General features: G+C 35.1%; 9 protein-coding genes and 2 long non-coding RNA genes across 17 annotated transcripts; 4 read left to right on the forward strand and 7 right to left on the reverse strand.

Moving 5' to 3' along the window:
* Nucleotides 1–5836: 5836 nt before the first annotated feature.
* Nucleotides 5837–8080, reverse strand: LOC136071475 (uncharacterized). 2 transcript variants are annotated; one of them, XR_010632759.1, is made up of 4 exons: nt 7873–8080; nt 7716–7768; nt 7425–7491; nt 5837–6894 (listed from the first exon to the last, which is right to left on the reverse strand). It is a non-coding gene; the product is annotated as an uncharacterized LOC136071475 (long non-coding RNA). The 2 variants fall into 2 exon arrangements; XR_010632758.1 differs by having other exon boundaries at nt 5837–7491.
* Nucleotides 8081–32553: 24473 nt separating this feature from the next.
* LOC136071476 (uncharacterized) lies at nt 32554–33635 on the forward strand. The gene is made up of 2 exons (XR_010632762.1): nt 32554–32979; nt 33149–33635. It is a non-coding gene; the product is annotated as an uncharacterized LOC136071476 (long non-coding RNA).
* Nucleotides 33636–34941: 1306 nt separating this feature from the next.
* LOC112038645 (protein THALLO) lies at nt 34942–50589 on the reverse strand. The gene is made up of 17 exons (XM_024071469.2): nt 50323–50589; nt 50092–50184; nt 49129–49214; nt 48581–48632; nt 47567–47715; nt 47199–47351; nt 46374–46513; nt 44381–44468; nt 40340–40519; nt 38831–39001; nt 38659–38736; nt 38237–38376; nt 38019–38154; nt 35913–36181; nt 35491–35554; nt 35329–35397; nt 34942–35244 (listed from the first exon to the last, which is right to left on the reverse strand). The coding sequence occupies exons 2-17, from the start codon at nt 50180–50182 to the stop codon at nt 35113–35115; spliced, it is 1998 nt and encodes a 665-aa protein (XP_023927237.1). The 5' UTR covers nt 50183–50184; nt 50323–50589; the 3' UTR covers nt 34942–35112.
* A 9424-nt stretch (nt 50590–60013) lies between these two features.
* Nucleotides 60014–61729, forward strand: LOC112028947 (uncharacterized). Its single transcript, XM_024061637.2, has 2 exons — nt 60014–60313; nt 60410–61729. Exon 2 carries the CDS (start codon nt 60411–60413, stop codon nt 61416–61418), a length of 1008 nt encoding a protein of 335 aa, XP_023917405.2. The 5' UTR covers nt 60014–60313; nt 60410; the 3' UTR covers nt 61419–61729.
* Nucleotides 61730–71805: 10076 nt separating this feature from the next.
* Nucleotides 71806–76315, forward strand: LOC112011895 (uncharacterized). Of its 2 annotated transcripts, XM_065782835.1 has the most exons (5): nt 71806–72331; nt 73023–73284; nt 74927–74994; nt 75622–75877; nt 75934–76315. In XM_065782835.1, the coding sequence occupies exons 1-5, from the start codon at nt 72185–72187 to the stop codon at nt 75951–75953; spliced, it is 753 nt and encodes a 250-aa protein (XP_065638907.1). In that variant the 5' UTR covers nt 71806–72184; the 3' UTR covers nt 75954–76315. The 2 variants fall into 2 exon arrangements, with proteins under 2 accessions (XP_065638907.1, XP_023900005.1); XM_024044237.2 differs by having other exon boundaries at nt 71807–72331; nt 75622–76315.
* Nucleotides 76316–78026: 1711 nt separating this feature from the next.
* On the reverse strand, nt 78027–80968 carry LOC112011885 (uncharacterized). 3 transcript variants are annotated; one of them, XM_024044222.2, is made up of 2 exons: nt 80754–80968; nt 78027–79457 (listed from the first exon to the last, which is right to left on the reverse strand). In XM_024044222.2, the coding sequence occupies exon 2, from the start codon at nt 79027–79029 to the stop codon at nt 78391–78393; it is 639 nt and encodes a 212-aa protein (XP_023899990.1). In that variant the 5' UTR covers nt 79030–79457; nt 80754–80968; the 3' UTR covers nt 78027–78390. The 3 variants fall into 3 exon arrangements, with proteins under 3 accessions (XP_023899990.1, XP_023899989.1, XP_023899988.1); XM_024044221.2 differs by having other exon boundaries at nt 78027–79514; XM_024044220.2 differs by having other exon boundaries at nt 78027–79519.
* A 2594-nt stretch (nt 80969–83562) lies between these two features.
* LOC112011889 (septum site-determining protein minD homolog, chloroplastic) lies at nt 83563–85107 on the forward strand. Its single transcript, XM_024044227.2, has one exon. The coding sequence runs from the start codon at nt 83780–83782 to the stop codon at nt 84779–84781; it is 1002 nt and encodes a 333-aa protein (XP_023899995.1). The 5' UTR covers nt 83563–83779; the 3' UTR covers nt 84782–85107.
* Nucleotides 85108–86891: 1784 nt separating this feature from the next.
* Nucleotides 86892–93455, reverse strand: LOC112011886 (arginine biosynthesis bifunctional protein ArgJ, chloroplastic). 2 transcript variants are annotated; one of them, XM_024044223.2, is made up of 17 exons: nt 93278–93454; nt 93093–93188; nt 92622–92745; nt 92323–92396; nt 91939–91983; nt 91670–91720; nt 91500–91568; nt 91275–91333; nt 91069–91138; nt 90520–90600; nt 90348–90434; nt 89978–90100; nt 89506–89568; nt 88872–88949; nt 88648–88793; nt 87981–88051; nt 86892–87272 (listed from the first exon to the last, which is right to left on the reverse strand). In XM_024044223.2, the coding sequence occupies exons 1-17, from the start codon at nt 93347–93349 to the stop codon at nt 87190–87192; spliced, it is 1392 nt and encodes a 463-aa protein (XP_023899991.2). In that variant the 5' UTR covers nt 93350–93454; the 3' UTR covers nt 86892–87189. The 2 variants fall into 2 exon arrangements, with proteins under 2 accessions (XP_023899991.2, XP_065638924.1); XM_065782852.1 differs by lacking the exon at nt 87981–88051 and having other exon boundaries at nt 93278–93455.
* A 1010-nt stretch (nt 93456–94465) lies between these two features.
* LOC112011891 (uncharacterized) lies at nt 94466–102231 on the reverse strand. Of its 2 annotated transcripts, none has more exons than XM_065782864.1 (14): nt 101904–102231; nt 101017–101222; nt 100787–100857; nt 100037–100125; nt 99758–99808; nt 99388–99483; nt 99241–99285; nt 98033–98239; nt 96787–96861; nt 96261–96511; nt 95966–96035; nt 95794–95889; nt 95271–95349; nt 94466–95194 (listed from the first exon to the last, which is right to left on the reverse strand). In XM_065782864.1, the coding sequence occupies exons 1-14, from the start codon at nt 102195–102197 to the stop codon at nt 95136–95138; spliced, it is 1689 nt and encodes a 562-aa protein (XP_065638936.1). In that variant the 5' UTR covers nt 102198–102231; the 3' UTR covers nt 94466–95135. The 2 variants fall into 2 exon arrangements, with proteins under 2 accessions (XP_065638936.1, XP_023900001.1); XM_024044233.2 differs by having other exon boundaries at nt 98033–98228; nt 99209–99285; nt 101904–102230.
* Nucleotides 102232–105491: 3260 nt separating this feature from the next.
* Nucleotides 105492–106037, reverse strand: LOC112011880 (uncharacterized). Its single transcript, XM_024044215.1, has one exon. The coding sequence runs from the start codon at nt 106035–106037 to the stop codon at nt 105492–105494; it is 546 nt and encodes a 181-aa protein (XP_023899983.1).
* A 7609-nt stretch (nt 106038–113646) lies between these two features.
* Nucleotides 113647–117405, reverse strand: LOC112011901 (beta-carotene hydroxylase 2, chloroplastic). The gene is made up of 7 exons (XM_024044247.2): nt 116833–117405; nt 116682–116741; nt 116499–116570; nt 116048–116182; nt 115762–115887; nt 115564–115620; nt 113647–114092 (listed from the first exon to the last, which is right to left on the reverse strand). The coding sequence occupies exons 1-7, from the start codon at nt 117208–117210 to the stop codon at nt 114015–114017; spliced, it is 906 nt and encodes a 301-aa protein (XP_023900015.1). The 5' UTR covers nt 117211–117405; the 3' UTR covers nt 113647–114014.
* Between the last annotated feature and the right edge of the window lie 11005 nt (nt 117406–128410).

The following is a 128410-nucleotide window of genomic DNA, read 5'->3' on the forward strand; positions in this document are numbered from 1 at the left end:
TTCTACTGCTAATAACTTAATAGTGCTTGGATGCAAAGGGTGCTGTTATAGCATGCAGGTGTTCTAAAATCCCACGAGTTCAAGGCGTCCTGGACTCTTCTTTTAGGAGTAATTTAGGCGATTATATTCTCACAAGATAATAGGATTTATATTTTTGAGGTGATGCCATTAGAGCCTTATAACAAGGATGTTCTTCAAACGCTCCGTTTCGCCATCTAATAGAGGATATTCAAATGCATTTGCTAGAAAGCCATGTTCGCCAATTTCTATATGTTGCTTGCTAGTAGTGGTAATATAGTCTACTAGTCTCTAATATGTTGGCAATTTAAGCAAAAGGTTGCCCTGAATTTTTAGCTGCTTTTTTAGCGGCTGATGTAACTGTGACTTTTAAAAAAGTTATCAATAAATTTCTAACTTTAAAATTTTAAATAACTTAAAAAATAAAATAAAAAACTGGAAAACAAGCACGCCATAACCATATCATATCACTAAAGAAAATTTGTTACAGCAATACCACCCGATTCTAGAGTCTAATAGTCAGTGTGGTTTCTGAATCCCCACGGGATAGTCCCAATTCATTATGGGAAAAAAATAGTGGTATTGATCAGGTAAAGAGCATTAATTGTAGTTATTTTTTTTTTTTTTTTTTTTTTTTCGTACATCATTATTTTGCCCAATCTTTTGTTCAGGGCAAAAAGGCCAAGACAGAGATGACCAATATAGCAAGCGATCCAAGGCAAAGTATCATCCAACGATAATGGCTCGAAAAAGGTACAGATACTAGTAGTAACAACCCCAAGCTGCTAGCAGCACCCCCTATGGTTCCAAAGATGCGCGCAGCCCTTGGTTTCCTATGCCTGTGCAACATAGAAGTCATGCAACACAAGAAACCAAATACATTTATAGCAACTAGTAAAATTCCTGCACGATGTGTGGTGCAACTTATTATTAGTTTTCTCTAATATTTCAATAAGTTTGCCAAGAATCTTGTAGGTTAATTGGTTGGCACCTCAATTTCCAATAGAGATATTCATGATTCATATCCCCAAACTATTGATGTATAAAAAATTTTTGAATAATTTTCCTTGTAAAAAATTGTAATCTTTAGTTATTTTATAGACAAAATAGAAATCATACTATATGTGTGTGTGTGTGTGCTCACAAATTGAAAATTGCATGATATAGTGGCTAATATAGATAAGCATGTTTCATGCCTACTAAAAAAATGCATATCTCCTTCAATTATTGTTTCTCATATAAATGTGGAAAAATTATATTAGAAAAACACACACACACACACACATATTACATGTGACTGAAAGGAGTTAGGAAATTTAAAGGAATAAGATTTATTTTAGTGAATTCACAAACATTTAATTTTTTTAATTGCTCTTTTGTTAATTGTTGTCAAAGCAACTAAACATAAGTAAGAATGTCATATTCTAAATTTATTATTATTATTATTCCAACTAAAAATTATCTCTTATATAGAATTTATAAAAATAATCATATAAATTAATTTGACATAAATAACTAATGCACAACTATAGATAATTAATATAAGCAATTACTCTATTGGCTAATTTGATGAACTAATACTTTGATATAAATGTAAACTTTGTTGATTTAGAATCCTAAATAAAGAGAACTTCTAGGAATGCTCCACATGGCACAACCTCATACTTTCTAATATGAGGTCTTTGCTTTTATATATACTAGTATTTAACCCGCGCAATGCGCGGGATCAATTTATAAATTAGAAAACAATCAATTTAATATATTATACTTAATGTGATGGTAAATAGGAAAGGGGGTTGATGGTTAGTTGTTCATATAATGATGTTAATGTGTAGGTGTTCTTCTAAAAGACAGGCATAACTTAGCATCAACACATGATCTAGAGAAAATATTAATTAAAAATGTTGTGGGTTCGAGAGAATATAGTTATTGAAGTATGAAATAAGTAGAAGAGAAATTTGGTTAATAAAATCAATTTGTAAAGAAGAAATTGGTTGCAAAGTGTGTAACATCCGTTAGTTATCAATCTGTTTGTTTATTATTACTATACATTCTAAAGTATGCATGTTGAAATATGGTTACGAACACATTCTCTTATTGTAATAGAATCAATTGTATTAAATCTGATTCAATCTACATCTCTATACAAAATGCCAAGCCTAAAGTCATCCTCGTGTTGAAACCTCTTAAGCATTGAACTGTTATCAAATGTTAAAACACCAATGTAACACACACCAATGTATTAGAAATTATAAAAATTTAAATTAAAAATTTTAAAATAGCACTCAAAATGTCAAAACCAAAATCAGAATTTAAAACTAATTTATATGTATTATCTTTGCATTTTTTAAAATTTATTATTATTGTTATTATTATTGGAAAAAAGGCAATAATATATTTTTATCTAAAAAATCTTGGGATTTTATGAGAATGTATGTAAGGAAATAAGTTAAAAAGCTTAAAGTTGAAAGTAATATAATTCTTCATAAAAACTTGAATTTTTTTATTTTATGACAGCATTGTATCCTCCTTATCAAGGTTTAATAAATTAGGAAGTCTTAAACTATTGAAATTCATGACACATTAGTGTCTAGATTGGCATAGCAATCAAATTGGTTCATTTTGCAAACTTTAAAGATTACTATTACGTTTATGTCCCTTCTTCAACCTGGATTTTTGCCCAAAATATGGAGTTTGGACCATTCATTCAACACACTATTAATTTAATCTTTTGAACCTGTGTGGAAACTACAAAGTTGAAGTGCATGAAAATTTTCCGCAAGCCATATATATATATATATATACACACACTCACAAAATATCATATTCTCTCTACAGTACCCACATTTACCATTCCACACCATCCAACTGATTGCTTTCACTTGTTAAAAACATGAGCGAAATAGCACTAAGTTGAAAATTTCATATGATCATTGACAGAAAGATTTTAAAATGGTCTTTAACCATGATTAGATGTCCATATTTTATTGGTGCAGTAGAATTTTTAGCAAATTTTTAAGCATTATTTCATTTTCATAATGACTAATAAAGTATATATATATATATATATAANTATCGATTACTGTAGAGTGTAGATTTATTGATGATGTTCCTCAAAGTGAAATAATGGTTTCCCTTGAATTAGTTACTGCATTTTTTAAATAGAAACAAATAGATAGATAAAAAAATTTTTGTGAAATACTGTTTTGCTGCATTACTCAATTAAGGTTTAAGGTTTGGCTACATTTTTCACTAATTTACTTTTTTTTTTTTTTTTTCCAATTTCTTGAGTTCAGTTTTGTTCAGTTTTCTTGAACTGATTATGTTTTGTTGATAACTGCATGCTAAGGGATTACTAAATCAAAGTCTTTTTTCAGTTTATCTAAAGTCTTTAACTTCTCATTCCTAACTATGAATGCTACAAAAGGTCCTCTCACTGATAAGACCATTTATTATACTTCAATAAGAGTTACTGAATTAATTTGAAAGGTCAAATTATGTTTTCATTTTTACATAAGTGCCTGTAGAGTGCAGAGTGACATGATTTGGAGGTAATAATAGATGAAGCTTTTCCTTTTGAGTCCATTAAGGGTTGATTTTCTTAATAGGTCGCAGCTTTCTTTTAAGATTTTTTTTGTTGGCCTGTAATGATTTTTCCTGAGGGAATCTTTGCCTATATATATATAAAAAAATATACACATGCATATATATATATTTTAAATTATCAATATATATTTTCTGCTTCAATTTTGGAGTTTGGTGGGCTTAGACATCACCAACTATAGATTTAGATGCTTTAAAAAACACTTTTATGGTGACATGGTACATAATATTTAACAATGCTTTTACTTGGTTCTCTTTTAGAATAGCGTTTTGTTATTTCCTGTTGGCTCTTCTTTCATATATGGCTGTTAGAGACAATTTTGTGATGTCATCTCTAATCACCTATCTCTAATCACCTATGTTTTGTACTCTTATGTTTTCTTAATAGCCATATTTGTAAGATGGATGGTTTAAAATCTGAATGTTTGGGGAGTACAGTTGTTTTGTAATTTTTTGTAAGTAAAATTATTGGATTTTAATGTTAATTACTAAGTTTTTGCATATTTAACTGCATTTTCTCTGATCGCCTTTGTTTTTTTTTATTCTTGATATTTAATTTTACTATTATTTTTCTATTGATATATGTCTTTGATTTACTAGAATGCTTATTTTTTTTTTGTTTTTCCTTTTGGGATTTCTCTAATGTAAATGACTCTGCCGTTTTTGTTATCTTTGGTGCCGGAAGATTAGGCTTTGCAAAATCTGGGGCTTTGAGTTTAGCTGTTGTAGATGATAACAGTTTTGAGTATGATGATATTACTGTATATATGGGCCAATTCTATGTGATTGATACATTGGGAAATGTTTCGTGGATCAATAATTCATCATTGATAGATACTTTAATAAAGAAAGGAGGAGGGTAGAACATACCAACCGGTATATTAGAGACTGTGATGTCCCAAAGTGGTTGATTTCAAAGTGTATAAGCTGGATGAAGAGTGGGGTCCGATGTCCATCCATCCTGGCTTCTCCCAAATTTGCTTTAGGCCTATGTAAGATAGTACACTTCCAAAGTTTCTTATTGTTCTGCTGTTTTTGAGGAGTGGTTGAAAATATAGAACTTTGAAATCTGAAAGTGTAATGTTTTTTATACAAAGTTGATTATCTCTTAGATTTTAGTTAATATTCCACTCTATCTACATAATTACTAGGGTTAGCTACTTTAAACTTTTATTTTAATGGTAGATAATTGCAGAAAATGTATTTTGTTGTTGTAACTTTATGGTTGCTGGTTGGTGAATTTTCATTAATAAAACAATCAATGTAATTGCTATTAAGTTGACAAAAATTGCATGTAATTCATTTAGTAGATCATGTTCAGTTGGAGGACACCTCTTATTCTTTGAGTTTCACTTAGTAGAATACATTCACAGATTGTGTGTGTAGCAGCCAATGTGGCACGACCACAAAGCTGAAGCTACAAAGGGGTATCAAAGATTTGATTGATTTACAGATACCTTTTTTTATTGAAAAAGTGATTTATATATATATATATATATATACTTTATTAGTCATTATGAAAATGAAATAATGCTTAAAAATTTGCTAAAAATTCTACTGCACCAATAAAATATGGACATCTAATCATGGTTAAAGACCATTTTAAAATCTTTCTGTCAATGATCATATGAAATTTTCAACTTAGTGCTATTTCGCTCATGTTTTTAACATGTGAAAGCAATCAGTTGGATGGTGTGGAATGGTAAATGTGGGTACTGTAGAGAGAATATGATATTTTGTGAGTGTGTGTATATATATATATATATATGGCTTGCGGAAAATTTTCATGCACTTCAACTTTGTAGTTTCCACACAGGTTCAAAAGATTAAATTAATAGTGTGTTGAATGAATGGTCCAAACTCCATATTTTGGGCAAAAATCCAGGTTGAAGAAGGGACATAAACGTAATAGTAATCTTTAAAGTTTGCAAAATGAACCAATTTGATTGCTATGCCAATCTAGACACTAATGTGTCATGAATTTCAATAGTTTAAGACTTACTAATTTATTAAACCTTGATAAGGAGTATACAATGCTGTCATAAAATAAAAAATTCAAGTTTTTATCAAGAATTATATTACTTTCAACTTTAAGCTTTTTAACTTATTTCCTTACATACATTCTCATAAAATCCCAAGATTTTTTAGATAAAAATATATTATTGCCTTTTTTCCAATAATAATAACAATAATAATAAATTTTAAAAAAATGGAAAATTCAATCTAAATCACTAATAACGCTCAAGTTTAAAAGATTAAAATAAAAAACTTTAACAGTAACAAATTCAGCAGTCTGACGGTGTACGAAGGCTCATATTTCTCTCTCTGTTTTACAGTCTCAAATTTCCAAATCACTATTTTAACAACCCCAAATTAATTTTTTCTGTTTAATACTGAGACGGTGTTTAAAATCACTATAAATTCCTTTCAATAGTCACTGCAACTGCCATATGATCTACTGCTTTGCTGCTCTGCCCCATCTCTTCTCTGCAACATTATTTTGTAAAATCTGAAAGTTTAAAGTGTATAGCAATTTATAATGTTTTCTAAGTGAAATTATGGTTTTCTGGTTTTCTATATTGCAATCTGTTATGATTCTAGTTTCATAACATAATTGAGAGCACTAACATACCATACACAAAGAACACAATTGAAGGATGATTCTTTCATGGACCAATCTAATTACGATTCTAATAACATAACATGATTGAGAGCACTAATAGAACATACACCGATACTACTTTTTTTTGTTTTTTCTGCAGGGATATCCAAGCGAGAGGAATTTTAAAAACAGGGCAATCATAGTAAATCTAATTTGTATAAAATTTCACCCCAGATTTCCATTGGCTTTTAAAAAGGGACCATTCAAAAACAACAGACCGAAAAAAATAAAATTTTAAAATAAAACTTTGGTGTGGTTTTGATTATTAAAGATTTGTGTTTTGAGTGACAGAGCAAATTTCCATTTACGCAAACTGAATAACCCCTCGAGTTATACTCTTTAAAGAAAAATAACAAATAACTAAGCATATATAATCACAACTTTCTTGGGAAAGAAACAGAGATGGAAAGCAAGAGAGAAAAAATGAGTTAGGGCAAGAAGGAAAGAACCAAACAAACATCAAAATCTGAAATCTACAAACCGTAACAGAAATCCCAAAATATCAAAGCAAATATCTAAATCTATACCCATCCAACCAAAATACCCAAAAACTAAGTCTTTTTACACATAAAAAGACTTCATACGCCTTCATACGCCTTCTGCTTCTTTTTCTGGAAAAATCAGAAATCAAAAAGGTTAGTTTAGCGTAACTGGAAACCAAGATTTTTTTAGAGGAACTGGCAGACGGTTTTCTTTTTTCTTGATCGGAATCTCTGGAAACAAAGATTGAAGCAGATCAAACAAAATCTGTCATAGAACTAATCTAAAATAGATAAAAATTTAATAAAACATTTTTAACATGCAATAGAAAATTTTAAGAACTTATTCCAGAACCTGTTCTGTAGAAAACAGAATATGCAGCAGCAGAAATACAGCCATGGACATACATCACAGAAACAGCAACAGATACATCATTTTTCTTTGGGTTCGAATAGATGCATCGTTTTTCTTTTGAATGTGGTGTTTCAAGTTTGTTTTACGCATGTTTGTTTTTTAAGTGAGAATTTTTCCTACATGGTAGATAACTAAATCTAAATCTAAATCTAAACCAATCCAACCAAGGACTTCAAACCTAAATCATATTCAATCCCCAGATTTGAAAACGAATAAAAAAAAAACCATTAAAAAGCAATAACTTTACTGATTATGGGGTAATGGGTATGCGGCCTCTCTCTGTGCAGCGTGCATTGGTTCCGACAAAAAAAAACCTAAATTAAGATTGAAAAAGAAAAAAGTAATATCAGCGTAACATTCAATTCTATACTTATTTGATGCCAGTGAAAATTTCTCAAAAACCCGAAACAGAAACGAATCAAAGGCAAAATAAAATCTAAACCTATACAACAAAAAAAAAAAAAATCACAAAAAGTAACATTGCATACCCAAATCTGGGAAAATAAAAATAAAAAATAAAAAAGAGAGAAAAATGTACCGATGCCGGTTTCGACAATCTGCGGTTCCCTCTCTGTATCCCTCTCAATCATTCTATGTTTTAAAAATCCAAAACAAAAACAAATCAAATCTAAACCTATCCAACATGAAAACTCAATTAAAAGTAACATTTCATACCGAAATCTAAAAAAATTTACCGGTGTTGATGGGCCATAGGTTTTTCTTTCTATGTTTTTGTGGTTCCGATGGTCTGATTCTGCCTTTTTCTCTGTTTCTTTCTCCGTGTCCCAGGATCGCCTCTCTCTTTCTCTGCTTCTTTCCCCGTTTCCTCGTTGCCTCTCTCTCTTTCATCGCCTCTCTATTTCTATTTCCGTGTTTCTTTTAATATTAACCGGTTATTGTTTTTATATTTATAATAATGAGAGGCTTTGAAATGGTGCGTAGCATTGCCAAAATATATAAAGTATCGCTTTTTTTAAGTGACATCACTTTTCTGACTTGTCAACACGTCCTTAATTGTAGGCCCTTACTTTCTCTCAGCTTCGTCTATTATATATATATATAGATATATATATATATATATGTATGTATATATATTGATTAGGGCTATCCAGAGACCCACCAACCCGACCCGCCGCCGACCGATTCGACTTCTCCGGCGATCGGCGACGGGTTTGTTCCTCCAAAACCCGAGTTTGGCGGGTCGGAGGTCGGTTTTCCTTCTCCAGAATCCGATCAAACCGATCCGACTGACCCACACGATTTCCGACGATTTTTGGTAGATCCGGTGAGATCTAGACCATTTTCGTCAAGATCTCGGCGAGATTTCACCGGATCTAGCCAAGATCTTGCCGAAAATGGCCTAGATTAGGCCGGATCTAGAGAAACCTCAAAGATTTTGGCCAGATTTTGACCGTTTTCATGCGTTTATTTTCGCCGTTTTCACGCCAGTTTCGCCGTTTTCTGGACTTTCGACCCCGACCGACCCGACCGCCGCTTGTTGATGGTCCGATCCGCCCGATCCCATTATCCCGGCAGTCGACAGCGGGTACATTTTTTTGTCACCCGATTCCGGTGGGTCGGTTCTAGGTTGGGCACAAACCCGACCCGGACCGACCCGTGGACAGCCCTAATATTGATAAGGAGGCCTAGAATCTAAAAACATATCAAACACTCTTCCAAGAACATTTTATCAAAAGCCCCTCTCATGGAAGTCATATAATTATAATGCTAAAAATCCTTCTTATGAAAGTTCACTAAAGTTATACGGCTGGGGCCACAAATCATATAAAGAATAAAGTGATGTTATACAGCTGGAATCAGAAACATAAAAAATAAGTCAATGTTTCTCTATGTTCAAGATTACATTATTTAGTATACGTTAACTCATCATTATTGCACCATTGGATATAAACTACTTTAATATTGTCTCACTATTTAATAAACATGGATTCACTAATGCTTCATTAATAAACATACATAATGATAATTGAATCCATCTCACCACCAAACATATATTATTTGAGCATAAACCGCCGTTGGACATATATTATTTGGACATGAACCACGACTGGACATAAACTATTCGACATACATTATTTGGACATAGACCATTGCTGGACATACCTTAAAAATATTGAACATGAATTATACCATAGCTGGATATGGACTATTGGACTCAACCCATTGTTAGACATATGACATTTAATTAATTATTCTCTAATATCGGACATCACTTAACACTCATAACAATAATTTTCAACTCTTCATTTAATCAAAGTTGTTCAATTAAACATATTGTTTATTTATTTATTTATTTTAACCATTATTATGATTCTAAAACTTTGGGCTTTATCTATTTTGTAGGCTTAAAAATGCACCAAAAGCCATTGGTTTATGTGGCCTAATGTTGAGTTCTGGATTGAACTCCCCAAAATAAATCCAAGCCTAGCAAAGTCACCCCTCCAACGGAAGACATGTGGCTATGCGCAAAAGCAACCCCTAACAATTGGTATCACATCCTAGCTATGCCTGCATTCAAAATTCATTTCAAAATTCATTTCGACTCATGGTCTTAGGCCTTGAGTGATGAAGCAGTTTTTGAGTTAGGTTGAGTGTGACTTTTAGTTACTCATAAGTAGTTTACATTTTGGTCAAAACCCAACTTGTGTCAATTTGTATAGGCTGTTTTCACAAAATTCTGGCATTTTAAGCAGAATATGCATTCTAGACTAAAATTGATTTTGTGAGCTTCTTATTAGTGAAAATACATTTTTGCTCCCTCTATTTTGGGCCATTTTTCACTTTGATACCCACATTATTGAGCTACTATTCTAGTCACTAAAATTCAAAAATTGTTTTCAATTTAGACCCTACCATCATCTTACTAATAAAAATATGCTATGTAGCAAATTGAGTGCACCACTAGCACACTAAATACTAACATGATCATTAAAATAATATTAAAAATGCCATTTCAGCATTTTAATAATAAAAAAGTAAAATAAATAAAATAAATAAATAAAAGCAATATTCTAAGCTTCTGATTTTTTTTAAAATAAAATAATTCAATTAATGTGTTTTTATTTTCAATACTTTTTTTTATAGAATATGTTCTTCTCCCAATAACATGTTTGGTTGCCCAGAAAATTAAAAAATCAAGATTTTCTTTCCTTTTCTTTTCTTACATTATCTTCGCAATCAAATCCATAAAAGCATTGAAACCCAACAAATCAAATTGAAACCTCCAGCAAATTAACCCATAAACTTGACAAGGAAACACATAGAACACATAAACACAATTAACAAGTATTCACATAGATCAAAAACCACATATTTACAAATAAAGAATTCAAAACACAAAGACCTTCAACAATACACACTATCGTCCAAATTTGGAGACCCAACAAAGTAAACCCAAATGAAAACCCAACTAATTCTTTCAATTTCCAAGTAGAAACAAACCCATATGAAACTGAGAAGCCAAACCCATATAAAACCAAAACTGAAGATTTGAGATTATGAACTAAAAATCCGAGTCTTTTGAGTGGTGATGTTGGAGTCTTCAATCTCAACGTGGTCGATGCAATGAGGGAGAACAATAGTGAGGAAATCAAAGAGAGCAGAATCGTGAGAGAGGTTATGGAGAAAGGAGGAAACATGGAGAGCGAGGCAATTGAGGTGATGAGAGAGAGAGAGAGAGAGAGAGAGAGTCAAATCAAGAGTTTGAGAAGAGAAATTTAAGTGAGTTCCTCTTTGGTTTTCTGAACTTGAGTGTGGTTGTGTAATTGGATAAGATAGAAAGTTTAAGATGAAAAGAAAAAACTAAAATAATTCCTTAAAAACTTTATGGGTTCCTCTTTGATTTTTTGGGTTTGAGGGTACTTAATTTAGCGTTTGTTCTTAAGAAAAATAAAAGGAAAATGAATTTCTTCTAGAGGGATTATTTTAGTTTTTTTTTTTTTTTTTTACATGCTAACATGGCATTTTTTTAAATGCCAAAAATAATTATTTTTAATATTATATTAATGGTCATGTCAGCATTTAATGAGTTAGTAGTTCACTCTGCATGCCACATAGGCTATTCTTATTATTGAGATGACAGTAATGACTAAATTGAAAACAATTTTCGAATTTTAGGAACCAAAATAAGAGCCCAAAAAAATATGGGAACAAAAGTGGAAATGGCCCAAAATGTAGGGACCAAAAATTTATTTTCTCCTTTCTTATAATTTTTTAAAAAAAGAAAAAAGAAACTCAATTTCAAGATATTTTATTAACTTTTTTTGTTAGTTTAATTATGTATTTCAAAAAAAAAAGAAGTAAATTATATATGAGATTTAATGAACATTTTAGTTTATTTAAGGCGAAAATATGTTTTTGGTCCCTACATTTTGGGCCAATTCTCGTTTTAGTCCCTAAATTGATTTTGCTCCTTGGTCAGTCCCTGAAATCGGAAAATCGATTTTATTTTGGTCTCTACCATCAACCTAGTAACAAAAAATGCATATGTGGTAAACGAAGTGCATTGTTGGCATGTTATATGCTAACGTGGCTAATAAAATAATAATAATAAATTATATTTAGCATTTTTAAATGTCACGTCAGCATTTAAATCAATAAAAATAAGCCAGCTCAGAAAATTTAAATTAAAAAAACCTTAAATCTATATTATTATTATTATTATTATTATTATTATTACTACTACTACTCCTTTCATTATTTTTTCCGCAAGAACATGTTCTTCAAGTTCTTCCCAAATCTAAGAAATAAGCCAACAACCAAATCAATCTCTATCAAATCCCAAATCCAAATCCAAATCCAAATCCAGCAACCAAATCTAATCTCCATCAAATCCAGGAAAACAAAGAAATAAATAAAATAAACCAACAGTGCAAGTCGAACCCAAAACTAGAGCAAGTTGATCAAGAGCAACCAAGCAAACTTCACATTCTCACGATCAAACCCACTACCACCATCGATTAAGAGCAAGTCAAACCCAACAAAATAAACCCAGAACAAGAGCAAACGATTAGACCACCAATTACCACCATTGCCACTCATTCTCTAAATCTAGATCAAAGCTAGATCCTAAAGAAAAAGCTGAAAAAGAGAGATCTTGATTCGAGAAAGAGAAGATCGGTCAGACCATTTGGATCTTTGGATGTGGGAACCATGATATGAGAAACATACCCACTTCAACACCTTTCTCAACAGCACACACTGATAAATCAACCCCCTTTTCGATGCACATTTGCTTCAACCTTATCGCCATCGATAACCCTGTCGGTCTTGCCCCAACAATAACAACATCATACTCCATGGATCCCTATCTAATTCACTACTGAAACTCTTCAATCCACTCACAAAACCCTGAACCCTTAAAACCCTACTTCCATTTCTTTCACGAGTCCTTAAATTTGAACAATTTAGCGAATGCCCAGATCTTGATTCGAGAAAGCGAAGATCAGTCAGACCAATAACAACATCATACTCCATGGATCCCTATCTAATTCACTACTGAAACTCCTCAATCCACTCACAAAACCCTGAACCCTTAAAACCCCACTTCCATTTCTTTCACAAGTCCTTAAATTTGAACAATTTAGCCAATACCCAGATGAAGAAACCTTACAAAAACCAATCTTGGAGCTGAAAGAACTAAAATTTCGATCAAAATGGTGAGAAAACAAATACCCATATGGAGTTTTTGTTGGAAACAAATATTTAAGGGTTTTTTAAAATTTTCATTTCATTTTTTGTTTTTTTGCATAAAAAATTTTTTTTTTTTTTTTTTTTTTTCAAATTTAGATTTAAGGTTTGTTTTTTAATTTATTTTATTTTTTAGTTTAAATTTTCTAATCTGGCTTTTTTTTATTAATTTAAATGCTGATGTGGCATTTAATAGTGTTAAATATAATTTTTTATTATTATTTTATTAGCCACGTCAGCATATAACATGCCAATAGTACACTCCGTTTGTTATGTGTGCATTTTCTGTTACTGGATTGACAGCAGGGGCCAAAATATAATCGATTTTCTAATTTCAAAGACTGTCCTAGAAGCAAAATCAATTTAAGAACCAAAACAAGAATTAGCCCAAAATATAGAGACCAAAAGTATACTTTCGCCTTTATTTAATTATGTAAGTGATTATTATGAGCCTTTGATTTGTTTAATTGTGTATGATATATTTATAATCCTTTGTATTATTTTCTTAATGTTATATTTTTTATGGATTTATGTTGTTAATAAGATGGTAATCCTAAAATGGTAACAAATAGATACCGATACTGAATTATTCTTCCAGTAATTCAGTAAGGTTTCAAAGCTTTCACAACTCCTTCCATCATGATTTCCTCCTTCTAACCTTCTTACAATATGAGAGCACTTGCAATGCTGAATGCTGAGAAACTAATCAATGCATTTATACATTTTACGACCTTTGTAAAATATGTGTTGTGTGAGAGAATGAAAATTGGTGATGAGGACTCTGGTCAGATGCACAAGTAGAGAAGAGTAAGAATGACAATTATGTAAACCCAGAACTTTGTATTGGATGGTTGGGACAACGTAATAGTCAAATCTACAAGCATTTTTACATTCAAACATTTTAAATCTTTTGAAAGCCCCCAAAAAACAAATAATCTAGGACATAAATTAAGCATATCATATTAAAGAGAAACCCATGATCAACCCACGGAAAATACCAAAGATATCAACATAGAACTAAACTCAATGTAAGCCCCTCTAAAAGGAATAATTCATAGCTAAATCAATCGATTTCCAAGGCACATGCCATTAAATCATCCTTACCTGATAGGGGTAATTATAGTAAATTTATATTATGTGCTTTGGCTTGAATATACATTGTCTACTAGTAGTTTGAAATTTTTCACTTTACCTACTAGATTTGCTTAATTTGTCTCCAGTAACTCACATTTGTTGAAAACAATGATAAATATGTATTTTTACCCCATTTTGATGTCTCTCTCTTTTAAAAAAAAAAAAAAAAAATCTACAGTTGGGTTTCGTAAAAAATTAAAAATTAAGAATAAACATTATCTAAATCCCATTTTGATCTTCTCCACCACAACCCATGTCAGCTTTTTATATCCAAACGGCTTTCATTGATAAGCTGATCATGTGGATTGCAATGGTACTGCTTATAACACAGCTGGAGGAAGCAATGAGAGGAGGAGGAAGGACTTCAGTCTTCAGAGTTGAAGAAATGTGGTAGTAACCCTTTGTCTCCGCTCATGAAAAACTACCCTTCTCCTCAATCAGGTAGAGAAGGTCACCTGCTTCCATCATTTCCCTTCAATCAGCAACTTTATCAAACAAATTGGAAACCAAATACAACAACAAATCAAAGAATAAAAAAGAACAACGTTAAAAATCAAGATGTGTCTTTTAAACATTAAAACCTAGAAAAGACTTATAAAGACCAAAAGTAGGAAGATTCATAAGACCCAGATGGTTCTCAAATGATACATTGAAGCCAAGAAGAGTAACAGAGCAGTAGCTCAAACATTACAAACAACATTGAGCTGAGGGCACGATGAGGAGCTCAATAGAAACAATCAAACAGAAATTGTGTGTGGATGGAGGGGCTCTTAATCAACAACCACAAATACCGATCATCTTGAGATTACACATTAATAAGATAACACATTCTGTTAATTGTTAAATGTAAGTTCTGCTTCTAGTTGTTAACTGTACAGAATCAGCACCAAACATTAAAGAAAAAGTCCATCCACATATATATATATATATATATATCATACAAAGCTAAATAGAAGTAGAACGTGATAACAAACATTCTTTTAAATGTAAGTACTGTTACAGCTGTTCTGTTCAGAATAAGAACCAGACATTTAGGCTCTGCTTGGGAGGAGGGAATGGAATGGAATGGAAAGGAATAAAAAGAATAATTTTATAATATTCTTCCCTTCTCTTGTTTGGGAGTTTTAATGGAGGGAATGGAAAGTCCATTCCCTTGTTTGGGAGTTTAAGTGGGAGGGAATGGAATGAGTATGAGGGAACACTCATTCCTCTCTATTCCTTTAAAACCTCAAATTTTCATTCCCCCCGAAATTGGGAGGAATGGGAGGGAATGAAATTAGATTTAATGATTTTTTTACTAAAATTCCCAAAATGCCCCTATATATTCAACCATTTATTTTTAAATAGGGGTCTAATAGCAATATTGTCATAAAATGTTTCCATTCCATTCCCTCCATGTTGCTCCCAAATAGGATTACTTACATTCCATTCATTTTGATTCCTTTACATTCCTTTATTTTAAAACATCCAGTCAAGGTTATTTAATTCCATTCGATTCCATTCTTTTCCATTCCTTTCTCTTACTTAAATACATTCCATTCCATTCCATTCATTTCCATTCCCTTATGATCATCTCATTCCATTCCATTTAATTCCCTTATGAACTCCCAAGCGGAGCCTAAAGGAAAAGCAAATGCTCATGCCTTAAATATGCCTTGATATATATGCTGCATGCCTTTATCTTCATCCATGATCTTTAGGTATTTGAAAAAATGAGGGGGGTTGGAATGGAACACTTCGCTCAAGAAGAACAAGTAAACTCTTTTTCTATTAAAACAAACAAATCCAAGTGCATGGGAAATAGAACAGAGAAGGGGAGAGAACAAGTAGCTTGATGATGTAGAGTCCAATAAGTGTGCAAAAATAAAGCTTAAAAAATAAAATAAAATAAAAAACCAGCCCATTTCCCTAAGTTGAGTATTTTTCTTTTTCTTTTTCTTTTTCTTAACTACTAAAATATTTTATCAAAAAGTGGAAGAATCTCCTATTCGCACAGCACAATCAAGAGTTTCTCCTTCAGATTACAACCTAAAATTCAATAAATCTAGAACCCTAGGCCATGGTACATAAATCAACTATCAAATCATCCACAGAATCTAGAGCACTACTATAGCAGATAAATAGTCAAATATGTTAAATGACATTATTATTATTATTAGCAACGTGATGTTTGATACCATGTTGTATATGCTAGAGTAGATGTAGAAGGAGAAGCATAGAATAGAAACATCAAGAACACGAGGATTACGTGATTCAGCCTTAACGGCCTACATCTACGAAGGAATCCCTTAAGGGCTACATCTTTATTATATAAGAGTGTAGTACAATAACCTGTGTTACAATTAACCTTAACATGAGTATATATAGGCGACTAAGCCCTAGACTACTAACACAAGCAGGATTGGGCTTGGGCCTATTACATTGGGCTAATATATGTCTAATATATATCTCTAACACCCCCTCTCAAACTCAAGGTGGAAGCTCAATGAAGGCTTGAGGTTAGATAAGTATGAGAAGATCACTTAAAGAATGCGTTTGAAGAAACCACGATGAAGAATATACCAATAGAGCAATTTCAGAGCTTCAAATGAAGAAACAGAGTCTAAAATTGGAATCTACGTGAAAAATTGAGCAAGATAGGCCCTCTCGAAAAATTTGACTTTGGTCAAAAGTCAACACAAAAGTCAAAGTCAACTATCCAGGGTCAAAGTCAACAGTCAGTGCTTCACGGGTCAGATCCGAGTGGTCCGGGCCGGGTCGGTCCTGTCAATAATCAGCTAAGTGACGTGGTGCTGACAAGGCGACACTGCTGACATGGCTGATGACGTGGTGATGACCTGGATTAGGGCTGACGTGGCAATGGCTTGCGTGGTGCTGACGTGGCAAGATGACGTCATCAAATGACGTTAGGATGACATCAGTAGTAGTTTTCGACGAGTGTGGCACGTGCAATAGTCCGCCGACGAATGCAGGAGATGCCAGAAACGCTGGCGGCGCGTGTGGACGTGTGTTTTTGTTTCGGCTGCCGGGCTTCTCGAGTTTTGTAGATCAGAGGGTTACGATGCCGACAGAGTGGCGCGTGTACCATAATCCAGTCTGAATCCGAGAACTTCGGCGGCGCATGGGAGGAGCAACTGGAGGTTTTGTCAGCGCGTGCAGTGGCCGTTAGATTCCAGGTTCCTAGGTTTTGGTCGTTATATGTCGTGGAGCGCTTCTGTCTTGTTGGTTTCATCAGGCGAAGGATTGATTTGCACAGATCTTATATTGATGTCACGGGTTTGCTTTCGATTGTGGATCTTGGACACAGCACTGAGCCACGATAGCTGCGAGATGTCGTGGAGTGTAAATCCAGCAGATAAGCATGTGTGACTTTTGATGGTGGTGTGCATGTGATATTCTTCTTTACTTGCTAGAGATGTTTTGTTTGATGCTAAGAACGAAGTTTGGCTCTGATACCATGTTAAATGACATTATTATTATTATTATTAGCAACGTGATGTGTGATACCATGTTGTATATGCTAGAGTAGATGTAGAATGAGAAGTATAGAATAGGAACATCAAGAACACAAGGATTACATGGTTCAGTCTTGACAGTCTACATCCACAGAGGAATCCCTTAAGGGCTACATCTTTATTGTATAAGAGTGTAGTACAATAACCTGTATTACAATGAACCCTAACATGAGTATATATAGGCGACTAAACCCTAGACTACTAACACAAGCAGGATTGGGCTTGAGCATATTACATTGGGCTAATATATGTCTAATATATATCTCTAACAAAATAGAACACAATATCATGTTTAAGCTTGATTTGTATAATAGTACTCTGATGGAAACAAAGATGGAATTGATAAATGACTTCCTTTGGGTGGAAGACAAACCACAAGACAATTCTAAATTCATCAATGATCAGCCTACTGCCTACATCGTTTATTTAAATAGTCAACTACTTCAACATTCAAACTAAGGATAAGATAAATTGAAGATAAAGATAAGAAGCAATTTGAATTCAAACTCCTAAGATTTTTGTACCAACTCCTCCTGCACAACAGCAGGACTCTTATTATTCTTATCTCCAAGAATAGCCAGGTATTTAGGATTAGGTCAAGGCTTTCTAGGACTCTTGCGTGGCTTTCCATCATACACATACATAGCCTTGTTGATTTACAGCCTGCAGTAAGGAAGAAATGATTGATGTTTACATCATTTGAAATATTAGCCAAAAAGAGTCATATTTTATTTGAGTAGAACATTCGAGGCAAAGACATGTTTTCCAAATTACAATGTACATTCCTGCTCAAAAATGCGGAAAGAAAATTTTTAATGTTGTAAATGTTGTAATTTGTAAACAATGGCAAAGCTTAAAAGTTTGGGTTCTACAAAGAAATCTTAAAACTTAAGAACGGCAAATAATTGTCGCAACATGAACCAATAATTAATTATTTTTTCCCATCATAACATAAATCCTGAAGCAAAAATGTATGATTAGACTTTCGCTGCACTCTACACCTAACCTCGTGCAACAGTTGAAAGGAACCATGAAATGTTAGTATTGAGCTCCTACTAACTTTAATGGTCTAAGAGCATTCACATTAGTCTCACCAATTTAATATTTCAACAAAAATTATCTAAACTCAAGCGAAACAAGCATGCATCAACCTCACAAAATTAACTAAAGTTTTTAAAGAGGATAGTCTTATCACTACATGTAGTGAGCCTCTATCCTCACTACATTAAATTTTAATGTTGATAAAGCATTGAGGCTTGAAAGTTCAATTAGTGTGTAGAACACTAATGAATGTTTAGACTCCCAATTTTAACAATACCAACACAAGCTTATACACAAACAATATATGTGCGGAATAATGTACATAAGCAATAACCAAATTGGTAAAACTCTCTAAACCATTATTAATCACAAACACAGCAGCAATTAAAAGGTAAAGATTAAGGAAAAAGAGATGCAAACACAAAGATAATACTGGCACATGTTATTAAAGAGGAAATCGAAGAACTCTGCGAAAAACCTCTCCACTGCCCTCCAAGCAATCAAATGATCCACTAAAAAATACAGTTGGGATACATGAATAGCAGAAAACCCTCCAAGCCTAATCTACCTAATGCACCTAAGCCCTACAAGCTTCTTACTCCAATAGGGTTATGCCAAACCTTGTCTTCTTTAGCTTCCTGGATCCCGCTATAAGCCCGTTGCATCAACCAAGTAAATTGGTCATCTCTGAACTATTTCCCAAGCACCAAAATACCTCCTCACAGATATGGGTACGGTGAGATAAGGATTTTGCAAAATGTACCTCTCAAAGATATGTCAATAGAGAGGGTGAGAATAGAGAAATTTGGAGAATCAAATGATGAAGATTGTGGATGAGTCAATCTTGTTTTTCTCTAGGGTTTCTCTCTCAAAATTCTCTCTGGAAACGCTCTACATTTCGTGGGTATAAGGGTATTTATAGTAATGTATGTGAGGAATGTGAAAAGTCAGGTTTCATCCAAACAGGGCATTCTAGCGACTCAGCCTCGCGACTAGAACAAGTCGCGAGTTTGAGTTGCAAGCTAACTGTCTGGCCAGACTATATATTTTTGTCCTGTAGTGCTCCAACTGTCATGACCCTTCAGTTCCCTGCATGCTTCACACGTGAGCCACTTTGGCGACTTGCCAGTCGTGAGTCAATCGCAAGATCCAGTCGCAAGACTCCTTTGATTGCACACATTTTGAATTTTCTTCACACTCTCTCACACACAACCCTTACATAATTTCCACCTAAATACGGGGTATTTAATTGCTAAAATACAAGCAAATTTGGTACGGAATAAAGCCAACACATAATTGAATAAATTCAACCTTACAATGCTGATGTATGTTTATGAAAATAATAGATAGCTAAACTAACAAAAGTAGAGTTTTTTGGATTAATTTAGCTAAATGTTTGAGGAGACTAATGTGAATGCTCTAATGGCACCACCCTTGGTACTAAGTACCTAGGGGCGAGCGAGATATCGGATTTTAGACTTGGGGTGGGCAGGGGTGTGGGGGTAGATTTGAGAATTTCTAACAATATAAAAAAATTAATTAACTAATTAACTTCTTCTTTTTTTAAAAGAAGCTCTGTTTTTTGTGATGCCCAAACATGGACTAACAAACAATGATAATTATGTTCGAACTATTATAAATTGAAAAGAAAAAAATAGTCTTTGAGTAGCCTGAGTACCAAACTGGTGTAATGAAAAGATCCACAGTATTTGATTTTGATGGCTTCCTTTCATATGCGAGCTACTGTTGATTGAATATGAAATTAATGCCCATATAAGCTCACAAACAAAGAAGCTTAGGTCCAACCAAGTTTTATACCTTGGGCTTATTTGGTTTAGCAAAAACAATTTGGGAAAGTTTACTTTTGCTCAATGAACTTGCATGACCATTTACTGAATCTAGTATCCCCCACGTCTATTGCATCATCAAAATCATCATACGTCCCGAGTTGTCTGTTTCATTTCAGCTTCAATGAATTATTACTCAAAATTTCAATGGGCTTTTGTTGGACCAAATAATATTTTTTTTGTGAGTATTGGGCTGAGCCTTTGGAATTATGATTGAAGGTCCAAGGAATAAAACCCAGGAGAGCAAGCCTGAACTTGTAGTTATAAGCTAGCACGTGAAAGGCACGTTACAAAATCAGGCTCCTGTGACGTCATGTACAGTTATTACAACGGTTACATATTAATAGCCGTTATTAAAAAACGTGGAAGATTATAAGGGCTACTAAGCAATAACCAGCATGGGAAACATGGCACAATGATGAAGCTGCAATGTACATGTGGCGTTAAGAGACATTAGAATAGGCATGTCCTCAATGTATAAATAGAGGCCTCAATTAATAAAGAAAAGAACAGCAAGCCAAACGAACAAACCTGATAATTTGTTCAAAGCACATAACAACGACCATAGAATATGGACTAGTCTCTTAGTCTTTTAGGCATGTAAGGAGATCTTCATCGTATGCTTGTAAGTTTATGTCTAGGTAATTGTATTTATGAATATTTTAAAGTTTATTGCAATTTATATATGTTTGGGGTAATTTGATCTATATGAATGCCCATTTCAATTCAATTTAGTGCCATTATGATTGAATCAACTGAATTTTTGTGATTTCCCTTTAATCGAGATGATTTGCTTTAGTACAATTCCAATCGAGAAGACTTATTTCGAGCTCTTTGATTTTGAAATGATGCAATTTGTCTTAGTCAACTAGACATTTAATTTTGCCTAGTCATTTTAAAACTTAGTCACTTTAGCATTTCTCATTCCCTTTAATTATTAACTTGTCCTTTAAAAAGTCCTATTAATTAGTTAGATGTTTCCGGACTCCAGACCTTAGTCTTTGAGGTCAAATAGTACTTCAAGCTAGTAACAATGTCTTGAGAACCATCTCAAGGTAACATCAGTTGTGTAAGGTTCATCTCAAATAACCTGCAAGCAACTGTAAACACTAAAATTAATTTATTTGTTCAAACATCTTTATCAGGCTTTGGAACGAAGGATACCCTCTTGTTTCAATCTTTCTTCAAGGGCAACTCTTACTTTTAACATTTCCATGCTTTGTACACCTGTACACCAGCTTGATCACTCTTACCATATTTTAACTGTTGCACATCAGCCAAATTGCAGCAACTAAAATTTTGTGTTAATTGAAAAGGTGAATGGGGAGATAGCCTAGATAAGGCAAAGTAGCATAAAAAGATTTATATGTAGAAGACTCCAATTATTTAGGATTGCAGCTTGGTGTTTTTTTTTTTTTTAATTGAGTTTAAAAAAAAAATGTCAAAGGGAACAGGTGGATTTTCAGTTGTTTTTTTAACAGTTTTAATGGGAAAGTAGAATCAGCAACAGCATGCTTTAGAAGTGTTAAGCTGTTACAAAATGGAATGTTTGGTGTCAATGAAATACTTGTTCATGTTGGTATTCTCTTTAATCTTTGTGAGAATTTGAGAATGAAAATTCGGTATTGCATTAATCAGAAAAGAATATACAAGAGCCTATTTATATAAGAATTGATACAAGAGCTAAAAAATATCTAATCCTAACTAACTCCGCTTTATACGGATCTAGCCCTTACAACCAATCAAAACATTACACATGTCTATGTATAAATAGCTACTTAACTACTGAGGCAACTAATTCAAAAACTGCAAGTCGTATTAGCTGTTGTAGAGTGTCGTATAAGTGTTACTGCTGCAAGTCTTCCAGTGCTCTATTTTGAAGCCCTGCCTCTCTGCCTAAAGGTTTGCTTCTCTACAATGAATGCTTGCTTCAGCCTTGCTTCAATCCTAGTTCATCCTTAGGCTTACCCTTTTGATACTCCCCCTCAAGAGGAACTGGGGCATGAATATTGAGCATGTTCATCTTGGACAGAAGGTGAGAAAATTGATGTGAATTCAATGCCTTTGTTAAGAGATCCCCAACCTGTGACTTAGTTCTAATTTGCAATAGTTTGATCACCTTTTCCAAGGCTTTATCTCTAACAACATGGCAGTCTATCTCAATATGTTTTGTTCTCTCATGAAATACAGGATTAGCTGCAATGTGAAGAGCAGCTTGACTATCACTGAAGAGTAAGGCAGCCCTTGAATGAGGAACTTGAATGTCCTTAAGAAAGCTGATCAACCATACAACTTCACACACTACAATAGCCATTGCCCTATATTCTGACTCTGCTAAAGAATGTGAGACTATTTCTTGCTTCTTAGACTTCCAAGAGACTAAAGATTCTCCAATAAAAACACAATAACTAGTAGTAGACCTCCTGGTATCTAGACAGGCAACCAATCCGCATCTACAATAGCCTTAATATGTAATTCAGACTTGCTAGAAAACAACAAACCTTGCCCAGGACTACCTTTAATGTATTGCAAAACCTTATTAGCTGCTTGAAGATGTGGCAACCTTGGTTTAGCCATGAATTGGCTAAGTTTGTGAACTGCAAAGGTAATATCAAGCCTTCTGGTGGTTAGATAGAGTAACCTCCCAATCAGTCTCCTGTACTTGCTGGGATCTTTTAACTCTTGCCATTCATACTTGCTTAACTTCAAAGCTGGCTCCATGGGAACCTTGCTGGTCTACAACCCAACAACCCTGCATCTTCCAACAACTCCAAGGCATATTTCCTTTGGCAAAGGCTAATGCCTTCCTTGGACCTAGCCACTTCCAAACCTAGGAAAAATTTCAAGTCCCCCAAGTCTTTAAGCTTAAATTGCTTATCCAGCAGCACCTTAAGGTCTACTATTGCTTGAACATTGTCACTAGCAATGAGAACATCATCCACATACACCAATAAGGCAACAAAGGAACCAAAACTGCTTCTAGTGAACAAAGAGTAATCAGCTTTAGATTGATGAAAGCCTAACTGGATTAAAACATGAGAGAACTTGGAAAACCATTGCCTAAAGGCCTACTTAAGGCCATACAAAGATTTTTTGAGCTTACAAACAACCTCCCCCTTGTTGTGAAAGCCTGGGGCCAAGACCATATAAACCTCTTCATCAAGATCACCATGCAAAAATGTATTGTTGACATCAAGTTGGGATAAATGCCACCCTTTCACAGCAGCCATTGTAAGCAAAGCTTTAATAGAAACCATTTTGGCCACTGGGGAGAAAGTTTTTGTATAGTCCAGCCCCTCCCTTTGTGTAAAACCTTTGGCAACCAACTTGTTTTGTATCTCTCAATAGTACCATCAGCCTTATACTTGACCTTGTAGACCCATTTACAACCTATAGGCTGCTTATGAGGAGGCAAAGAAGTGAGGGACCAAGTCTGGTTAGCCTTAAGAGCAGTAATCTCAGCTGCCATGGCTTCTCGCCATTTTGAGTCCTTAACAACTTGGGCATAAGTACTAGGTTCCACAATTGAAGAGATTGAATTGCAAAAAAACTTATAGGAAGGAGACAAATGAGAATAGGAGAGAAAATTTTGAATAGGGTGAGAAGTACCTTTCTTTGGAATGACTAGAGTGATGAAGGAAGCACTTACTTGGTTGTAATGATAAGATTGTAAGTAAGAAGGTTTAGTAGACACCCTAGTAGATCTTCTAAGGGTCTGGGAAGGAGGGGAAAGTTGGGATGGAGCTGTGGGAGGTGATACATATGGTAAATGAGGACCTGAAGTGGTAGACAGTCAGGTGCAACAGTGGTGGAATCAATTGAAGAAGGAACAACAGGAATAGATTCAACAGAAGGTGTAGAAGTAGCTAAGGTGTCCTGTGCTGGTCTAACTTGAACAGGAAGAACAGTGGAATTATCTTCAAGGTCAGAATCAGAATCAACATCAGGAGCAAAATGTTGATCATGAATATATGAATCATGATACACAAGTGAAGAAGATGAGTCCATGGGTAGACTAGTGAGTGTGGAAGTAGTGTCATTTAAGGAAGGAAAAGAAATAGGAACATGGGAAGGACTTGAATAGACAGAATCTACAGACTGGAAAGGAAAAATATGTTCATGAAATACAACATCCCTAGACACAAACACCTGTTTAGAAGCAAGGTTCAAGAGTTTGTAAACTTTAATAGTAGGTGGATAACCTAGAAGAACACAAGCTTAGGCTCTAGGTTGAAATTTATCTCTATTGACAGAAACAGTGGATGCATAACACAAACACCCTCAAATGAGCATAGGAAGGCTTAATATGAAAAGAAGTTCAAAGGGAGACGTGTTCTGTGAAAATGGGAGATGGTAACCTATTAATAATGTGAGTGGCAGTGAGAATGCAGTCCACCCAATAGCACAAAGGGACATTGGACTGAATTCTCAAAGCCCTAGCAATATATAAGAGATGTTGGTGTTTCCTTTCCATGACAGTGTTTTGTTGTGGAGTGTAAACACAACTTCTCTTATGGATAATACCATAATTGGAGTAAAAATCAGACATAACAAATTCTTGGCCATTATCAGATCTTATAGACTTTATATTTGCCTTAAATTGAGTCTGTACCATTTTGTGAAAGGAAATTAAATAAAATCTAGCATCAGATTTAGCTCTCAATAGGTATATCCAAGTACATCTAGTTGCATCATCAACAATGAATAAAAAATATTTGAAACCATCATGAGTAGGTATAGAGTAAGGCCCCCATATATCAACATGAACAAGGTCAAATGGTGACTTAGAAAAATTATTATTAAAAGGAAAGGGCAATCTTTTTTGTTTTGCCATTGGACATATGTTGCAAATGTCAGTACAAGTGTCAAAGGAAACAAATAGACTATCTTGTAATGATACCAACTTATTCAAGGAGGGGTGACCTAACCTAAAATGCCAAATTCTAGGCATGCTACTAACAGCATTGACAAAGTGAGAACAAGAACTAAGCTTATGCTTGGTGAGATGATCTGACAAAGAGGAAGGACTAACACAATATAATCTTTGCAGCAAGTAAAGTCCATGGTGTACTTCACCTAGTCCAATCATCTTCCAAGATGAAAGGTCCTGAATGAAACAAAATTGAGAAAGGAAAACAAGGCAATATGGCATTTTCTGAGCTAGTTTGCTTATGGACAACAAATTAAAGGAGAAAGATGGTACACAAAGAATATTATCTAGGAACAAAGTAGCAGAAAGTTGTACTGTGCCAATGTGGGTGACTTGAGTACTTTCTCCATTAGGTAATTCAACAATAGATTGGGTTAGGCTAGTTATGGTAGTAAGTAAAGTAGCAGAACAAATGATGTGGTTAGTGGCACCTGTATCTAGAACCCAAGTGTTGCAACTATAAGCATTCCTATTCACTATCTTAGCAACAAAAACAAAATACTTCAAGTTGTAAGGCTTACCTGCAAGTGGAGTAGTAACTGAAACACTATTAGCCATAGCTGGTGAGGTAGCTTCTAGTGTTGCATTGCTCTTTTGAGCTTGAAAACCACTGCCTGGACCTCCAATCAAAGCCAAGAGTCTTTGATATTGATCTGGAGTGAATGGAAAACCTCGTGGAGAGTAAGGTTGCTGCACAGGCACAAGATCTGACTCCACGCCACCAAAAACAGATCCAAATTCTAGCCCAACAACTTGATTAGCCTTTGGATTCTTTCCCTTAGCCCCATATCCAAGGGGATACCCATAGAGTTTGTAGCATTTTTCCATGGTATGCCTTGTGATTCCACGATGGCTGCATACAAGTCTATCTTTACCCTTATTCTTGCTGCCTTTCCCTACTAGAACACCTCCATAGGCAAGATTGGCTGATCCTGCAACTAATTGAGCTGCTGATGTAGTGGACTCAACATAAGCCCCAGCTGAATGAGCAATAGACCTCTGACTTTAATCTTGAATCAACAAATAGTGCACTTTGTTGATTAAGGGCAAAGGATCAAGCAAAAGTATTTGTCCTCGAATCTAACTATATGTTTCATTGAGTCCCATCAAAAATTGCATCACAGAATCTTGCAATTGATATTAAGTCAACTTTTCATTGATTGAGCACTTGCAAGAACCACAATTACAACAAGGCAAAGCTCTATAATTCTCAATCTCATCCCATAGAACATTCAACTGAGTGAAATGATATGTGATAGAAAGCTCTCCTTGTGTAATTGTTGCAAGTTGCTTTTGAAGTTGGAAAAGTCTTGGTCCATTCTTCTGAGAAAGCCTATTCTTCAGATCTGTCCATATCTCCAAAGCAATGTTCTTGTAGACAACACTAGTAAGAATTTTGAGAGAAACACAGTTGAGAATCCAAGAAACCACCATATCATTGCACCTAGTCCAAGCCTAAATAAGCAAAGGACTCTTTGCCATGGATGGAGTCAGTGAAAGACTGCCATCAATGAATCCTTATTTGCTTTTTGCTCCCAAAACTCTTTGCATTGACTTGGCCCAACTAGGGTAATTGTCATTGACTAGAGGTTAACCAACAAGAATCGCGCCTGGATTCTCTCCATAGTGCAAAAAGAAAGGGTGAGATTCATCAATAGTTGTGACAGATTGTGAGGTTGTGACAGATTGTGTAGCATCCGCCATTGAAGGACCTTGAGAGTGAAAGGAAAAGAAAAATCTAGAAGAAAGCAGAGTGCTCTAATACCTGTGAGAATTTGAGAACGAAAATTCTGTATTGCATTAATCAAAAAAAAATATACAAGAGCCTATTTATATAAGAATTGATACAAGAGCTAAAAAATATCTAATCCTAACTAACTCCGCTTTATACGGATCTAGCCCTTACAACCAATCAAAACATTACACGTGTCTATGTATAAATAGCTACTTAACTACTGAGGCAACTAATTCAAAAACTACAAGTCGTAATAGCTGTTGTAGAGTGTCGTATAAGTGTTACTGCTGCAAGTCTTCTAGTGCTCTGTTTTGAAGCCCTGCCTCTCTGCCTGAAGGTTTGCTTCTTTGCAATGAATGCTTGCTTCAGCCTTGCTTCAATCCTAGTTCATCATCAGGCTTACCCTTTTGATAATCTTCTTCAAATGTGGCGGTATCCAGTCTGAATTTGTTAGAGGAATTTCAAGTAGTTTTGAACTGAAAGATGAGACCACAGTCTACACCAGTTGGTTCTACTGTTAATAGTGCTTGGATGCTGAGGGTGCTGCTATAGCATGCAGGTGTTCTAAAATCCCATAAGTTCAAGGCCTCTTGGACTTTTGTTCTCTCAGCAGTAATTGAGGCGATTATATTCTCACAAGAGATAAGGATCATATTTTTAGTGTGAAGCCATTAGTGTCTCATAATAATGATGTTCTTCAAATGCTCCGTTTGGCCATCTAATAGAGGAAACTCAAATGCTATTGCTAGAAAGCCATGTTTGCCAATTTCTATATGTTGCTAGTAGCGGTAGTCTACTATCTATTGGCAATTCAGGCAAAAGGTAACCCTGAATTTTTAGCTGCTTTAGTGGCTGATGTAACTATGACTTTCAAATAAGTTATCAATAAATTTCTAACTTAAAAAAAAAAAAAAAAAAAAAAAAAAAAAAAAAAACGAAATGTCGATCTGATTTCCAATCCCCACAAGATCAATTTATAGTGAAAACAAAAAACAATATTGATCTAGTAAAGAGAATTAACCGTTGATGTCCTATAACGTTGGTCCGACTTTTGATCAAGGCATAAAGGCCATGATAGAGATGACCAATATTGCAAGTGATCCCAGGGTGAGTATTATCGAACTATAATAGCTGGAAAAAGGTACAGATAACAGCAATAACAACCCCAAGCCACCAGCAGCAGCCCTTATAGTTCCGAAGATAAGCGCAGCCCTTGGTTTCCTATGCTTGTGCAACAAAGAAGTCATGCAACAGAGGAAACCAAATACATTTATAGCAATAAGGAGGCTCAGAATCCAGGAAGAAATAGATCCACTATTATGGAAGTCAACAGCAGCAATTGTTGTCGCACCAATTATGGCCATGAATGTCTCTGATATTCTAGAAAAGTCGATCTCCTCCTGGTTACTTTCTTGTCTTCTGTGTTCTATGCCACCCCTGACTCTACATTCATGTTCGCGTTCGTCTTCATCATCACTTGATCTGCTTCCCCTCCATTACCATCTTGACCTTGACTTATTCCTGATGCAAACCCATCTCCTCCATCTCAACCTGGACTTCCACCTAATAAGCTTCCCTCGTTTTCTCCGACTCGATCTTCACTTGCACCTAATTTGCTCCCCTTTCCTTCTGCATCTCGACATTCACTTCCACCTATCCCGTACTACAAGAAAAATGTTTATTTCAACGAAAAAAACAATTGCAGTAACATTAGAGTCATTGCAATAGTTGATACAAGATGTTGCAATCAAATTTGAGGTAATAGGTTTATGCAACAAAAATTTTTGCTGCAATAAACTCCAAAATATTTTAATAATAACTTTGATGCAATGATATATATATATATATATAAATATATATTGTTGCAATAAATAATTTACTATTTCGAATATCTTGTAAGTATAGGCAACCAAAAAAACCATTGCAATAACATTAGAGTCATTGCAATAGTTGATACAAGATGTTGCAACCAAATTTGAGATAATAGGTTTATGCAACAAAAATTTTTGTTGCAATAAACTCCAAAATATTTTAATAATAACTTTAATGCAATGATATATATATATATATATATTGTTACAATAAACAATTTACTATTTCAAATATCTTGTAAGTATAGGCAACGAAAAAAACCATTGCAATAACATTAGAGTCATTGCAATAATTGATACAAGATGTTGCAATAAAATTTGAGATAATAGGTTTATGCAACAAAAATTTTTGTTGCAATAAACTCCAAAATATTTTAATAATAACTTTGATGCAATGATATATATAATGTTGCAATAAACAATTTACTATTTCGAATATCTTGTAAGTATAGGCAATTGCTTCACAAAACTTATTGTAATAGATTGTAAATAATTTAACAAAATAAGTCGGATTAAATTATTGCAATGATATCTTCATTGTAATAGATAATTAATTCATTTTGTCATTGTGATTGACTATGAAATAATTGATACCAAGTTATTGCAACGATATATCCATTGCAGTTACATGTTTGTCATTGCAATAAATTGTAAAACAATTAATATCAAATTATTACAATGGTAACTTCAACGCAATAGCTATTAATTTGAAATTTTTGTTGCAATAAATTACAAAAACAATTGGTATCAATTTATTACAACGATTCTTTCATTTAAAGTTATTGCAACAATTTTTCCTTATAAATTAAAGCTTCTATTGCAGCTCAAAGTTATAAGTTTTTGCAACTTATTATTGTTGATGCAATAATGTAACACTTTTAAGTTACTATTGCAACCATTTTAACTTGTAGATGCGATATTTTGTCTAAAACTACTATATACATATTTTGTTGTAATAACACTTGATGTAATAGACATTTTTGATGTAGTGACGCCTCTCTCTTGATCTCAACCTCCAAAAGTGCTTTCGTTTCCACTTTCGCCCTCCAATCCGTCTAAACTTTCACTTCGCCTTTTGGCACTGCCATTGGGATTGCCAATCCATCTCTACCTCCATCAATGCTTCCGTCTGTCCCTGCACCTCCTTTTGCCCTCTTCCCTCAACCCCAACTTTCAACTCGCCCTTCAATACCACCATTGGCTTGTCTGACATGGAACCTAACTTTAGGCCTTCCCGTTTTTTGGAAGTGTAGAGCTGGATCATAGTCCCTATCAATATCTAGGATAGGCTTTCCATCTTGACCTCCACTTATGCATCTCTCTCTTCCTGGACCTCCTTTTGCCCCCTTGTGTGTTTTCTTGTTGGCTAGTCCTTGTGCCACCTTTGGTAGATCATGAATCCCTCTTTGTTAGTCAGAGGTTATTATGATCACAACTGTAGAATCCTGTGTGAATGTGATAATGTCTATGATGCGGTTAGGTGGATAACCGCACCGGTAACAATAGTCAACTTTGGTCTTCAGGTGATGATTTTTTACTTCAGTCTCCCAGGGCTGAAGTAATGAAGCATGAACAGAAAAGATTGGACTTCCAATAACAAAAATAAAAAAATAATTGCATTTTTGTGTTGTCTTTGCTACTAATCGTATTTACTTTTCTGTTTTCTGTGCCGTGTGATGATGATTTGTTATATTTCTGTATATTTTCCACAATGATTGCAAATCCTTCTAAGTTCTAATAGCATTTTAGAATGCAAATTATTGTTGTACAAGAAAAAAAAAAGATTTTGTTTAGAATAATTAGCAGAAATTATCAAATAATTTTGTTGATACATTCTAGTAACTAAGCATTTTACAACTAGTAAATTAGATTTATTATTGTAACTACCCACTCCAATTATGTAGATATTGTTGACTTTGGGGAGAACAAAACCATGAGGGTATAGGCCTCAAAGCGGACAATATCTATACAATTAGGGCAAGGTTATTGCATATGGTATTAAAGCGATGCCCTAGCTGGAAGTGTGAGTCCAACACGTGAGGACGCATGTGATAGTAGGGGTCGATTGTAGAGACCAAAAGGAGTCTTGCAATCTATGGAATCTCACATCGCCTGTGAAAGCATATGAAAATGTGTTTATAAGGAGTGAACTCCCTTAAATGTGTAAAGGCATTTTCCCGCCCCAAATATCATGGGAAATGGGAAAGAGTTGAGACCTGATCAATACTAGGAAGTTGATACAAAGGTTGATAGCACCAACAATGGCGACGCCACGTTCAGGCTAGGGTGTTCCCAGGAACACCCTGACCTGAAAAAAAAAATTATATATAATAATTAAAAAAAAAATTATTTGTTTACCCTTAAAAAAAAGTTAGGAACACCCTTAACCAAAATTAGGAAAACCCTCAACCAAAAACAGATTTCGAGCCTAAACAAAAACTCTTGATTTCCAATACAAAATAATGAAAATATAAACCTATAATCCAAACAAAGCAGATATAGATTAGTAATGGAGGTCAGGAGACGTTGTGCTGGGTAGAGGCAGCTTCAGAGAGGAGCATGGAGGTGCTATTAGGGATGAACAATGCTTGTTGAAAGAAGCATGGCGGCGGCGTAAAATGATGCTTGAGGAGAACATTGAGAGAGAAGAAAAGCTGTGACTAAGAAATAAGGACGAAGAAAGAATAGAAGAAAGAAAAGAGGAAAGTGATCTGAAGAAAAATCTAGAAGAGACAGGATAGAAATAAGATGTAAAGCACATGTGAAAGGAGAGGAAAAAGGTTAAAGCAAAAATGCACATAATTTAAAAAAAAAAAAAAAAGGCCTTGGAGGTTTCTGGACCTATAGGTCCAATGTTTTCTCTAGGCCGTGCTTGTAAAGCTCCTGGGTCGGGTTTCTTTTTTTTTTTCTTTTTTTTTTTTCTTCTAATTATTATACTTCAACCATTTCAGTCAAAAAAAAAAAAAAAAAAACCTGACATAGAAAGCAAAGGAAAATAGAAAAAAAGTTACTAAAAATTAAATTAAATTAAAGGTTGGGCCTTGGTTTATGGTTTGGATTATGATATGGGTATAATTTAAGGCTTGGGTTTATCACTTGATTGACCCACTCAACTTTTAATTACACCATACGTATTAATTATACACATAACAAATTATAGAACACAATTGATAAACAAATTAAACAACTAAATTATGTTAGGCTAAACAATAATGAAACAATACATTATAAAAGACAAATAAATTAAATTATGTTAGGCTAATGTTTCAAAAAAAAAATTTATGTTAGGCTAAACAATAATTAATAATTTTATAATTAATGAAACAATAATATAACAAATTATTGTTTATAAAAGACAAACAAATTAATAAAACAACAATAATTAATAATTTTATTAATATTTCAATGAACTTATAGTTTATTGTTTATTTTTTTGCTAGAATATGGACAAATATTTGATAAGAAAACCACGCAGAAGGCAATTGTAAACTTTATGTATTTGCGTATTTTTTTATTGTTGTTGTTGTCAATATACAAAATTTTCTTTTTATTAGATCGTGTAATTTATGCTTATTGAGGAATACCCTGAAAAAAATTTCTGGAGTCGCCAGTGAGCACCAACGCCTAGGTTGATCCATCTCCTGCTCACAGTTTGGCTAAGCTTCTTCACAGAAGAATTCTCCAGCTTCACAGATACCAGCTTAACAGATAAGCTTCTTCACAGACGTACAGCTTCACAGATAGGCTAAGCAAACGTGCCTGCATAAATACTAACGTCAAGGACCAAGGATCCATCTCCTGCTCGGATGAATTCTCCATCATTTGATCGGGCTTCTTTTTGATACGCTTATTAATAAAGCAGATGGAGATAAAGGTATTTTTAGTTCTTGTTTTTATCAAGGCCGGTCGGATCAAACTATGCTCTTGTTTTATGTATCATAAACACTAAAACCATTTATCCAGTTGTCGCATTATTGTATTGCAGCAACATTGGTCTCTACGCCAGGTGATATTTTGTCAGTAAGTTACAATTGATTTCCTTCGTATATTGTTCGATGGATTTGGAGCCGGTTGGTCATATCTAGGGAACGTTCCTTCAAAATTGTCAGATTACTTACTTTGTTTGAGTTTTCTGAAATCATTATCTTGTTATTTTTTATTTTTTATTTTACATATATCGTCAAAAAAGGGTGCACAATTCATCAAGCTCGCAAGAAGAAAGGGATGAAGCCAGTTTATTGGGAACCATCGCTTCAAGAAAGCCTTCTTCTCCGTTCAAAGGATATTGCGCTTTCAATAGTTTGCGTCTCCTCTACTGCAGTTGCAACATTTATGGTTCTTCCACAGGAAAACGTCGACGGTAGACCAGTTCCAGCCTTGTTCAGAGATCGACCGACACTCTATCATGTATTTCTAATCTTGCCCTCTGCGCATTTCTCGGCTCCTTGGGTTCGCTTTTGATCCAACACAAGCCAAGGGTCGAAGATTTTGCAGGGTTATTGGCGTGGCTTTTATGCTGTCAGCACTAGCCATTGTCCTCTATGCCACAGCTCTCTGGTTTGTAATCCCCCTCCCCTCCTCAATGTAAAAAAAATAAAAAAAATTCTGATGATGATGAAGAATCTGTGTAATGGTATTTTAGTTTGCTTTTATATTGACTTTGGCTCAATTACTCAGCTTTGTTGTTTGGATTTTCTTTTCTTCTGGTCTCTTCTACTATGTTTGATGTGAAGTTGGGTTCAATAGTTGTGATTTGTGAAGTTTAGAGCAGCGAAATTGAAATTCTTGAAAAAATATTCCACTTTTTTTTTTCTTTTCAAAAGGTTTCTACTTTCAATGGTATCGCTTTGGCCTAAGAGGTAAGGACTAAGGACTCCTAGTCTCCTATAGTGAAATAACACAGGAAGTACTATACGCTGCTCTGCAAAACTTCTGGTGTAGGATTGTAAGCTTTTAATTGGGAAAAATCATTGCTAGGAACATTTCATGGGCAGTAAATTATATGAAACATCATGAAATTTTCCTTTCTTGGAAAAAGAACAACCCAAAGCTTCTTCGACAAAAAAAATGAGAAATCCAACTTGAATACGTAAACTCATTTCGTGATTAGGTCGAACTTAACTCGAATAAAATTAAATGAACTAATCATGATAATATGATACTTAAGATTACCACCAATGCATTTCAGTCATTGACAACACTAAAATAATAGTAATTTCATGATTATTTGAAGCCTTGGGAATTTCCTCCTGAATATTATAATTTAGTTTTGACATATGTTGAGTCCAGAGTTTAGGTTGGTAGATCGTGAGCAAAAGTATCTTGTAACTTGTCTTAGAAAGTTTATCTTTAAATTCAAGACTGCTACTAAGGTTTCTGCATAACAAGTTCAAGCTTTAGTTGTTTGATAGCAAGTCGATTGATTGAACAATTAGGTTTTTGATAGATCGAGATTATTTTGAATCAATCGAACTGCATAATTCAGAAATGCAAATTCAGCACCTCCTAGTAATACTGTAGAAGGAACACAGGAAATGTTATAGTGGCTTTGCAAATTGAAATCAAGTAGCCTTGCTCTCGGGCAAAATTCTAGTGCAGGATTGTTAGCTTCATTTGAGAAAATCATACAGCTACGAACAATTCATGAGCTGTAAATTAATTAACTAATCATTAAATTTTCTTTTATTAAAAAAAAATGAGCAACCAATTCTCTATTTTCCTTATAATAAAAAACACCCAATTATGTTCAAATAGAATTATATAAATCAATCATGACATTTTAATCCTATGCTTGGCTCGTTACCGTCATATCGATATCTACTATAGGCCTACCTCCAAAATCACAAACCTAGCCTAAATATACCTCTAACCCACTTTTCATCCTAACCTCACCCTCCACCAAATCTTGTGAAAAGAGAAAGTGCCATTGTGCGAGATCCCATTTTTTATGGTTAAAAATAATAATTAAAAAAAACCAGTAGATAAGTTAATTATTTGAAGCCTTGCCCATTTCCTCTTGAAATATTATATTTTAAATATATGTAAATATATGAGATATCAAAATTTGGATTGGAGACAGACACAAACATGATACATGATCCAACTAGCGCTATGCAACTGACAAAGTAGAAAAATTGAAACAAAAAACAGTATTTAGTTCTTGAATCTAACACTCCGGCTGGTTGCTACATTAATTCCAGAGGCTTCTCCACCATAAGGACCAATAGGTTTCTTGATCTCTTGCACCTGCCCTTTCCGACGATTCACTTTTTTCTTGTGTTGTTCCTGCATATTTTACAAAAGAGAGAGATTAGTTACTAAATACAAGAATAAAGTGATTTGTTACATTCAAGCAGTCTGTGATAATACCTTGTACTTCTTCCTAGGATTTTTGGTTTGATTCTTGCGGTTCCGAGTCAGCCCTCTGTTCTTCTCCATCTGCAGCAAGTTTGACAGAAAATATATAATGAGTTTGGAGACAAAGATTATGGTCAAGATCTAACAAGCCAGTGAAAATGGGGGTGTGCTCACCTCGTAAGTGATATAGCGTTTTCCATCAATGGGTTCAGAAGAAGATGGGACTACCACTGAGGTCCTGCAGAAGCAGAAATGTTTTCAGAATACAAGACTACCAGCACCACAGAAAATCTAAGTGTGTAGCAACAGCAATCAAAGATTTGACTGGCACTCATAAACCATAAAAATTGCAAGACAAATAAACAATAATAATATTAATAATCAAACATGCACACAAACATATGGACAGAAAAATCTATAGCACATGAGAGTAAACTTTAACTGCATAATACAGCACAAAGGGATTTGAACAAGTTATTCTTCTTATTCATAGATGTAATACTAAATACAAACCCATAGAGGGAATCCAGAAACCTGACTATAACTATTAGGAGGTAGCAAAAAGTATATCATCTAATCACAAAGCAGAAACACACCTTGAATACATCTCAGCTTTGGCAGCAAGTTTTGCAGCTCGTCGTTGTTCAGCTTGTTTGTAATATTCATCTTCCGAATCTCCTGTATCACCATCCCCCATGTCAGCATCCCCATCGACCTCAAAATTGTCAACTTCATCCACAACATCATCCTCACCAACATCATCCTCAGATTTGATTCCAGCTCCAGCCAACACTCGGAGCTCATGCTTCCTCCGCCTTTCTCCAATATCATCCCTTTTAGGTAAATCATCATCACCAGAAACCACCTTCCATATAGATTGAATACAAATGTTATTTAAATAGAGATACTTTTAAACTTCTCAAGACAATCAACTAGCAATATGGTCTCCCTAAGTTGAGAATTTTTTCTTTTTCCTAGCTATTGGAATATTTCATCAGAAAGAAGAATCTATTATTCACACAACACATTCAAATGTTTCTCCATCATACTACAACCTAAAATTTGATAGAACTAGAATCACATACATAAATCAACTATTGAATCATCCACACAAAAATGTAGGACGCTACTATAGTAGATAGATAGTAAAATACAATAAAGTTGTTGGGTTGCAATATGAAGGGCTATGAATGAACCAAGCCAAGCAACATGATGAAAATTCAGGATTGTAAATTTAACTGTATTTCGTACATGATTCGAGCTCGAAATCATTACCAAACTAGATTACATGTTGGAGCTTAATTCATTTTCTTGTTGAACAAACTTAAGCTTGTTCACGAGCTTACATGATTAACTTACTTTTTTTCCTATGACTAAAATATTTTATTCCTTCACCAACAAATTTATAAAAATAATAAAATAATAAAAAATAAAAATAAAATAAAACTAATAATTAATTATAGATGAAATTATATTATTTGAATTAATTAGATAGATTGTTTTTTGTTTATGAACTTACAAAAGTTAGATTCACCAATACTGTATTGTTAAAATTATATAAAATTTTATTATAAAATGAATTTTTTATATTATCAAGATAATATAAAATAATTTGATATCATATGAACTTATTTACAAACTTACGCAATCCAATCTCAAGCCTATATAAGTATATTTTTATACATTTACACTTACAAACATATAATATTATACATAAGTCAAGCCTCATCCCCACAAGGTTGTTCACAAACACATTATCATGTTTGAGCTCGGCTTGTTAATAGTCATAAATAGCTCAGTTCATTTACAGCCAGTAAGGCATAAATGACTTGACTGATGGTTGAGTCATTTGAGATATTAGGCAAAAAGAGTCAAATCTTATTTGAGTAGAACATTTATGGCAAAGCTGTGGTTTCCAAATTACAATGTACATTCCTGCTTTAAAATGGGGGAAGAAATTTTTAAATGTGGTAATTTGTAACCAATGGCAAAACTTAAAAGTTAAGGTACTGTTGAGAAGCCTTAAAACTTAAGAACGGAAAATAATTGTTGCAACATGCACCAAATTAATTATTTTTTCCCATCAAAACATAAACCCTAAAGAAGCAAAAATGTATTATTAGACATGCACGGCACTCTACCCCCAACCTCATGCAACAGTTGAAAAGGACCCATGAAATGTCAGTATCAATCTTCTTTTCTGGGGGATACCCAACATGGACAACCAAACATTGATGCTCATGTTCAAAATATTATATTAAATTTATAAAAAAAAATTAAAGATAAAATAAAAACCAGCTGTTGTATTAAAAAGATTAATTATTTTTTCCCATCAAAACAAAAATCCTTAAGCAAAAATATATGTTTTGACATGCAGGGCACTCTACACCCAACCTCATGCAACGGTTGAAAGGATCCATGAAATGTTGGTATCAATCTCCTTTTTTGGGGATACCCAACATGGGCGACCAAACAATGATGCTCATGTTCAAAATATTATATTAAATTAAAATTTTCAAAAAAATAAAATAAAATAAATAAATAAAAAAGCTTTGAGTAGCCTTTTAGTATCCAGCTGGTGTATGAAAGAGATCAACTATATATATGTGATGGTTTTCTTTCATATGCAGGCTACAATTGATTGATGAAATTAATGTCCATATAAACTCACACATACAAAGAGGTCCAATCAAGTTTTATACCTTGGGCTTATTTGTTTTAGCAGAAACAATTTGGGAGAGTTTACTTGTGCTCAATGAACTTGCATGACCATTACTGAATCTAGTAGCCCCCACGTCTATAGCATCATCATCGAAATCATCATACGTCACAAGTCGTCTGTTCCATTCCAGCTTCAATGAATTAGTACTTAAAATTTCAGAAAGAAGCCAAAACTAGAGAGCTTAGGCAGAAACAGTACCCATTAACTGGCTTCAGACGTTTCTGGGCTTTATCAGACTTTGAAGCTCTGGAACTAAGGATACCCTCTTGTTTCAATCTTTCTTCGAGGGCAGCTCTAACTTTTAACATTTCCATGCTTTGTACACCAACTTGATCACTCTGTCATATTTTAACAGTTGCACATTAGCCAAATTGCAGCAACAAATATTTATGTTAAAAGAAAAGATATATGGGGACATGTCCTAGATAAGGCCAAGTAGCATAAAAAGAACCATGTAGCAGACTTGAAATAGTTAGGATTTATCTTAGTTGTGTTGAATTGAGTTAAAATAGAAAAAATAAAAATTAAACATAACAAAAATGATTGATATCAGAAAAGAAACATGAAAAGCACCAAACTTATAATCTCAAATTTGTGATTACATCTCCATCATAATTCACCTGGTGTTTGCGTTTTCCTGCTTTGTTCTCACTATCCTTCAAAGTTTCCACATTTTCCAACTCAGCTGTGTTATGAGGCTGCAGTATTAAAAGAAAACTAAGACATGAACAAAGCATGTATTACTAAGTTAAGGAAGTTAAAACAAGCATGTTTTATAGCGAAAAGACCTACCACTGTTGTTTCTTGGGTTTCAGCTGAAGGATAGGGCCCCTGATCTTTTGTAACAGAATCACTTGACAATGTAATATTCTCTCTACCCAACTTTACTACCATTTCAACCCCTTGATTGTTGTTCAGGAACTCCTCAAGTTCAGATGGAAGATTCCCATCAAGTTGGTTTGTCTGTTAGTGGAGCAAACATTAAAAAGAAGCAAGTTGTCAGGGAAACCAATCCACATCTGAAATAACAAACCAGTATACCTCAATGACAGAACTGCTATAATCATCTTTGTGCACAAAATGAGAAGAAAAATATGGGTAGAACACAAGTACTCATATGATCACAGAGGTTAAACATTGTCACATATAAAGCAATTTGATAAATGTAATACATAAAAAAATAATTCATCTTTTCCCAGTTGTTAACCAACTAGACCAGACCAATTTTTAATGATAAGCTTAGATCCTATCCACATCTTTTTAAAATTTACCAAAAATATATGGTGCATACCATATCAGATATGAAAGTACTTAGTTTTAACTTGTACAACCATCTATTGCAGCTATGTTGGCATTGCCTTTTTTTTTTTTTTTTTTTATTATATTCAGTTTTCATCGAAACCAATAGATAGGCATACTTAGAGACAAAGGCCACTGTTCAACAATTGTCCTTATCTGAAAAAAAAAAATACATATACATATATGTGAGTGTGTGTGTGTGTATGTAACGTAGCAATTAAAGCATAAAAATTTTAGATACATATCTATATGAAAGTTTAAGAAGCAACACCCATCTATATAGCATTGCAATAAATCCTAACAATGACAGATTAGCAAAAGATTTTAAATATTCCATTATACCTGGACACTTATTTCAATTTTTTTCAAAGATGAATTAGTTTTAGATAGTGCATTATAATTTGGATCTTTCTAGCAGCACTGATAGCAGTTGACCTATCGGAGTGCCAGTCCATCAGAAACTTACACTTTATAGTTATAATGAATGAAGTGAACCCCAGGACAAAGACATGTTACCCTCCTTTTACTTAACCATTTTACGTGGGCTGCTGGGTTCTTAAGGCATTCTCTGGCCCAACAAGTATTAGCTCTCCAAGCAAAGGAGGTGATCCAGCTCCTACACTCCAGGTTGCAGAAATTACATAGATCACCCAAGGACTAAGTTATGAATGTAACTTCCAAAGGATTGACTATTATTCTAAACATGGTAAGACAGACAATAATAGTCACAGTGCACCAATTTAACTAATTTGAGAGGGGAACCTGATTCCTGAAAGAGAGGCAGAAATACAAATCATGTATAAAAATATTAATGTACAATCAATAGAGAAACATAAGCCGCATTGTGTACACATTATGTAAGTACCAACTTTTTCTTTTTTAACAGATTAATACAAACAAATGATTGTTTTAGGACCGCAACACTTATTGTTATAGAAAATAACTACCTACTTATCACAAAATAATAATGTTAATTTTGCATTTTGATTGAGAAGAGAAGACCTTATCCAATAAGCTCTTGATCTCTACAAGGCGAGCTAGCACAGGATGATCACGAATGGGCTGCCCTTCAGACTTGAGAAGGAGATAGAAAGTTATAGCTTGGCAATACAAGAGCAAAAGAAGCTGCTTCATCTCCAAATAACGCACTCCTCCTTCCATCATGATTTCCTCCTTTTTAACCTTAAAACATCAAAGCATTTACAATGCTGAATGCTAAGAAACCAAGCAAAAGCATCTTTACATGTTATGACCTTTTGTGTGTGTGAGTGTGAGAGAGAGAGAGAGGGGGGGGGGTGGGGGGGAAAGGGAGGAGAAAGAGAATTGAGAAAAAAGAAAATGGAGAATGGATAAAAAAAAAAATTTATTTTTCCCTTATATTATTTGATTGAAAGGTAGAAAAGTAAAGTAATGAAAAACTCTTTGTTTGGTTGAAATGAAAAATGAGATGATAAAAAATGTAGAATGTATAAATTTACTATCATGTTCTTAGTAGATACTTTTTTTTAATAAAAAAAATATCTTATTAGAAAAAAAAAATAAAACCAAATGCGTAACTATATATATATATATATATATCAACCTACAAATTAATTCTATTTGATAGCAAATGGAGTGTGAGTTTTCGGCGTTAGAGAAGACAGGGAAGAAACGACGGAACTGCAGCGAAGCACGAAGAAGGTTAAAGATGACCACTCCACGGGTTTCCCAACAGCTACAGCTGGTGGCCAAGTGAGTGAACCTCTGTCCTACAAGGCTAAACTCGTGGGTGAAATCCCTAGGGCTTTTGCCCAAGCTTTTGGGGTCCTCTCCGACTCTGAGAATGATGCACCTTCCAATGACGAAAACGAGGATCTTATGGAAGGGGAGGTTGCTATCAAGCTCTCGAGAGAGACAAAGCTACACATTAGGGAAATATGGGCTCATTCACTCATTATTAAGGTTTATGGAAGGATTGTTGGTTTTCACTTTTTGCACTATAGAATCATGCAACTATGGAAACCCGCAGGTAGACTAGATTGTATTGATCTGGGGAAGATTTCTTCTTGATAAAGTTTGGGTTAATCGACGATTATGATAAGGTTTTGAAAGGGGGCCATGGTTTATAGGTGAGCACTACTTGACCATTCGAGCATGGGAACCGTACTTCAAACCAAATGCTACTGCCTATTCCAAAGTGGCTGTTTGGGCACGTCTTCCATTACTCCCAATTGAGTTTTATGATATGGGAGTCTTGAAAGATATAGGGAATGCTATTGGCCCTGTGTTACGGATTAATGCTACTACAGCTTCGGGGACTCGAGGGAGATATGCGAGGATTTGTGTCCAGGTCGACCTCGCAAAACCACTGGTGAGGAGGGTTTCATCGGTTGTTTTGGGCAAGAAGTTCTGTATGAGGGTGTAAGTTCTTTATGCTTTGCCTGTGGAAGGTTGGGACATCGTAGAGAAACATGCCTGTACCTTATCAAGGAGTTAACGGAGGTTCAAATGATGAGTAAGGAGCCTGGGAAAAGAGTGGAGGAAGCGGACAAATCCCATGTTTCAATGCAAAAGGGAGTGGGCAGTGTTAAGGATGAATACGGGCCTTGGATGCTAGTGGAAAGGAGGAAACAAGGCCTGAGGCAGAGTACATCCCGCCCAAATCACTCAACAACTAGCACAGGCCTAGCTGGGACATTTAATGCGAAGGATATGGGCCATCACCTTCGGTCCCATCCATCTGTTGTGCCACCAACTAATACTCCCAGTGCCCCACCCGAGGATAAGCAAAAGTCAGAGGGATTAAACGCCACAAGTTCTGCCAGCCTGCCTTCACCTCTGAAGCCAAACCATTTTGCATCCAGCACTCCTCACTCAAATGGTGTAGTCATGTCACAACCCCATACCAATCCCAGCAACTCCATTCACAAATCAAAAAATAGGTTCAAGGGGAAAGGGAAAGGGAAGCTTCTGCAACAGTCTCAGGGAGAGCAAAAACCAGCAACAATGGGCAATAAAAATCAACAGAAAAATTATAAGCTTAACCCCATCAACTCTGGAGCAGATCCGATCTAGTCCAACCATGATCTGGGGGTGGTTCGATCCGGAACAAATGGTGGCTTGGAGTCACATTTTCCCTCTTACTCCCAAGAGCAAGAAAAGGGGTTCCTACCCTTGACAGACCCGGCCTAGTTGAACTGGGGAAACCCCTGGTGGAGATTCCCAACGGACATCCCATCAAGGGAGGAATGAAGAGTTCTGGGGTGGAGAGCACTATCACCAAATTCGCTAGAGCGAATTTTGCCAAAATCAAACCTGTTGGAGGAAATAAAAACAAAGAAAATGTTAGGGATGCTGATCTCAACAACAAGTTTGATGGGGTGTTTGGAAGCCATCACTCTAATCCAAATATGTGGGGAAAGCCCCCAAATCACTCTCCTAATAACATCCAGGGAGGAACCGATGGGGATAATGGAGCATGCGATATGCTTGTCGAAGACCGAAGGATTGGCTTTAGCTAGCATGAGGAAAATGAGTTGGAAATTGCTGAATCAAGCAAGGAACCAATTTCAAATCAGTAAGGATCCGGACTTTTTACCTCCAATATCAATGAATATTATTTGCTGGAATTGTAGAGGGGCTTTGAACCCTCGCTTCAAACCCACCCTGAATAATCTCATCAATAAGCATAACCCACCCATGGTTATCATAACTGAAACCCGAATTGGAGAAAACCGTGCTAAGGATATCACTGATACACTGCCGTTTGATGGAGCAATTCACACAGACACCATTGGCTATGCTGGAGGTCTGTGGCTTTTGTGGAAGTCTGAAGAGGTGGAAGTCACTCAATTGGCTAAAACTGAGCAGGAAATCCATGTCATTATCAAGGTACAGTCCACTGACCTTTCTTGGGTTTTAACTTGCATTTATGCTAGTTCTAGATTTGTAGAGCGTAAATTGTTATGGGGTAATTTATCTAATGTTGCTTCTTTGCATTCTTTGCCTTGGGTGATGTTGGGTGACTTTAATGAGGTACTCTCTAGTGATGATAAGAGTGGGGGTAATTCGGTTAATATGAGTGTTGGCACCCCATTTTGCAACCCGTATTTAACCACGCATGGAGGGTAAAAGGGTAATTTTGCCTTGAAAATATGCATCTTGATTCTAGCCATTAGATCCTTGAATTCATTTCACCAAAATGATCTTGATGTTATAACGATCAAATCGACCGGTCATAAGCCTTAATCGGACTACCAGATTGAAAGTTATCATCAAATCAATTTTTAATGGCTAAGATGTACTATCACAAATTGAGTCCGACTATATATGATTATGAACAATTGATTTCAATTGGTTATAGGAGTGATCAATTTGAGATCAATGATGTGTCATAATTTGATTGGTTAGGACTACATTTTATGGTGAGGTTGCATACACCTAATTAATTAGATAGTTAAACATTAATTATTCAATGAGTAATTTGTAAGTAATTCTTTTAATTAGAGTAAATTGGAACCAATTAATTCTGAAATGGGAGTGATTGGAGCCATTTAATGTTAATTGGGAACTAATTTGGGACCTATTAATGTTAATTATGCTGAAACCATTTTCTAACAAATGACCTTTGCTCACCATTTCATCAATATCTCTCAGAATATTTTGAATCTGTGAATGAGGTTAATTTTTCCANACTGTAAATGAAAATTGGTGTGAGGACACTGGCAGGATGTACAGGGTGAAGAGTAGGAACCACAAATATATGAACCCGGTTGGGACAACATAATGAGTCAGATCTACGGGCATTTAAACATTCAAACATTTTAAAATCTTTTGAAAGCTAAAAGAAATTCAAAGTATTACATATCAAAGAGAAACCTATAACCAACCCCCTGCAGATACCACAGACAAACATAGAACAAAACATAATATAAGCCCCTCAAAAAGGAAAAGTTCAGAGATAAATCAATCCATTTCTAGGTAGACTCCATCTAAATCATCCTTAATGAAGCAATGCACTTTATAACACTTACAATAAACTAATCAAAGAAGAAAATATAATACCATGCTTAGAAGTGGATCCACTTTTTTTTCAAGCTGTTCAATTGCATCATTCAGCTCCGACAGCAAGCCAACTAATTCTGGAGCAGAACTGTGGGATAAAAACATTATTAACCAAACATGCAGAAGCAAAAGTTATCACTGCCAATGATAAAAAATAATAATAAAAAAAAAAAAAAAGAGACAGACATTTATAGCAAGAAGTAGTGATTAAAGGCCTCCCCCAAAAAAGTAAAACTCAGCAAAATAGCTTATGAGCATATTTAAGCAGCAATAAGTGGATCAAGATCTAAATAATAGAAAATCTACAATTATCACAGTCAAGCATGTATTTGATATATACACCAACCTATGTAAGAAATTCAATGCCTTCATAGCAAAACAACCACATTATACATGCACCCAATTAACAGTTAACAAGGCTCAAAATTGCAAACAACATGGATCAGGGGCATGATGAGGAGCTCAATAGAAACAGTCTAACAGAAGAGGATGCAGGCAGAAGATCTCTTAATAAACCACCACAAATACTAAACATCTTTAGATTTTGCAGCACCAGATGAGTTTACAGAACCAAAGCCAAATGTAATAAGATAACACATTGTTGGGAAGATAACACCTTAGGGAGCCACCAACTGAGTAGTTAATATAACATATAAGGACACTACTTATCCCGAAAGACTTAAGCCTGTGAGTTTGGGCCCAACTATGTTGTATTAATCACTCCATCTTGACATTCTTATTCAATGTAGAACTTCACTCACACGTGTATTCCCAACACACATTCTATTAAATGTAGGTTTCACCTCTAGAAAGTGGATGGAACACCCTTTTTTTACATGTCCTTTTTACTACTTCTATTGGCATTATTTTTCTACCTTTTTTGTTTTCTTAACTTGAATCAACTTATTCTTTCTCACCGGTGCATTACTTGCTGTCTTTTGAATAACCAAACCATCTCAAGAAAACCTCCCTCACCTTTTCATCAATATGGGCCAACCCTATCTTTAAAGGGGATTTCCTCATTTTGAATCTTATCTTTCCATGTACTTCCACTTATCCAAGCTACAAAAATCCATTACTCTAAAGAAATTGTCAACTTAACTATCTCTTTTTTTTTTCTTTTTTTTTTTGGATAGGTAATAAAAGTTTTATTGATAGCAAAAGTGCAACATGTTTACAATTGTCAACCCAACTATCTCAACACCTTCAGTTTCACTTACATATAGTGAATACTGGTTACCCACTTGACATCAAGCAACAATTGCTATAATCCAACGGCATTTCATATCACGTTTTGAAAACTTCATTGCAAGTACAAGGCCCACTAATAAATCCCTAGACACCCTTATTTTCATTCTTAGAAAACCCCTCCCCTTCCCTACCCCTCAAAAATAGATTAAATTTCTTCCTATAGTTGAACCAAGATTTTTTCTATAGATAATATAATTGCAAGCATCATTTTTCCACAAAATTTGGAGCTATGAAAGCATAAGAAAAGGGGAACCTCCATAGTTGAAGGAAGCAAAATAATACTGCAGACCCATCTGCAAATATTCCTGTGGCATATCCTATGTTGTTAATTTGAAGTAAGAAGAATGGATAGGCCAATCTGGTTACTCCATCATGTTGAAAGACTCAAGGAATCTATTGTGCATCTTGTATTAGATCCCTCCTTCATCAGATTTCTACAATTTCTTATTCAATCTTTGGCTTTCTCTAAGATAGCCAGACTAGCTTAACAAGATAAATTTCTAAGTAAAAGCACCCCACACTAGATTTCATCTCTGATCATAATCTTATTACATTTCTAACACCACCACCTGTTTGAGCTCTGGAATGGCTATTACTTATGAAGCTACAAAACCTTTCTCCTTATCATTTTCTTCTGAGTATTACATTTCAGCCTTGATCAAAAAGAGTCAGCTCAAAAATATAACATGCGAACAAGTGCAGAAATATAAGAACTAAACAAACAAAAATTGAAAAACCTTACCTATATAAAACATCCATTTGTTCCTCCTTTGATAGAGCACTCAAATCTTTCTTAACCTCCTCATAAGCTGCTCCAGTGTCATCAAAGGCTTCTTTTATCCCTGGATATTTTTTTCTGCCTTCTCTTTTGGCTGACATTTCCTGTACAAGCAGCGATATTGGGCTATGTGTCATTCAAAAGAATTAATAGTCCATACGCCCTTTAAAAGTAACAAACAATAAAATATGGATAAGACATGTAAACTGGTAACATATTGGTGTTATACGTGCAAAGGGAGTGAACAACCTGTGGATCACTTATTGCTTCATTGTCCTATAGCTTCCGAATTGTGGTGTATCATGTATGGTATTCAGGTTCATGGAGTTTCTTGGGTGATGCCAAAGTCAGTTGTGGATTTGATAGCCTCTTAACAAGGTCATTTTCGTAGACATTGGGAAACTGTTATTTGGAGAGCCATTCCTCATTGCTTGAAGTGGTGAATTCGGCAGAAGCAGAATGCTCAGTGTTTTGAGGACAGTGAAAGATATTTGCCTGATATTAAGCTGTTTTTCTTTCAATGTTGTTTGAGTGGATGTTAGTTGTGGGTTCTCCTTCTTTATGTTCATTATATGATTTTGTTGATCATTGTAATCTGTTAGATTGATTGTATTGCTCCCTTTGTATACTTCTTGTATACTTGGGTATTTGTTTTCTATCAATAAAATTTACTTATCAAAAAAACACAAAAGAGGATAACCCAAGCTTGAAAATAAAGACCAAAGGTTTAACTTACTTATCTCTTTACTTCCTTTTTTCATTAATAAGGAGAGAGTATTGAACCCTCACCTCTAGAGTTAATTCCCTATCACTCGGATCACTACAATCTTCAATTACATCAAGGCCAAAGTCTTCAATTGTATAAGATTCTGCTTTTTGCATCTGTAGTTTCTTAACCGCTTCCTCCTCCTTCAGAGGTCCATCATCATCACTTGATTGTGCCTTCATTGGAAACAAAAAGGTTAGAGCAACTACAAAGACAACCTCAATTATATACATATGATTGCTTAAGAAATTAGTTTGTGAACAAGATAGTTTCCATAGAGGCAGTAAGTGATTGTTGCTGAAAAACATTTATATTAAATACAAAGGGGAAAAAAGTGAGAAGGGGTGTGGAGCATCATTGGACAAATAGCAAATAATATTCTAATCATCACCTCGTAATCAGCATTATCACCATGATAATATTCCTTCTTTTTTCCACCCCATAGAGAATCTTGTTCTTCCTCATCTTCTTCATCATCTTCAAGCATAGCATCTTCGGCTCCACCAAATTTTTCCCGTAAATATTTCTGTGTCCTAGCCACTACAGACAATATGCAAAATTAATCATACAAAACGTTACTCCAATTGTAGTAAGAACCAAAGGGAATAACAATTGATAGTTTTTTATGTAAGAAAATATGTAGAGAATGATTTAGAACCCATCCCCCCTTCCCCTCACCCCCAAAAAAAAGAGAGATTGTCATCGGAGTCCATTCTCTCATTTTAGCCAAGGGAATACCAAGTGATGAACCTAGTACTCCCTAAGGTCGCTTATAAGTGCCCCATAATAATTCCAAGTAGCCTAATACCAATTAGCCAACTTGAAAACACCCTAAATTACAATCGGAGATATGTAACCCTGGTGCAGGTGTAAAATTGCAGAATATGCATGTGTAGGATGTATGATTACTTTTTCTTAATGAATTAATTAACTTGTCCCAAAAAATAAAAGTTATAGGAATATGCATGAAACACAATGACATAGAGGATTGGGTTGGTTTGCAATGGCATTGATTTACTACGATGCTCATTCTTTTATTACTAATTTGTGTTTTGCAGTTTAAAGCAATCAAACATTTGTTTAATATTTATTATATACATCTACATCAATACTACAGGCTCTTGTACGGAATAATGGTATTTATTTAGCTAACAAAATCTTTTACAAATGTAGGTGATTCTTTTTTTTTTTTTTGAGGGGGTGTTAAGCAAGAATTTCCTCTAATTCAACTTCACAATTTCTCAATTAGAGCATCTTTATTTATGTAGATGTAGTTATGCAGTTGTTTTTTATCCCAAAAAAAAAAAAAAAAAAAAAAACAAAACAAAACCAACAGCTTGAGATATACTTTCAAAGAACAAAAATGATTAAATGCAACGCAAGAAATTGCAACCAATTTCCTTACTTTTTGCAATATCTCCAGTTTCATCATCTTCATCCTCGTCATCATTGATACCCTGTAAGCAACATTAGGATTGCCAAGTGGGAAAGAACAAAGATACAAAAAAAATCACACTGATTGCTACATGCTTATGCTCAATCAAACAAACTTACAAATAAGAATTCTCCTTAACATGCTTGTTTCAGTTATGCAGAAGAGATCTATAAAGTTTTTTTTTTTTAAGGTAAAAATTATATAGAAGAGATTTGTATAGTTTTCACATATAGAAGGCTCTCTTAAAGTTCACAATTCTTTTTAGCAGTCTTTTCCAAGATCTTTTAAATGTTTAAAACAGTTATATGCTTTCACAAAACTAAAAAAATGTAACTTTAATCCTAATTCACACATGACAAGGATTTTTATTCAACTAAAGTTTTTTTTTTTTATAAAAGTACAACATTTAATTGGAAAAGAACAAAAAATAAAGTAAATCTACATTATTCTCAACTGGAAGAATCTATTTTAAAATTTCAAAACAACTATTACAACTTGATATAAAAGGGGAAAAAAACCTTGAGATCAAAGACAGGTATCTCATCATCTGAGTCCACAATATCACCATTCGCATCCAGCGGGATAATATCCCTCTGCTTATGAACTGCAAACACAAATAAACATTAGAAAACCCATCAATTTTTCCCAAAAACTAAAACAATAGTACAATTGTACAAATACAAAATGAGTTTGTCACTGACTCCATAACATTGAAACAGTAAGCAACAGAAACAAAATAAATCAGAGAGCTTAAAAAAATAAAGAGCACCAAGCTCAGTGTACTAAAATGCTCTCAGTCACATTGAAAAAATATAGGCCAAAATACATTGTTTGTCTCTAAACTTTAACCCTTGAGCAATTTTAGTCCTTGAAGTTTAAAGAGATCACATTTCGTCCCCAAAAAACTGAAAGTGATCGCTTTTAGTCCCCAACAAACTAAAAGTAATGGCTTTTAATTCCTAAAAAGTTAAAAGTGATCAATTTTAGTCCATATCAAACTTAAATCGATGACTTTTAGTTCCTAAAAAACATAATTTTAGTCGTTGAAAACATAGATTGATCACTTTTAGTCCTTAAAAAGACATAACTTAATCGATTTTAGTTCCTATGAAGTGATGGTGTATCATTTCTACTTTGGCCAGGGACTAAATGCAATCACTTTAAACTTCAGAGACTAATATTGCTCGTGAACTAAGCTTCACAGTGTGTTTAAGCCAAAAATATAAAAGAAAAAACTATCTGCACAAATTATTCAAAACCCATCAACTTTTTCTCTCTCTTTTCTTAACTAAGAATACTACCAATACAAAAATAAAAATAAGTGAATAATGGATTACACAACATCCAAATTGTGAGCAGCAGCACAAAAAACAACGAATACAGATTCTCAAATTCCATCTCCAAGTTCAAGTCTTTGTTTAATAATTACACAAATAATTGGAAGAAAAAAAAAAAAAGAAACAGAGAATGAGCTTGCTTACAGGCATCAATTTCATCGTCCATGTCATCGGAGGCAACTCCACGGTTGCGTGAAAAACTCTTAGGGTTTATGACCTTTCCTCTCTTACCCATTGCTACAAAGATTCAAAGAAGTAAAATTAATAAAATTAAATTAACAAAACCCCTACATCATAAATTCCTAGTTCTATTTATTTACATAGCTTACAGGGGTTATTAAAAACAAGGTGATACGAATAGAAGAAAAGTATTACCTGAAGTGAAAGGTGGCGCAGAGAGAGAGAGAGAGAGAGAGAGAGAGTTTTATGGTTTGAAATAACAGAGTTCGTCGGAGGCAAAGGATGAAAGGAGGTTGGTAATGTGTAGAGCGGTGGCTGTGGGTGGTGGTGATTTGCCGAATGAAGGAGAGATTGGGCGGCGGCAACAATGAGAAGGTGCGGCGCGCGGAGGGTGGGAAACAAATGAAAGCAGAGGAGAGGGGGGGAGGGGCTTAAGGATTTTTTGAGAATGAGGAGGGGCTTAAGTTAATACATGAAAATCGAAAAAATAAAAATTAAAAATGTTTAAAGACCTGGACAATTGGTCGGTTCGGCCGGGTTCGGATTCAGGTTCGACCCAAGTCAGTGGAAGCCTATCACCTGCAATTAGGTCAATAGGTCATATGCAATCCCTGCAATATGACAGCTGGTCCAATGACTTGGTGCCAAATAATTAAAATAAGACACATCATCATCATCACCAATTCCAATCCTATGATTATAGAGTAAAATACTATTTTAGTTTTTAAATTTTATTAAAAATTTATTTTTTATTCCTAAATTTTAAAAAATTCTTTTTTTCATTCTAAAATTTGTAAATAGTTTTTTTTTTCCTAATTTTAAAGAGTTTTTAAGAGATAAAAATATAGATGAAAATAAATTCTTTCAATAGTTTAATGATAATTTTTTTTTTCTTTTTAAGTTTGAAGACATTATTAATAAAATATTTTCCATAATATAGATACAAAAAACGAACTTCTCAATAGTTTACGAAAAAATAAATAAATTTTTAGAGTTTAAGAATAATAAAAAAACTTTTGATCAAATTTAAGACCAAAATAGTATTTTACCCTAAATTATATATTTCTCAAATTTTGGTTCTATGACTGATTTTGCAATTGGAAAATTTATTTCAAGGCACACTATGGTTCCTTTTGTAAACATACACCAACTATAGGTGTCTAGTGGACATACTTTATGTACTTTACTTTTAAATGTTAAATAAATTCCCCCTTTTTACAGCAAAAAAAAAAATGAAAGAAAGAATTGGATTAAGACAAGATAAATGGAAAATTGGTTCGACCAAATGGGTTGATACACCAACAAATAAAAGTAGAAAACTTTAATATTTGGAATCGGTACAAAGAAAGGATGATGGAAGAAGAGAACTTACCTGATTGACATGGATCTTTGCTTCCAAAATCTCTTTAACTTCTCCTCTTCTTTAGTTTCTACTTTGGTGGCTAGGAGCTTGGTAGTGAGGAGTGAGGAGTGAATGTGTTCAAGGTATGAAACATCAGATATGGTCCATTTGGTTGGGGGTGTACAAGTGAGAAAAAAGAAAATGGAGAATGGATAAAAAAAAAAATTTATTTTTCCCTTATATTATTTGATTGGAAAGGTAGAAAAGTAAAGTAATGAAAAACTCTTTGTTTGGTTGAAATGAAAAATGAGATGATAAAAAATGTAGAATGTATAAATTTACTATCATGTTCTTAGTAGATACTTTTTTTAATAAAAAAAATATCTTATTAGAAAAAAAAAAATAAAACCAAATGCGTAACTTATATATATATATATATATATCAACCTACAAATTAATTCTATTTGATAGCAAATGGAGTGTGAGTTTTCGGCGTTAGAGAAGACAGGGAAGAAACGACGGAACTGCAGCGAAGCACGAAGAAGGTTAAAGATGACCACTCCACGGGTTTCCCAACAGCTACAGCTGGTGGCCAAGTGAGTGAACCTCTGTCCTACAAGGCTAAACTCGTGGGTGAAATCCCTAGGGCTTTTGCCCAAGCTTTTGGGTCCTCTCCGACTCTGAGAATGATGCACCTTCCAATGACGAAAACGAGGATCTTATGGAAGGGGAGGTTGCTATCAAGCTCTCGAGAGAGACAAAGCTACACATTAGGGAAATATGGGCTCATTCACTCATTATTAAGGTTTATGGAAGGATTGTTGGTTTTCACTTTTTGCACTATAGAATCATGCAACTATGGAAACCCGCAGGTAGACTAGATTGTATTGATCTGGGGGAAGATTTCTTCTTGATAAAGTTTGGGTTAATCGACGATTATGATAAGGTTTTGAAAGGGGGCCATGGTTTATAGGTGAGCACTACTTGACCATTCGAGCATGGGAACCGTACTTCAAACCAAATGCTACTGCCTATTCCAAAGTGGCTGTTTGGGCACGTCTTCCATTACTCCCAATTGAGTTTTATGATATGGGAGTCTTGAAAGATATAGGGAATGCTATTGGCCCTGTGTTACGGATTAATGCTACTACAGCTTCGGGGACTCGAGGGAGATATGCGAGGATTTGTGTCCAGGTCGACCTCGCAAAACCACTGGTGAGGAGGTTTTCATCGGTTGTTTTGGGCAAGAAGTTCTGTATGAGGGTGTAAGTTCTTTATGCTTTGCCTGTGGAAGGTTGGGACATCGTAGAGAAACATGCCTGTACCTTATCAAGGAGTTAACGGAGGTTCAAATGATGAGTAAGGAGCCTGGGAAAAGAGTGGAGGAAGCGGACAAATCCCATGTTTCAATGCAAAAGGGAGTGGGCAGTGTTAAGGATGAATACGGGCCTTGGATGCTAGTGGAAAGGAGGAAACAAGGCCTGAGGCAGAGTACATCCCGCCCAAATCACTCAACAACTAGCACAGGCCTAGCTGGGACATTTAATGCGAAGGATATGGGCCATCACCTTCGGTCCCATCCATCTGTTGTGCCACCAACTAATACTCCCAGTGCCCCACCCGAGGATAAGCAAAAGTCAGAGGGATTAAACGCCACAAGTTCTGCCAGCCTGCCTTCACCTCTGAAGCCAAACCATTTTGCATCCAGCACTCCTCACTCAAATGGTGTAGTCATGTCACAACCCCATACCAATCCCAGCAACTCCATTCACAAATCAAAAAATAGGTTCAAGGGGAAAGGGAAAGGAAGCTTCTGCAACAGTCTCAGGGAGAGCAAAAACCAGCAACAATGGGCAATAAAAATCAACAGAAAAATTATAAGCTTAACCCCATCAACTCTGGAGCAGATCCGATCTAGTCCAACCATGATCTGGGGGTGGTTCGATCCGGAACAAATGGTGGCTTGGAGTCACATTTTCCCTCTTACTCCCAAGAGCAAGAAAAAGGGGTTCCTACCCTTGACAGACCCGGCCTAGTTGAACTGGGGAAACCCCTGGTGGAGATTCCCAACGGACATCCCATCAAGGGAGGAATGAAGAGTTCTGGGGTGGAGAGCACTATCACCAAATTCGCTAGAGCGAATTTTGCCAAAATCAAACCTGTTGGAGGAAATAAAAACAAAGAAAATGTTAGGGATGCTGATCTCAACAACAAGTTTGATGGGGTGTTTGGAAGCCATCACTCTAATCCAAATATGTGGGGAAAGCCCCCAAATCACTCTCCTAATAACATCCAGGAGGAACCGATGGGGATAATGGAGCATGCGATATGCTTGTCGAAGACCGAAGGATTGGCTTTAGCTAGCATGAGGAAAATGAGTTGGAAATTGCTGAATCAAGCAAGGAACCAATTTCAAATCAGTAAGGATCCGGACTTTTTACCTCCAATATCAATGAATATTATTTGCTGGAATTGTAGAGGGGCTAATCTGTGAATGAGGTTAATTTTTCCAGAAACTAGACATCCGGGGCTTCAATTTGAGCACAAGAACGAGACAATTCCGATCAGAATTGGATCAGATATGATTTTTCGAAATTGGCTCTACAAGCTGTTACAGCAGCTACGGGAAAACCGAATTTTGGCTTGCTCCCCACTCCCACCAATCTCTCCATTTAATGCATCAGATTTTTCCCAAGGCTAAAATGAGGTCTAGATTCATAATCCTTGTCAACCCCCATTAAATGGTCTTCCATTCATATTCCCTCCACCACTACTATATAAACCCTCCCTCTCCTTCATTCCAGGGCACCAAAAAACCTCCTCTCTTCTCCCCTCTTGAGTTCTAGTGAAGTTGAGTAGTCTTGTCATATCTTGGTCTTCCTGAGACTCAAGGTATTGAGTGAGACTCACTCTCCCTCTCCTAGTTCTTCTTTTCTCCACCCTTAAGACCTCTACCAAGAGTCTCCTCCTCCACCGTATGAATCTTGCATGAAGGTATATTCCCTTTCTCTAACTTGTTTATTGTGTTGCCATGATGAGAATTTAGGATTAAAGCATGATAGTGATTATTTAAATTCTCTTGAATATGTTTGAATATTCTTAAATGTTCTTATGCGTTCTTTACATGTTCTTGGTTGTTCATCACATGTTCATGCATATCATTAGTTTTGATCTTAAATTTACATCAAAAATATGAAAAACATGTTTGTTTCATAATTCTTTTAAATTCTTGAATCTAGGTTATCACCATCCACACACAATCACTAGAATTTTATTTTTCAATCCAAATGCAATATTTAATAAATTGAATTAGGGTTTATCACATGCACACACATTAAATTCAACATGTAAATTGATTGACATATTGGATGATATGATATGATTGTTGGCCACCATAGTCTAGAAGACCGGTTTTACCGGGTAAGGTGGGTGCCTAACACCTTCCCATCTTGTAACATAGCCTCCGAACTTAGATCAAGGATTACTAGATCAAATGCTTATCCTTGTAATTTTCAATTTCTAGATTGTAACTAGGAAACAAAGCCATGTACTTTATCTTAGATTGTATCTAGGACCAAAGCCATGTAATTTCCTATGTTCAATGTAAATTCAATTTCAAATTAATAAAATGAGGAATTTTTTAATTATGGTTTTCTAATTTTTCCAATAATTAAATAAGTGGCGACTCCATTGTAAAACCCCTAAATCTAAAGGGGAAAATATAACTAGTCAAACCTCCATTTTGAGAGGCAATAACACGACTCCACCCATTCACGTGGGTTTGGCCCAACAAACTTAAAAACGGGCCAGGGGCGCGGTCTCTCACAATGAGTAGAGCTCTCCTTTTCAAAGAGTGTCTGGATTCATGCGGTATGATAGATTTGAGTTTCCATGGAGCCCGGTACACCTGGGTTAATAAACAGGAGGTTGGCTTTGTTATTCAGGAATGGTTGGACAAAGCATTTGCTAACTGTGCCTGGTCCAAACTGTACCCAGAAGCCAATATGCAACATCTTACTAGGATTCATTCTGATCACTGCCCAATCCTTCTTTCCTTTGTGAACCCACCAGAATTACATCTTCCCAGACCATTTAGGTTTCAACAGTTTTGGTTGTCTCACCCTCAGTTTGGGAAACTTCAGTCGGACAACTGGTTGGAGCATTACGAACTGGATGCAAACTTGCAAAATTTTACGGAAGTAGTTAAGATTTGGAATAAGGAGGTATTTGGGAATATTTTCCAGAGAAAAGCTAGAATTGAAGCAAGGCTTAATGGTATCCAGAAAGCTTTAGCCAATGGCCCTAGTAGCTTCCTCTTGAACTTAGAAAAGCAGCTTAGAGAAGATTATTGGGAAGTTAGCCATGAGGAAGAGGAGTTGTGGTCTATCAAGTCTCGGTATAACTGGCTTATCAAAGGTGACAAAAATACTGCTTTCTTCCATACCTCCACGCTAATTAGAAGGAAAAGGAATAGAATTTCCTACCTTCAAGATAGAATGGGTAATCTTGTTCACAGGGAGGAGGAGATCACTGTTTTGTTGAGGGAAGGTTACTGTACTCTGTTTGAAACTAGCCATGGTATGGTGCCGAGGCTTCCTTGGAACATTCCAAGCTGGTCTTGTCGCATATCGGAGGAAGATCGAGCCGTTCTAGCAGGAGAAGTGACTAGGAAGGAGGTTTAGGTTAGCCACTGGAGTATGAAGCCTTTCAAAGCCCCAGGGCCTGATGGGTATCATGCGGGCTTTTATTAGAGGAATTGGCACATTGTTAAAGACTCGGTTGTCAAGCTTGTAGTTGATATTTTTGAGAGTGGGTCAATGCCTAATCATTTAAATAAGACCCTCATCACTCTAATCCCCAAATGTCCAGGGGCTGACTGCTTGAGTTTATTTAGGCCTATAAGCTTATGTAACACGATTTACAAGCTTGTCACTAAAGTCCTTGTTAGTAGACTGAGACCCATGTTGAATAATCTTGTTTCTCCTCTCCAGACTGCATTTGTTCCTGGTAAGAAGGGAATGGACAACATGATTATCGTTTAAGAGCTCATTCACTTAATGAAACAAAAGAAAGGGAAGCAAGGGTATATGGCAATCAACGTAGATCTAGAAAAGACATATGATCGAATGGAATGGCACTTTATCCGTGATATGTTAAATATGTATAATTTTCCCCCTAAGCTGATTAGCCTCATCATGAGCTACATTTTAGGTTCCTCTATTTCTGTGCTTTTTAATAGTGGCTGTCTAGAGCCTTTCCTCCCATCTCGGGGTATCATACAAGGGGACCCTCTCTCCCCGTATTTGTTCATCCTATGCATGGAATTGTTGGGTTACTTGATTAAAGACATGTGTGCTAATAATCTCTAGAACCCCCTCAAGGCTTCCCCTTCTGGTCCTGCTTTCTCTCACCTTTTCTTCGCTGATGATCTGGTCCTTTTTGCGAAGGCTGATAGAAAGAATTGTCAGAGCGTAAGAGATGTTCTGGATACCTTTTATGAATTTTCGGGGCAGAAAGTCAACCTGAGCAAGTCCAAAGTGCTTTTTTCAGCCAATGTTGATCCAGATACCAGAGAAAGTTTAAGTAATATCCTAGGTATTTCTTCTACAACCAACTTTGGGAAGTATCTGGGATTCCCCATTAAGTTTGGAAAATCCTCCTCCCGTGATTTTGATTATATTCTTGACAAAGCACAAGCAAAGCTTCAGGGTTGGAAAACCAACCTGCTCTCTATGGCAGGGAGGCTAACTTTAACCAAAGCTACTCTTTCGGCCATCCCCTCCTATGTGATGCAGGGGTGCGTTCTGCCTGAAAGGATTCTCACTAATTTGGACAGGATTAGTAGGAATTTCCTATGGGGTTCTACTGAAGAGAAAAGGAAGATTCATCTGGTGGGTTGGAACAAAGTAACAAAATCAAAATCCAGATGGGGTCTCGACCTCCATGCAGCCAAAGAAAGAAACCTCACGTTAGCAGCAAAGCTATGTTGGAGAATGAAGAATACATAAGTATTGCAGAAGAGTGGGTACTAGCAAAACGCCAAAGTCGAGAACTTGGGCTGCAATTAATAAGGGAGCACCTCTGTGTGAGAAAGGGTCAAAATGGGTCCTTGGTTCCAATAGTCAACTTTCATTCTGGGAAGACAAGTGGCTAGATTTTGGGTCAATTAGAAGCTGTGTGGAAGGACCCTTGAACAAGGGTGAGGAAGACCTTCGGGTCACTGATGTCCATAATAATGGTATATGGGAATTACATAATATTTCCTTTGAGCTGCCTGCTCTCCTGGTCCAATCTATCCGAGCCATCCCTATTCGGGCTACCATAAGTAGAGAAGATCATTTATGCTGGATTTATAGTCCGAATGGAGAATTTGATTCAAAAAATGCTTATATTTTGGCCACCGGTTCAAGCCCAAATGAGCCCAATTTTGCTGGCAATTGGGTGTGGAAGTTAAAAATGTTGCCAAAGATACAACTGTTTGTGTGGAAATGTCTGTTATTGAGCATACCCACGAAGTCAATTCTAGCCCAGAGGGGTTTTAATGGTGACACGTGCTGTGATTGGTGCCATGAGGAGCAGGAAACGATTACTTATGTGCTTAGAGTTTGCCTAATAGCAACCAGGTTTTGGGCTGAGTCTAAATGCCCTCCTTAACTCCTTAACTCTTTCGACTTGGATATTTCTGAATGGCTGAGATTAAATGCTTGCTCTTCCTCCCACTTGCCTAGAAATGGTTACCAGTGGGCAATTTTCTTTCTCTTTGGAATCTAGAATCTTTGGCTTTATAGAAACAAGAGATTATTTGCGAGGCATTCTCCCTTTAATCTTCATCAGGCAGTGGAGAATCAGGTTGCTAAGTTTGTTCACTGTGTGATGGAGCATGGTACTGCCACTAGATCCTCGCGGTTATCGATGGGCTGGATCAAATCGCAGCCTTTGTGGTTCAAATTAAACACTGATGGGTCTGCGCTTGGCAGCCCGGGACTTGCAGGTGGAGGAGGCTTAATTAGGAATTGTCACGGGGAATGGGTTAGTGGCTTTGCAAGATCTATTGGCTTTACCACAAGCCTTGCTGTAGAATGTTGGGCTCTAAGGGACGGTTTAATGCTGTGCCTAAGCCTAGGTCTTAATGTAGTGGAAGTGGAAGTTGATGCATCCTGCATTGTTTCCTTACTTGCTAATACTGTAGTAACTAACAGTGAGATTTCTTCCCTTATTGATGATTGCAGGGACATGCTGAAGAAAATTACTCACTCCCGGGTTAAACATTGCTATAGGGAAGGTAACAAGTGTGCTGACAAATTAGCAAGGCTAGGAACTGAAATGGAGGAGAGTTTTGTTATGTTTGATACCCCTCCTCCTGTTATTGTATCTCTTTTAATTCTAGACAAGCTGGGCTCGACCCAGGAACGTATCTGTAATGAAGTGGCCTTGCCCACTTAAGTTTTAATATAATATCCAGTTTACCAAAAAAAAAAAAAACCCTACAAATTTGTGGAGGAGGACCAAGTAGATGGGTAATTCCACCATTTCTCATATCTCCCCTTCCAATCAAACACACTCATATATTTTTGTCTCCTTTTGTTTTGTGGGAGGGTTTTCTTTTCAGTTTCATTTGTCAAGTGCTTGAACACTCTAAATATTTTAATGATTTTTAGTAAACTGATTAGGGGCAGACTTTCAGCTGTCACTACAAATTGCAGAGAAATTGTGTAGTTTATTACAATGATTAAAAATGAGTTTTTTTAAATTATCTTTTATGGGTAGAGATATTTCTAGGAAAGAGTACTGAAAAGGACATTATAGATAAATTGTTAGTGGTTAAATGGAGTTGGGCTATATATGATTAGTCTATGGAATTTTCAAATTGAACTTACCAAAAATAATAATATAATAATTTTCAAATGGAAGAAGAAAAACACTGATTAGTGAAAATGAAAATTTTGCATGATTATCCAATGTTTTCTTTTTTCTTTGAGACGATTGGCGAAGCGGTGGAAGTAAAGTGAAATTATATATTCAAGTATTCAACCTCAAGTGACGTGTATATATGTGTATATACAATAGCAAAATAATGCCATGCATGCACTTCTGTTTTTTCTTTTGTTTTGTGCCATGTGGGGTAACTGCACATGGAGGATACATTTTAAGCTCGTGTTAATAGGTATCTTTAAATACTTGTTAATAAATTATTTTATGAAATTTTGATATTTTTTATAAAAAATATTAAAAAATATAATAAAAAAGTCAATTAATTTTTTTCTTTCTCATATAAAATTTATAAAAGTACAACTATTTACTAAAAAAATGCCCTAAGTTTACAAAATCCAAATAGAATGGTGGGTTGTTTCATATAATAACAAATTGATATATGTGTACGTCGGTGTATTATACGGTGTATGAAAAAAATTCAATGTCAGCAGTTTTTTTTTTTTTTTTAATTTTTTTTTAACGTGAATTTCTAGAATTATTCAAGCATTTGACAACATGTGTAGTTTGGAAAATTCTTATATATTTTTGGAGCGTAGAAAAATGGTACATAAATTCAATAAGTGCACTCATAAGAGGAGTGAATACAAGAGCGCCTATTACTCATCTCCCCCGCACGAGGAAAGAAAATCTGTCATCACTTGTTCCATAAGAATTCTGTGCGGTCAATGTGAAAGCACAAACACAAAAAGAGAGGAAAAAAAAATGAAAGAGATTGATAGACTTTTTTATTTTGGTATTGGAATTCCGGACACTTTGAACGGGCAAAGAGCTAGGATTCGTAGGAAGCTTCTAACCTAGTGGATTAGTGAGTGAATCTGTGGGCTGCTATGATGAATCTAGTTGCTTCTTAAGGTAAAGCCACAATACTCCATTTTCATCTTCCTAAACTTCATTTCCATCAAAAAAAATTTTCCTTGCGCTGATCTTTTTCATTTACTGTGTTTTCAGCATGGGGAAGCAACTCTCAGTGATACTATGGCTAATTGTAATCCATCTCCTTTTTTCAACTGGGTATGGTGACTATGGTCGTACACCCACCGGGACTGGAAGTTCTTCTGGTGGTTTCAATTCGGAGGAGGCTAGTCGAGATGCTTACGCGGCCCTAAAAAGTAATCGTTTCCCTGATTCATCAGCTCTTAGAAGATCTGATAGTGTGCATGTGGATGTGGATGTGGATGTGGATTCAGATTCAATCCCGGAGTTCAATGAGCCTGTTGGTCTACAAGCGGAAGCCCAAGATGGTGGGGTGATGATGCTGCCAAACTTTAATGGTGAAAGGGATGATGAAAATAGTGAGGTATATGTTGAAGTTCGAAGGCTAAGGTTCTCAAGTGGTGCCCAAGATGTAGTTACTTACGAAATATTGTCAAAACTGTTGGCTGTTTCACACTATGAAGTTCCTGGCTTGGAAAGCGGAAGCCGAAGGTTATCATTATCAAGTGGCACCCTTGATGTAGTTCCTTACGGAATATGGTCAAGTCTGTGGGCTGTTACAGACTCCGAAGTTCCTGACTTGGAAAGCGGAAGCCGAAGGTGGTCAACCCCAGGAGCTAGTACATCCTCTCAAGTAGCAAGGAGCTCGAATCAGAGGCCTATTGAATTGGGTTTTGCAATTCTTCTCGGATCAATTACTGCTGTTGTTTCCATCGGTGTTGGTGAACTATCATCTCGAAACAGATTTATATTAAATTGTGTATTGGTTATAAGCGTAGTGGGTTTTGTTTCTCTCGCGGCAGCCTTCATGACTCTCTCATCAACCCCTCCTACTGAGACTCATACAAACCAAACTGCTAACACAATTTTGGCCAGGCTAGGATTCGCTGCTAGTGCTTTTGGGTTCATATTGGTGATAGCTATGGGCCTCCCAGACAATCTGCTTTGGGTCATCGTCCTGGCTGTAATTGCTCTAGTGTTCATATTTGTCAAAACTTGTTTGGATCATCGTCCTCGTATTTAATTAGGTACATATATATTGTGTTGACACGAGTAAATGTTTATTTGTGTTTTTTGAAATGTTAAGGGACACTTAGAGGCTATATCATGTGTAGATGTTTTTCCTTTCATGTATGGTTTTAAAGAATGTGCTATCATCTGGTGGAGATATTTGTGGTTGTTGATTAAGTGCTCCTCCATACACACTTGCTGCCTCTATTAAGCACTGCATGATATGTATCTATGGATGCGCTTTTTCTTTATTCCCTGACGCAGATTCTGGACAGCCAACTAGAGGCAGAAATTAAATTTAAGAGAATGTTTTATCATATTCAATTTGGCTGGTGCAGCACCATCTAAAGATATTCAGTATTTGTGGTTGATGATAAAGAGCTCCTCCATCCACATCAACTTTCTGTTTCTATTGAGCTCCTCATCATGCCCTCAACTCAATGCTGTTTGCAATTTTTGAGCCCTGTTAAGTGTTGATAGGAGGTGTTTACCTATGTGGTTGTTTTGTTATGAAGGCATTGAATCTCTTACACAGGTTGGTTGGATATAAGAATATAACAAATACATGTTTGCCTTTAGCATTTGTAGATTTTATATTATTTTGATCCTAATCTACTTAATACTGCTTTATATATGCTCATAAGTTATTTTGCTGGGTTTCAAATTTTTTTTTTCTTTTTTTTTGGGGGGGGCCTCTAATCAGTGGTTCTTGCTAAAAAAAAGTCTGCTTCTGTTTTTCTTTTTCATCACTAGCATTAATAACTTTTGGTTCTGCATGCTTGGTTAATTATGTTTTTATCCCACACTTCTGCTCCAGAATTAGTTGCTTTGCTTTCAGAGCTGAATGAAGCAATTGAACATCTTGAAAGAAAAGTGATTCCACTTCTAACTTCTAAGCATGGTATTATCTGTTCTTTTTTTACTGTATAATGTACATTGCTCCATCAAGGATGATTTAGATGGTGTGTGCCTGGATATGGATTGATTTAGCTCTGAATTATTCCTTTAAGAGGGACTTATATTTTGTTTTGGTCTATGTTGATTATACGTTGTATCTACAGCCAGGGACGGACCTAGGTAGAAGGCAAAGGGGGTTCTCTTTGATTTAGCTTCAAAGAGAACCCCTGCAGAAAGGCAAAGGGGGTTCTCTTTGAAGCTTTTCCTTTTACATGCTTTGTATGAGTGGATGGCTGTGTTACTCAACCATTGCTCTTCTACTTTGTTTGCTTGCATGCATAGCTGTTCCTGTTCTTGATGTTGTTGCTCTCTTAGAGCATTAGCATCAGGAAATGCTACTCTATTCTATTTTACCATTCCAAAAAGTTACTTTATCAATTATACCATCCCATTATACAATACTTTCAGCATTCCAATTTTTTATTTTCCTATTCTACTCATTAAAATAATATATCTACACAATAAAATAATATTTTCCCTAATCACCATCATTTATTCTTTCTTTCTCCCAATCACCATCACAATAAAATATTAGTTTTTTTTTTAGAATTGTGCAACAGTGCAATTCTATCTTGCTACAGTGCAATTCTAAAGATAGAATTGCACTGTAACACTATTGCAAAAAAATTTGCAATACTTAGCAATAGCATTTCCTGATGCAATACATTTTAGGACTTGAAATGCCAAATATCCCTTACATTTGGCATTAGCATTCCCCAATGCTAATGCTCTTAGTATTTTTCTTGTGTACTGAGGGTCTCTTTTATTAATAATACAATTTTTATTATACATAAGAAAAAAGATATGAAATGCTTAATATATGTCCTGGAATTTTATTGGCTTTCAAAAGATTAAAATGTTTGAGTGTTAAAATCCTTGTTGATCTGACTCATTATATTTTTTCTACCATTTAATTACCATCCAATACAAAGCTCTCAGTCTATATAATTGTGGTTCTTGCTCTTCTCCGTGTGCATCCTGCTAGAGTTCTCATCACCAATTTTCATAAAATGTATGAATGCATTTGACTGGTTACTTAACATTTAGCATTGTAAATGCTTTCACATTGTAAGAAGGTTAAGGATGAATTTATGATGGAAGTAGTGCGTTATTTGGAGGTAAAGCTGGTCTTCTGAAGTCTGATGGGCAGCCCATTCGTAATCATCATCTGCTAGCTTGCCTTGTAGAGATCAAGAGCATATTGCATATTGCGTTAAGGTTTTTTCTTCTCGATCAAAAAGCTAATTATTTTATATAACAAGGAAGTGTTTTGATCCTAAAACAATAATTTGTTTGTATTAATATGTGGAAAAAGGTGGTACATGCATGATGTGTGCGAAAGGTGGCATAGTTTCACTATTGATGATACCTATTATTTATACATGACTGTTAATCTCTATCTTACTATATTTAGAATAGTGGTCAATCCCCCAGAAATTACATTCATTACTTAGCTGTTGATTGAACTTTGTAATTTTGACTACCTGGAGTATAGGGGTCGAATCATCTGCTTTGTGCTAGAGCTAATGTTTGTTGAGCTGAAGAATTCCCGAAGAACCCAGCAGCCAAGTCTAGCTTGTTTTTTTAATTTTTGATAAGTAAAGGTTTAAATGCAAGAAAAGTTTAGTGCAAGGAGGGATGACTTCTCCTTCTCCAAGGGTCAATCCAAACTGTTTAAGGCTAGGCTAGGTTCTAGAAAGATATTAGGTTGATAGCTCTAAGTTGTGTTGAAGGGAATGAAAAAAATATCAATTCTTCAAAAATACTTTCTTGGAAACAAAGCTATTGAGCTTATTCAAAAGGGTATTATTATTCAAAAGCTGCTTTACTTTACAATAGTGAGGTTATTTATAGGTGCATAGCCTTGGTTTAGTCTTTAGGAGCTTTAACTAACTCAGGCAATAAGCCGTACATCAGATTACAACAACCCCTTTAACTAACTTGGCTCCTATCCTATCCAATACAGTTTGTTACAAAAGACTAATTGTTACAATTACAAGTGGTAAACTAAAAGCTACTGCATCAGACCCCTTCTCTTAAAAGGCATTTGTCTCGAGTGTAAATCATGAGGAGTCTTCATATTGATGGTAAGACAAAAGGTGCTGCACATGGAATGAGTTTGAAATTTGCAAGTGGGATGGAAGTTCCACATTGTAGGTATTCTCATTGATCTGCTGCAATACTTAGCATGGACCTACCTTTCTATCATGCAGCTTCATGTAGAGACTAGATGGCTGCCTTTTTTTAGTTAGGATCACCCATACCAAGTCTCCCTCTTGAAATGTAACTCTTCTTCTTCTATGTATCTCTGCTTTAGCTTTATGTCTTGCACTGGCAGCTTCAATCCTCTTCTTGACTTCCTTGTGGACTTGCTGCATGTGCTCTACCATGTCTAAGGCTTTAGGATGAGCCTTTGCTGGCAGAGGTGAGGGTATCACATCAATAACACCAGACGGCTTGGCTCCATACACTGTCAAATGGAGATGTTTAAATTGATATGTTGAAGTGATGAATTCTAGGTAAACTCTGCTAATGGTAGGATAAATATTAACTACCATTCTCTAGGATTTTCTCCAACCTCAACAGGTTCCCCGAGCTCCTATTTGTCACCTCAGTCTGTCCATCAGTTCGAGGATGGAAAGTAGTGCTGAAATTAAGTCCAGTCCCTATTTTCTTCCATAGGGTCCTCCAGAAATGTGCTTGGCATCTCTGTCAGATGTAATAGAAGAAACACATATTACTATCTTCTACTATGGTATTACTTTGGCTTGAGGACTCTTATGGTGAAATTACTACAGCAAATTGAAATTGGTGAATACTTGATGAATTGGATTGGCAAATGAGACTTTTTTTGCTGCACTGCCAATTGGTACCTCTGTAGAAGGTGCACAAGAAATGTTATACGCTGCTCAGCTCAGCTGGACTCAACTCATATACAATCCTATCAATATCTATTGCAAGCCTACCTCCAAAATCACTCACACACACACCTGAGAGGAGAATACAACCTGAATATATACTAAAAACTAATAAATTTTCACCAACTTCCCTTCCCCTCTCATCTCTTCTTCATACTAACCTCACCCTCCACCAAATCTTGTGATATGAGAAAGTGCTAATGAGAAAGCACATTTGTTATACTGAACTGAGGCTAATAAGACAACATTAAAATAGCAGCAATTAAGTTAATTATTTGAAGCCTTGGAAGCCTCAAATATACGTGTATAAATGCCATATGAAAATTTGGTTCAGACAAATACATTATTTTTTTTTTTTCAAAAAAAAGAACTTTCAGACACATACATTATGCATGATCCAAGAAGCACTATGCAATTGAAAAGGTAGAAAATTGGAAACAAAGAAACAGTATCAAGTGCTTGAATCAAGCACTTTGACTCGTTGCTACATTTTAAGTCCTGGGGCTTCACCACAAAGACCACCAGGTTTCTTGATCTCCTGCACCTACCCTTTCCGATGATTCAATTTTTTCTTGTGTTGTTCCTACACATTTGGGGAGAGAGAGAGAGAGAGAGAGAGAGAGAGAGAGAGAGAGATTAGTTACTAAATAAAAGAACACAATGATTTGTTACATTTTTTTTTTTTTTTTGAGAATAAAGTGATTTGTTACATTGAAGCAAACAGCCTCTGCCGTAACACCTTGTACTTCTAACTAGAATTTTTGGTTTGCTTCTTGCACTTTTGGGTCAGCCTCTGTCCTTCTCCATCAGCAGCAAGTTTGGTAGGAAATATACGATGAAAGTTTGAAGTCAGTGATTATAGCTGGTGACAGTGGGTGTGGTAAGTGGTATCGCATTTTCCATCAAGGGGTTCTGGAGAAGATGGGACTGCTAAGGCCCTGCAGAAGCAGACATGTTCTCAAAATACAAGATACTAGAACCAGGGAAAATCCAAATGTGTAGAAATGGCCATTAACAGCAGGAATGAAAATCAACAACAGACATTAAAGGAAAAATCTATACACATATATGACCATGCATGCATAACCACTAAGGCCCCGTTTGGTTGGGATGAAAATAGGGAAGATGGAAAAGAAGGAGAGGAAAATAAGGTGGAAAACTAAATTTTCCCTTGTTTGGTTCAAGAGAGAAAACAAGAGGGAAAGAAAATGGTGTGGAAAATTTTCTCATCAGGAATTTTGTCCTCCCAATTTGGGAGGAAAATTAAAGAGAAAAGATGACGTAGGTAATAAATTATACAAATACCCTCATTTTTTCACACTTATTAGACCCTTTAGTATTTTGTTATAACAAGAACATAATAGTCAATTCATATAAACTACATTTTCCATCCTCCCACTTTTCCATTCCAACCAAACACACATGAGGAAAAACCAAAACTTTTCTATCCTCCCAATTTTCCATCCTCTCACTTTTCCTCTCCTCCAACCAAACAAGGCCTAAGTGTCCCCCATATGCATATAGGAAATTGTAATATCTGCATTGATAAGCTATGGTCCCTATGTTGTAAATAGAAACCTGCATTTCCTACATGGGTTATTCCTTATGCCGCATGTCGTCCTTAATCCTGAGCTCAGTTCAAAAGAAATGAAATGCAGATGTTAGTCTTTTAATCTGACATCGCCACCTCCTAGAGCCTCCAGCTTGGAAATTCTTCTTTCAATGATTTTAAATTTCAAAACCACTGCAGCCATCCCCACTGCTTCACCACTGACCAATTGCATAGCCAAAATTTCTTGCACATTTTTTTTCCTTCTGCTGAAAGCTTTCTTGCACCATCCTATTCCCAGCACTATATCTTTTATCTCGCTTTGCTCATATTTATCAATACCTTTCGTTTTCCTTTTGATTAAAAAAATAACTACATGCTAGATTGCCAAAAAGACAAGAGAGTTGAGGAATAGGAGCTCTCCCAACAAAAGAGAAGATAAGCATATGGACAAAAATATCTCAACTAACAAGTTTTTTGTTACTGGCTTACTGCTAAGAAATTCATCTTTTAAAATTTTTTTTTGGGTAACTGTAATTCGTCTTTGATGTCCTAACCTATTGATAGCAACCTCATCTGAGGCCCAAAACAAAAATCTCTCAGCAATCTACATTGGCCATTATTCTCTGAGGACGCCTCAGACCACTTCAGCCCAAAGAATAACTCAAGGACAACCATCTGGTGTAACCAAGTTGGGAAACTGCCGGATTTGCCCTTTTGAGGGCTATGAAAATTTAATAATCTAAAACAATTGTTAACCCACCTGTCTGGGACCTTCAGTTTCACCATGTTTAGTGAATAATGGTAGCCCACCACATCAAGAAATAATTGCTATAATCTGTATGTATTTCAAATTACCTTCAAAAATTTCATTGCAAGCACAAGGTCCCCTAGTGTTAGGAGCTTTACGAGTTGCTGATAATGGCATGAGGAATGAGGGTGCTTGGGTAGCATTGGGCCAGTCACATGGCTTCATGTTTTCTCAACACACTCATGTTTCTTCATGCCTAACTAGTAATGCTCCTAAGGGCTCTTTGAGGGGGACTTGTCCAGTCTTCCTACTTGAGTTAGATTGATGAGCAGTGATGAGGGGCAGCATGTGGAGGCATCTTGCCCCACATGATGCCCCAAGCCCATGGCAGAGGAGGGCCATGGTGGGCAGAGATGGGTTTTGATGTTGGGCAGCAGCAGGTGATGCTGGCCCTATGTAATGGTGCATGACATTGGTGACTTAGCTGATGGTTGCTTTGTGTGTAGGCTTGGTGGCTTAAGTGCAAGGCAGTGCTGGACTGCTATGATGATTATATGATGTGCAAGGCATTGGGCTGGTTGGTGGTGGCAGAATGCATGGACTTGTGTGAGTGAGCTGATGGCAGTTACTTGATGTGCTGCATATGAGCATGCTGCGTGGGTTGTGATGTTGATGAGAAGGGTTTGGGCAGGGGCCAAGCTTTCTAAAACGTGCTGGAACAAGTGTGTGGATTGCTGGAGCATGGGCAGAAGCCCTATGATGTGCTAAGACATAGGCTAGCATGTGCAGAGTGTGCAGCGGCAGTTACTAGCAGTTACCTAGCTTTCCTAATGATCAAACCTTCTGATTAATTTTGCACACAAAAACAAAAACTCAAAAAAAAAAAAAACATTTTTCATCCTTTATGTTTGGGGTAGTTTACAATTCTTCCTTAAACTTTAAAATAATGCAATTTTTCCTTTAATATTTTGAAAAAGAGCAAATATGTCATATTGTTATTCTCTCAGTTAAACCCTAATGAAAACTTATGATTCTTAAAATATTTTATTGTGTAATGTCTAAATTACTCATGCTAAATTTTAACATCCTAAAATTTTTTTTTACGTATTTTGAGTTTTAAATGATAAAAATTCTTAGAAAGTTAGAATGATGATATTCAATGACACAAGCCTTTTGTTATCTTTTTTTTTTTTTTTTTTTTTTTTTTTAATTCTTAACAAAATCAATTGTTTATTGTTGGAAGATAATGATATTCGTTATCATTCTTAAAAGTTTTTAGAGAATAGATGTATTATCTATAGCAAGTAGGTACTAAAAAACTATTATAGTTAAATAAATATTTATATGTTAAATAGCTACCCTAACTTTGTGGTTGATCAAAATTCTTAAACGAATGATATTAACTTTTTTCGACATAATTATCAAAATTCTTAAAATTAATGTCTCTTTTGATTAATGTAAATCTCTATATGCTTTAAAAATCAAATGATTCATATCTTTGTTTTGTAATACAAATAAAATCTAGAATTGACCTTAATTACTACAGTACTTTTTTTCCATGGTAAGCACGTGCTACCCTAACTAATATTTTTAAAGACTGGAATAGTAGCAAAATCAAAATATGAATCAAAATGGAAATTGGCCAAAAATATAAGGATAAAATATGTATTCACACATACATACACACACACACACACACACAAAACCCTACTTTTCCCCTTTTCTTTTAGTCTCAAAAGTCAAAACATCTCATGTCAATCTAATATTAAAATTGGTTAAAGAAAGTATCTAACGTAGACAGGGGCGGCGCCACCTTAATACCAAGGTGGTCCTAGAACCACCTTGACCTAATTTTTTTTTATGTATAATAATTTTAAAAAATTTTAGTTGTCTATCCTTCAAAAAAAAATTGGAAACACCCTCAATTTTTTTTATGCCAATAAAATTAAATTTTGCTCCATAATTTGTTTTACATTCATTAGATGAATGATTTGTTGTGTGCATTGAAGAGATTTAGCTTATAGCATTGTTAATGAGACTATCATACAACAATTTCAAAATATGAAAACTCGTAGAAAGCAATTGTAAACTATATGTATTTGCGCGTTTTTTTTTTTTTATTGTTGTTGTCAATATATGAATTTCTCTTTCATTAGATTGTATAATTTATGCTTCTTAAGGAACATCTTGAGAAAAATTCCTAGAGTCGCCACTAAGCTTAGAACTTGTGCACCATCAAATTCTTGGCAGAGTAGCTATCAAGTATCAACATAATCAAATATCATAGAAAATCTTTTCAAAATAAATAAAATAAAATAATAATTTTATGAGTTCTATTAGTTTACTCGGTAAAATTTTTATAGTCGAATAAGTGATCTAAGAACAATTATCATGAAAAAACATATTAATTGAAACTTTTTTTTTTTTAGATAATTACATTCACCTTATATATAGGGAAGTGACAATTAAGTTATTACGCTATTGCAATATTATTGAAACTTGAAACTTTATAAAAAGAAAAAAAAATCAAATAAAAAAAAATATATATATATATATAAACTTTGCCACTTTTTGACTAAATAATTTAAACTTTGCTTAGCCTATACATAGTACATTATTATTAGCTATCATGTGATGCCCACTTCTTCTTGGAATTGATATCATGAACAAGGCAAAAATGCTTTCCCCACACAGCTCACATGGAAATGTTTCTTTCCTTTTTAGGCGGGCTAGAACTTTGATTTTAAGTAAGGAAATTTTCGTCATTTCACTATTCTTCACAGCTGATCTGTTTTTTACTCACATTATTATTAATGGTGTGCGTCACTTCGTGGGGCCCTTTATCCAATTCAAAGTTAATCATAGCTCAAACGGCTATTTCCGTAATTTCCCTGGCTGGTCAATTTATATCCATGGGACCGTACACCATACAATTCCTTTTATATTTTTTTGTTAATTATAAACTATGCTTTTTAATTTTTTATTATTTTTAAAAAATTGGGGATAGGAATATAGGATACTCTTTTTTAACTTTGATATGTGTTCCCATAAAAAAAACACCTTATCAAATAAATAAATAAATATATATTAATGAATATGTTTAAAGCACAACATATTTTATATTTTTTTACGCTTATAAAATGTTAGATTGTGGATGGTATATATAAAAAATATATAAATATGATCCCAATAAAAATGATTTACACTTAAAGATGGCAATTTAAACTTGTTTGGCGGGTACGCGCAACTTTACCCCTACTAGAGTGGGGTTTACCCATGGGTGGGGTTAACTCCTTCCTGAAATAAGGGTGGGTGGGAGGGAAGGAATAGGAAATCTACCTTTTGTCATTCTTTTTTTTTTTTTTTTTGAGAATCACCTTTTGTCATTCTAGTTATATTTATCACAATTGACACAATTAAATCCACCAATATAATCTTTCTCAAAAAAAAAAAAATCCACCAAAATAACATCATTTTGAAAAGTAAAATATATTAAAATTATAGTTGAAGGAATTTAAAAAAAAAATACATATAAATTAAAGTAAAAAAAGAGCTTAACAAGTACCTTTAGAAATTTGTTAATAGAAAATTTTTAAAAGGTTTTGATACTACTTTTATGAAAAATATAAAAAGTTGTCAAAAAATCAATTAATTTATTCTTTTCTCATAAAAAATTTTTAAAAATATTTTATAAACCAATATTTAGAGAACTCACATTAGTTGTGTATAATAAAATAATGTGTAAAATGTATACAGTTTTGCCTAAAAATAACCCATATAAATTTACATTAATGTTATTCATTTTGAATTTAGGTTTTATTTTTTTATTTTTTATGTATCCGAGTATAAAGAAAATAGTAAATGATGATTATCATTGAGTGAAAAAAAGAGAAATAATTAAAAAAATTGATATTTTAATTAAATGTATAGTGTCAAATAGATAATATGATATAATTTTTTTTTTTATAACTATGATACTAGATATTTTAAAAGGTAAATATATAAAAAATAAAAAATAAATATTTATATTAAAATAGATAAAAAAATTCTGCAAGCTACAAATCCTCGTTGGCATCCGTTAATTTTTTTTCTTAATAATAAATTAGGTTTTGACAGTTGAAAAGTAGTAAATTAAAAACAAGTCAAAATCAGAGGGAATACATATACTTCCAACCAACAGTAACTGAAAAAGGGATTTTTTTTAGTTCATCAAAAAAAGAAAAAGGGGTTTTTAAAAACTAAACATACCTGCAAATAACAGCACAACTTTTTTCTGTTTTTGAAAGTTGGGCCAAAATTCAGAGAGAAAAAAAAAAATTGCTCACACCATTGTAGACTAAGTTTAGCATATCGAGGCGATTCAAAAACAACAACAACAAAATATTAATTTCTCAAAAAATTGAAAGCGGAAATGGAAAAAGTGTAAATAAGCTTTGGCTCGCTGGCTCGCACTGCCAGAGTTCTTGAATTGAATCATTTCATTTCATCAAAAGCGAGTGCTTAGAGTCTAGACCCAGAGAGAGAGAGAGAAAAGGAGCTAAGGTTTAGAATTAGGGTTAGAGTTCGCGTTCTTCGTGAAGAAGAAGAAGAAGAAGAAGAAGAAGATGACGCCGATGGAGGTGGAGGTGAGATTGCATGTGTACGATGTGACGAATAGTGGATCGGACAAGACTAACAGCACCATTCTTCAGATCAACAAGATCTTCAAGGACGGTATTGGCCTCGGTGGCATTTTCCACAGCGCTGTCCAGGTCTCTCTCTCTCTCTCTAATGGAGTTCTGTTATGGCAGATGAGATCTTGAGTTATGGTTTTGGTTCTTGGAATTTTTTCTTTAATTTTGTTGTGTGTGATAGTTCAATCTCTGTATGTATGTATGTATATTGATTGATTTTGCAGTGATCTAGGGTTTTGCTATGCGTAGGTGTGAATTTTCAAACCATGAGTTCAATTCAATAGTTAAGGAGTTTTTGTTCATTGTTTTGGTATGTGTTTGAGTATGCTTAGTTAGTTCATTGGAGTTTGCGTAATTAGAAAAAAGGAATTTATGCAATATGCAAATCTTGAAGGACACAGCTAGCTTTATAGTTTGGTATTTTGCTAAAATATAAAGATGTGAGGTTGATATAGATTGTTTGGTGATAAAGAATAATGTTTTCACTGAACAAATGTCGGCTTATGATACCAGAAACAATGATTTGGCGCATTGGATGGTGCTTTTGCCATCTATAGTCATTGCAATCAGTATAGCTCCGGCGTTACTGATGCATTATGTAACCGAAAGGCTACATACTAAAAGAACCTTGACATCATCTTGAGTATTAGTATGTTATTATCATATGTGTTCACAGATATTCTAAAATGTTTTTGTTTTTTTGGTTCCGAATTATGATGACAAGAAATTCTTGTAGAGGTAATTGGATTCTTTATGCTGTATGTAACAGGTTTATGGAGATGATGAATGGTCATTTGGGTTCTGTGAACAAGGAACTGGAGTTTTCAGCTGCCCTTCCCGGAGAAACCCAATGTATACATACCGTGAATGCATTGTTCTTGGAAAAACAAACTGTTCAATATTAAAGCTAAATCAGATCTTGAGGGAACTTAGTAGAGAATGGCCTGGAAATTCATATGACTTGTTGGCAAAAAACTGCAATCACTTTTGTGATGAGTTTTGTGAAAAGCTTGGAGTGCAGAAGCTTCCAGGTAAAGTTCAGCTAGGATTACATTTTCTGTTATGTGTTTTCATTTTTAAATGTGTATTTGTGCAACTCAGGATTGCTTGGCTAATAGTACATTTGACTTTTATCTACTGTTTGATATATTAAGAGCAGTGTATTATCCCTTTTTAATGCAAATGCCGAATACACAATTTTGTGGTGCATCAAAATTTTATTGCAAATGGAAGATTTACATGGTGTGTGTTGACAACCTCCTTTTATTCGGTGACTTACTATATTGATACTTTTATTTTCTGACAAATAACTTTCTATATTGATACATGTCTTGCCTGTTCTTTTTTAATTGATCCTTGTTAGCATATGTGGAAGAACACCAAGATTTACATATGCCTTGATTGATTGCATTTGGCTTGACTATTGAGAATTAGAATTTTCCCAAAGACCACCTGCAGTAGGGTGTTTTGTGAACATCTAGAGCCATCTTCTTTTTTTTTCTCTTTCCTCTTTTGTGAAAACACCATCCTTTATTGCTCATTTTTTTCATTGAATTATGATTTGTCTCCTACTATTGATTGCATTCTTGTTGAACCACCTCATAAGAATCCTATAGTCAATCACAGAAATAGTCCTCGTTAAAACTCTTATGATTAAGAAACAGATATGGAGTATTTTGGATCTACTGTATAAAAATCAACTATTTTAGATCCCATGTACTATTGCTGATGTATTGGAGAAATACATAACTCTTGTTTATTTATTAGCATACCACTTATGAGTTTCTAGGACTACAAGAACCTAAAATTGTTCAAAACTTGATAATTAAATGATGCAGAACAGAAAGCAGTAGTGGGCTTTGATACTATATATGATGCAGGGTTTTAAGAATTCAACACTAGATCAAGATTCTTGATAAGCTTTTGAAGGCTTCTGAGATGGGGTTTGATGTTTAACAATTTTAGGGATCATTAGGCTAGGAGGAAAAAAAGAATCTTAAAAGGAATGTGATGGTTGTTTGTGATTAAAACAGTGATGGAAGAAGAAGAAAAGATTAAACCCAGGAAATCACACTCTCAAGGTTTTACACAAAGCTGTCAGGATTTTATAGGAATTCCTTCTCTTCAATTCACATATTACATGAAAGTCTTTAAGTAGGCTACTCGATTCATGTCGTGTCCACATTTTGCAGCAATTCATTTTATATCTTAGAAAAATGTCTCATTTGATTTTATTACTCATCTTTCAATCTGATTGCTTTAATATACATTGATATTTTAGCATGCATGTGCATTGTACCATTGCTTTTAATATGTGTGTGTGTGTGTTTTGGCATTTGTGTGTTTGCATTACTTTAGATCAACTAAAATTGCTTTGTTAGACGGTTTGCTACGTCACAGACTTGACATGAAGAAACCAATTCTGTGCATTGATAATGAATTTGTTGGTCATCTATTCTTTTGGTCTTTCCTTTTAAGAAAGAAGGAGAAGGGAGCTTGAGGAATATGAGAAGGCTAAATAGCTTTATTAGAGAAGTTAGTTGGGTTATGAATTTATCACCTGAGTGCTTCTTCTTCTTTTTCCCCCTGTGGGTGCCTTTTGTATTTGAAAAGAGAACAATTACTTTTTGCATATTAACATGAAGTGCATATTCTTACATCTACTTTTGACAGGTTGGGTTAATCGTTTTGCCAATGCTGGTGATGCTGCCATGGAAGTTGCTGGAAATACGGCACTGCGGGTGAGAAGCTTGTATTCATTTTGTTATTGTCAGAGTCTGCTGAAATAATTTGTTATCTCTGCATCATTTATGCTGGTTGATGCGCACTTGATTAAATTGCTATGTTTCCTTTATAAATACAAATGGTACTTATATTTTCATGCGTGCAAACTATTTGTGGGCCTGAGTTATTCAGTTCAGGCTTTGTGGACCTATCAATTTATGCATGTGGTACATTACTTGATGCTCAGCTTTGTATTACCTCCTCCTGCTGCTTCACATCTCTAGATTTTAATTGGCCACATGGGTATTGTATTTGTTATTATACTAAATAAATTCGCCGTTCTTATTGTATTTGTTATTTCCTACAACTTGATGCATGTACTGAACTTATATTTGGCATGCTCCAATGGAGCAATTTCAAAATGGCATGGTAATGTGGATAAATAATCAGATGGAACATAACCATTTAAGAAACAAATTCGAATCTTTATATTTTCATTTTGGATTAAATTTACAACTGTTTTTTTCCGAGTTTCATTGCTTGTTTAGTTAAGTAGTGGGTACTGCAGGTTGGGGCATGTCTTAGATTCTGGTCCTTAAGAAAAGAAGGTTCATTAGTTCTGATAATTTTCTGGGTTATTGCAGTTGAGACAAGCCAAGACAGAAATTGTATCGGCAAGCAAAGTGGCCTACCAGTTTATTGTGAGAGTTGCTAACAATACCACAGGCGCTCCTGACTCTGAGTCACCTGAAAATTCAAGCAGAGGCACTAGTTCTAGATTTCAAGGTACTTGGTTTAAAAACCTCATCACAAATGGTGCAAAACCATCTAGTAGCTCTGAAATTGAGAATCAGGATGAGGGTGCAAGTCGGCTGCAACAGCAACATGATGATAAATCACCTCTTTGGCAAAATTCATAGTCACGGTATGACATGTGAAACATGATGATAAATCACCTCTTTGGCAAAATTCATAGTCACGGTATGACATGTGAGGGGTATATTCCGAAGTCATCTTTGTTGTGTAACTACTACATGTAGTTGGCGAAGGCCATTGACATTTATTCATTGTGTATCAATGTAAAATTTCCATTTGTTGATCAACTACATTCTGCCCAGTGATGCCCCCGAAGGACTAAAGCACAGAAGAGTGTCCATCTTATATCGTTTTTCACCATATATGGCAGGATGAATTGATCTCCACACATTCTTGAAGCTCTCGTATGGTGGTTGGGGCAAGGTTCTGTGTAGTATGCTGTTTGTAAGTCTGCAATTAGATATTTAGATGTAGACCTATTTGTATGGATATAATCTTTCTAATTCAATTTGTTTCTTGGCTTATGCGTGCCCATTTAAGTTCATAGACTCTTGCTTGCATCAGATGCAAGTGGTTATCAGCATCGCCTTTACACTTGCATATATCATGTGCCAGAGGGCAGATTAAGAAATCTCTGTTATGGAATTTAATATTTGAAGAACTAAGTCTTCGGTTGTACTAGGAAGTGACTCTTGAGTCTTGGATCAGATGGCTGTAGTCTGTAGGAAAAAGAATAATGTAATGTGGCCTTGGTCGAGAATGAAATTACTACACTACAGCACTGCCCATGGATAGTAATCTATTTTTCGAGTGTTCAGGGTCGTTCTGGCTACATATGCAATTGACACAAGCTTTGTGACTATTGAGCGTTTTCTCAACCCTGCTTATAGAAAATTGAAATCTATGAGTTCTCGTTTTGCAATCCTTCGTATTAGGGGTTGTTTGGTAGATTTGTTTAAACACATGTTTTCAGTTTTTAAACATTACATGCATTTTCACATATTTTTTCACCCACACATATTTCAAAAAAACTGAAAACTGTTGTTTAAACACACGTACTAAATGGGCCCTAATTTCTAGTTTCAAGGGTCTCTAGCATCGGTAGATGCCAATGCTTCCCTTGACACAAAACATGTTTTCAATTTTTAAACAACATTACACGCATTTTCACATTTTTTTACCCACACGTATTTTCAAAAAAACTAAAAACTATTGTTTAAACGCACGTACCAGATGAGCCCTAATCTCTAGTTTCAAGGGTCCCCAGCATCGGTAGATGCCAATGCTTCTCTTGACACAATGGGGGTAAATATGTACCTTAATTTTTTTGTTCCACAGCTTAGCCTGAGCTAATATGTAATTATGTACTCACTGATTTTCGTTTATGCAGAAACTAATCAAATCAAAGAAGAAGAAGAAGAAATGAATGACGTCAATCCTCTAAAAAATAATCCAATGGTCCCGGAAAGTTTTTTTACTTTTATTTTTGTCATAATAAAAAGTAGTAGTATTGTATAGCAGATGGTCCAGATCAGTGGCTCTACATTCCTCACATGCTTTCCTCATCCAATCAGTTAGCATGAACCTTAAAGGTTAACCAACCCATATCTTCCTGCACATGGTTTGAAAGGGAGTAAAGAGGTGGTCCAGCCAGTCGCTTTAGACGACATAAGATAAGAGAAGAAAACACACTCATAATTTTTTGTCCCGGCATACGTTCGCCACAAGGCAGGCCATTCCTCTCTTGAAACATTGAAGAGAAAAATTGCGCCTTTCTAAAAAAAATTAGTTAAATATCAATACTAAAAATTACTTATTTATTAAAAAAGTAATAAAAAGTATTTCTTCGGATAGAATAGATTGCAAGTAAAGGATATATATGATAAACTCTAACTAATTTGTTAAGGATCTGATTTATTGCCGACCCCAATAGTCCGGAGGATTAAGACTTCTTGTTGTTTTGAGTTAAATGTAATTAAATAATTAATCCCACTCCATGATAGTGAAATAATAAACCCCACTTATCCATAAAGTACTGTTTTTTTTGGATATGGTATTTGCTAGTGTTTTACACAATCGTCACTAAACTATAAAAGTAATCAAGAAATTTTGGTACGGTAAATGAATGGAGATGAAGGGGGGGGAAAAAAAGAAAGTAGCACCAGAAATTGATCTAATAATTGATAAAGCTTGATAAAATCAAAATGAGTTTGCTGTGAATTTGGAATATTCATAAAGCAAAACAAAAGGATCTTAATATAATGATTCAGGATGGAGCAATACTAGTTCAAATACAGCAAGACACTAAAATAAGAATCACTCCGCAAACAAACAAGATGATGAGCCTATTTGATGTCTCCGGGTGCCGACAATAGTCAACTCAATAGGAAAAGTTGCATCCTCTAGAGATATATGACAACAGATTATAATAATAAAAAATCATGAGCGGGCGTGACACTTAAAACATTGTTCAGTACTCTGGAAGCAACACAAACACGAGTATCTGATGAATGACAAAGAACACATTCATGAAAATTATATACAACCATTATTAAGATGTATGATCAAGACTCTTGGCAAGTGATTGAATGATCATTCTACTCTCTTAGCATTCCATTAAGGACAATTGCATCTTCATGAGCATCCTCTGCAATCTGGAGGGATGAAACCGCCTGTGCCGCAATGAGACCAGCAGAGAATCCTGTAGTCCCCCAACCTGCTTCCTCAAAATATGAGGCAGGAAGATCCCTTGCAAAAGGTCCAGATGCAAGTGACCAGTCACTGCCCACTGAGCTACCGCACTCGCATCCAGATCTATAAGCATTAGACACCCACCCAATCCCTTCAAGTGAGTGCTTGGCAGAATCCTGATAAGGAAAGCCTGTTCCTCCACTCACAAAGAGGTCAATATTACCAGGACATTCCCAAGAGTTGAACCCATCATCTTTGTTTAGAACAATCTTACATGAATCATCTGATTCCTCATCAAGTAAGACGTGCAGAGCAACAGCCTCAGCAATTGCAGCACCCTCTTCATCAAGCCTCTGCTGCTCTTCTTTCTTTTTCTGTTTCTTCTTTTCTAATTCAGAAATTATGGCTGCAGAAGTAGCCAGAGCTTTCTCCAAGCGCCTCTTTTTCTTCTCAGCCTGTTTCATTCGATCGACTTCATCCTTCACCTGTTTCTTCTTCCCCTTTCTCACAACAGGTTGCAATTTATTACATCCCATGTTATCCATTAACTACTTACCTACTTAGTGCCTTTGCTCCACTACTATTTGAGTAAATTCCTCAAAATGTATACATTTCCCTATAGCTGTTCTTTCCCTCTTTTCTTTTCTTTAATTAATACTAAGTAAATTCTAATAGAATATAGTATAAAAAACTAATATTATAATGTGATGGCCCTGATAACTACACCCACTCAGGTCTGAAGGAATACCTCATTTTACGAACAATGCACTCCCAAACAGAAACAACAGGAGACAACAGAAGAGCAGAGTCATAAGCACTTACAGATCCACCCCTTGGCACCATTCTTCCTAATTTTCCACAACCTTTACATTTACCCATTCTTTGCACCAAAAGAACCAATAAGATGGAAACACTAGTCAAAGCCACGATTATAGTGAGGTTCAAACTTCAAACAGCTCACATGCCTTCCTTACTGCAATGGAAATGGAGAATCAGCATAGAAGTCATTTGGTTGAAACAGCAAAGCCCACTGAACTGCATAAACACACAAGTACACATAAAAGTTTTTTTTTTTTTTTTAATAGGTACAAGTACACATTAACAGTTGCAGACACTAGTCTATTCTAAGTCCTTGACAGTTACAATAAGACAATAACAGACCACAACAAAAGGCTCAATTGCTTAAACTTCCGCTGAGTAATGCTAGGGTAACAATGTTCAATTGACATGGCCTATCATGATTGAAGCAACATTAGGATTATCAAATTCTTAAGGAAGATAATTAGCTCATGAAGATCTCAATAACAGTCCAAAAACTAATTACAACTTAAATAAATAAACCATCAAGAATTCTTCAAATTGACAATTGCAATGACTAGCTACTGCAAGCAATCCTTGGTGACCCAAATTAAAATACATGCCTAAAACAAAAAGGAAATAAACTCGTAGATCATGAGAATGTTAAACAGATGAAATTTCCAAGAAAAATTACAATCTATAATGTGCATGGACAAAAGCGCACACAGATGCACACACAACAGTTACACGGAAAACCAACTAGTAAATGATTCCCATCCTCACTGCAATCCCTAATCCCAGCAAAATAGTCAAGAATTTCTAACTGAAACGAAGAATCCCTGAAAGAAGATCCACTTGAACCTAAGGAAGGAGCTCACCATTATCACCCTCTACCTGAGGGCATATCAGATCTGAATTCTCATTCTCAAAACCAATTCTAATAGTTATTACCTACCTAAACTGAAAACCCTAATTCTCCATTTGGTTAAAGTGATATTGTATGAAAGAACAAACTAAATCCGCATCTAAATTCTCATTCAAATCATCATATAAAGCAAGAAAATAAAAATTACCACCGAAACCAATGTCAACCAATTGACATATAGTTAAGTTTCTCAATTTTGTTAGAACCCAAAAATAACCCTACTTACATCTAACCAAAATTCCCATATAAATTCTTCACCTTTTCTCATCAAAATAGAAGATAAACCTCCTAGAATCCCACCTAGATCTTCTAAAAGATTGAAGTAAAAGGCACTAATTCAGTACAAACCCATAACTGCAACTGTGTGATCTACTAGACCCAGATACAAAAACATCAATTTTTACAAAACCTAGCATCAGATCCAAATACCCATTAATCCAAAAGGCACAAATCTAAATCAAATAACAAGAATTAAGTCCAAATTATATATTTTTGCAACACAATACACCAATTGAAGAACAAAAAAAAGAAGGAATAAGTAAACACCTGATTGGAACACCATAGAGGGAGGAGAGAAAGAGAGGCTCTCAAGCTTTCTCAAAGTGGCAATGAGTAGTGAATAAATAAGGGAGAAAAATTCTAGGGTTTTCGATTTTTTTATTTTTAGTGTTTGGATCCAAAGAAACGTAGTTGGGTAGGAGAAGAAAAGTGAAATTTCTTTGCGTCCAGAGAAGGGTGTGTGAGAGAGAGAAAATAACTGATCACATGGTAGGGGTGAAAGGTAATCGTTTGAAGGACCAATGGGACGTAGACACGTGGCATTTGTGGGCCCAGGTTGATGTACAAGTTAAGGTAAATCTTAGAAATATTTGACTTTTCTGCGTTCTCATTGGATTGGGATTTGGGACCGACAACAGTGTGTGTGGTGTATCACTACTTTGGGTTTTTGACAGGTGGCAAGTTTTTGTGATAGATTAGAATTGTTATGTGGGTCCTACTGATAAAGCACTTTTGATCCGTTTGATTGGATTACTTTTTTTTGGGGTGTGATGTACGGTCCAGATTTTGGAACCTAACAACGTGTGGAGGGTAGATACTGAAATTAGTTCAGTTATTAGAGGTCTTAAGAAAGATTATCCATTCTTTTAGGACCTAAAGTGAAATTAAAACAATCTCTTATTTTATTCCTCTTTTTTCCAAACGGGTGATAAGTCTTATCCTAGAATTAGATGTTCTTTGTATCAAATAGGATTACATGTTCTTTATATTATTAATACACATTTTTCTAAAAAAAATATACACATTAAATTTTAAATCATATGCTAGTGCTACTAACTTTTTGATGAGACATATAAAAAGTTAGTTATATGACTTTTTTAAAAAAATTATACAAATGGTTTCCCTTCCCATTAGTTAAAAAAGAAGAAAAATAGGAAACCCTTGTCCCTTAGTTGGAGGTGTAAAAATTTTCCATTTGTTATTTCAGCAACCAACAAGCTAAAATTAAGCCACATTTAGGGGTAGGTTTTTATTTTTTTATGCGAACTCATATATGAGAACCAACTGTTCACAGGGATGTAATATATATATATATATTATTTTAATGAGGATATAGAGACAAAAAAAGGTTCTTAAAAAAAAAAGACAAAAAAGAAGAGAGGAAAGAGAGATGGAATAGAAGAGAGAGAAAAACCGAATTTTTTATATTATTTGTTGGTATAATTTATATTATTTTAATGAGTTATATGTAAAAATAGAAATTAGGATGTTGGGTATGTTGTAAAATGAGATATTAAAATAGATAAAAGTAGGTTTTGAGGACATAAAATATAAACCTTTTTGCATCCCCGGATGCTAGTGCTTATATTGAATTCTCTACAACTTTATACTCAATAGGATATTGAATTCTCTATACTTTTATATTTATTGAAAAGATTAGAAGAATGTACAAACAAATCCTATAATTTTATCATAGGGACATGTTAAAACAAAGACTTTTAAATGAGACATTTAAAACCCTAAACTCTCATAAATGTACCCAAAGAAACCCCAAACAAATCTCACCCTTACACAAGAAATATACATTTATGAAATTCAGAAACCCCAAACAAATCTCAACTTTACACATGAAATATACATTTATGAAATTCAAATAAATGTACACATGAAACATACATTTATGAAAGTTTTGACATCAGGATTTAAAGTATTCCAACTCCCAAGGATAACTTTACGAGGGTTTTTAAAAAAAAAAAAAAAAAAAACTTTCTATGAAAGTTTTTTTTTTGGTGGGGGGTGCTTGCCTTAAACGGTTGCTATTTTTTCGTAAGAAGATAGTGAGCGAGGGGGATCAAGACAAAGAAGAGACACAGTTACTTTTTTTGTTTTTATTTCTTATAATAACTACACAAAAAAAAAAAATCAAACCCAAATTTTTGTCATAAAATGATTTTTTATTTATTTAGAATCTCATTAAAATGAACTCTCTTTTTTTTTTTTTTTTGAGAAACAAACACATACACACACAAGAAAAAGAAAAAAGAGTTTTAACACAAATGCACATTATAACTCCACTTAAAAATTATGGTAACTTAAATATATATTAGTTATTACCATTGAATTACAAGGCTTCGAACAAAATTATGTTAATATTTAAATCGCCATATAAATTACTAGATCATTAAGAGGTTGTTAGATTAAGAGAATTTTGTATTAACATCCCTATTCCCTTGATCGCATTGTTCACCAACGTTTCACGTCACCATGAAAGCTTTCTTGCATCATGCTTATGTCATTTTATCACTAACTGCTTTACTCAATTGGATCTCTTTTCCAATTAATTGGTTGTTGCTTTACTCAATTTGAAGAGTGGCTTGTGTCCAATGACAATTGCCACTGGACACAAGCTGCACCCCAATTTGAACACCTTTCCAATTTACTTATTTTTACTTTCTTGCTTACACCAATTAAGATACAAAATTCACAAAAGAAGGTTAATTTTATAATAATTTTAAGGTTTGGGTTTAAGTTATATCTAATATAACTCTATATAATGTAACATCATTTAATAACTTGTTATAGAATTCATATTTTGAAAAATTTATTATTGAATTATATGTTCTATATTTTCTTAACATTTATGCTAATTTTTATGTAAATTAGATATTATTTACTATTTGATCTATAAACTCATTTTTTATGCATTATTTTAAACTATAAAAACTTAAATTTAAGCTGATTATAAATCTTTGATCCCTTTAAAATTTTGCAGATATTAAAAATATATGAAAATAATGTATTCTAGGCGTGAATTTGTCAAAACATCCCTAAAAAAACAGAAAAAAGAAAGACGATGGAATTTCCAAACAAAGGCCAATTACCAACCTGTGCTCTTGAGTCTTGACTCCAGAGCCCAGCTGTAGGGCCTTCTGAGTTCTCACTTCACATTAGTCCCTTCACTTCTCATTTCTTATTACAGCTTTAGCTCATTGCCTCACTCACACAAAAATGGTTTTCTTCTTCATCCCCTAAATAAATCTCTCTTTCTCTTTCTCTATACCAACACTGCAACAATGCTTTCTCTCCACAACCCATTTCCCAAACCCTCCTTAAACCACAACAGCTCCACCCCACCTTTCTCCACCACATTCAAACCCCATTTCCCAAACACCCTAAAACCCCCAAAGCCCCACAAACCCAACTTCACAACCAAAACCCAGTCTCTCCTCCAATACAACAGGAAGCCCCAACTGGCCGGAGAGACCCCTCGCGTCGTCGTCATCACCTCCGGCAAAGGCGGCGTAGGCAAGACCACCACCACCGCCAATGTCGGCCTCTCCCTCGCCCGCCTCGGCTTCTCCGTCGTCGCCATAGACGCCGACGTCGGCCTCCGCAACCTCGACCTCCTCCTCGGCCTCGAAAACCGCGTCAACTACACCGTCGTCGAGGTCCTCAACGGCGACTGCCGCCTCGACCAAGCTCTGGTCCGCGACAAGCGCTGGTCCAACTTCGAACTCCTCTGTATTTCGAAACCCAGATCCAAACTGCCAATTGGGTTCGGCGGGAAAGCCTTGGTTTGGCTCGTCGACGCGTTGAAGTCTCGCCAAGAGGGTTCCCCTGATTTCATCATCATCGATTGCCCGGCCGGAATCGACGCCGGGTTCATCACCGCCATTACTCCGGCCAATGAGGCCGTCCTCGTCACCACGCCGGACATCACGAGCTTGCGAGATGCGGATAGGGTCACGGGGCTGTTGGAATGTGACGGAATCAGAGACATTAAGATGATTGTGAATCGGGTTCGGACTGATATGATCAAAGGCGAGGACATGATGTCTGTGCTTGACGTGCAAGAAATGTTGGGCTTGTCTTTGTTGGGTGTGATTCCTGAGGACTCGGAAGTTATAAGAAGTACCAATAGAGGGTACCCTCTTGTGTTGAACAAGCCACCCACATTGGCCGGGTTGGCTTTCGAGCAAGCTGCTTGGCGGCTTGTTGAGCAGGATAGTATGAAAGCTGTGATGATGGAGGAGGAACCGAAAAAGCGCGGGTTCTTCTCTTTTTTCGGAGGATAAGAATTGAACTGAACGTCATAACACCATACATGGGATTATGTTGAGTTTTGGAGGATGGGAAAGGGTGAAGCTGTGTACAGTTACAGTGGGATCAGTAAAGTTTGTCACTCTCTTCTCTTCAAGTCTTCATTTTTGATAATTTAAATGTTTTGTTTGTTTGATTGATTGTTAGATTTTTAGTAGTGTTAATGTTAGGAGTGTGTGCTTGTAACTTTTAGTTAAGTTGGTTCTTCAAGGATTGATTTTCTGTATTTAGTCAAGACAAAATCTCCTTTTTGTTTTGTTAACATTGTGGAATTGGAAGGTTCAAGCTTAATTTTGGGAAATCATTGTTCTGTGAAGTTATTTGGCTTTACAAATTTTCTGCCCTGTATTTTGGGTGTAATGTGATCAACTGAGATATGGATAGTTTGTGGAAATCAATCGTTTATAACTGTTGAATGTATCGTACTTGTTAACTGACCCTGTCAAACTAGGATTTTATGTGATCATAAATTCAGAAAGATAGAGAAATAAATATGAATGAAAGATGGATGATTGATGTAGTTTATATTATTTTTTGATTCTACATTTCATCCCTTGTTTAATCCCCGTATGTATATGAGATTCATGCGTATTCTCATACATTCATAGGACTGGGCTCCTAATCAGTCATGTAATTGCGGCTACCAAGTGCTTTCTGCAGAAATTGCCTCTTAGAGAGAGAGAGAGAGAGAGAGAGAGAGAGTTATTCATTTTGCTAACTTTTACAATGCTAGCCAGAATTGGCTATGCACTGTAGCTTGCAGTTAGTTTGGCTAGCAACAACCTAGCCCACTGCTAGGTGTCTTTTGGGCTTGTGACAAATATTTTGCTCAACTATCCTTCCGGTTAGTCTAATGCTAATCCTAACTTTAGTTTAGGATCAGCGTTGGTGTCAATGCTTCTTGTTTTTCCCTTCTGGTTTTACTTGATCATTATAATTTTGGCTCTTGATTTTTGCCCGCACAGTACATCCCCATGGCTATTTTTTTTCTTAATAAAATTTTTCGTTACCTATCAGTTTTTTTTTTTTTTTTTTTTTTTTTTTTTTTTAAGCTTGTTTGTGGATGAATCTGTACTTGAATTAATAATTTGGATCTATGCTACACATTATTTACATTTTAGCCCGCCTACTTTTTTTCTTAACCAAAGAGCTGTTACGAAGTGACTTTCATGTACTTGCTGTTCTCAATGTTTATCTATATAGTCATTTTGTTAGTTTTTGATGGTCTAAGAGCTTTGGATGATACATGCGATATTTGGTTGACAGTGGTGATAAATTTTAACTAGTTTAACATAAGACGTTCACTGTTTTGTTTGCATATAGTGGCATTGATTTCAAAGTTTGTCCTGTTGGCTGATTTGTATCAATGCCTAGTATGTGATGAAAGAAGACTGCCTACTGCTAATTATGTGATGGATTCCTTTTGTTTCTATAGAACAGGTAGAACCTTTTTTGATGTCTAACCAGCATTTTGATGGCTTTGCTTAAGCCTGGCTTGTCAGTTCTCACAATCAGGTTAAAAAACAGTGGACTGTTGGAGGTAGTTTGGTTTCAATTCAAAACCTTAGGTTAATAATACCGGAACTGGGGCACAAATTATGTTGAAATGGAGGGCCGAAATCTTGTTTCCAATTCTAAAGCCTTTTTATAAAGAGAAAATCTAGGGACAAATTTTGCTACAATTTGTTGAAGTCGTTGATTGTGATTGATTAAAAAAAAAAGTTGTGGATTTATATGAAAGTGATTGTCTACTATTTACAATCAACCACTTAAAGCAAGTTGTGATAAAAGTTGTATGTAAAAAGAACTATTTCATAGAAGTTTTGTAACTAGGTGATAATTTTAATTTTTCAAGGTAGAGATTTATCTTCGAGATAAATATTGGTATGGGAATGTGTGTAGGGGTTGTTTGGAATGGGGAATATGTTTCTGTAGCTATCTTACCACAAATTTGTTGGCTTTTTGCTGCATAAATAACGTTTTAGGCTGATCATGTAGTTTATCATGGGAAGGAGCTTTTACTGTAGACTCCTTCATTTGATTTCCTATGCTATATCCAGTTAAACTTTTAATTATTTCTTATGATAGTAGGAATGAGCTTTAAAATATATTTGTAACATTGAGTGGATTACATCAATTCCTCTCAATCCAACATCAAGGAATAGCTTGTGTTGATTACAGAAAAATGCTTTGGATTGGCAGATCTTCATTGAAAAACACACAAGATACAACAATGATAATATATTAAACCAAGAAAAATGTGGTAAGTAGGCTTTTATTGTTTGAAAATCCTGTGAAGTGAGAAGATATATGAGATGACTCCACGAATTCTCCTATGTTGTGTATTCTGCGTTTATTTTGACATAAGACTCCACGAATTCTCCTATGTTGTGTATTCTGCGTTTATTTTGACATAATCATAACTTAAATCACATCCCCATGCTTGCCCACTTCCCAAGCCATCACCTGTTTGGAAGAAGATGAGGCAAATCAAATAAGATTCACTGAAAGATGTTCAATCTCATTAGAATCATTTATACTTGCAAAGATACACATGCAGTGAGAATATGTGATGCCACAAGACTAGGAAAGTTAACCTCATCAAAGCAAGACCAGCTGGTGATACATTTTTATTCTTTTAGAGCCATCAAGTGTTGGCTAACTAAACATGAGTTGTCAACTACATGAGTAAATCTCAATTTTTGAAGATGGCTGGTCAAAGAGCAATTCTTAATTCAGCTAGGGGAATTGTTCACTTTAAGAAATGCATCCCATATTAGTTGCCGCGAAGCAAAAGAGCTAACACATTGTTTTCAAAAAAATGTAGTAGTTATTTAAATTGTTTTAGAAGAGAATTCAGTTATCCTAGCACTTCAACAACCAAGCAAATGTGCAACATATAAGCAGGGATGTGAGCCTAACTGAACTGTTTGGATTTAGACTGATGTACTAACGTACTATACTAATATTAGTATTCACTGTGCAAAGAAAGGTTAGCAGGCCAAATTGCAGATAATGATTTTTTGGTATTTTTTACAAAATTATGTTGATCCTACCCTCTAGGCGAGTGTGATCCCTTAACTAGCTAATATCAGTGGACTTGGTTTTTGAATTCACCATCAATAGAGAGCAAAAGTAGCATATGTATGCTTCATGCGTTCTTCAGAAGCTTACCAACTGATATAAGAATTTCAACTGTACTGTGGGTTTCACCAGCCTTCCTCAGATAGTTACTTGCTGCATCTCTGAAAATATCACCGATTACTCGTGAGAATCAGAGACGGTTTAGGTGCAAGGTGAGAAGATACTTGGAAAACAAAAAGTGGCATGCTTAGAAGGCAAAATGCACACGCAACATGCATGCATTCACACTATAAAAACTACACACACATATACAAATACAAGAGTCCTCTCCCTTATAAATTCAGTTAGAAGTATGCTAGGTTGGGAAAGAGACAAGGCGCTTGCACTAGCATCTGGATGATGGCTACATCTTGTATCTATCAAAACTGCAACTATGATTGTGAAGTTGATTACATTTTTTAACACACACAAACCAAAAAAGTATCATATAGAAAATTTTCAAGTGACCCCATGCTGTGCGACAAGTCCCCTCCCCACAAAAAAAAAAAGAAAAGAAAAAGGAAAAGAACAAAGTAAGGAAGAAAAGAAGAAGCTTATGGTCTAGTTCCACAGAGCATTGGAAATAATAGATGTAAACTGGCAGGAACTTAAATGAGGAGAAGAAAAGAAACATAAGGAAGATCAAATCTTACAGAGAAAAGAACTAGTTCTTGGTTATATCCCAGATTTTAATTTAAAAGTCAAGCCTTAGAATTACCGGTCAAATGGTTGTGGTTCCCCAGCATCCATGAGCAAAATGTCCCCTAGCAATACTCGAAGCTTGTTTTGGTGGAAAGAAATCCCTGCATAACCTGCAGCAGCAGCAATGCGCCCCCAATTTGGATCTCTGCCGTATACAGCAGCCTGCTTTACAAAACTGTCAGCAGATTAGACGTAGATAAAGTGAGGTATTGGAAGGATTGTCAAGTTTAAAAATCATGCCTTAACAAGTGAAGAAGATGCCACTGAGCGTGCAATCTTTGCTGCTTCAGCCTCACTGCCTGCACCTGTCACAGACACCTACACAACCAAGGTAGAATTAGCTGGAAGATTTCAACGTATAGGCTGGCCACTTCTCTAAAATCATAGCATATTGCTGAGTTTGAAATCATAATTATGTCACAAAGATTTATTTTTATTTTTATTTGTAAGTTACCTACATACCCAATGGGTCACCCACGACGGCACGACCTTCTCCTCGAACCCATTTTGATGGGAGGAGGAAGTGCCATTTGAACTAGAATAAGTCACTAAGATAAGCTTCAAATATCTGCGTTTTCATTCTTTCGCATTCTTTGTGAAAGGATTATACTTGTTCATAATATATTTATATTTTTCAATATAATGAATAAGAGGATACTGCTTCATAGTAGATGTGAGCGTTCACTCTTGCATTGCTCCGCTTAAGAGATTTGTTCATTGCTCATATTTGTGTTTATATCCAGCACTAGTTACGATTCAGCAACAAGAGTAGGTTTGGTAGGTTTCTATTGGATGTCCATTTTAAAGAATGGGGCAAATCCAAAGCATCAAATTTGGCTCATAAGTAGAGATAACATTAATATTAGATGCAGACCTCTATTAGGCATGTTGCTCCTTCTCCATCCCATGCTATTGCTTTGGCAAGACCTTGCATTACCTGAAAATTTGACATTGATAAAATCTTTAAATATATGAAACCCAATAACTGATTCAGATAGATACAATTTGAGGCCTCTGACTGATTACAGCTCTCTTGTAAAACCATAAAAAAGGCAGGACTAAGGCCTAGGAACAAATTTGAGCACTAGCAATTGCAAAGAGTTTGGTGAAGTGCAACACTACATTTAAAAAAGGGGGAAAAAAGAAGAAGAAATAGGATCTTTTTACAATCTTAGTGAGGAGAAAAAAAAAAATCAGTAATTTTATACTAGGACTTGAGAGTAAATAAACGCAGAGGTTTTGTTAGGGTCAAGGCGAAGGGAACAGAGTACAAATACAATGAAAAGTTGGTGGCAGTGCATAAATTTGTATAAATGAGTGAATAGTTTAATGGCAGCATAACATACTGCATCAAGGCATGCTTGGAGTTCCAATGCCTCATAACTGTCTATTGAAGCTATCCTGGTTGATCCAGATAAGCCACTAGCCAACGCAATAACGGTATCATTGGTACTAGTATCTCCATCTACCTGTTGCACCAAATCACCCAGCTATTATATATATAATATTCATAATTTCCCAAGTGTGGGATTAATCACACCATGTTAAAAAGGATAGCTTGGGTGCCCATTCACATGAACAAGCATGATTGCCAAAGATATATAGTTGATAGAACAGGATCACCACTTGAATGCAAAATTCTAAGATAAGGAATTAGGTTACGTATATGCCTATATTCATTGATATGAACAGGATTAAAGCATTGATACTCCGTACAGTTATTTGATTGAAACTTCTGTTTACAGCAATCTGCACCATCTTTCTCCAAGCATCACTTGTGACCAGGGCATCTGTTGTTATTACCTGGAACATATAACCCAATATTAAGGAATGGAAAAATATGTACGCTTCCCGCAAAAAATTGCAAGATAACCATGAGGATACATACACCAAGCAGGGTAGCCATATTTGGGTGGATCATCCCAGAACCTTTTGCCATTCCCCCAACTCTTACTGATCTCCCTCCAACCTGAGGAATTTATCAACTTTTACAGGTTTCTCTGTTTGCTGGGAAGTTGATTTCCAAGACTAATAAATTTGAAGAATTCTAATTTCCTGGGGTGCAAGTTCTATCAAATTGAGATAAAGCTATTGTATAAATCCAACAACAATTTCTACAAAGGAAGAATTTCAATTTGTTTACTGATCTTTACTTGTTAACAAGTATAATAAAATACAGCCCATTGCCAAATCAAACCATTTACATTTAACATTGTTTCTCCATATCTAACTTCAGCTGAGTCACCAATTATGCATTAGAAATCAAGCAACCAATCTAAGAGTTGCTCCTGTTTTGAGCCTTTGATCCAGTATCTAGATTCAATGCTTCATCCAAGCAAGTAGCACAATTAACCCAATATATGGATAATACTGATAATCATCAGTTTAAATTTGTCAAGGTAATATATATACATGTAGAAATCAAGTACTTGCACACCTGAGACTCAACTGCTATGCTCTTACTAACAAGGTCAGTCGTCGTGATTGCCACTGCTGCAGAATCTGCCCTGCACATGCGCTGATCAAGTTCAAGAATGTTTTAACAAACAGGATATAGGAGACTAAACAACCTATTAAGGGGATCACTTGAAGCTTATACATAGTTCAATACACATACTAAAATGAACAAAGCATGAGCATTACCCCTCAGTTGATGACGACAGTGAAGCAACTAGTTTTGGAAGTGAATTTAAAAGTGCTTCCTGCATATGTAATAAGGCATCAATTATATGTAAAAGATTAAAAACAACAAGGCATATTATTTATATGACAAAAAAAATTGCTGCAGAACTTTTAGGTGATCTATATTCAGCAGGCATAGTGCACATCAGTGTGATCAGCATAACATACATAAGGTCACCATGTTACCTTCTTTATTCTATGACCAATAACACCTGTGGATTCAATAAACACTTCCTCTGGTCTCATATGAAGTAGCTGCAACAACGAATATTCTTAGTCTGATTAGTGAGCACCAAATTGAACCTGTACAACCACACCGATGAGATGAGGGGTTCAAAACTCTAAAGGTAGCATACCTCAGCAAGCGAGCTGGCACATTCTATCACGTCCTGATATCCTGCATCACCCTGTCATCATTGGTAGGTCAATTAGACACATAAGACTTAATTCAGGCTCAAAGCAACATCATTTTTTCACTCTTTGATGAATACATCTCACAGCAGCAACATGCCCCCGCGGGGAGTAACAAGGATGTTCTTTGGTGCTTTACTACAATTAGATTGAAACTATGATGTGTCTGGACAAGAAAGTACAAGGAAAACATCTAGATAATCAGACATCTCACCGTTGCTGCATTAGCTTGGCCAGCATTTACTAACACCGCACGTGCCTGATGAGTTGCCAAATTGAGTCATTAGAAGATAGACAAGAAACTGAAAACATAATAAAGAATCTGAAAAATGACCCCAAAAATAACTATATTACTAAATCTACTGGCAAAATATGTGAGTAACTTCTACATCAAATGTTTAAGGTAACAAGCACTTCAAAAGAAGATAACTTCAAAAATACATTCTACCACATTTGAAGTCTAGCTGGAAAAGATAGTGATCATAATAATATAATTTCTAAATTTCATGCTAAGTACTAGTTCATCCCTCTCTTTATCAGCTCATAATCATAATTGACACAAAAACGAGCATAGCACATTCAAAACTCTGGGAAATACCGTTTTTGAAATGTCCAACGCCTTCTTGCAATACAACACTGGTGCAGCAGCAACCACATTCGTAGTAAACGCCCCTGTAAATAAATTTTAACAGGAAAAAGTTATCTCCAATCAAATCCTTTACTTGCTTAAATTCTCAAAAAGCCACAATTGTTGAAGTGCACACAAGTCAAGAAATAACTTAGAACTATAAACAACTGGAAAATATATCTTTTTTACTACAAAAATGTAAGGTACTAATCCGAGTTACTATAAATAATTGCAAATAAATTCCCTAAGAAAAATCAAAGCCAGCTAACCTGCAGATATGGCGTGGACATCACAAGTGACAAGTGCAAGATCAGGTTTCTCGCCTTTAGCACGCAAACCGCCATACATACCGGCAGCTTTGAATCCCTCGGCAGCAGTGACTCCCCCAGGAATCTATACAATCATAGATTTCAAATTAATTAGCACCGTCCAAACACATGAAATTTACCAACATTCAATCTATCTATTACAATGCATGTCGTTAGTTATTGAGATCATCCATAACTAACCAACCCACCCACATTTTATCACATGCTAGAATACAACTGTAGCATATTAATCACATGTTGAATTTCACAAAGCACATGACTTCTGCTTCTAACAACTTCCTAAAATCTAGCATGTGCATGTGCGTCTTAACTAACTTTCCATATCCATCAATTTTGTTTCCACAAAAGTACTTTTTTTGACAAATAATGCAAAATTTGGTAAAAGAAAAAAAAGAGAGAGGAGATGATCACCTGGTTCCATGGGCCTTGGGGGAGAAAAATAGGAGCCTTAGGAATGTAATTGGCGGCGTCATTAGCAGTGGCGCGTATTTTGAATTCCCTCTGACACTGTGACAGTGATGAAATACACAGTTCCTTTTATTGAACACAGAGTGAAAAAAAAAAAGAAAAAAAAAGGAGAATTGAGTGATACTGACCTTTGGAGCACTTAGTGGTGGTTGAAGTAGTTTGAAGGAGACATAGTGAGTAGGAGCACAGAGATGATACATATCTGATTGTCTGCGATTGTAAAACTATTGTTAGGGTTTAACGGTGAAGTCAAAAGGGTTTTGGTATGTAGTTGTAGACACTAGTAACCAGTACTCAGAGCGTCTCCAGCAGTTTTTTATTTTTTTTTTATTTTTTAAACAGTAAATAATAATATTTATCTACTATTTACCTACTTTTTTTTAATATATCTACCTACTTTTTTGCTAATTTTTTATTATGTTTTATTTTTTTCTAATAAATAGTAGCACCAGGTTTAGAAAATGACTGTTTATTAGCAAATTTTTTTTAAAAATATTTAAAGAAGCTGTATTTTGTTCTCTTTTTTCTGGTTTTATTTTCTATATTTTAGCTTTATCTACTCTGTTGGGATACTCTAAACGTTTAAAGCACGCGTCGAAAGAATAATGTAATTGGAGTTTTGAATAATAATAATGTGAAAGAATAAAGAACACCGAGATAGAGAGATGAGAAAATCCAAAAGGTAGTCAGTGCGTCCTCCTCATTCTCGTGCGCTCAGTGCATAAAACATATGTTCTGTTTAAACTTTTAAAATTCAACCGCTTTATCTGCCAAGTTGGTAGCCACTGCAAATGAGACAAAAAAAAATACCAAACAAGGTGGGTTGTACACATCTAGCTCCAACGTGTAAAGTCTGAACATTTATCAATCACATGATATTGATATTGATGGTCTGTAATGTTTAAGTTTTATGTAATAAATTTTTAAAAAAAAAAAAATTAACATTGTACTTATTGAAAATGTTGGGATATTGAAAAATGTAAAAATTGCTCAAATTTTAATTTTGGGCTAGTTTTGGGCCAGTTTATTAAAACAATACTACCATCACTAATAAAGTCCAAGAAATTGACAAGAAATCAAATCTCCATCTTATTCTTTTCTCCCTTAAAACTATTTTGATTGGATGGAGGTGGAGTGGGGATTTAAAAATTGAAGTGGCAAGTGGGAAAGGAAATTACATACAAATTGTCTGTCCAAACAAACTTTGTAATGTAGCACTACATTAATCTGTTACACTTAACATCCTCTTTATATGGTGCCTGACAAATTTGAGGGTGGAGTTTCTCTGTAGAAAGAGTTTCCATAGAAAATCTGTATAAAAGAAAGATTAAGATAGTACCCAATAATGGAGTCGTTTGAGGAGTTCCTTATAATTACAAGCTTGTTTCTTGAATTCTTTTAACGATAAATGATGCTATATTTTTCTTGAAAGGAACTCTGCTGTTCAGTTCCTCACAATACAACAAAACATTTAATCTTTTCTTTCCGTTTTCCTTAAATGGGAACATAGTACAACACAAATTGGAAATGCAAATTCATTACATGGAACGCAATTTGCAGTTGCAGTGTCACCAGCTTTCTTCTTGACAGTTCCACATCCATCCACGTCTATAGAAGAAACGCTCATTACCAATAACATAACCGGCCACCAGTTTCATCTTTGCATCGAAGAATCGAACGGAAGTCACACAAGGACAGTCAGAGACTCAAGTCATTTCTTGCCAGAGTAGAAGAGGCAAGTCAGGTCATCTGTGGGATGGTCGGTAATAACTGAAAGAAGCTGGCTTCTTACAATAAAATGCTCGTGTACCACACCAGACAAAATCAGTGGCAATTGGCAAGACCATCTCACACTTTATATTGGAGAAGTGTATGAATTATCTTCGTCTTGGGAATCTTCATTCAGAGGTTTGGAATCATGAAATGTCTGAATTTCAAAAATCAATCAAGTAATGCGCAAGTAGGTGCCACATGAAATCTACAAGTTCACTTGTATTGCTGTTGCAACTTATGAAGCACTTTGGGGCCTATAGTAGTAATATCACCTGTTTGTTTAAAGGGTTAACACAATTGCAAAATGTGATGAAAGAAAATCCAAAGGTAAGCGTTAAAGATCTTTGCCTGATCCAAGGGTCAAAACAACAATTTGGCGATGAAGGTCCTTGGATATCTGAAGCACCAACTCATCAACTACAGCCTCCTGTAAAGCCACAAAAGAACGAGATGGACCATAAATCAAAGGTTGCATAAGCAAAGAAATCATCTTGTTTGTGACCTATCAATCAATATAGCATAGCTGCTTTTTCTTGTAGAGTTGATCTTGTATTTATTCTCTGGAATGAAGACTTCACTTTTGGAGTTACACAAAAATGAAGACCTTTAATGAGACGACTATTTACTAAGTGAATATTTTTAGCTGATGTCAGCTCTCAGGAGAGAGATCTAGCAACCAGAGACCTTCATTGGAGAGCAAATGGAACACCTAAGTCTAAATAATCTCTACAACATTTTTCTCGTGATTTAATTCACCAAATTGATCAAAGTAGAGCACAGCAAGTAGTCTTTTACCATTCTGACATCATGAATGACAAGTGACCATCACATATAAAGTCCCTCATTTGTGAAGGTAAGATACAGGTCTTACCAGAGAAGAGATATATTCACACGGTGGGCCATTAATAGAAGCAGCTAAATCACTTCCACTAACATCCCAAAAACCTTTGTCTCTGGCAGCATAAACCTGACACCATAACTCAAACTGTTAGTTGCCCATAGCAACTGTAAATGACAAAGATTATGGACCAAGATGACTGTACCGCTGTAACCACAACATGATCTGCTTCACTGAGTGCAGTGGCAAATTCATCTTTCAATGCTGCTAGACGACTGCAAAAGAAAAAAGCTACCATAAGCAGAAAGTAAAATGAGTCATATAAAATAATGACTACATTGACAGATGGACCTCTAGCTCTAGCTCAAAGGCCTTCCCTCCTTGTAAAAAGCAAGTTAAAGTGGGAGGTCATGGGTTCAGGAACAACCGAGTGCTTAAGTAATTTAACATTTGGAGAAAAAAAAAAAAAACGTTTTTGTTCCTATTCTATGTGAGAATACCTGTAAGAATGAGGTTGGAATACCACCCATATAGCCTTGAACGGGAACCTTTGACGTGCTGCTTGAAGAACTGCACGGATTTCTGTTGGATGGTGTGCATAATCATCATATATATGGCATCCACAAATTGTACCAATCATCTCAAAACGTCTGGAAACACCATTGAAACTTTTCAAGTGTAGTCTTACACGACTGATTAGCTCATAACATTGCATTCTGTCACTAAAAAGTGCCATCACTGTAGCAATAACCTGACAATAACATAAAATAAGATAGCGTAACCCAAAAAAGAGAGAAAAATTAAGAGTATATTTGAGGAACTTAAGAGACCAATAACCCAAGGAACTAGAAAGTGAAGCATAGTACACATGCATCCACCTCTAATATTTCCAATCCTAATAATCAAACTATTAAAGAAAAAATTAACAGTGCAGAAGTTTATAACTCTATATGAAATACAAAAAGAAACTGGAGCTTTTGAGCATTAAGAATTTTTTTGTAAAACTAAATAAACATTTTCACTCACTGCTAATGAATTGAGGACATTATGAACTCCCGGAATCTGTAGACTGATATCTACCTCTGGAAACTCCCGATGGAACTGCAGATAATCAAGTACTAAATTAGAGAGATGAATGTATTATGTCTTAGAAATTTCATATTTAGAAAACTCATGTAAATAGTTAAAAGGCACGAATTTCAGAATTTGGATGGCATTCTGGCAGAGGGATTGAACACTCATTGCTAGAGTTAAAGCTGTTTTTCTCGAGACTTTTGTATGATTGGATGGCTGATTTGAGTAGGCATTCTTTTTCCTCCTTGGAGGAATTTCTGAATTTATGTAATTTTTGTTATTTCTATAGATTCTTTGGTTCACCACCTGTGTACAGGGAAGTCTGTTTTGCTAACGTGTTTTTTGATGCAATAAAATTTCTTATTTTACTGATAAAAACAATTCTGGAAGAGGGAATAAATCACAAGAGCATGTAACAGATATAGCCTAAACAAGCAAGTTAAAACACCAATATTTTTATGAGAACCATCTTAAAATTAAGAAATATTTATAATTCTAGATTAAATTATAATTTAGAGTAACCAGCTCATGCAAAAAAGGAGTAAAGTTAGAACTGAATCGAAGAAACCATTTCAAGAACTCACTTAGGCAGGACTGACACTGGATAATGACCCTTTTTGGTTTAAATCACTCTGTAATATTCGGTATTAAGAACAAGTACTTAATATTAAGGAATAGACCCCCACCTATCCACATTAGTTCTGTAGTCCTTTCTATTTGAGTTATTATTTTCTCCTGATCTTTTTGCTGTTTTGGTTTTGTTATTTTGCTCTGCTTGCAGTGTACCTTATTTCTCAAGGCCCAAATAAAAAGAAAAAAAATAAGAGGGGGGGGGGGGGGGGGGAGGGGGGGGGGGGGAGAATTACTTTAATAATCTAGTTTTTCATATCCACAGAAATAATGGAATTAGATGTTTTAGATCATACATATCTTTCTTACTTTTTGTGAAAGCTTATATTTTCTGGGCACCATTCAATGCTCTCAAAGAAAAGTGAGGCAAATCTAGAAATTATTAATTGTGATGATACATGTTGATATCAAAGAATGCAATTTACCTGCCAAAATTTGTATCATAACTTTGGCAAATCCTTTTCCAAAGACCAAAGAAGCTTCAATATATATGTGCTTTAGCTTTCTATAAATAGGTTAGGTCTACATTAGGGGCAACCACAGATGTAGAAATAAAATTATAACCTACCAGTGTGTAATCACTGCCACCATGACAGTTGGGACGAATTGAGGATGCATGCCAATCATTAAGACTAGAGATTCCATAAGTAGTTATTCTGTAATGCTCATGAAATAGCTCCAAGTTTGGAGCCGGCATCACACCACTGGAATACTCTGATCCAGTCGTTTGTCTCCTGTGATTTAGCAAAGAACGTGTATCTGGACTGTTGTGTACCTTCCAAGGAAATTCCAAAATTAGAATCTATAATAGATAAAATCATATAAGCAGCATTCACGAACTTCTTATACAGCATTGGTGTTGCAGCATATGAATATGAGGAAGCATTTTGAGGTGGAAAACTTGAGTTTATAGTCTCTGCCTTAAATAGGTTAATGGTAATGGGATTATGGGACTCACCATATTGTGGTGAGATGCCGGGCCTTAATCTTTGAAAAAGGTTCATATCACAATCCGACTCACACCATACATGTGAAGCAACATCGTGTAAGTTTAGCTATTTATCACTCATACATTCTTGTTTCTTATGCTTAATTGCTCAAGGAAATTAAAAATTCTAACTAGATGCTCATGCTGATAAATGAAAATGAACTTTGAATGAATTGGAGCTTTGTAAATAAAATTATTAGTATTTGTCAAAAAAATTTCTTTGTTTGACTTAGTAAATTGCTGACTTTGAATAGATACTGCAAACTATTACTGAAAGTAGCTATTCACCCAATGTCGTCTTGTCATATAGACTGAACAGATGAACATTATCAACTCAAAAATTCTGTATGTTTAAACCTCTGTGATTGTATAATTAGATTCAAGGAAACTTGAATAGTTATCGCATATAGTTAGCAAAAAGCATGAAAAATCAATCATGTAATATATACATACATATATATATATATATATATAAAAGATCATAGCACAAAGTTGGACCAGCCATGAATTGTGTAACTAGGTTTATTTATATATTTGGTAACAAATCTTGATTTGAGGTTTTTGGCTTTTTGCACTGAAAATTAGAGTTAACTGGACCAAATCCTTGGTTATCACACCCCTATACAAGCCTGATCACATACAAACAAGAATTATGTACTTGCAACAAGAAACGAGAAATAAAACTATCAATGCCCCAGAAGTTCTAACTTAGTGCCACCAATTATATCCATAACAAGGCAAGTGGGTGATGGATACCTGTCCCCATATATTATGAGATGTCCACCCACCTTGATTAGATTGAGGAACCTCCTGAAAGTAGATTTAACTGCCTCCTAATGTTGAAAGCATAGATTTAATCAGTCTAAACTATGCCTATGAAAATACAGTCTTGTAATATTAGTTTCCATGCACAAAAAGCTTATCAATCAACACACCTTATCTTCAAAGATATCAACATGCTCCCAGTCCAGATTGGTTACTACAGCTATGTAAGGTGATAATCCCAAGAAACAGCCATCGTATTCATCAGCCTACCCTGAACATAAAGTGCACGAGCATAAAGTTGCAATACTCTAGAAACAGACAGAAAAAGTTACAATTATCAGATCTGTACTGTCCATACAGAAATGTGGAATGGGATCCAGAAATGATGATGAAATACCAATCCTTTTTCATTTAATAAATTGCTTTATATTTCACTGAGAGATTCCATTATTTGACAAATGAGAAATTTGAATTTTGCTATTTTCAGACAGAAACTGTGAAACAAAATTCTTCATCAATTCATAGAAGTGGATAAGGTACCTCCAGCACAAAATTTTGACCACCACCTGAAATAATATTTCCTTCTGGAAACTGCAAAAGGATAGCTTTGATTATTTCCAGCATCTAGTGATATCATGAAAAGTGTCTCAACTATAGAAAACAAGCCAATCGAGTAATGGAACCAATTGCAAATGCGAAGTTCAAAGAAAAGGAGAAAGCATTAAGAGAACTCATTGGAGCATATGGCCAAAGAATAAAAGATACCCACGTGTGTAAAATTCAGCTCTACTGCAGAGTTGCTCAAAGTAAAGTAGATACCTGTGGCACATGTGCTCCAATTACAGCTGTAATATCATCGCCCATTGCTTTCAAAACATAAGCCAGCATACTTGCTGTTGTACTCTTGCCTGCAAAAACAATAATGTGTATACTTCTTTCAAGGAAAATGAAGATTCATAAGTTTGGTAACTTACTAAATAGGATAGAAGATAAAATATGCTAGCTTGATTTCTTGTTAATAACGACTCACTATCAGAAGTGTACTCAAGCGAAATACAACACGTTAGTTGCTTGATTCAACTTATTTGCAGTATTGAAAGTTTGTTGTTGGAAATTTAAGCAAGCTAGTAGTAACACTTAATTGAGATAGAAAGATTCAATATAAATCTCTAATAAATTGATTGGTTAAACTTACATTGACAAATTCACTGGGTATTCGTGTAAGCTAACCACTTAAAAAAAAATTAAACTATAATGATAGTTCCAATGTTTACATAATTGCAATCTTGGTCTCCGATTACAATAGGGAAAAAAAATCAATATTTAACCTAATCTTCATAACTTGGTTGATTCAGTACAAAAGAAAATCTATGGTTCTAAATCCACACATAATCAACCAAGCAATACTTCATATATTATGGTGTAATAGATCAGAGAACAACTACTCAAAGTCCTATATTAAATATACAAAGTGAGCTACAAGTTACAAAATCAATTTTAGAGTTTAGAGAAGTCTATATGAATTACAATTTGTATGAACTACCGAACTACAGCCTATAATATTATTACCATGGCTACCACTAACAGCAATAAGCTTGTAGCACTCCGTTAGCCTTCCCAGCCAATAATCCCGTTTGTGTCTGTAAGTAAGGGGTTAAGGGAAAATCAAGTAAACCAGTGTATTATATTTCATAAATCAAACATTAAAAAATTCTATCACCTGCCTAGTGAAACAAACAGTTAGACTAAAAAGAATTGTAGCAAAAAAAATGCCAAATTTGACAGATTGATGTACTCACACAGGCACTCCAGCAGACTTTGCATGCAAAATCTCCACATTGTCTTGAGGAATAGCACTTGAAACAATAATCGCATTAGGTAATCTTGACCCATCACTCCCTTTCAAATTCAAAACCGAATGACCAATATGCAAACGTGCACCAGCCTCTTGTAGGCCGTCCATGTAGCTGCTCCATTTAACATCCGAGCCACTAACCTCAAAACCCTATAAACATTCACACTATTAATATTCAAAACATAAGAAAGATTCACTTGTAACACCTTGAAATTAACAACAAGCAACACAATTAAACCCCATCAAACATATTTCTACCAATGACAAGATTTTTGACAACGTAATGAAATAATTTGGTTTCTAAAAACAAATTCATTTGAATTGTAAAACAAATAGAACAAAACAAAAACAAAATTCCATCTTTTTTATTTGGACATAAGATGGGATATAAAATTTTCAATCTTTAAGCTTTCATTATACATTACCAAGGTCCAAGATGCAAAGAATATTACTCTACTACCTGTCAAAAACTAAATAAAATTTTACTCTACTAAACTCAAAAAGATTCTATGCCTTAAGTTAAGTTGAAACAAAATCATAACACAAATTTATATTTTTCTTCAATTTCCAAAATTTTCTAGTGATCCAAACAGAATGTAAACTGTAAAGTCCATTTGTTATCAACTTCATTATATAACTATTTGGCATTGTCAAATTGAGCTTCTGTCATCTTCTAGAAACAAACAAAACTGATTCTTTTCACTTCATTTCTCTTATCTTCCCTACTTTTCTTTGCTCTTTCATTTTAACTTTCCTTTTTCTTTTTCCACTTTTTCGGAAACCAAACATAGCATTAGAATTATAAAAAACAAAAAAAAAACTAACACTTACTTGTTTGAGAGCAAGCATTGCCAGTGCAGACAATCCACAACCTCCAATACCTACAAAGTGAATCCAACCCTTTCGACCATTTTCCGATTGAAACGGTTCTTGATTTTGAGTTTCCTTGACCGTACATTTTATGCTACTGGTTTTACTCAAGGCAGGGACAGATGGTGGAGTGTGATTGGTTGTGGACCAGAGAGGAGTATTGCTGCGACGTATTGGAAAGTAGGGCTTTGGCTTCTCGAGAAAATCTGATGGAAAACGAAGGGAGTTGGACTGAGATAGTACCGGAAAATCCATGATTTTCCCGGGAAAGTGACGGTGTTGAAAACAGGGAGATCATATTTATTATTGGGCCTAAAGAGAGAGTGGTGGTTGTAATAGGCCCAATGAATTGGGCCGACTTCTGACTATGGTCCATTTCAGCCTCTCAGCCTAATTTGCCACGCCCAGTAATGCAGATGCTATATAAATTATCCATTTGTTTTAACTTTTAATGGTAGATTTCAGTTGGCTTAATAAGATTTGAGATTTGATCTCTGTTTAGTGTTTATGTTAAAAACTAATTAGATTTTTTTTTTATGAGAAATATTGAAAACTTTATTGAATAGAAGAGGATAAATTACATAGCTTCTTGAAACACAAAGGAATCAAGAAAGGGTGGGCTTTCCTCTATCCAAGTTACAAATTCACTAATTTCTTTAGCATGTCATGCTAAAGAATGTGCTGCTTGGTTAGCTATCCGTCTCACATGTTGGAACTGAGTTCGTCAAAAGGCTTGCAGTCAGTGAAGAGTTCCTCCAATGACGTCCACAATTAAGACTTGGGGTGTAATGGTACCACATAGGGCATTAGAGACTACCTTCGAGTTTGTCTCAAATATCACCTCCCTGACCCCAACATCCCATGCAAAGGAGACTGCTTCATCCGCGGCTTTTGCTTCTGCCTCTAATGGACCCAGCGATAAAGGCAAATGTTTACTCAAAGCGGCTATCACCGATCCCTCATGGTCATGTATTATAACCCCGATGCCAATAGTATGAAGGTTTGGAAAGATTGCGGCGTCAATGATAGCTTTGTACCATGGGTAGGATGGTGGAATCCAACGAGGATCCGCTTGTTCCTTAAAGAGAGGCCGAGCAAGGTGAGCTAGTTGGAAGTCATCGAGGATGGAGCAAGCTTTGTGGATAATCTCATGGCTCAAAAGATATTCCTGTGGCCACCCAAACTTGACGTGCTTTGGTGCAATCCTAAAACAAATGCCTACTTGTTTCCTCAACCAGTCTGCATGCTTTATAGGTTGCATTGTCAATCACTCCACGACAGCATAAGTTTACCTTCATAGGGAGGATGTTATGGCTTGCTTTCCATGCAAAAGTTTTCTACTTGTTAGGGATACCAAGGCTCCAAATTGTTTGCCAAAACCGTCCCGTCATATCATTGGTCGAGGCCTCCTCCGTTGTTGTGTTCAGTGATAATGCGATGGCCACCTTGTAGGTGTTATTCACCGTGAAAAATTCTTTAGGTGTATAGGCTCAAACCATGCGGTCATGAGTGCATCGATGGCTCCGTGGGATGCTTAATATGGTCTAAGCTTTAGTAGGTAGGAAAATCTGCTTGATTGAAGCATCCTTCCACGCATCTGTTGCTTCATTGATAAGCTCAGAGACATTGGAGTCAATGTGGAGCGTATTTGGTAGGGTGATAGCGCAAAAAGTAGATGGTTATGGGATCCATCTGTCTTTCCACACTTGGATAGTAGTGCCATTACCCACCTGCCAACAGTGGCCAGCATTGACTATGTGTTGAACTGCCATGATGCTTCGCCATGCATAGGAAGGTTGTCGGCCAAGCTCTACATAGAGAAAATCATTGTTAGGAAAATAACGAGCTTTGAGAACACGGTATACCAGTGAGTGTGTGTTTGTCTGCAAACACCATCCTTGCTTTAACAGGAGTGCCAAGTTGAAAGCTCTGAGCTCTCGAAAGCCAAGTCCCCTATCCTTTTTAGGTGCACATATTTTATCCCAACTCAACCACACCATCCTATTTTTGCTGTTGGATTGTCCCCACCAACCATGCTAGTTAGCTCGTCACATAACATATTTGGTAGCTTGAAGACACTCATTGTATAAGTAGGGATGGCTTGAGCCACTGCTTTGATGAGGACTTCCTTCCTTGCTTGTGAGAGCATCTTTTCTTTCCACCCGAAGAGTTTATTGTCTAGCCTCTCCTTTAGTGCGCGAAAGGTGTTTTTCTTAGATCTACCAACTAGGGAAGGTAATCCCAAGTAGGTTTCATGATGTCTGATGACCTCCACTCCAAAACAGTGATGCATGTACTCCATAATTTCTTGTCTATAGTTGAAAAATAATGAGGTTTTCTCTCTATTGAGTTATTGGCCAAATGCCTTTTCACAGGTCTCCAAAATCTGTTCCAGGTGGCTACAATCATCACTAGTGGCTTAACAAAAAATGATACCGTCATTTGCAAAGAAAAGATGTGATATCTGAGGGCCTTATGGACAGGCAGCTACTCCATGCATTCCTCCATTTCTTGTGGCTTGATGGAGAAAAGCTGATAGTCCTTCTGCATAGAACAAAAATGGAAAAGGAGATATAAGGTCCCCTTGCCACAAGCCCCTTGTAGGGGTGATGTGGCCTTAGGGTGTACCATTAATTCAAATAGAATATGTAACTGAGGTAACAAAGCATCATAATGTTCACCCATTTATCAAAGAAAAACATTTTCAACATAATATCTTTTAGACACCCCCATTCCACTCTATCAAAAGCCTTACTCATGTTGAGTTTCAAAGCCATCTCCCCTTACCACCAATTTCGTTTGTTGTTTAAGTAGTGCATGGTCTCAAAAGCAACTAAAACATTATCAGTAATAAGGCGAGAAGACATGAAAGAACTTTAATTTTCACTGACAATATCTGGAAGGAAACGCTTCAGTCTATTTGCTAGGAATTTGGAGGCAAGTCTAGAAATGACATTACTCAAGCTAATGGGTCTATATTGGGTTATCTTTGTAGGGTTCTTCACTTTTGGTATGAGCATAATATGGGTTTCATTAAAATTGAGGTGAATAATTCCCAAGTTTAAAAAGTCAAGTATAGCATTGGTGACACACTCACCTGATAAGGACCAAAAGTGCTGATAGAAGAGTAGGGGCATGCCATTTGGGCCTGGTAATTTTTTCGGGTGCATTTGCTTTAGTGCTTTGTGGACTTCCTTAGCTTGAAAAGTTTGGCAGAGTTACTCATTCATGGGGCCAGTGACAAGGGGTTCTATTGCCTCAATTACTACTGTTGTATCCATTGGGCCATTGGTCTGAAAAATACCAGTGAAGTAATTCAAGATAACCCTTTTCATGATTTGGTCATCTTCCTACCAAACCCGATTCTTATCAGTGATTCCTTGGATTGAGTTTCCCTCCTTACGGTTAGAAGCTTTTTGGTGAAAAAATGACGTGTTCCGATCACCATTAGTTATCCATGGGTGCCTAGATCTTTAGTGCCACATCGTGTTTTTTTGCATGAAGCCAACAGTTGAGGGATTTGCAGACCTCGTGAATTTTCGCATAATTCTACAGGGGGTGCAATTCCAAGGATTGTAGTGTGACCTCTAGCCATTCAATCTGCTTCCTCACATGTCCAAATTCTATTTTGTTCCATGCAAATAGGCGTGTTTCGCAGTTGGCTAGACAGTTGGAGATTTGGGCACCCTCCAGCCTATATAAGCCCTCCATCCATGCTTCTTCAATAACCTCAGCGCAACGTGGGTCTTGAAGCCACATTGCTTCAAAACAAAAAGGTGGGTGGTAGCGTTTTTGGCGTGGTTTCAAAATTGGTAGACAGACCGCAAGCATGGAGTGGTCAGATGTGGACATCGATAAATGGTGCACCACGGTTTCAGGGAAATTTCTCTTCCATGTAGCAGTAGCAAGGGCTCGGTCTAGGCAAATGTGGATACGACCTTCTGTAGGGTGGTTCCGAGACCATGTGAAAGGAGAGCCTTTGTGACCTAAATCGAAGAAGCCACAACGTGAGATGGCAGTACAGAAATGGTCAATTTTTCTGGTTGGATGTAGGCTTTCACCCGCCTTTTCCTTACGGCTAATGATCCACGACATTGTATTGGAGCAGCCAAGTGATTCAAGCAATGTCCATGTCTCTTCACATTTGCTTGTATCGGGATGGCCATAGAAGCCAGTGAGCCGCCATTTCAGACCTGTATCTGCACAAACTATATAGGCATCAATAAACCAACGTGAAAAATTCTAAACATGTACCTGAGTGTTTGGTTTCCACACAAGAGTGCCAAACCACTGCTCAAGCCATCAGAAGAGACCACCAAGCCTTGATTATAATCCTAACTCTGTTTCATGTTATTTAGCTACTTAGTGGTAAGTTTAGTCTGCATCAAGAAGACACAAATGGGAGCTTTTTTATTCCATACTTTCTTAAGAGCATTAACTGTTTGGGGGTTCCCAAGCCCCCAATAGTTCCAACTTAGGATATTCATTGCTCCCAACAATGCTGCCAAGCAGCCACCGCCAATCCTAAATTGTCTGCCATGAGCTTACCCAAGGTTTTGGCTTCATCATTGAAGAGTTTCTATTTCTTATCATTGAGTTTGTTTGCATGGGGGTGTTCTACATGGTTTTTACGTTTTAGGCCCAAAAGTTGTCCACTATATTCATATGTGTCCATTATATGTCTAGGTAGGCCTAGTTTGCATGAGGTGCTAGGTGCTAGGTAGTGGGCCTGTGTTCACTGTTGGGGTGGAGCATGTGGGGCTGGTGGTTGTTTTCTGCTTTTCTAGAAAGTTGGGTGGTATCTTTGTGAAGTGGGGGTCAAGTATGGGGTAGGGAGTGTCAGTATCAGTGGTAGTTAGTATGTCTGTGTTTTCTTCTAATGGGATGGCTGACTTCGTGGAGTTCGAAAAAGGAAGTATTGAAGTTTCTGTAACTGTACTTAGTGCCAACTGTGTGAGTGGGTTTGGAAGGCTTGAGTTAGGAAAGGAATGCAAGGCTTTGTGAATCTTCGTGATATGTGCATTAAACAGATTTAGGTCAGATAGGATCTCTGTGTTTATTGGCATTGTATCAGGAATTGTTGCAAGTATCAAGGTCGCAGCGGGTTGTATGGTGGTGGTTGGTTTTGGTTGTGGGTGTGTGTTTTTTGCCACCGGCAGCGATGGTCGCATGGAGGGGGATGGTGTGGGTCGGTGAGGTCGTGGTGGTACTGACAGTTTGGTCTTTTGGTATGGACAACTTGCGGTGGCTGTGTTGGAAAAATACATGTTTGTATTGCATACAAAACATATGCAGCAAAAAATTAATGGATCTACTTCATTCGCAATTGATACATGTGCTATGTAAGTTTCAGAATTCAAGAACAAGAGAGTGTACTTTGGTGTGGTGAATTTCAAAAACAAAGATTAGATGCACTTGGGAACACTTTTAATCTTCACTCTAAGTCCACTTGATGCTCAAGAAGTGTGGTCTCTCAATCAGCTATATGTGTATGTTCAAGATAGTGTGAAAAAGTGTCCAACCTTCACATACATTCCATTTCATGTTCATTGCAAAAATTCTATATGTTTCTCTCCTTATAACTAATTATCTAATTAGGCTAGCCTTTGGGCCTACATCTTAATGCTTGAGTACTCGTTTTAATCCTTTTAAGTTATTCATCATATATTTATGAAATCCAATTTCATAAATATATACTTTAGTAATTCCTTACTAAAGTGGTTAGGCCTAACTCTCTGAATAACTGAACCCATTAAATTCATCTCAAGGGAATATTTTATATTTCTGTTAAGAGACTATGATTTCCATCTTAAGAATATATGTTCCATCAACACCAAATGTGGCTGCCCAACATACTGAGATTTTGATCGTTACTTTAGATCTCGCTCCTAATATATCAAAGTAACTTACACTTCATGATTAGGTCCATTATTCTCTCAGAATTAAGAGTTCATATAAATAGAAGTCATGAGATTTATTATTCATTTGATAGTCGTTAGGAGAATAATAAATTTTACAGTGGTCTAGTTCAATATATCTTAACTCCTAAAATATATCAACACATCAACTAGAAGTCTTTACTTCCATAATCAAGACAAATCATCTTAGTTGATATGTTATAGTCTTCTCAGATGAAATGCCCAATTTCATCGCTGACTACGAACTAAAATTCTGAGTTTATAAAGAACTTGTGACTTATATCTTTTGTGACTAAATCACATACTATGCATCTCATGGACTATATGATAATGTTTAAATATTCATGTTACCATTATTTCAGATAATAATAAAACAAATTTATTAATCACAACATTAAGTCATATATAATGTCATACATAGAATCATATAATAGGATTTAAGGGCACTGATCCTAACAGGCTGTACATTAGTCATGGTGGCCTGCAACTGCAACCATGGATCGTACTGTTGTTCATCATTGTTCAGAGTTTCGCTACTGTCGGACCAGAGTTTGTAGTCTCCCTCATCGTGATTCAAAAAGCCACACCAATAGCAAAAAATGGGCAAACACTCATATTGAAGTGAAATCTAAAGGGGTTCCGAGTCTCCCAGATCGACTTAGTGCCCTCAGTAGATAGTTTGGGTGATATTAATGTTGACACGTACTTAAAGGTAATGTCCATGGCAATCTCCAGATGGTGAGACATCAACTTGTTCAACTTCATCGAGAGTATTTCCTATAGCTACGGCGTTGTTTTTGTTCATATGACTAAGAGGGAGGTCGTGAATTTGGATCCAAAATGAAGCAGTGTCAAAGTTTGCATCATCCACCAATTCTTTCGTACCGGGTTTGTATAGGCCTATCAAGTATTTGTTAAAAGACCAAGGCCCCTGAGAGAGGATTTTTTGTGTGTCGATCTCCTCGGCAAACAGTAGTAGTACTTCTTTTTTATTTTTTATTTTTTATGTAAAGTCTCTAATTTCTAAATATTTTACAAAGTGCCACATGCTCTTTAGCGTTCACGAGAGTGCTTCCATGTTAACTCGGCGCTTGGTAAAGAGTTTCGCTACAAGTACTTTGCTGTTATCCTTCACGTCTTGTGCTAAGGGAATTGTTTAACATTCCTTCGGGTGGAGGGAGAAGCAGGCACATTGTCCAGTGAGGTCCTCCATGGTTATGAGGGTAGTGGGAAGGGAAAGAAAGGAGAGGGAAGGAGTTTGGTATGGAGGGGATGAAAAAGAAACCAAAGTTTCCACTAGGCATGGGGAAAGAGGAGGACTATAGAAGGCAGTAGGGTTTCATCGTCGTGGCTCCCAGAAGAGAGCAAACAAGCGAAAAAAAAATTAACTAATCGGTTTCCTAATCTAATGATAAAGAATAATCATCATGAAGCATATAATAAACTTTTAAGATGCCATCCATGAGTGTAAATTTTGTTAGTTTTTATAATCTATTTAGTATTTAGCTTTGTTTGAATTAGGTTTTATATATTATTATTATTTTTACTTAACTTATTTTAACTATGTATACGTTTTTTATACATATAATTTGACTTAATTTACTTTTGAATAAAATAAACTAAAATAAAAGAACTTATCTAAACATATCAATAAATATTTTATGTATCCGAAATCTACATCCATCACTCTTATAATATAGAGATGAAAATTCTTTTTGGCATGTTGTGCTAAGTTAGAGATATTTTAATAAATATTTTATGCATTTGAAATCTACATCATCCCTTTTATCGTGTCTTGATCTTAAACTCCAACACGACATGTTGAAGCTGGTTGACACAACATGACCTGTATGACATACTTAATAAACATGTCATGTTGAGTTGACACAAATGCAACACCACCAGTTTCAACATGCTTAATAATAATAATAGGTTGTATTAGGTTAACACAAATACAATCCATTTAACCCACTTCAAACACAACTCATTTCAACCTATTTGACTAATTAATATTGTTTTTTATTTAATAACCAACCATTTAAAACAAAATCATAACTCATAACATTTAGAACAAAATAAGTAAACAAACAAGTAAACATGTCTAATCTTGTCAATCATAGGTTACCCAGGTCAACCCACAATTGACACGTTTTTCATTGTGTTGATTTAAGGTTGATCTAATTTGACCCAAATTCATAAAGCAAAAGCCCAACCCTTGTGTCGTGTTTGCAAGTTGAGATTCACACATGAGAAGAAGTAAGATGCATGTATCGAGTGGCCTAGTTGGTTAGATACTGAGCCAACAAGTCTCAAGACTTGAGTTTGAACATCAACAACTAGTTGTGTGTTGGCACTTCTTATATTTCATCTTCATCTCAAACAGTCTAAAGATAATAAGTGTCGCTCCCCTTCTACCTTTTTTTTTTCTACCAAAATAAAAGAAAGTATCGAGTGATTCGAGTCCACCTTCTCCAAACGCAGACCCACCATAAAACTCATCGGTTGAGTCATGACTCATGACTAATAAGATGGGTAGATGACACGAAGATAACACAATCCTTTCATTTTTCTTGTTGGTCAAAATGCTTATCTTTTCTCCCCATTTTCAAAGCATAAAGTGGGAGACCAAAGATACAACAACACGGGCCCAAATTCCACTCAAATGGATTGTTGTCATCTAAATGTTCTTGGGCGGTGGGGAAAATCCGCTGTCTAAACTCTAACAAAGCCCCCATTCAAACTTTAAGAATAAATAAACACTCCAATTATTAAAAGAAGTGCCAATATTATAAAGCCACATACATTGTGAGATAGTGATTAACAAACACAATTTTTGTTCACACCATATTAAAATGACACATTGTTATCGATTTAATAAATAAAAAATATTATTGATTTTCACGTTAATCTATCACCGACACTATTTGTGGTCTTTTATTATCAACTTACCTATAACTTTAACAATTATGAAAAAATTGTTAACAAAATTATGCCTCTAAACTTATTGACTTCTAAAATGTGAAAAAAAAAAGATTAATCTTAGTGCGAATTAACACAATTACGTTTAGACATAAGACCGAGCCTACTTGCTTGAAACACTTGCTCGGTAGGCCTTTTTCTTATGCAACTTTAAACCTATTTTATTGGCAAATAGTATATCGCGTCAAACTTGAGCTCTTTATCATAGAAAAAAAAATGCTAATTTCTTATAAATTTACATAATTTTTGTTACAATTCGCCATATAAACACGATTCACCATACATCTACCACTTATAACCCGTTATATGACGAGTTGTAATAAGAGTTGCGTAAATTTATTTGATTCTTGCTCTTATTATAGTCATGAAAATGCATATATTACAAACACAAAAATCTTTTGTCCTCAACAACAGTTCTTCTTCGGACTAATTGATTTATTACTGTTCATAGAACTTGGAACATGGTCAACTATATATGATATTGGATGGTCCACCTTGCCATCTTAAATGCAATTTTTCGGTTGTAGTCAATATCAATATGAAGATAAGTTTACTATAAAATGCGCATTTTGATGTCGGAAGCAATATATAATTATATACATAAAATAATAGTATTGGATGAATTGATCAAAACTTTCCGACCAAGAAGATCTGGTCCTTTTGAGTTTTGACCTTTTTAATTAAATTAATAGACATAATCACATAAGTACGTGGGAGGTTTTCTCAAATTTCGACAGGTATTGAATTGCAATTTGGAAGCCCACTAAAAGTGAAGTGCATGAGCCACTAAAAGTTTTCGATTTTGCATTGGACAACAAAGTTGGAGGACCCCCAAATGGAAATACTAGAGCTATGTGTAATCCACACGTAGCCATATCTAGAACAAAAATGGCCGGTAGGTTTATACTTTAATTTACAAGGTGTCCCACAAAAGCGTGATTGGGGTTGCCCATGGTCCATAGAGCATGCACATTAACAAATTAGATTAGATAACCTCTATGATCAATGGCTCAATCATTGTATAAAATTCTCCTACTTTATGAATTCTAATTTACATTTTCTAATACGGGCACGTAGTCCAATGATGTAGCACTCTCTTTTACCTTATAAACCTAGAAGGTAGAAAGTAGGCCAACTTTGATTTGGCTTAGCTTTTGAATATGGGTTTAAGTTGGGGAAGTCAAGTACAAATCTCGCATCAACACCAACACGGAGAGCGAAAAAGACTAGTGGTGTGTCTTAAAATTGCACTTGAATCAACGAGCTTGTAAAAGATGATGTATAGGGAATATCCAATCAAGTATAACGATATATGATTCTGAATTACAAAAGTTGGTAAATTTGGAGTAATGTGATGAATGCAAAAAATGACTTAGATGTTTGTGCCTCTAAAAACATACACACACACATATATATATATATTCTTGTACATGCTAAATTTATTGGCCGTAAAGTTTTGTGAAGGAGTTAATGAGAAGTTGATTTTTGTGAGATAAGTGATGCCTCTTAAGGCTGGAGCTTTTAGACCTTAATACCAATTTAGAAGTACTGTCAAAACTCTCATTTTTTCAAGAAAGATACCACTTTAATTGGTGGGTATTTGACTAAGCTAGCGTTGAGAATTGGAGTATGTGGGCATATTCTTGTACACGCTAAATTTATTGGTCCTAAAGTTTTGTGAAGGAGTTAATGAGAAGTTGATTTTTGTGAGATACGTGATGTCTCTTGAGGTTGAAGCTTTTAGGCCTCGATGCCAATTTAGAGGTACTGTCAAAACTCTCATTTTTTCAAGAAAAGTACTACTTTCATTGATGGGTATTTGACTAAGCTATAGACTTGAGAATTGGAGTTTGTGGGCAGTTGGGTTAATCTGGTTATATGATGTTTTAAGGCAACTTGGTTGGCTTGACTCTATCTGGTTTTTTCTTTTAATGGAAATGTGACCCCAAGCCTCGTTAAAATTTATGAGATTGTGAAATTCACAATTAAATGGTGATGGGGTAATTGCCATATGCAGAACATGAAGGAACCTTGATTGTCAAGGTTGTAATTTACATTGAGTCTCTTTACTTTTCTTTTCTTTTCTTTTTTTCTTTTTTTTTTTTTTTTTTTTTTTTTGTAATTAACATCTGAAACAGTAATTTTATACCAATATTATCCAAATAGTCTTTCTTTTTTTGTTGCTAAATAATATTATCCAATGGTCAATTGACAGAAACAACACTTTTTCATATATTACCAAATGCTTAATTGTAATTTTAAAGACACATTTTTCAAAAATACTAATTCAACCGAACATTAGTGATGCAAGGTTAGGATGGGTCAACAAAGAGCTTGACAGTGCAGTGGATTTTATTTCACAATGGAAATACCTTTTATTGTGGAATAATACCTACCTAAATAAAAAAAAGTCAGGTGCCTATAAGTAGTACCAAACAACTTTAAAAGCTTGGTTGTGTTCAGAGAATTGATAATAGAAATTTATTTCTGTGTTAACATTATGATAAGAACAATTACCATGTGGTAAAAAAAAAACTAATAAGATAAATAAATTGTAAGTTTAAAACATATCTCTATAATTAAAATGTTTAGTATATGTTCAAGCCTAAGAAGCCTTTTGGTTGCTTCTTTTTTTTTTTTTCCCTTCTTTTGGAGGGAATGGAGAATTCAAACTGGTCAACCTTACAAAGTAGGCTTTAGTTATAAAAGTTGTTTTTTAATAAGAATTAACTGATTTTACCCTTCCAATTAAATCATGCACCACAAAATTTAGTCTAAGTACTGACTAAATAGCAAATTTTAAAAAAAAATAAAATAAAATACTGATTGAGGTGTGACAATTTTAGAAATATCATCTACTAGTTTGGGATTTTGTACAAGAACCAAGTACAGTCTTCTCCAGCGAGCAATCAAATTCAGTGGGATTCTAGAATCCCATTACTGTATATCTCTTTCATTCTGATCATTGATCCCACTAAATATGAAACACTCACATAAACACAAAAGTAAAAATTTTGTAAAAGCCTCCTTAATCTACTGTTTCATTCTCTTGCCTCTTTTCATATCATTGTAATAAGACAGTAACTAAGAGCCTCAAAATCTTTGATATGTATCACTGCACTGTTCGCCCAATCTGATAATTGTGCTAGGAAACGAGGTCCCCTTGACTAATTTGTCATGAACCACTATTTGATTTGATTCTCCTATTAATCTCCTTTTCCAACTCTTCCAGACCTCCCACTTCTTCCAGTTCCTGCACCACAATGCACAAAATCAGCCACCTGCCTCTATGTTAAACTTTTTAGTTTTAAATTTTTTTGCGTAGTGTCTAGGCTCTTACAGCTCGTTCGAAAACAGCTTATTTAGCTAAAATTAAAATTTTGTTGTTGAAAGTACTATAAATAAAACTAAAAAATAGTTGAAATAGTACAGTAAGACTCATAAATAGTACCACAAATCATAAATAGTACCACAAAGTGCAATAAGACGCATAAATAGTAGCAAAAATAAGTTTTTTTGCATAGTGTATAGGCTCTTAGAGCTCGTTCGAAGTACTGTAAATAAAACTAAAAAATAGTTGAAATAGTACAGTGAGACTCATAAATAGTACCGCAAATCATAAATAGTACCATAAAGTGCAATGAGACGCATAAATAATAGCAAAAATAAGTTGAATAGTAGTAAAAGTAAGCTAAATAGTAAAAAAAGTTAGATTTTCTTGTTTCATGGAAAAAATTTACATACTCTCGGAGTAATGCTCTGGACTCTCACAAAGAGAGCGGGCTTCACACGTGAGACCCACCATAGGACTCACCCTTTTGTGAGAGCTTGAAACACTACTCCACAAGTACATGAATTGCCTCTATTCCAGTGGCGGATGATCAAAGGGACTAGAGGGGGCCTAGCGCCCCCCCCCCCCCCCCCAAAAAAAATATTTTGGAAAATATCTATTTTAATATATGATGTAATTATATTTACAAGTAGCTAATTGGGAAAATACAACTTGGCCCCCTTTATTTATTATTAAATTTCTAAATACTTTATAGTGTAAGCATAGTCAACAAATAATTAAGTAATAATCTTCTCATAATCTATGTCAAGAGTGATGATATATATATAAATGTGTGTGTGTGCTCGTGTGTATTAGGTTGTGAATAGCATTAGTGTTTTTTTTTTTTTTTTTTTGGTGTGTAAAATGTAATAATATCTTTCCAAATGTAATTTTTTTTAATTAATTCCATGTAATTTTCAATCGTTTTAACCACATATCTATAATTCATAATTGATTTAATTACAATACTTGGCTGCCAGCAAATTGTTAAAAAAAAAGTATGTTTTATTTAATATTCAGGCAACTTATAAATTATAAGGTAAACAATATACAATGACATAGTATTCTTTTACATCTAAATAAATAAATAAATAGAAACATAAAATATAAAATGAATTCTTCAAAGCATTTTAAATATAATGATAATGATACGAATTTTTTTCTTCTTCTTGAGTTTTTTGTTGTTTAGATATATGGTTTATGTTAATTGTGGCCCTCCCAAATAAAACTTTTTGGCTCCACCACTGCTCTATTCCACATACATCGAGAAGAATTTCTTGAAAATGATCTCAAATTATTGGTTAAGAGACATAAAACTCAAAACCAACATCTTAGATTGCATCACTAATAAACTTACAAAGAAAACCAATCATTTTAATTTTAAAGAGCATACCTTAGGTCCCAAAAACAACCCATATGGCACACCATCGAACAGGTCCATGTGGTGGAGCTACAGAAAGAGATCACCAAAAAAAAAAAAAAAAAATCTTGACCGTTAGATTCTTTTTGAGGAAAAACCATAGCAAAAATTAAAATTTTTGGTACAAAGGCAATAAAAAATAATTGGTTTGTACGAGTGGTGAGGATTTACCTGGTGAGCTGCAGCAACCTTTCTAAAGTAGGGTACGTTGGCAATGGGCCCCACTGGGAATCTTTTGTGGACCAGGCCATCGTGGACAAACATATAAGCCATGCCAAACACTGTAATTCCAAGACCCTGCTCAAAGTCCAAAAATGTCAATATGAGAAATTCACAGGGTCATTTTCGGTCACACGTGAAGAATAATTTTGCGATCCCCAGTTAATTAAGTACGATTAAACCGTTAACCACGGAATATTAAACAAGATTCAGAAAGATATGAGAGAGAGAGACTTACGGCCCCAAAACAAAGGCCAGGAACAAGGCCTTTGTGGAAGAAGCCATAGGAGAGGAGAGCAATAGCTGGGCCAGCGTTTATAATGGCGAAAACATCGTTGAGCTCGAATGGTCCTTCTCTTGGTCGATGATGGGACTGCAAATTCCAAACAAAAAAAAAAAACTTAGTATTCTTGCTTTATATTTCTTCGATTAAATTCAAACATATAAGACATTGAATTTAATTGTTTTGAAACAATTAATGTTTTGTGTGTGTGTGTGTGTATTATGTTAGTCGGTGCAATTATATGATTGAATTTAAATTAAAACGATAAAGGAACTGTACGATGATTTGGCATACTTCCACGTCGTGTCATTTTATATATGTGGACTGTATTTTTTCAACTGTGTTATTTGAAAACTGTTTCCAGAAAAATGTTTTCAAGCCTCAGATAGAGATATTGAAAGCCAACCTCGTGCATATGCCACAAGGAAGCGTGCCAGAGAGCTTTGTGAGCCCATCTTGCCCAAAATTCCATTCCCACCTGAAAATCAAAATTACCCAATTCGATTCAGGTACAAAATCACCTAAAGATTACAACTTTTTGAATATCCAATCACTTAAAATTTTCCAAAGAAAAGATTAGAGAACTTACAGCAGCACCAACAGATAGAGCAAATGTACCTAACATTTCAGACATAGGCACTTCTCCACCCTATACAAAAAACAAAAAACCCAATTTGCACTTCTAAATATAATATACACAAAGACATAATCTTGGAGAGAGAGAGAGGCAGAGAAAGTACCTCCATTTGCCAAGAAAATCTATAATAAACAGCCATGACAGCCATGGAAGTAATACCAAAGGTAGACATAACAGCAGCCACTAGATAAGTGAACCTCTCGGATCTCTTCCTGGCCAACTTCTCTGCCACACGTGGAGATGGGATCTGAAATTTAGTCAGGCCACCAGAGTCTTCATCTTTAGGATTCACCAACTGGGTACTTTGTTTTTGGTCCTCCAAGATCACATAGACAGTTAAGCAAGTTTTTCTTCTGGTTTTTTTAATTGTGCTGTGGCGGAGAACTGAGGGAGCCAAGAGGGTTGTGGGTTTTAGGAGGTGAGAGCGTTGGAAGAGACGGATGGGCTTGGAGGTTACGGAGGCGGAGAGTCCAGCCGCCATGGGAGCAATTGGGGTGAGCTTGAGACTTTGCAAAAAGCTGTGTGAGACAGAGAAAGCGAGTGTGTGTGTGAGAGAGAGAGATTGTGTGGAATGTTGTAGACAGTGTATGGGGTTCTGGGTTTGGCGTTTCGAGTGAAGGGATTAAATACTCCAAATGCACAGAGACCACATCTTCTCTGAATGTTAGCTCATCGTAGGAATATTTAACCACTTGTGGAAACTATGTGGAAAATGAGCAAATACCAATTGCCACCATTCTTCTTCTTTATTTCCTTTAATGCCATTCTTAACCCCTCTCTCTCTCTCTAATGCCATTCTTAACCTCTCTCTCTCTCTCTCTCTCCGAAGCCTTTAAAGCTGCCACGTCACCATCTCTCTCTCTCCCCGAAGCCTTTAAAGCTGCCACGTCACCATTATTTTCTTTTTCTTTTTATTTTAAATTCTTTTTATTCTAGGTTTTATATTTTCTTATATTTATTAGTGTTACAATAGTTTAGTCTTTTTTATTTGCTTTCATATGTACCTAAAATTTTCATTCTATCTTATTGTTTTATTATGTTTAGAATTGATTTTCTGCTAAGTATTTGGGTTAATCTCTATATTTTGATAGTGTTTTTATTGGTTTGGTTTTTGGGTTGAAATTTCTAATAATTATTTTATATTGTATATGGCAGATGAAGCATTTCTATTTTTTTGAGAAAAATCAAAGCTGCAACTTATGTCTTCTAGCCCAAGGTGTGCTAAATTTTTATTTGATATATTATATATGAATTTTTTGAATTTGAAGGATTTTGTTTGGTTTTGAAGTAGAATTTGGGGATTCTATAAAATTTGAAAGTTTTAAGTTTTGAGGTTTTTGGTATTTGCGTCTCAGTAGGTTGATCTTAATTCTTTACCTTATATGTTCTTGTTTTATTAAGAATTTTTATCTGGGTTCATGTGATTTTTTTTTTTATTAATTAAAGTTTTGATTTTTGGTTGATTAATTATTTGTTTGGATTAATTTTAATTAATTATTTGTTTGGATTCAACGTAAAAGATAATGGAATTAGGTGTTATAAATTTGATAATGTTTCATGTTTTGAATTGTTTATATTGTTAAGACTCCTAGTAAGAGTCTCTCTTCTCTCCTTAAAACACTAGCAATTACCATCTCAAAACCCTAAACTTAACTTCACTTTAAAATTAAAAAAAATAAATAAATAAATAAGAAGGAGAGAGACCAAACAAAATTTATTTTCTTCTAAGTATTTGGGTTAATCTCTATATTTTGATAGTGTTTTTGTGGGTTTGGTTTTTGGGTTGAAATTTCTAATAATTATTTTATATTGTATATGGCAGATGAAGCATCTTTATTTTTTGAAGAAAAATCAAAGCTGCAACCTATGTTTTCCAGCCCAAGGTGTGGTTAATTTTTATTTGGTATATTATATATAAATTTTTTTGAATTTGAAGGGTTTTGTTTGGTTTCAAAGTAGAATTTGGGGATTCTATAAAATTTGGAAGCTTTAAGTTTTTGGGTTTTTGGTATTTGCGTCTTAGTAGGTTGATCTTAATTCTTTATCTTATATGTTTTTGTTTTATTGAGAATTTTTATTTGGGTTCATGTGATTTTTTGTTTTCCTAATTAAAGTTTTGATTTTTGGTTGATTAATTATTTGTTTGGATTAATTTCAATTAATTATTTGTTTGGATTCAACGTAAAAGATAAGATAATGGAATTAGGTGTTATAAATTTAATAATGTTCCATGTTTTGAATTGTTTATATTGTTATTACTACAACTAAATAAGATTTGTTTTTATCTTTGTAGTTTATATCAGTTTTGAGTGTGTGCATATATATTACTTTTGGGAATTTTGCTTTATTATGGTATTAACATTGACAATATAAGCATATATATATGGTATTAACATTTTATAAAAATATTTCTTACAATCCAATAACATTCTACGTTAGACAACACTTCTAAACTATAGAAAAGTATAGAAGTTAAATATTTCTTCCCATTGTATTTTATTTAATTATGACAAATCTATTTTTTTTTTAAACGCTAACTAGCAAAATGTCTATAATATGCATATTATAAACCCAATTTTCTATTTCTAAATTTCTTAGATTTTATTATATCAATCTTTTTTTCTTTTAAATTCTTAGTGGGCAAATCAGTCTCTCACTAATTCTTTTACCTTAACGTGATGTTGGTTAATTGTCATTTTATTTAATTATCCCGTGCATCGCACGGGTTAGCGACTAGTTAACACTATTTCAATTATTATTTCAATCTCTCTCTATTTTTAATAAATTATTTAATGATTAAAAAAAAAAGAAAAGGTCTATGTTTACAATATTTTCGGAACAAATCTTAAGCAGTAAGTTGTTACTAATTTTAATTTAAACTCACCACTTAAATTACTTTTTTATTCATCTATAACAAGCTAATAGCCAATAATAACCTATCACTTAAGATTTGTTATGTGAATGTTGTGAACATAACACTTCTCTTCAAATAATTAGGAGGAGAATTTCTTGATGGGTCTTCCAATAAAAAAGAATAGATTATGCGGCTAAGCTACATGACTTTTGATTATTTCGGTCTTTAACCTATATTTAATTGTTCACTTTCACCTAAATTATTGACTATTGTGTAAAATATAATTATATTTAAGAAATATAATATTTTAAGACAATAATGTAAATGTTTGGCTGGCATGTATATTAATAGAACTATTAGTACTGGTCTCACCTCTAGTGTGGGATAACTCTTGTCTATTTTATGTATTTCCTGGTAACCAAAAAATAAATAAATAAATAATATAAATGAAAATAAGTTGAATCAAACAAGGTAGTTTTTAAAGTTTCGAAGAATATTCAAATTTTATTTATTTATTTTTGCTCTCATTTGAATATAATGGTTGAAAGGTAAATTGCATCTCCTTAAACAAATTTAAACATTTCACAATTCTTTAAAGAAGAAAGTGGCAGAATGGTAACATTGAAACGTCTTCAAAATTATAATTAAATTAACATAATTGATAGTTCATCCCTATCCAAAAAAAGCTCATCGACAAGATTAAACTCCAACTCATAGTCGATAGACTAAAATCTTACTTTGTCCTAAAATTTAATAGGATTTTATTTAGCAATTCTCAAAAAATACCTAGGATTAATTCCACGTTATTAGCTTTTTCCTTTGACCTTTTCGTTTTGTATAAGTAGAGAAATGTGAATGCCCATTAATCAAACCCGGTGGTTACTAATGTGTATGGAGTGATTTCTTAAGTTGTTATTAATATAAAGACTTGTGTGCAAATAGACATGCATATGTATGCTATGAGTCTTGTAACTTAACTAACACGTATGCTCCATTTGTTTCAATATAAAATAATTTTTATGTAAAATATTTTACATGTAAAAAGTTTTACTATAAAATATTTTACAGAAAACATTTTCAAGTGTTTGAAATGACAAAACACGTGAAAATGCAAGTCATTACTAGCCACCCCCAAATGAGCAAAAGCCACCACCAACAACCCCAAAACCACTACAAAATACGCATAAACCATTAAACCACCCCAAAAAACTAGATCTAGAAGAGAGAAAAAAAACAGCCACCACCTAAAAAATTTACCATTAAACCATAAATCTGACCATAAACCTCAAGCAATCCACAATATATGAGCATTAAACCATTTTTTCTTTTTAAGTTTCCTCCTCCACACATTTTTCTCTTCAAAGGTTCAGTCATTGATGGGTCACACCAGCGCCCCCCACACCACCCCCCCCCCCCAAAAAAAAGCCTTTGAAACCCCTTATAGTACTATATATATATATATATATAAAATAAATAAATAACTAGCCCTGCAAAATTACATATTGACCCCTCCAAAATAATTTACATACCCAGCCCAATGTTAGCTTTAATGGTTTTTGCTTTGAAATATGATTGTTGTTCTATGATCAATCAAAGGACCAAGGCAATTCTCATATGTTTTATTTTATTGTGAGTCACTCATATGCATCATACCATGTTTCTTTGTAGCTCATTCCCTTTGTAATATGACTAGTTTTACAATCACAATATTTTAGTTTCTCATGTGGACTCGCCCAACAAAACTCACATTTACTACTTAAAAAATTGCCAAGTTGTCAAGGTGTTGTTTCCTTTTATTTTTTCTAAGAAAACAAGAGTGTAGTGTTCATGTGTGTTCAAACATGAAAGTCTACTATGTAGCCTTTTTAAAAATAAATTTGATAAAAGTCTATTGTATTGCTTAAACTAATTACTATCATTATTTTGCTAATTCTTTAACACACATATGAGTAATGACTAATATACAAATACACAATTCGGCCCCCCTAGGTTAAAAATCTTGGCTACACCCCTAGGTCACACAATAAGAGTATATCTCAAAATAAGAGCATTATATGTCATGTGTCTAACATCCAATTACTTAAGCAGAAGGTCCTCTAATGGTAGTCATGCTTCACATGTTTTTAGTCCTAAATACAGTCAAAAAGTCTCTTAAAAGGTCTCTTATTAAATCCCTCTCTCTTTGTTTTTTAGATCTAAACAAACACAACAACAAAAAAAAAAAAAAAAAATTCAATCTCTTGTAAATCTTTGTCACTCTCACAAAGTTTTCACATCAACCATTCAACAACCATAGTTACCATATGAAGTTTAACATCAAGTCATAGCATTAGTAGATGAAGTTAAGCATCAATGGCCGAATTTTTCTCTCAAGCATGGTGAAGGAACAAACGGAAGTGTTTTTAACAAAAACATTCCAAATAATGAGGGAGGAATTCTTGGAGAGAAAGGGTTTAAGCTGCGGGGTTAGCAGCATGTTGTAATTATTTTTCAAAAAAAAATAATAATGGGGGAGGAATTCTTGACGGGTCTTCTAATAAAAAAGAATAGATTATGTAGCTAAGCTACAAGACTTTTGATCATTTCAATCTTTAACATATATTTAATTGTTCAAATTCACCTAAATTATTGATTATTGTGTAAAATATAATTATATTTAAGAAATATAATATTTTAATACAATAATATAAATGAAAATAAGTTGAATCAAACAATGTAGTTTTTAAAGTTTTGAAAAAAAAATATATTTTTTTTGCTCTCATTTGAATATAATGGTTGAAAGGTTACAAATTGTATCTCCTTTGAATTCTTCAGTGCTTTATTAATTAACTATATGTTGAATTATTTGTTTGGTAAAACAAATTGAAAAAATTCACAATTCTTTAAAGAAGAAAGTGGCAGAATGGTAACATTGAATCATTTTCAAAATTATAATTAAATTAACATAATTGATAGTTCATCCCTATCCAAAAAAAAGTTCATCAACAAGATTAAACCCAACTGATAGTTGATAGACTAAAATCTTACTTTGTCCTAAAATTTAATTGGATTTTATTTAGCAATTCTACCTAGGATTAATTCCACGTTATTAGCTCTTTCCTTTGACCTTTTCCTTATGTATAAGTAGTGAAATGGGAATGCCAATTAATCAAACCCAGTGGTTACTAATGTGTATGGAGTGATTTCTTAAGTTGTTATTAATATAAAGACTTGTGTGCAAATAGATATAGGTATGTATATTATGAATCTTGTAACTTAATTGACACTTAATATTTTTAAGATAAACATTTTATCTTCAAAATTTAATCTACTCACCTCCAAGTCTCAACTACTACTTTCTCCAAAAAAAAAAAAAAAAAAGGTCTCAACTACTAATATATAAAAATAAATAAATAAAAAGGAAAAAATTTTGTGGAAGTTGGCATGTGTCAAATACATAAACCAACTTACTATTCAGCCAAACTTGTCTTTTTGGGAAAAGAAACATCTACAGTATATATGGACTACTAATATATAAAAATAAATAAATAAAAAGGAAAAATTTTGGGTATGCATGTGGAAGTTGGCATGTGTCAAATACATAAATCAACTTACTATTCAGCCAAACTTGTCTTTTTGGGAAAAGAAACAACTACAGTATATATGGTTATTATGGCATTGTCTACACTTTTTATTTTTTTTATTTTTTTGGTATACATAAACATTACTAGTTTAGCATTCACTAATTCCACTTTCAAACATTACACGCAATGTGATTTGACGGTAAGAATCTTTATCTCAGCATTTAGAGAGGAGCAATTCAAGTGATAGTCCTAACAAGATCTATATGGTATACGTGATACTACCCATTGCTATCACGTGACGTGGGGTTGATGAGCCAACACCATAGATCCCGTTTTTTATTCAAGAAAAAAAAAAATCACTTGCAAACTAGATAAGAAACAAACTACTATATTTTTGTTGTTACAAAATGATGTGAAAGGGCTTCACCCCTCGCACTTTTTATTTATTTATTTGTTGAGCATTCCTTGCACTTTTTAAAACAATAGTAAATTTGTGAGAGTAAAAGATGTGCATACAAAATAATAAAGAGTAAAATATGCAAGCAAAATGATATAGTTATAGATAATTGTAAGGATCAGTTTGGATTCTTAGCCCAAAGGTATGAACAAATTTCGGCCTAAAAAACCCAAAACAATGAATTTGTAGAGAAATGGGTTAGAAAATTGGGCTTTAGTTAATCAAACAACAAATTGAGTAGATTGATGGTAAAAGACTAAAGATGGACGATTATAGAATGGGTAATAAACGTCTTCGGCAATATCCGAGGAGACTAGTTCATATATAATGATCTTAAATAGAGTTACAAGTTTGATTCTAGATGGGTACAATATTTTTCCCTTCCTTTTTCGATCCCCTCTTTCTCACTACCTCCCTTTCCTTTTATACTTCTCCTTTTCGTCCCTATCTTCCATGTGCATGCCAGATGGTTGATCTTGATACTAGTCCCATCAGCACCTCCCATAAGTCTTCATGTAGTAGCTGTAAGGCTGAATCCACTGTTCAGGTATCACCTCCACATTAATGCGGTCAGGAAGTTAGCTGTAGCGAATTTAATGCGGAAGTAGCAGCTTTTTCCTTGGATATTTTAGGACCCTTTCATGCCTTGAGCTTCCATAGTGCTTATCTGTAACAATTAAGTATTTTTGTGACGTTTCTTCAGATAGTAGACCATCTTTACGGACCACGGTCTCGGTCAGCTGAGGTGGCACTTATTCTCGACACAACCTTTTAAGTCGTTTATGATCTAAATTCACTTTTTTGTTCTTTAATATGGTTCATTTTGACAACGTCTACCTTATTCTCGGACACTTTTAGTCCTCGGTTTGGGCCTTAGGTCCATTATAAAAAATGTGTAATGGACCTCCAGGCCCGATACCGCTCCAATAATCAAAATTTATTCTATTACAACTAAGCTTATTATATATATATATATATATATATAGACACACACAAAGTTTAGCTACAAAATTGGTTATAATGTAAGGCTACAACATTAATCAATATTTTTTTATTAGAGATAAATTTTGATAAATTTATCATTTGATTATATTTTCTTCTTATATCCTACTGTGGGGGAAAAAGGGGTCAGGCCCAAGTTAATGGGCCGAATGCCCACGAACCAAGTCTCAACTACTACTTTCTCCAAAAAAAAAAAAAAAAAAGGTCTCAACTACTAATATATAAAAATAAATAAATAAAAAGGAAAAAATTTTGTGGAAGTTGGCATGTGTCAAATACATAAACCAACTTACTATTCAGCCAAACTTGTCTTTTTGGGAAAAGAAACATCTACAGTATATATGGACTACTAATATATAAAAATAAATAAATAAAAAGGAAAAATTTTGGGTATGCATGTGGAAGTTGGCATGTGTCAAATACATAAATCAACTTACTATTCAGCCAAACTTGTCTTTTTGGGAAAAGAAACAACTACAGTATATATGGTTATTATGGCATTGTCTACACTTTTTATTTTTTTTATTTTTTTGGTATACATAAACATTACTAGTTTAGCATTCACTAATTCCACTTTCAAACATTACACGCAATGTGATTTGACGGTAAGAATCTTTATCTCAGCATTTAGAGAGGAGCAATTCAAGTGATAGTCCTAACAAGATCTATATGGTATACGTGATACTACCCATTGCTATCACGTGACGTGGGGTTGATGAGCCAACACCATAGATCCCGTTTTTTATTCAAGAAAAAAAAAAATCACTTGCAAACTAGATAAGAAACAAACTACTATATTTTTGTTGTTACAAAATGATGTGAAAGGGCTTCACCCCTCGCACTTTTTATTTATTTATTTGTTGAGCATTCCTTGCACTTTTTAAAACAATAGTAAATTTGTGAGAGTAAAAGATGTGCATACAAAATAATAAAGAGTAAAATATGCAAGCAAAATGATATAGTTATAGATAATTGTAAGGATCAGTTTGGATTCTTAGCCCAAAGGTATGAACAAATTTCGGCCTAAAAAACCCAAAACAATGAATTTGTAGAGAAATGGGTTAGAAAATTGGGCTTTAGTTAATCAAACAACAAATTGAGTAGATTGATGGTAAAAGACTAAAGATGGACGATTATAGAATGGGTAATAAACGTCTTCGGCAATATCCGAGGAGACTAGTTCATATATAATGATCTTAAATAGAGTTACAAGTTTGATTCTAGATGGGTACAATATTTTTCCCTTCCTTTTTCGATCCCCTCTTTCTCACTACCTCCCTTTCCTTTTATACTTCTCCTTTTCGTCCCTATCTTCCATGTGCATGCCAGATGGTTGATCTTGATACTAGTCCCATCAGCACCTCCCATAAGTCTTCATGTAGTAGCTGTAAGGCTGAATCCACTGTTCAGGTATCACCTCCACATTAATGCGGTCAGGAAGTTAGCTGTAGCGAATTTAATGCGGAAGTAGCAGCTTTTTCCTTGGATATTTTAGGACCCTTTCATGCCTTGAGCTTCCATAGTGCTTATCTGTAACAATTAAGTATTTTTGTGACGTTTCTTCAGATAGTAGACCATCTTTACGGACCACGGTCTCGGTCAGCTGAGGTGGCACTTATTCTCGACACAACCTTTTAAGTCGTTTATGATCTAAATTCACTTTTTTGTTCTTTAATATGGTTCATTTTGACAACGTCTACCTTATTCTCGGACACTTTTAGTCCTCGGTTTGGGCCTTAGGTCCATTATAAAAAATGTGTAATGGACCTCCAGGCCCGATACCGCTCCAATAATCAAAATTTATTCTATTACAACTAAGCTTATTATATATATATATATATATATATAGACACACACAAAGTTTAGCTACAAAATTGGTTATAATGTAAGGCTACAACATTAATCAATATTTTTTTATTAGAGATAAATTTTGATAAATTTATCATTTGATTATATTTTCTTCTTATATCCTACTGTGGGGGAAAAAGGGGTCAGGCCCAAGTTAATGGGCCGAATGCCCACGACATTACTGTTGCACATCCGAAAAGAGGGATGCGGAGAAGACAAGGCCCAGACTGGAGTGGAATCCTCTTGGTGAAGGATCATCTCTGTCCGAGGAGGACATCTCTAGTCCGAGGAGGACATCTCCTGTCCGAGGAAGATATTTTGCTCTGATGTAATATCAAAGACTAACTGAGTAGGGGAAAAGCCTGAATGACTGCCCGAGGACTCCACCTGATCAAGATAAACTCAAAGCATATTCAGGAACGATAAGGATGGGAAAATATCTGAGGGAAAGGCTGCTGCCACCATATTCAATGCATTGCAACAGCTTTTCTGGCCGCATTTATGTGGAGAAGACCTTTGAACAGTGCATCCTAACCTACCGCCACTCACACAGGGATGAAAAGAAGCTGCCTGACGTGACAAGTACTTGAGCAAGTTCATGGATGGGAAGCACGTGGACGATGAGGGGAATACCTTGCCATCAGAGCTTCGTTCTGGCATAGACAGCCATTCTTTGGTTAAAATGGCTAACATGTTCCACAGGGTCAGTTTTGCCGTTATAGATAGTAAAGGTTGGCTGGTTGAAACGCCGAGGCATCTCCGCTCCTTCGATCCTACGTGTAAAGGGTGACCTGGAGATCTGATTCAGGGCTTTACTCATGGCATCATTGCCCACCCCCTCCATATGGCAATCCTCGAGATCGCTTCTCCCGAGGGTGCTCAGCTTCATACGAGAAAGTCTCGCTGATTGGAGGTTGAGAGTTCTGCTCATAGGTAACATCTTGCCCGTCCTCCAAGTTGTCATCAGGATGTGGTACAGCGCGTTTCCTCTTTTCATGGCGTAACTCCCTCTTCAACCTTTCAATCTCTATTTGCATGTTGTTTTTCTCTGCATGGGGAACGCGACTTCCACTACGAGGCTGGGTTCGCTCAGTGTGTGTAGTATGCACACTACCTTCACGGTCCTGCCTCCGCTCCAGATTAAGAAAGGATCAATATGCTGTGAGGCCCAAATTCTGCCGGTTGTTGCCCTTGACCAGCCATGACCAACCGCTGCTACTCTCCCCTACGCTCAAGCTCTTCCCACAGACGGCGCCAATTGTAGGGTTCAAATTCTTTACGTAAACCCAAAGACAATTAATTTGTAGAGTGTGGGTCAAAGAACTAGAATTGGCAAGGGATTAATAACAATGGATCTTTTTCATTTCAACTGTGTATTGATCAGTTTTCATACATTGATCGTCCTTTTTCTCTCCTCCTTTCTTCTCTATTTTATAGTCACTCTTACCCTCATCTCTATCGTCCACGTGCTTCCCATCCATGAACTTGCTCAAGTACTTGTCACGTCAGGCAGCTTCTTTTCATCCCTGTGTGAGTGGCGGTAGGTTAGGATGCACTGTTCAGAGGTCTTCTCCACATAAATGCGGCCAGAAAAGCTGTTGCAATGCATTGAATATGGTGGCAGCAGCCTTTCCCTCAGATATTTCCCCATCCTTATCGTTCCTGAATATGCTTTGAGCTTATCTTGATCAGGTGGAGTCCTCGGGCAGTCATTCAGGCTTTTCCCCTACTCAGTTAGTCTTTGATATTACATCAGAGCAAAATATCTTCCTCGGACAGGAGATGTCCTCCTCGGACTAGAGATGTCCTCCTCGGACAGAGATGATCCTTCACCAAGAGGATTCCACTCCAGTCTGGGCCTTGTCTTCTCCGCATCCCTCTTTTCGGATGTGCAACAGTAATGTCGTGGGCATTCGGCCCATTAACTTGGGCCTGACCCCTTTTTCCCCCACAATAG

The sequence above is a fragment of the Quercus suber genome, unplaced genomic scaffold (assembly GCF_002906115.3).
Source record: "Quercus suber isolate HL8 unplaced genomic scaffold, Cork oak 2.0 scaffold_16, whole genome shotgun sequence".
NCBI lineage: Eukaryota > Viridiplantae > Streptophyta > Magnoliopsida > Fagales > Fagaceae > Quercus > Quercus suber.

Bases quoted from the DNA above. Each gene is read 5' to 3' on its own strand.
- LOC112011885 (XM_024044222.2), bottom strand. From the start codon at position 79,029: ATGGATAACATGGGATGTAATAAATTGCAACCTGTTGTGAGAAAGGGG.
- LOC112038645 (XM_024071469.2), bottom strand. From the start codon at position 50,182: ATGGGTAAGAGAGGAAAGGTCATAAACCCTAAGAGTTTTTCACGCAAC. The intron at 47,716-48,580 runs GTAAGGAAATTG...TATTGTCTGTAG, and splicing joins AACTGGAGATATTGCAAAAA to TGGCTAGGACACAGAAATAT. The intron at 36,182-38,018 runs GTATAAAACTTG...TCTATATGGAAG, and splicing joins CTAAAACAAATAAGCCCAAG to GTGGTTTCTGGTGATGATGA.
- LOC112011895 (XM_065782835.1), top strand. From the start codon at position 72,185: ATGACGCCGATGGAGGTGGAGGTGAGATTGCATGTGTACGATGTGACG. The intron at 72,332-73,022 runs GTCTCTCTCTCT...TGTATGTAACAG, and splicing joins TTTTCCACAGCGCTGTCCAG to GTTTATGGAGATGATGAATG. The intron at 74,995-75,621 runs GTGAGAAGCTTG...GGGTTATTGCAG, and splicing joins CTGGAAATACGGCACTGCGG to TTGAGACAAGCCAAGACAGA.
- LOC112011901 (XM_024044247.2), bottom strand. From the start codon at position 117,210: ATGGCGGCTGGACTCTCCGCCTCCGTAACCTCCAAGCCCATCCGTCTC. The intron at 115,621-115,761 runs GTAAATCCTCAC...CTCTTTCTGTAG, and splicing joins AGGTTGCTGCAGCTCACCAG to CTCCACCACATGGACCTGTT. The intron at 114,093-115,563 runs GTATGCTCTTTA...ATTGTGGTGCAG, and splicing joins GGTTGTTTTTGGGACCTAAG to GAACTGGAAGAAGTGGGAGG.
- LOC112011889 (XM_024044227.2), top strand. From the start codon at position 83,780: ATGCTTTCTCTCCACAACCCATTTCCCAAACCCTCCTTAAACCACAAC.
- LOC112011886 (XM_024044223.2), bottom strand. From the start codon at position 93,349: ATGTATCATCTCTGTGCTCCTACTCACTATGTCTCCTTCAAACTACTT. The intron at 93,189-93,277 runs GTCAGTATCACT...TCACTGTCACAG, and splicing joins CACCACTAAGTGCTCCAAAG to TGTCAGAGGGAATTCAAAAT. The intron at 88,052-88,647 runs GTAATTCTAAGG...TGATATTTTCAG, and splicing joins GAACCACAACCATTTGACCG to AGATGCAGCAAGTAACTATC.
- LOC112011891 (XM_024044233.2), bottom strand. From the start codon at position 102,197: ATGGATTTTCCGGTACTATCTCAGTCCAACTCCCTTCGTTTTCCATCA. The intron at 100,126-100,786 runs GTAATAATATTA...TTGTTTTTGCAG, and splicing joins TGCTGTTAGTGGTAGCCATG to GCAAGAGTACAACAGCAAGT. The intron at 96,862-98,032 runs GTAGGTTATAAT...GATTATCTGCAG, and splicing joins GTGGCAGTGATTACACACTG to TTCCATCGGGAGTTTCCAGA.
- LOC112028947 (XM_024061637.2), top strand. From the start codon at position 60,411: ATGGGGAAGCAACTCTCAGTGATACTATGGCTAATTGTAATCCATCTC.
- LOC112011880 (XM_024044215.1), bottom strand. From the start codon at position 106,037: ATGTCGTGGATCATTAGCCGTAAGGAAAAGGCGGGTGAAAGCCTACAT.